A 142957-nucleotide genomic window follows, 5' to 3' on the forward strand; every position below is an offset into this window, starting at 1 on the left:
AAAACAAGCATTTGTGGGGCCTCCCCTGTCTCCCAGACATCATGGTGAATCAGGTCTAGTCCTGGCTTCCAAGCTACCGTGATCTAACAGGGGGACTGGGACTTGGGCACAATTAACCGGGATGTGACCGTCTGCTCCACATTCCAGCTGGCACTCGGCAGGGAGCAGGCGCCCTCTAATTGCTCATGTTCGTTGAGGGCTTGCTGTGTGTCAGGCACCCTCCTGAGCATCTTATATTAGCTCATTTCAACCTCATCTGTCATGAAGTAGGTATAGCTTGTCTCAGATAAAACCGAGGATCAGAGGGGTTAACAACATAACGTGGCCAGAATTACAGCTGGTAAATGGTGGAGTTGGCCCCCAAGTCCACACTCTGTACCACTGCCCCAGGCTGCTTCTCCACAAATATGTGCTAAATGGACAAATAAAGAAGGCCTAAATATGTGCCATAAAAGAGATGTAGGCCAAGCCAAGAGGAGTAAGATTACACCATGGTGACCAGGATATTATGCCAGATATTATGCTTGAGGTGGGACTTAATGAACAAAAAACCATGGTGACAAGCAGCTGGGAGGCGCTGTTCTAGGCAGGAGTAAAGGGATCAAGGTGGGCGAACACAGATGGCCTGAATTGTCGGTTACGGTGCCTATTCACTGCCTTCAGGACCCCCTCCCGCTCCATCAGAGCTGATTAGACCAGGGGTGTTTTGGACTGAATTGTGTCCCCTCCCAAATTCATATGTTGAAGCCCTAACCTCCAGTACCTTAGAATGTGACTTTATTGGAAGACGGGGCCTTTAAGAGGTAATTAAGTTACAACAAGGCCACTGGGGCAGCCTGATGCAATCTGACTGGTGTCCTTATAAGAAGAGATTAGGACATAGAGATGCTAGGGTGCAGGTGCCCAGAGGAAAGGCCATGTGAGGACACAGCAAGAGGGCAGCCCTCTGTAAGTCAAGGAGAGGCCTCAGGAGAAACCACACCTGCAGACACCTTGATCTTGGACTTCCATCTTCTGGAACTGTGAGAAAATAAAGTTCTGATTTAAACCACCCAATACGTGGTATTTTGTTATGGGGGTCCTAGCAAACTTATACAAGGGGTGTAGGACTGAGTCAAAGACAGGAAGGCATAGACTGGCTGTGACCACCTGGGAAAAAGATGAACTGGGGCAGATCTTTTCTCTTAGCAGTTAGAACTGGGGAACCCTGGGAAGGAGCCAGTGGACTTTGGAGGCAGAGGTTGAAAGGATACTATGAACTAAAGTCAGGATGGTGGTGAGTTAAAGCCCCAAGAGAGCAGAAACCCTAAGGAAGCAAAGGGGTTGAGTCAGAGAGAGGGAAGATTGAAGAAAAAGGCCAAAAAAGGAGAGAGACAAGAGAAAGACCACTTGGCCACAGAGGGGAGGAACCTTTCCCAAGAGTGGCTTCAGTCTCCAACACCTTCCCCGGTTGGGCCCCAGCCCTTGCAGGGGAGGAATTGGAAACCCCTTTAACTCCAGGCAACTTGAGTGGATCTCTGTTCCTTGTTCCCTAAAGAGCCAGAGTAACATGAAAGGCCATGTTTAGGGATGGATAAACAACTTTGTAAAAAATATAGATGGAAACCAGTGGAGATGAGGCTGGAAAAGAGGGTTGAAGCAACTTCTTGGAGGGTTTGGAAAGCCAGGGTTGGGAGAGCAGACCATGGAGGATGTTTGGCAAGTCTGAGCTGTGCTTTAGGGAGATGCTTGTCTGTACTAGGCATGGAGACTGGAGGCTGCAGGGCTGTTAGCACTCGTGCTGGTCCAGGCAGGAGGTGGTGAGGGCTGCAACTGCGGCAGTAGCAGTGTGAATGGAAAGGAAGTTGTATTGATTAGGATAAGGACTAGCTGCTCTGACAAACAAACTCCAAAGCATATAATGGCTCTTACATAATAGAAGTTTATTCCTTATTTGTGTAAACTCTCAAATGGCTATTCCTAGTCTCCCCAGGTGTTGATTCAGGGACCCAGGCTCTTTCCATGTTGCGGCGCCACCATTCTGAACACCAACTCCAGGCTGGCAGAAGGGGAAAGAGGAATGAGCCCTCTGACATCCAAGGGGTGGATAAGAGCCACCACGAGGCAGAACGAATGAGGTGAGAGAAGGGGAGGAGCCACAGACAACTCAGGGGTGATAAGAGTGTGATGTTGCCATTAACTGGCCTGGCAGCTGATGGATGCAGTGAATCAACAGATAAGAGCACCTGGGGTCTAGTTCCCATTTGGCTCTGGATGATCATTTGGGAACAGGGTGGCCATTTAGAATCCATGGGCCATTCTGGTAACTGGGAAATCTTAACACACTTCTCAGCAGCAAGAGTCACGCTCTGCCCTGATCAGGACTTGACCATTCCTTAGCTTCCTGCATCTCCCTGGGTGTTATTTGGTTCTCGGTCCCACTGATGAGTGTTTAGTTCTTGTTCTGTGTCTCAAGGTCAGACTCCGGAAAGAGATGGCCTGTTGGGCAGAATGTCCATCACAGATGGCAGATTGATATGGTTCGTGACTGGCTGCCCTTGGGTCAGGCCCTCAGCTTTGGTCCAGTGAGCAGTGCTCTGGGGCACACAATCGCATGGCACCAGCGTGGATGCTCACAGCCTTGGCACAGCTCTGTGGACATGGCAGGCTTTCTAAGGCTGGTCCTCTTCGTGTACTTCCCTTCCTTAAGCCTCTGTCTTCTTACCCTTAAAATCAAGAACTTGGACCATATGATGCTCACAAGTCCTCCACACTCTGTGCTATGTTAGCTAGGGCAACACTAGCTTCTGTAACAAATAAGCTGGCACTTCACTGGCTTATTACAATAGACCTTTATTTCTTGCTTATGGACAGTTGGTGTAGAGGACAGCTTCCTCTACATGGTGATTCAGGGACTCAGGCTCCTTCCCATCCCATTCCTTTTGGGCCTTTGAATCCTAAACCAGCAGGTGCGGAAGGAGAGGGTAGAAAAAACACACTTGCTTCTTAACTGTCTTAGCCCAGAAGTAACACACATCACTTCTGCTCACATCCCATTGGTAGCCTTGATCCCGTGTTTATTCCTAGACTCCTTGGTGGGCTGGGGAGTATGCCCCCTGGCTGGGCAGGTCCTTGCCAGCAACAGCTTCACTTTACGGCAAGGGAGCAGGAATTCCTTGTGGACAGCTAGCCCCGGTTTTGCCACGTGGGTGGGGTTCAGTTTTGAACTTTTCTCCAGCCACTTCTCCCAGCAAATTGTCTTGTTTCCAAGGAGAATCTTGGAGCCAGTGGTGCTAGTTTCCTAGTTTATTGCCTTGAGGCAGAGTCCTGCTTTATTGCCTGTAATAATTCTTACAGCTAGCCGAAGAGGCCTCAGCTTCTGGGCAGAGCTCCGGTAGCTCAAGGAGCCAGTGCCCACAGCCAGTGAGGGCTAAAAGAGACAGCAAGAGTCTTGGAGAGAGGAACTAGGAGGGCAGTTCCTGCTTTTGCATGAAAAAGCACGGGAAGGGCAGTAGAGCAGAAGAATAGCCAGTAGTGTTCCCAAACAAGGAAGGAGGCCACCCACTTGCTGTCATTTCTCTGGTAAATATTTGACTGGATGTTTGCCTTTAGCCGAGGTTTTATTTTTGGGCTCTGTGAAGGGAACTGGGCAGAACGTCAGAACATCAGAAGCAGTCATCACCAAGAGGCAAGAGAAGCCCAAAGAACAATCCAGAGAAGCAGATTGCTCACCAGCGCTGCAGGCAGTGCTTTTCTACCAAGATGCTTTCCTCAAACGCAAGGTGAGTTATCAGGGTCAGGCTTGAGACAAGTCATGCTGGACAACTGTATGTTCCTGGCAACTGTATTCTTCTTCTTCTTTTTTTTTTTTGGCCATGCCCTGACCAGGGATTGAACCTGGACCCCTGCCAGTGAGAGCACCGAGTCCTAACCACTGTACCGCCAGGGAGTTCCCCCTTTTTTTTAATTAAAATTTTAATTGATGTATAGTTGAGGTACAGTATTAGTTACAGGTGTACAATGATTCACAATTTTTAAGTGAATACCCTCCAAATCCATCCATGTTGTGGCAAATGGCAAAATTTTGTTCTTTTTATGGCTGAATAGTATTCCATTGTACATATGTTCCACATCTTCTTTTTTTTTTTTTTTTTTTGTATAAAAATGTTTTCTTTAATTAAAAGAAATCAGGTCATTTAGATTGGCAGCAGAGAATGATGAATCTACAGAAAAATAGAAAGAAGTATAGTAAGTATCCTAGATCCAAACAGGTTATTTCAAAAGTTCATTAGTATGTATTTCTTTTTTATTTATAGGACCATATTTTAAAATTCCATATATTGATGGTGATTAGGGTTGTAGCCTTGCCCTCCACAATCTTTTTAATTCTCGATTTAGTTGACATATCTGTTTGTAATGAAAAATAGTAAAACAAAATGTTAAAATTTAATTAGCGGGAAAATAAAGCATGTTCAGTTTTTAATGCTATCACATGGAGGCTCTGCTGGTATAAGTAATCAATTTATTCATTATAAGTTGGTGGTAAATAGCTAGACTGTATTCTATCCTTAGTTCTACCACTCACTCACTGTGAGACCTGGGGTAAGTTATTTATTAGCCTCTTTGTGGGAAAAATGATGAATCTACCTCAGAGGGTGTGCAAAATGCTTAGGAAAGTGCCTGGCAGATAATGGCAGCTAGTACTTAATATAGCGAGCAGTGGTTATGCTCTAGATACTGTTTCAGTTGCTGAAGATACAAAAAAGATGAAGTCCCTGTCCTCACAGCACTTACATCCCAATGAAGGAAGACCAGACAAATTTAAAAGAACATGATGATTCACAAAACTTCCAAAGATAACTTCAGGGCATGCCAGTGATTTTTAGTTTAATATGGGATGTTTACTCTCTAAGTCATTATTTTCTTCTTCCTTGATGAAAATGTGTTTCTCACACTATTTGATGATTTATTAGCCATTGTTAACAATTTTTGACTCACAGGTGGAATAGAGAGGGAGGAAGAGACTTTTTTCTGGGAAAGGAAAACAAAAATGGAACAAAAAAGAAATTAAACATAGTGATTTGTCAGTTTAAGCACCCAGTAGTAGAAGGGAAATGTTAAATCATGGTCCATCCGTAAAAGGAAATATTATGCAACCACTAAAAGTCATCATGATATAAAAATATAATGTAAAGCTCAGAAAAAAAAACTGTAGATGCCAAACTGTTTATGCAGTATGATTCCAATTATGTGCACACCCACATTTACTCACAGAGGCTAAGGGAAAAGATTAGAAAGAAATATACCAAATGTTAATAGTGCTAATCTCTGGATGATGGGATTATGGAAGACTTCATTTCCTTAATATTGTTCTGTCTTTGCGTGAATTATTTAATCCTTGCAGGTCTAAATGCCTCTGGGGTGCCAGTGAGGAAGCCCAAGACTTAGAGGAGTTAAGCAACTTGACCAAGGCCCACGGGTGGTGAGTGGGGAGGCCAGGATTCCAAGCCAGAGCCTGACCTCTGTTCTTTCCTTGACCCCCCTCTCATCCTATTAGAGGTGACCTTTGTGAAAGGGCTTCCCCTGGCCTTCCTCCACACACCCGTGGCCCAGCCAGCTTTGAGACTTGTTTATGACACCAAAGGGCCCTCACTGAATCTCACATAGGAGGAGCCAGTGCTGAGGTAATGCTGAGCATCAAGTTATTGGGAAAGAACAGCCAGTATTATGACAAGAGGAGGAAATGGAAGAATGATTTGAGAGAAAGCGGTCTGAAAGGTAAAGCAATATAAAGAGAATACAGGGTAGAGGGTGCTTCAAAGTAAGGGGGTGACAGTAGAATCACATGTTCTAGGTTTTGGACTAGAGAATGAGAACTGAGAAAACACTATGAAAAAGTGCCATTGACTTAATCAGGAGTCAGTGGAACCCCTGAGAATTTGTTGAGCAGAGCAGCCCAGGAGGTGGAGGATGGCCAGTGATGGTGGAAGCTAGTTTGCAGTTGGTAAGGAAATGTTGAGAAGTTTGGTAGCGAGAGAAGGAATGATGGAAGCTGGAAGAGGCTGCAGGTTAATGGCATTAGCTGGTTGATGCATTAAGAGGTTAATGGCAGTTGTGTTCTGTACGTAGGATTTTATGATGATTCATATGACAGTTGTACTCAGGTTTTTGTGATAAAATGAGGTAGTAATGGATGTGAATCACTTTAGAAAGAAGAAAACATTTTAATTTTAGAGGATTAATCAGAAATTACTTGTGAAGTTTTAAGAATATGGTAGGTAAGTATGGGGGATCCTTTTATAAAGCTAAAATATTTTTGCCAGTAAAGAGTAGAAATAATCACTTGGTTCTAAAGATGAACAATTAGATCCTGTTTCTCATGTCTTGTTTCTACAAAGTGAATGAGCTTTTGTAGTTGCAGTTTAAAAAAAGGGTCAGTTTGTATGTGACTGTTCAGCTTCAAAGGAACAATATAGAGTTGAATATACTATGCATTTGAAAAATTGCTTAAGTCAAATGCCTCCAGATGGTGCATGCTGCTGAGTTCACAGCTGTATTTACCTCAAGCTCACAAGATTATCTTCTAATAATTTAAAAATAGCTGGTTAGAAACAGTGGTATAGTCAAATTTCTACTGGTTTTTTTTTTTTTCCACACACACACACTGTATTTTATTTTTACAAGAGATAAATAGACTGACACCAAGCATTGTACATGGATGACCACAACAAAAGCAACAATGATTGCAATTACCAAACATGAAACACACTCATACTATGTCATAATATTGACATTCAGTCCAGTAATCCTCCACTGTAACAGCTCCTTTACTTTGCAGTGAAAATTGATTTGTATATTCTTTGCCTCTGAGTCCTTGTGGGATATTTTTTTTTAATTCAGACAGAAAGTCACAAAAATTATACTCATCCTCATCAGTTCACTCAGTCCCATGTAATTAATTTTTTTTTTTCATCTTGATCTTTTGTTAGCACTTTTATGAGTTCATCAGTTTTTCATTAGAGTTTTGAAAATGCTTATTCATTCAGTTCAGCAGTACAGTCAGTTACCAGAAACCTGTACTTGTCAGAGTCTTTTCCATGAATTTCTTGAAGATGAAACCCTTTTATAGGAACATACTTGCAAAATCATCAGAGTACACCCAGAACTGTCTGTAAATGACAGAAGACTTAAAAATGACCATGGTTAAAGATTTGATGAAAGTTCATAATAATGCAGTTGACAAGAAAATTAGTTATTTCTGAGATATACATTTTAAAGTAATAACTAGGATTATTACTTATAACCTTATACCAGAACATATAAGATTTTTAGAAGTTTCCTGTAATGTCTGAAACATTTATATTAACATAGTTCCATACATATTTCCATACAAATACAAATATAAGATTTTTAGAAATTTCATGTAATGTCTGAAACATTTATATTAACATATTTCCATACATATTTCCATACAAATACAAATATAACATTTTTAGAAATTTCATGTAATGTCTGAAACATTTATATTAACATATTTCCATACAAATAACCCAATGAGAGTTTAGTATTAGTTGTTTTGTTTGTTTTTTTATACTGCAGGTTCTTATTAGGCATCAGTTTTATACACATCAGTGTATACATGTCAATCCCAATCACCCAATTCAGCACACCACCATCCCCACCTCACCGCAGTTTTCCCCCCTTGGTGTCCATATGTCCATTCTCTACATCTGTGTCTCAACTTCTGCCCTGCAAACTGGCTCATCTGTACCATTTTTCTAGGTTCCACATACATGCATTAATATACGATATTTGTTTTTCTCTTTCTGACTTACTTCACTCTGTATGACAGTCTCTAGATCCATCCACGTCTCAACAAATGACTCAATTTCGTTCCTTTTTATGGCTGAGTAATATTCCATTGTATATATGTACCACAACTTCTTTATCCATTCGTCTGTTGATGGGCATTTAGGTTGCTTCCATGACCTGGCTATTGTAAATAGTGCTGCAATGAACATTCGGGTGCATGTGTCCTTTTGAATTACGGTTTTCTCTGGGTATATGCCCAGTAGTGGGATTGCTGGGTCATATGGTAATTCTATTTTTAGTTTTTTAAGGAACCTCCATATTGTTCTCCATAGTGGCTGTATCAATTTACATTCCCACCAACAGTGCAAGAGGGTTCCCTTTTCTCCACACCCTCTCCAGCATTTGTTGTTTGTAGATTTTCTGATGATGCCCATTCTAACAGGAGTGAGGTGATACCTCATTGTAGTTTTGATTTGCATTTCTCTAATAATTAGTGATGTTGAGCATCTTTTCATGTGCTTCGTGGCTGTCTGTATGTCTTCTTTGGAGAAATGTCTATTTAGGTCTTCTGCCCATTTTTGGATTGGGGTGTTTGTTTCTTTGATATTGAGCTGAATGAGCTGTTTATATATTTTGGAGATTAATCCTTTGTCAGTTGATTCATTTGCAAATATTTTCTCCCATTCTGAGGGTTGTCTTTTTGTCTTGTTTATGGTTTCCTTTGCTGTGCAAAAGCTTTGTAGTTTCATTAGGTCCCACTTGTTTATTTTTGTTTTTATTTCCATTACTCTAGGAGGTGGATCAAAAAAGATCTTGCTGTGATTTATGTCAAAGAGTGTTCTTCCTATGTTTTCCTCTAAGAGTTTTATAGTGTCCAGTCTTATATTTAGGTCTCTAATCCATTTTGAGTTTATTTTTGTGTATGGTGTTAGGGAGTATTCTAATTTCATTCTTTTACATGTAGCTGTCCAGTTTTCCCAGCACCACTTATTGAAGAGACTGTCTTTTCTCCATTGTATATCTTTGCCTCCTTTGTCATAGATTAGTTGACCATAGGTGCGTGGGTTAATCTCTGGGCTTTCTATCTTGTTCCATTGATCTATGTTTCTGTTTTTGTGCCAGTACCATATTGTCTTGATTACTGTAGCTTTGTAGTATAGTCTGAAGTCAGGGAGTCTGATTCCTCCAGCTCCATTTTTTTGCCTCAAGACTGCTTTGGCTATTCGGGGTCTTTTGTGTCTCCATACAAATTTTAAGATGATTTGTTCTAGCTCCGTAAAAAATGCCATTGGTAATTTGATAGGGATTGCATTGAATCTGTAGATTGCTTTGGGTAGTATACTCATTTTCACAATGTTGATTCTTCCAATCCAAGAACATGGTATATCTCTCCATCTATTTGTATCATCTTTAATTTCTTTCATCAGTGTCTTATAGTTTTCTGCATACAGGTCTTTTGTCTCCCTAGGTAGGTTTATTCCTAGGTATTTTATTTTTTTTTGTTGCAATGGTAAATGGGAGTGTTTCCATAATTTCTCTTTCAGATTTTTCATCATTAGTGTATAGGAATGCAAGAGATTTCTGTGCATTAATTTTGTAACCTGCAACTTTACCATATTCATTAATTAGCTCTAGCAGTTTTCTGGTGGCAGTTTTAGGATTCTCTATGTATAGTATCATGTCATCCGCAAACAGTGACAGTTTTACTTCTTCTTTTCCAATTTGTATTCCTTTTATTTCTTTTTCTTCTCTGATTGCCGTGGCTAGGACTTCCAGAACTATGTTGAATAATAGTGGTGAGAGTGGACATCCTTGTCTCGTTCCTGATCTTAGAGGAAATGCTTTCAGTTTTTCACCATTGAGAATGATGTTTGCTGTGGGTTTGTCATATATGGCCTTTATTATGTTGAGGTAGGTTCCCTCTATGCCCACTTTCTGGAGAGTTTTTATCAGAAATGGGTGTTGAATTTTGTCAAAAGCTTTTTCTGCATCTATTGAGATGATCATATGGTTTTTATTCTTCAATTTGTTAATATGGTGTATCACATTGATTGATTTGCGTATATTGAAGAATCCTTGCATCCCTGGGATAAATCCCACTTGATCGTGGTGTATGATCCTTTTAATGTGTTGTTGGATTCTGTTTGCTAGTATTTTGTTGAGGATTTTTGCATCTATATTCATCAGTGATATTGGTCTGTAATTTTCTTTTTTTGTAGTGTCTTTGTCTGGTTTTGGTATCAGGGCGATGGTGGCCTCATAGAATGAGTTTGGGAGTGTTCCTTCTTCTGCAATTTTTTGGAAGAGTTTGAGAAGGATGGGTGTTAGCTCTTCTCTAAATGTTTGATAGAATTCACCTGTGAAGCCATCTGGTCCTGGACTTTTGTTTGTTGGAAGATTTTTAATCACAGTTTCAATTTCATTACTTGTGATTGGTCTGTTGATATTTTCTGTTTCTTCCTTATTCAGTCTTGGAAGGTTATACCTTTCTAAGAATTTGTCCATTTCTTCCAGGTTGTCCATTTTATTGGCATAAAGTTGCTTGTAGTAGTCTCTTAGGATGTTTTGTATTTCTGCGGTGTCTGTTGTAACTTCTCCTTTTTCGTTTCTGATTTTACTGATTTGAGTCCTCTCCCTCTTTTTCTTGATGAGTCTGGCTAATGGCTTATCAATTTTGTTTATCTTCTCAAAGAACCAACTTTTAGTTTTATTGATCTTTGCTATTGTTTTCTTTGTTTCTATTTCATTTATTTCTGCTCTGATCTTTATGATTTCTTTCCTTCTGCTAACTTTGGGTTTTGTTTGTTCTTCTTTCTCTAGTTTCTTTAGGTGTAAGGTTAGATTGTTTACTTGAGATTTTTCTTGTTTCTTTAGGTAGGCTTGTATAGCTATAAACTTCCCTCTTAGAACCGCTTTTGCTGCATCCCATAGGTTTTGGGTCGTCGTGTTTTCATTGTCATTTGTCTCTAGGTATTTTTTTATTTCCTGTTTGATTTCTTCAGTGATCTCTTGGTTATTTAGTAACGTATTGTTTAGCCTCCATGTGTTTGTCTTTTTTACGTTTTTTTCCCTGTAATTCATTTCTAATCTCATAGCGTTGTGGTCAGAAAAGATGCTTGATATGATTTCAATTTTCTTAAATTTACTGAGGCTTGATTTGTGACCCAAGATGTGATCTATCCTGGAGAATGTTCCGTGCGCACTTGAGAAGAACGTGTAATCTGCCGTTTTTGGATGGAATGTCCTATATATATCAATTAAATCTATCTGGTCTATTGTGTCATTTAAAGCTTGTGTTTCCTTATTTATTTTCATTTTGGATGATCTGTCCATTGGTGTAAGTGAGGTGTTAAAGTCCCCCACTATTATTGTGTTACTGTCGATTTCCTCTTTTATAGCTGTTAGCAGTTGCCTTATGTATTGAGGTGCTCCTATGTTGGGTGCATATATATTTATAATTGTTATATCTTCTTCTTGGATTGATCCCTGGATCATTATGTAGTGTCCTTCCTTGTCTCTTGTAACATTCTTTATTTTAAAGTCTATTTTATCTGATATGAGTATAGCTACTCCAGCTTTCTTTTGATTTCCATTTGCATGGAATATCTTTTTCCATCCCCTCACTTTCAGTCTGTATGTGTCCCTAGGTCTGAAGTGGGTCTCTTGTAGACAGCATATATATGGGTCTTGTTTTTGTATCCATTCAGCCAGTCTATGTCTTTTGGTTGGGGCATTTAATCCATTCACGTTTAAGGTAATTATCGATATGTATGTTCCTATGACCATTTTCTTAATTGTTTTGGGTTTGTTTTTGTAGGTCCTTTTCTTCTCTTGTGTTTCCCACTTAGAGAAGTTCCTTTAGCATTTGTTGTAGAGCTGGTTTGGTGGTGCTGAATTCTCTTAGCTTTTGCTTGTCTGTAAAGCTTTTGATTTCTCCATCGAATCTGAATGAGATCCTTGCCGGGTAGAGTAATCTTGGTTGTAGGTTCTTCCCTTTCATCACTTTAAGTATATCATGCCACTCCCTTCTGGCTTGCAGAGTTTCTGCTGAGAAATCAGCTGTTAACCTTATGGGAGTTCCCTTGTATGTTATTTGTCGTTTTTCCCTTGCTGCTTTCAGTAATTTTTCTTTGTCTTTAATTTTTGCCACTTTGATTACTATGTGTCTCGGCGTGTTTCTCCTTGGGTTTATTCTGTATGGGACTCTCTGCGCTTCCTGGACTTGGGTGGCTATTTCCTTTCCCATGTTAGGGAAGTTTTCGACTATAATCTCTTCAAATATTTTCTCTAGTCCTTTCTCTCTCTCTTCTCCTTCTGGGACCCCTATAATGCGAATGTTGTTGCGTTTAATGTTGTCCCAGAGGTCTCTTAGGCTGTCTTCATTTCTTTTCATTCTTTTTTCTTTAGTCTGTTCTGCAGCAGTGAATTCCACCATTCTGTCTTCCAGGTCACTTATCCGTTCTTCTGCCTCAGTTATTCTGCTATTGATTCCTTCTAGTGTAGTTTTCATTTCAGTTATTGTATTGGTCATCTCTGTTTGTTTGTTCTTTAATTCTTCTAGGTCTTTGTTAATCATTTCTTGCATCTTCTCAATCTTTGCCTCCATTCTTATTCCGAGGTCCTGGATCATCTTCACTATCATTATTCTGAATTCTTTTTCTGGAAGGTTGCCTATCTCCACTTCATTTAGTTGTTTTTCTGGGGTTTTTTCTTGTTCCTTCATCTGGTACATAGCCCTCTGCCTTTTCATCTTCTCTGTCTTTCTGTAACTGTGGTTTTTGGACCACAGGCTGCAGGATTGTAGTTTTTCTTGCTTCTGTTGTCTGCCCTCTGGTGGTTGAGGCTATCTAAGAGGCTTGATGGGAGGCTCTGGTGGTGGGTAGAGCTGACTGTTGCTGTGGCGGTCAGAGCTCAGTAAAACCTTAATCCTCTTGACTGTTGATGGGTGGGGCTGGGTTCCCTCCCTGTTGCTGTGGCGGTCAGAGCTCAGTAAAACCTTAATCCACTTGACTGTTGATGGGTGGGGCTGGGTTCCCTCCCTGTTGGTTGTTTTGCCTGAGGCAACCCAACACTGGAGCCTACCCGTGCTCTTTGGTGGGGTTAATGGCAGACTCTGGGAGGGCTCACGCCAAGGAGAACTTCCCAGGACCTCTGCTGCCAGTGTCCTTATCCCCACGGTGAAACAGAGCCACCACTTGCCTCGGCAGGAGACCCCCCAACACCAGCAGGTACGTCTGGTTCAGTCTCCCCCAGGGTCACTGCTCCTTCCCCTGGGTCCCGATGCACACATTACTTTGTGTGTGCCCTCCAAGAGTGGGGTCTCTGTTTCCCCCAGTCCTGTCACAGTCCTGCAATCACTTCCCACTAGACTTCAAAGTCTGATTCTCTAGGAATTCCTCCTCCCGTTGCCGGACCCCCAGGTTGGGAAGCCTGACGTGGGGCTCAGAACCTTCACTCCAGTGGGTGGACTTCTGTGGTATAAGTGTTCGCCAGTCTGTGAGTCATCCACCCAGCAGTTATGGGATTTGATTTTACTCTGATTGCGCCCCTCCTACCGTCTCACTGTGGCTTCTCCTCTGTCCTTGGACATGGGGTATCCTCCTTGGTGAAGTCCAGGGTCTTCCTGTCAATGATTGTCCAGCAGCCAGTTGTGATTCTGGAGCTCTCGCAAGAGGGAGTGAGTGCACGTCCTTCTACTCCGCCATCTTGGTTAATCCTCCTCCACATCTTCTTAATCCATTCATCTGTTGATGGACACTTAGGTTGCTTCCGTATCTTAGCTATTGTGCATAGTGCTGCTATGAACATTGGGGTGCATGTATCTTTTCAAATTAGTGTTTTTGTTATTTTTCTGATATATACCCAGGAGTGGAATTGCTGGGTCATATGGTAGTTCTATTTTTAGTTTTTTGCAAAACCTGGCAACTGTCTTCTTTGCTATGGTGATTCATGGAACCGGGAGGAGGGCATGGTTTACCTAAATTGTAGGCAGCTGGCACAGAGGAAGGAACGATGGGTCAGTGAATAGATTTCTGTTCGTCTTCAGTTTAGAGCCACAGAGTGGAGTGGGAAGAGCACAGATATGGTGTTAGAGGACCTGGGCTTGAGTCCTGGCTCTGTAGTTTCTAGCAGATCTTAAAACCTTGGTTGCCTCATCTATTAATCAGGTGTAATAACCCCTGTCCTACCTAACCCACAGCTTTGTGAAGATCATCTGAGAAAAGAATGTGAAAGGACTTTGAGAGCTGTACAGTCCCATCTAGAAGCGTTCTCACTCAAACATATAAACTTAAACACTTCATTTTAAATGATCCCAGAACTAAAAAGGCTGCTCACAAATAGAACAAAAATTAGAGCCATCACTTCCTGGTGTCATAGTGTTCTCTGTTTGGATTGTCAAGGGATGTTATTGTGGGGAAGGAAAAATAATTTTCCCTCTACCCTTCTAGGTTCTTGACTGAGACACCCCTGTAATAAAAAGATTAACAGGAGAAAAACAAATTTAATAACATGTATGCCTCCTGTATACATGGGAGATACCCAGGAAGATAGAGTAACTCCCCCAAATGGCTAAAGCTGTCACCCTAAATACCATCTTCAGCTAAAGACAAAAGAAAATGTTGGGGTTGAGGAGTTAGGTATAGGAGGTTATCAGGAAAAGCACAGTAAACAAGGGTAAGGTCATTATGCAGATTTAAATAATTGTTTTCTACATTGATACGAGTTTCTAGAGATAAGGTCATCTTACCTTGTCTACCTTATCTACCATTCCTGGTACAGTGAGGAAGACACCCTTACAAACAAGAGATTTCCCCCATACATGTAAATGTCTCCTACAAAATCTCCATTTTCAGAGCTTCCCCTATGTCTGCAGTTTCTTGAAAATAACCATCTTAAAATAATCCTTATGCTGAAGAGGCGTATCTTGGGGTGACAAATTCTGCCCCCCTTCATCCCACCTTTGAAACTTCAAACAAGTTTCACAGTCCAGAAGCTGAGTTGACAAATTGCTCCATATCTCACTGAACCTGTCTCAGTAGTGAGAATAGGTCAGTTTAGTTAAACAGTTGTGTCTCATTTCAGGAGGTGGTCTTGCAGGTGTGCTCCCAGAGTTAGGCCTAGATAGTGCCAGTGGTCAGGTATTTATTGAGAGGCATTTCTGTGGAAACAGAAGAAAACCAAAGCTTAATGGTTGGAGAAGACTCTAAACCACTTTCTGAGCCCAGGAGGCAGCCAGTCAAGAAGATTTTCTGTATGTTAGGGTTGAAACATCTTTTGCAGTTTGAGTGTCTCTGATGATGTCATCAGGTGTTCAGTTATACTTTCTGAGTGGCCCACAAAGCAACAGGCACAAACGATGTCTAAACATGAGCTGTTATGGTGATTTCTCTGAAGTTTATATCAAGCCATTCACATTCAGTTTGCAGGGTTTCAGGGAAAAGGGCAGCTTTTGTTTTTAGTGATTCCAAGTCAAAAAGGTGGGAGAAAATTGGAAACATTAGTTTGGAGATTTGTAGCCAGATATTTGAGGAAACTAGAATTCAGGATCCAGTCCAGTTTACGGGTAGAAAACAAAACCTCAGAGACAATTAACAGAACTAGAATCTTATCTACAAGTGTGTATTATAGTTTCTACTGAAACATAATTTTTCTAAAATCACCCTTATTTCTATCAAAGATAGCCAAATGAAGAATAATTTGTTCACAAAATAGGTCTAGTTTCAATAAACTTGACCCGATTATTTGTGCAAGCGCAGCAAGAATAGCAATTGACCATGTAGGGTCTTTTAAATATTCTTTGCTGGCTTTTCGTAAGGAATTTCAGATTGAACTTTTAAAAGCATCTAGAGGTCAGGAAGCCAAGCCAAAGACTTTCCATAAGACTTTGCCTTAATGCTTATAGATTTGGGTTGATTCCTCTCTTCTTGAGGTCCCCCAAGTATCCTGTACCTGCCAGGAAGAGACTTTCCTTACTAACCTGGTAAGACTCTCAGGAACCCTGAAAGCAAGGTACCAGTCTGTTTTTCCAAGGGGATTTATTGACTCTATAAACTCAGCCTTAATTATTTAAAACTGTCTTGTCATATCTGATTCTATGAATCTTCTCAAATCTGACATTCCAACCAAAGCTTTGATAATATAACAAATGTTTCCAATTGTGTCCTGTTACAAGAAGAATAGATTCTTATTAACTTAGGCAAATAAATATTTTGTCATAAAGAACATTCACTAAGTTTCCAAATTCTGGAGGGATCAGGTAGGGAGAAAAAGTAATTGTTTCATCCTTATTCACGAAGGTACACTTTATCAAATTGCTCTAAGTCATAGGTAGCTTAAGAGAAAAAGTTTCCTTAATATTAAAGAACTTAATCTGGAGAAACAAAACATTAAAGAACCAACAGTGTTTCAGAAAAAAAGTCATAAAAATTATAATCATCCTCATCAGTTCGTTCAGTCTGTTATTAATTTTTGTTCTGCTTGAATCCAGTTTTTTCATCAGTTCTGGAGATTCTTACTCAGTTCAGTTTTATGATCTTAAAGTTATCAGAAATCTGTGCTTGCCAGAGTCCTTTCCATGAATCTCCTTGAAGATGAAAGACACTTGCAAACACTTCTGCAAAAGCATCAGAGTAAAACAGTAACTTCTGTAAATGACAAAGACTTAAAAATGGCCATGGTTAAAGATCTGATTAGAGTTCATTACAATGCGATTGACAAAGAAATTTGGTTATCTCTGTAACAGACAACATTCTAGTTATTATTAAGGTAATTACTAGAATTATGACTGATTAACATTATACCAGACGTTTCAGAATTTTAGGAATTTCATACAATTTCTGGAATGCTTATATACCTATACAAATACAACATAAAGAAGGCTTAGTATTACGTCTTATTTGACAATGCTTCCCATGTAATTTAACATATCAGTAAACCTCTATCTCTCTGTTTTTAAGGAGAAAAAATCTTTTGAGATGTTTCAGGGGCCCTCTGGAAAATCCCAATATTACCTCCATGTCAAAAAGACTTTAGTTAGAGTTTGATTTGGCGAAGTTTGTCAAAAATATCAAAAAGTTTGGACACTTGACTAAATAAGAATCACACTATGAAACAATACATAGTTGTCTATTTAACCAAAGCGACAATAAAAGATTTTAAAGGTAAATAGAGATTGTTACACAGTTGTGAGCAAAACTTATCTCTTTTAATATTGAGATGATTCAGTTCTGTTAAATAATCAAAGACCTTATTAAGACAACATGAAGCACAGGAAATTATTTTGATAAAACACTGAATCTTTGCTTTCTAGGCAGATAACTTAAGAGGTAAAGAAAAACCTTTCACAACCTCTTATCAGGAGAAGACCAAATAGTCCAATAGAACTTTGTCCTTTTAACAGATGAAAGAAAATCAAGTTCCAGTTTTATATAAGTACACTATTGATATTAAGGCTTATTTTAAATACCCTTATAATAACAATTCAATTTTAGCCAGCTTGATTACACAATGTAAAATTCTCTTTCTCTCCCCCTTCAACTTTCTATATACATTTAGTTTATCCTTTATTTTCCACCTTCCCATTCTGAAATAACCAGCTTTACTTTAGGACAAAATCACTTTCATTTCCTTCAACAGAAATGCATCTCCATACATCATATCTTTTCTTAGGTAAAAATATATCTTACTTTTCTTGCATACAGAGTTGTTTCCCATATTATTTCTGGTAGCTTTAATTACATATATTAATTAGAATTCTTAACCCTTAACAACCTTAACTTCTAGTGAAAACTAAGAAGTGAGCAATTGTGAACTGTTACACCAGAATTCCGTAGACTGGCAAATTTATGAATACATTTCATAATTTTGAAGCATACACTTTTTCATAGTACAGTCTTTCAGTGTGGCACAAAATACATTTACTAATAGACCCAAATATCTTTAGTTTCTCTGTAATAAGAAGATAAGAGTCAGTAAACCTATGTTCAGTAGTTAATGTTTCACTGTTTCATCTTATTTGGAAATGATCTAGATATTTAGTGAGATTCCATTATTTAACTTAGCTTAGCAAAACTTTAAGATTTCAAGTTACCAAAAAGATTTTAGCAGCTATTTGAGTCAGTTAACCAGGTGGAGGTGGAGCCAAGGCACCCAGCCAGGGTGTCCAGCTCTTTGATACTGTGGCTCCTGTGTCTCTCCGTAACGCCAGTGTCCGCCCCCCCTCCCCCGGGAGGGGCCCCAGGGTCTGCTGGGGGCCGGGCTGCTGCTTGGAATCCTCCACTCCCACCTCGTGGAATAGCGTCTGTGGGAGGGAGTTGTAGGGAAGGTGGAAGCAGGCCTGAGAACCAGCAAGCATGGTGCTTCCCAGTTAACAAAGCACCATTCATATCCATTCTCTAATGATCTAGGGAAGTAGATCACACCCATTCTACAGATGAAGCAACCAAAACTTCAGGAGGAGAAATGATTCACCCCGGGTCGCAAGGTCTCTGACTCCAAATCCCAGGCTTTTCCTCTGGGCAGATCTGAGGACCCACATAGGCATGAAAACCCACCTATACACACTGTCTGGTGGAGGTTACCAACCAGAGCCGAGAATTCCTACCTGTAAAGCAAGGTCCAAATGGATGGGAGTAGTCAAGGCAAAGAAGCAGAAAACAGATTTGGACACACAGAGAAGACAGAGGCCCTGGGGAAAAAATGGAATCAAAAAAGGGTATCAGTGTGTGTTTCATTATAGAACTTCCCCTGATTCTCAGAGAGTCACTGAAAGTGACAGACAGGGACAAACCAATAGGCAATAAGAGAGAGAAGCACAGAAAGACACATGGAACTTTCTGGGAAGGCTGTCAGAGGCAAGCCTGAGGGGGATGGAGGAGGTGGGAAGAAAACAGAAGGGACTGTCAGGAAGGTGGCAGCCTATGTGGGTTTTGTGATAGTCGTGGACTTTATTTTATTTTAAACTTTTTATTATGGATGTGTACATATTTATACAAGAGAGGAGAGAATAATATAAAGAACCCCCTATTCCCATCACCCAGCTCCAACAATTGTCAACACATGGGCAGTCCCCTGGACACCCCTGCCCACTCCCCTCCTCAGACAGCCTGTCATTTCCTCATGGATTTCATCTTGAGAGGGAGTTTGCTTTCCCCCACACCGTTCTTAAAGCTGTGCGTGCACCAATGACCTGCACACACATCCACTCTCAAATCTTCACAAGCCCCCACAATTCTCACGTCTTTGTGCCGAAAGAACTCACACTGCCCTGGCCGTAGGAACAGAAAAATTCATTGAAGAGTCATGGAGGGTGACAGCTGGCAATTACTTACGTGATCATCCACGTTGCCAGGGTTCAAGTTCTGACTCCACTGCTCACTGGCTGGGTGAGCTTGGACGAGTTTCCTCATCTTCTGGTGCCTCAGTTTTCTCATCTGTAAAATGGGGTGATGATAGTACCTCTCACAGGCCTGTTGTGAAGCTGAAATTAGTTAATAAAAGCATAACCCTTAAGGTATAGCTTGGTGCACAGTAGGCCCTTGAGAAACATTAGCTTTCCATCCATCCGTTTAGGAAACGTTAGTGGGCACCTGCTGTTGCCACATGTTGGGCCAGGAGCTGTGCACATGAGAAGAATGAGGAAGTTCCCTGCCCCCTAGGATCTCCCCATCCAGTGGGGGACACAGACGCATGAAAAGACTTTTCCACACCGTGGGATGGCTGCTATAACTGTGGGCTGAGTCCCAAGCAGTCCAACCTTCTCAGTTTACAAGTGACTGAACTGAGACCACGGGGCCCCCTGAGCCTAAGGAGCCACAGCACTTAGCAGCAGAGCTGGGTGGCCTCAAAATGGGTTTTCCTGGCCAGGCAGCTTTATGTGAGCGCCTCAGAGGAAGCTGGTGGCTCTGGAGGACAGCGGGGCCACTCTGGGCAAGGGTGCTCTGGGCCCCCCTGCCTGCAGTGTGGAGCAGGACACTGGTCACAGGGCCAGGTATGTGCAGCGCTCTGGCTACTGGTTAACCAGCTGAAGGACTTCAGTCCACTGTGTGGTCAGGGGCCCAGGGCAGGGGAGTCCCGGACACCCCCTCACCTAGCAGGAGGCCAGGGATGCCAGGCCAGCTGCCCATGACGTGCACTGGATTGGGGTTGGGGAGGCGCTCAGTCTGGAGAGGGCTGACCCCAGATGCTCCAGGGGCAGAGGAGCAGATGGGGTCTGGCATCTGAGGAGGCAGAAACAGCCAGTGAGAGTCCCCTTTCAACCCAATGAAAGAAAATCCTTTTCTTTGGTCCAAAAGCAGGGAATGGATGGGAAAGATCAATACTGACTGAGCACTGGACTCTCATTGTATCTAATCCTCACGGCAGCCTGTAAGGGAGTATTAGATCCATTTTCAGGATGAGAAGAGTAAGGCCCAGAGAGGGGCAGGGCCCCTCTACGGGCACACAGCTAATGATTGGTGGAGTGGGGCTCACTCCCAGGTCCAGCACTTTTCCCTCTGGGCCCCCTTACTCGGTGAGATGGAAGGGGCGACTTGGAGGATTCCCACCACTGGAGGTGCCCAGATGAGGCTTCGTGGCTGCCCATGTGTGGGGGGCTGGAGGCAGGTCCTGGGGGCATTCAAACCGCCCATGGCCTTGGGTTCCAGAGCCTTTGAGTGACCAGGCAGGAGTCTGTGAGTCCGTGGCCAGGGGTGGACCGGAGTGTCTCACATCACGGGTGTGGACAGGGTGCAGCTCAGCCGTGTGCTTGACCAGCACGCAGAGTACACAGATGTTTCCCTCTTTCCCGCCCACCTTCCTCCCCTTCCTTCTCCCTTCTTCACTCATTCATTCAGCACTTGCTTGGATTTGTTATGTACCTTGTCCCTAGTCAGAAGCTGGGGGTGGGCTGGGGTGGGGGATGGTAGGAGTTCAAAGTGGAATGAAGCATGTTTCTTGCTGATGAAAAGCCCAGTCTGAAAGTGAGAGATTAAGCATGAAAAATGCACCTGTAGCAGGAAGCAGAAGTGATAAGCACCAGAGAGCACCGCAGGCTAAGTCTGGGGGAGGGTGGAGTGTCCTTTCCAGGTGACTCCGGCCTCAGGGGGATGAGCAAAGAGGCTGGTGCAACAGTTCCAGACAAGTGATAGGGCCTGAGCTAAAGAGTTTCCAAATGACCTTACCTGCTGTCTATCCATCAGAACAAGGCCTGGTATTCAGGAACCCTGCAGTGCGAAGACCAATACTTGCTGAAGGTGTCAGGCGTCAGAGGCCTTCAGGGGTGCACAGCCCCTACCCTAGCAGTCACCTCATAGTCAAGTCTTTTTTTTTCCAAGCAGCTGGTTGACACCCATTAGTGGGTTGTAAAATTAATTTCGTGTTGACGGCCAGCATTTTACAAAATGGGATGGAAAAGAACAAAATGAATAGAATTGAATTGAATTAAAGTTACCAGAGATCATATTAATGGTATTGTTTTATGAAAATTTGTTTTGCCTACATGTATCTGAACTGGGTCATGGCTATAATGTATATTTGACTTGTAGTCAAAAAAACTTAAAAACACTGATCTGGTCCAACCTCCTCATTTTGCAGAGCTTTGGGAGAAGAGGGTAGGGTGGGCACTGGCCCCCTCCTGTGTTCTCTCTGCTAAACTTGTCTTTCCCCTAAAGCATAGTTTATATTGACCTAGGTCTCCAAACTCAGCCATCCTCATTATTCCTGACCACTCCCAGAACTAGTGTCCCATCTGCCCAGTGGTGTGCCAGGGAATGTGTAGTAACGGCTCCCTGAAAAAGTACGCATATACGTACATAAGCTTAATACGGATTGTACTGTTAGAATAGATTATCACACAAAATTTACAGATAATAAAATATACAATGATCTTTCTTGCAGATTGCACAGAGCCAATTAAATCTCAAAGAATGCTTTCATTGATTTTTGCCAAATTCTTGTGTCTGTAGCCAACCTGCCATTGACCCGTGAGGATATTGTCGACATGAATGTTGGTTGATATTTTTATTGACATTAATGAGTAACACAAATGTGAAACAAGGGAGACAAGGTATAAGTCAGAACTTCACTCATTTGTCAATGTCAGTTGCCAGAAACTATTTTTTGGATGAATGGGATAAGAGTTTTAAATTCTAGAAGAATATTTCCTCTTTTTTTTTTTGCTATTCACAGTGTAATGGCTACAAACATATGTTTAAATTTAATCTGCCTTGTTAACATTTTCTCTGTCACTTTCTAGACAGTCTGCAGAACAGTAAATCAAAGCCTGATTTGTAGTGTTCACCCATTTCCCTGGTATAAATATTCCCAGCATGGCTAATTTCAAGCTAACAACATGATGTTGCTGACATGGAGATGTGAAGAGAGGCATGGTAGTGGCACAGACCATAACACAGAGTTTTCATGGTGCAGATATAACAGATGTAAATAACCTCTAGAGAATAAATCATAGCAAAACGTAGCAAAATAATTAGGAAGTGATGGGTTTTGAGGCTTTACTACCTTCCTTTTAAATAACTTATTTAATTATACATTTATATAATTTAATTTTTACCAATGGTGGTGTTTAACAACTGGCTTGCAAAATTCCTGATAATGTGACAGTCCCAAGCTGGTACAAGCCAGCCTGAGCACACTATTACATCTACCTCCGACCCCAAGGCAGGACTGTGGGGAGGCTGTGTGTTACAGGATTGATGGAATTCACAAAGGCGGGCCAGGGCTGGCCCAGAATCAGACACCCCAGCACACAGGCTACTGCATTGCTGGAGGCATCACATGGACGGGCACGTGCGCACACACACACACACATACACACTGCACACACCTCTTCCTCCTTCCCAACCCTTCTCTGCACTCAGAAGTGGGAACCAGGGGGCTTCCTTGGTGGCGCAGTGGTTGAGAATCTGCCTGCCAATGCAGGGGACACGGGTTCGAGCCCTGGTCTGGGAAGATCCCACATGCCGCGGAGCAACTGGGCCCGTGAGCCACAGTTACTGAGCCTGCGCGTCTGAAGCCTGTGCTCCGCAGCAAGAGAGGCCGCGATGGTGAGGGGCCCGCGCACCGCGATGAAGAGTGGTCCCCACTTGCCGCAACTAGAGAAAGCCCTCGCACAGAAACGAAGACTCAACACAGTCATAAATAAATAAATAAAAAAAAGAAAAAAAAAAAAAAAAAAAAAGAAGTGGGAACCAGGTCAGGGTCCCGCTCACTGAGCCCCTTGAGCTGGACCTGAAATAGTCCTGGGCTTCGTGATGTTTTCTGCTCACTGGCCCTCTCTGGGCCTCAGCTTCCTGAGGGAAGTTCCCATGGAATTTAACAGACATGCCCTTATCCTGTCTGTGCCAGGTGCTGGGCTGGACTTGGGATCAGAGATGAGTCAGCCATCAGGTCAGCGAATGCTAGGAGCTCCGAGGGGCCACGTGAGCCAGCAGCGGGGGCTGGGAGGATGGTGACATGCAGGGGTGCCTGGCTCCCAGCCTCACCTCCTCCTGGGCAGGTTAGGTAACCTCTCCTGGCTTCAGTTCCTCATTATGAAAAGGAGGTAATGCAACCTACCTCACAAGATTCTTGAAAAGATTAAATAAGGTAATATAAAATAGCAGGATTCCTAGGACATAGTGACACACAAAGTGACATTAATCAATGAAAGCTATTATCATATGTTTAACTTATGACTATAATTTATTTATTTTTGGCTGAGTTGGGTCTTCGTTGCTGTGCGTGGGCTTTCTCTAGTTGCGGTGAGTGGGGGCTACTCTTCATTGCGGTGCGCAGGCTTCTCATTGTGGTGGCTTCTCTTGTTGCGGAGCACGGGCTTTGGCACGCGGGCTTCAGGAGTTGTGGCTCACGGGCTCTGGAGCACAGGCTCAGTAGTTGTGGCGCACGGGCTTAGTTGCTCCGCGGCATGTGGGATCTTCCCAGACCAGAGCTCAAACCTGTGTCCCCTGCATTGGCAGGCGGATTCTTAACCACTGCGCCACCAGGGAAGCCCGAACTTGTGACTATAGAGTGATAATGTTAGGACCAAAGGAATCAGGACTGCGGGAGCACAGAGACACCCCACCAAGGCCATCAGGCAATCAGCGTGGGGATGTTGGAGAAAGGAGTTGGGAACGCAGACGACCCTTGCTCTAGATGCACCAGCTGTGTGTCCTGGCTTGTTTCACCCTCATAGCTTTTTATTTTCAATATTTTTTTAAATAATGAAATATTTGTAATTTATACCCTATCACAGAACAAATCTTGCATGTTTTCACTTTATGCTGATTCCTGGGCAACTTCCCTTCAGAATGGTGTTTTATTGCTTGGGCATAAAATCCAGTCTTTTCCCTGATTACAAAAGCAAGCCATTCATTCATTCGACATGTGTTTATTGCTGTCTGCTTTGTGTCAAGCACTGCTCTGAGCAGCTATCAAGCAGTACATCTGTGTACTACCCTTGGGAAATTCAAGAAAATCATTAAAAAAAAGTAGAATGAATGCAAATGTTACAACCCAGAAATGACCACTCTTCACAACTTGGGATCATATTGTTTTATAATTTTTTTTTCACTTAACAGTGTATCATAAACACAGTTCCAAGCTATCATCAGTGGAAATCGGATTTTCTACATTTGTGGGTGCTGTTTTGCTGCTGCCCTGCAAAAGCTGTTCACCCCTCGACAGATCTGCCCCTCCAGCCCTGGACCCGCTAGGAAGCAGTATGAGTGTCAGAGACCAAGAAGGGGGTCTCAGTGGCCTTCTAACTTGGATTGACTCCAGTGCCTGCTTCATCTATTCACTGCTGGAGTGAAAGCATAGCTATGGACCCCTTATTTAGAGAGCTACACTCTCTACTCTCCCTGAGCTCACCTGTTTCTAGCTGCTGCCAGACTAACTCTCAGCTCTGCCCTCCAAGCAAAAGACCGGCTCAGCAGTGAATCTGTGTAGGCAGAGTCACCCTGATGAAAGAGTTCTGTGGGTCTGTATATCCTAACATTAGAAATTGCCTTTCTTTATTAAATGAATTCCATTTCCTTTATTGATTAAATGAAGAAATCAAGTTTAGTCCGATCCCATTTTTGCTTGAAACTACAGGTTATAAACACACATAATTAAGGAACGAGAAAGGGCTTTTAGTTACTACTTTATACATTTGTAAGTATTCTGAATGTTTTATGATGAACATATATTACATTTAAAATGTTATACACACATATGAGGGAGGGAGGGAGGCAGGAAGAGTGAGAATCTTAGCATTCTAGTACCTGAATTCAGGCACCTCTCTGATTATTTCCGTAGTGTATATTTTTTAGAAGTAGAATGCCTAGAAATGGAATTGCTGTATTTAAAGGTTCTTGGTGTATATTGCAAAGTTAATCCTCAGAATGGTTATACCTCCTTACACTTCTGATTACCAGCAAATGAATACCAACTTGTCTTAACCTTCTCTAATGCTGGGTAGCAGCGGTCCCCAACCTTTTTTGGCACCAGGGACCGGTTTCATGGAAGACAGTTTTTCCATGGAAGCGGGGAGGTGGGCGGTGGGGGGGGGAAGGGGGGAGGCGGGGGATGGTTCAGGCAGTAATGAGAGCGATGGGGAGCGGCAGATGAAGCTTTGCCCGCTCACCCGCTGCTCACCTCCTGCTGTGCGGCCCGGGTTTGTAACAGGCTGTGGACCAGCACCGGTCCATGCCCGGGGCTTGGGGACCCCTGCTGGGTGGTATTGTTAATAATTCCCACTTTAATAGATAAGACAGCATTTCATCTTAATTTCTCCTTTTATTACTAGTTGAAATTTTAAAAATTTATTGAATATTTGTATTCTTTGTTGCCTTAATATTCTTTTTTTTTTTTTTTTTTTTTTAATGTCTGAAACATTTATATTAACATATTTCCATACATATTTCCATACAAATACAAATATAAGATTTTTAGAAATTTCATGTAATGTCTGAAACATTTATATTAACATATTTCCATACATATTTCCATACAAATACAAATATAAGATTTTTAGAAATTTCATGTAATGTCTGAAACATTTATATTAACATATTTCCATACAAATAACCCAATGAAAGTTTAGTATTAGTTGTTTTGTTTGTTTTTTTATACTGCAGGTTCTTATTAGGCATCAGTTTTATACACATCAGTGTATACATGTCAATCCCAATCGCCCAATTCAGCACATCACCATCCCCACCTCATTGCAGTTTTCCCCCCTTGGTGTCCATATGTCCATTCTCTACATCTGTGTCTCAACTTCTGCCCTGCAAACTGGCTCATCTGTACCATTTTTCTACGTTCCACATACATGCATTAACATACGATATTTGTTTTTCTCTTTCTGACTTACTTCACTCTGTATGACAGTCTCTAGATCCATCCACTTCTCAACAAATGACTCAATTTCGTTCCTTTTTATGACTGAATAATATTCCATCGTATATATGTACCACAACTTCTTTATCCATTCGTCTGTTGATGGGCATTTAGGTTGCTTCCATGACCTGGCTATTGTAAATAGTGCTGCAATGAACATTCGGGTGCACGTGTCTTTTTGAATTACGGTTTTCTCTGGGTATATGCCCAGTAGTGGGATTGCTGGGTCATATGGTAATTCTATTTTTAGTTTTTTAAGGAACCTCCATATTGTTCTCCATAGTGGCTGTATCAATTTACATTCCCACCAACAGTGCAAGAGGGTTCCCTTTTCTCCACACCCTCTCCAGCATTTGTTGTTTGTAGATTTTCTGATGATGCCCATTCTAACAGGAGTGAGGTGATACCTCATTGTAGTTTTGATTTGCATTTCTCTAATAATTAGTGATGTTGAGCATCTTTTCATGTGCTTCGTGGCCGTCTGTATGTCTTCTTTGGAGAAATGTCTATTTAGGTCTTCTGCCCATTTTTGGATTGGGGTGTTTGTTTCTTTGATATTGAGCTGAATGAGCTGTTTATATATTTTGGAGATTAATCCTTTGTCCGTTGATTCATTTGCAAATATTTTCTCCCATTCTGAGGGTTGTCTTTTCGTCTTGTTTATGGTTTCCTTTGCTGTGCAAAAGCTTTGAAGTTTCATTAGGTCCCACTTGTTTATTTTTGTTTTTATTTCCATTACTCTAGGAGGTGGATCGAAAAAGATCTTGCTGTGATTTATGTCAAAGAGTGTTCTTCCTATGTTTTCCTCTAAGAGTTTTATAGTGTCCAGTCTTATATTTAGGTCTCTAATCCATTTTGAGTTTATTTTTGTGTATGGTGTTAGGGAGTATTCTAATTTCATTCTTTTACATGTGGCTGTCCAGTTTTCCCAGCACCACTTATTGAAGAGACTGTCTTTTCTCCATTGTATATCTTTGCCGCCTTTGTCATAGATTAGTTGACCATAGGTGCGTGGGTTAATCTCTGGGCTTTCTATCTTGTTCCATTGATCTATGTTTCTGTTTTTGTGCCAGTACCATATTGTCTTGATTACTGTAGCTTTGTAGTATAGTCTGAAGTCAGGGAGTCTGATTCCTCCAGCTCCATTTTTTTGCCTCAAGACTGCTTTGGCTATTCGGGGTCTTTTGTGTCTCCATACAAATTTTAAGATGATTTGTTCTAGCTCCGTAAAAAATGCCATTGGTAATTTGATAGGGATTGCATTGAATCTGTAGATTGCTTTGGGTAGTATACTCATTTTCACAATGTTGATTCTTCCAATCCAAGAACATGGTATATCTCTCCATCTGTTGGTATCATCTTTAATTTCTTTCATCAGTGTCTTATAGTTTTCTGCATACAGGTCTTTTGTCTCCCTAGGTAGGTTTATTCCTAGGTATTTTATTCTTTTTGTTGCAATGGTAAATGGGAGTGTTTCCATAATTTCTCTTTCAGATTTTTCATCATTAGTGTATAGGAATGCAAGAGATTTCTGTGCATTAATTTTGTAACCTGCAACTTTACCATATTCATTAATTAGCTCTAGCAGTTTTCTGGTGGCAGTTTTGGGATTCTCTATGTATAGTATCATGTCATCCGCAAACAGTGACAGTTTTACTTCTTCTTTTCCAATTTGTATTCCTTTTATTTCTTTTTCTTCTCTGATTGCCGTGGCTAGGACTTCCAGAACTATGTTGAATAATAGTGGTGAGAGTGGACATCCTTGTCTCGTTCCTGATCTTAGAGGAAATGCTTTCAGTTTTTCACCATTGAGAATGATGTTTGCTGTGGGTTTGTCATATATGGCCTTTATTATGTTGAGGTAGGTTCCCTCTATGCCCACTTTCTGGAGAGTTTTTATCAGAAATGGGTGTTGAATTTTGTCAAAAGCTTTTTCTGCATCTATTGAGATGATCATATGGTTTTTATTCTTCAATTTGTTAATATGGTGTATCACACTGATTGATTTGCGTATATTGAAGAATCCTTGCATCCCTGGGATAAATCCCACTTGATCGTGGTGTATGATCCTTTTAATGTGTTGTTGGATTCTGTTTGCTAGTATTTTGTTGAGGATTTTTGCATCTATATTCATCAGTGATATTGGTCTGTAATTTTCTTTTTTTGTAGTGTCTTTGTCTGGTTTTGGTATCAGGGTGATGGTGGCCTCATAGAATGAGTTTGGGAGAGTTCCTTCCTCTGCAATTTTTTGGAAGAGTTTGAGAAGGATGGGTGTTAGCTCTTCTCTAAATGTTTGATAGAATTCACCTGTGAAGCCATCTGGTCCTGGACTTTTGTTTGTTGGAAGATTTTTAATCACAGTTTCAATTTCATTACTTGTGATTGGTCTGTTGATATTTTCTGTTTCTTCCTGGTTCAGTCTTGGAAGGTTATACCTTTCTAGGAATTTGTCCATTTCTTCCAGGTTGTCCATTTTATTGGCATAAAGTTGCTTGTAGTAGTCTCTTAGGATGTTTTGTATTTCTGCGGTGTCTGTTGTAACTTCTCCTTTTTCATTTCTGATTTTATTGATTTGAGTCCTCTCCCTCTTTTTCTTGATGAGTCTGGCTAATGGCTTATCAATTTTGTTTATCTTCTCAAAGAACCAACTTTTAGTTTTATTGATCTTTGCTATTGTTTTCTTTGTTTCTATTTCATTTATTTCTGCTCTGATCTTTATGATTTCTTTCCTTCTGCTAACTTTGGGTTTTGTTTGTTCTTCTTTCTCTAGTTTCTTTAGGTGTAAAGTTAGATTGTTTACTTGAGATTTTTCTTGTTTCTTTAGGTAGGCTTGTATAGCTATAAACTTCCCTCTTAGAACCGCTTTTGCTGCATCCCATAGGTTTTGGGTCGTCGTGTTTTCATTGTCATTTGTCTCTAGGTATTTTTTTATTTCCTGTTTGATTTCTTCAGTGATCTCTTGGTTATTTAGTAACGTATTGTTTAGCCTCCATGTGTTTGTCTTTTTTACGTTTTTTTCCCTGTAATTCATTTCTAATCTCATAGCGTTGTGGTCAGAAAAGATGCTTGATATGATTTCAATTTTCTTAAATTTACTGAGGCTTGATTTGTGACCCAAGATGTGATCTATCCTGGAGAATGTTCCGTGTGCACTTGAGAAGAACGTGTAATCTGCCGTTTTTGGATGGAATGTCCTATATATATCAATTAAATCTATCTGGTCTATTGTGTCATTTAAAGCTTCTGTTTCCTTATTTATTTTCATTTTGGATGATCTGTCCATTGGTGTAAGTGAGGTGTTAAAGTCCCCCACTATTATTGTGTTACTGTCGATTTCCTCTTTTATAGCTGTTAGCAGTTGCCTTATGTATTGAGGTGCTCCTATGTTGGGTGCATATATATTTATAATTGTTATATCTTCTTCTTGGATTGATCCCTGGATCATTATGTAGTGTCCTTCCTTGTCTCTTGTAACATTCTTTATTTTAAAGTCTATTTTATCTGATATGAGTATAGCTACTCCAGCTTTCTTTTGATTTCCATTTGCATGGAATATCTTTTTCCATCCCCTCACTTTCAGTCTGTATGTGTCCCTAGGTCTGAAGTGGGTCTCTTGTAGACAGCATATATATGGGTCTTGTTTTTGTATCCATTCAGCCAGTCTATGTCTTTTGGTTGGGGCATTTAATCCATTCACGTTTAAGGTAATTATCGATATGTATGTTCCTATGACCATTTTCTTAATTGTTTTGGGTTTGTTTTTGTAGGTCCTTTTCTTCTCTTGTGTTTCCCACTTAGAGAAGTTCCTTTAGCATTTGTTGTAGAGCTGGTTTGGTGGTGCTGAATTCTCTTAGCTTTTGCTTGTCTGTAAAGCTTTTGATTTCTCCATCAAATCTAAATGAGATCCTTGCTGGGTAGAGTAATCTTGGTTGTAGGTTCTTCCCTTTCATCACTTTAAGTATTTCATGCCACTCCCTTCTGGCTTGCAGAGTTTCTGCTGAGAAATCAGCTGTTAACCTTATGGGGGTTCCCTTGTATGTTATTTGTCGTTTTTCCCTTGCTGCTTTCAATAATTTTTCTTTGTCTTTAATTTTTGCCACTTTGATTACTATGTGTCTCGGCGTGTTTCTCCTTGGGTTTATTCTGTATGGGACTCTCTGCGCTTCCTGGACTTGGGTGGCTATTTCCTTTCCCATGTTAGGGAAGTTTTCGATTATAATCTCTTCAAATATTTTCTCTGGTCCTTTCTCTCTCTCTTCTCCTTCTGGGACCCCTATAATGCGAATGTTGTTGCGTTTAATGTTGTCCCAGAGGTCTCTTAGGCTGTCTTCATTTCTTTTCATTCTTTTTTCTTTAGTCTGTTCCGCAGCAGTGAATTCCACCATTCTGTCTTCCAGGTCACTTATCCGTTCTTCTGCCTCAGTTATTCTGCTATTGATTCCTTCTAGTGTAGTTTTCATTTCAGTTATTGTATTGGTCATCTCTGTTTGTTTGTTCTTTAATTCTTCTAGGTCTTTGTTAATCATTTCTTGCATCTTCTCAATCTTTGCCTCCATTCTTATTCCGAGGTCCTGGATCATCTTCACTATCATTATTCTGAATTCTTTTTCTGGAAGGTTGCCTATCTCCACTTCATTTAGTTGTTTTTCTGGGGTTTTTTCTTGTTCCTTCATCTGGTACATAGCCCTCTGCCTTTTCATCTTCTCTGTCTTTCTGTAACTGTGGTTTTTGGTCCACAGGCTGCAGGATTGTAGTTTTTCTTGCTTCTGTTGTCTGCCCTCTGGTGGTTGAGGCTATCTAAGAGGCTTGATGGGAGGCTCTGGTGGTGGGTAGAGCTGACTCTGCCTTAATATTCTTTGGACAGTTTTGTTCTTGTGGTGTTTCAATTGTAGTCTTTATTTCATTTTTTTCTCTTCCTGTATTTGCTGGAGTGATTGAATTTTCATTCCTTCATATACACTTCTTAATACATTGATTTACTTTCTATTTATGTCCTTCTAGTAGCTAACTGTGTATTTTTAACATACTTACTTAGAATTATATTTTACTTATAAAGCCCAGAAAAGGAAAGTAGGTTTCTACATCATCTTTCTAAACATGAGAAGAACTTGGTCATCATTTCACTTCCCTTTGTATCTACACCTGTTCCTACCCACCTTTCCCTTCTTCCATGTGGGGTATCATCTGGTATTTCAACTCCAAATTGGCATTTCAAACATTTTATTTCACAATAATTACCTAGATATTTAACAATACATTTTCCTAATTTCTCTATTTGTTATTCCTCTTAAATTCTTCCCCTTCCTCCTAGATTTACTTGAGAATTTCCTCCAATATTTCTTTCAATGAAGGTCTTTCTGAGTCTTTGTGTTTCTAAAAATGTATGTATATATGTGTATATATTTAAAGTCCTGTGCTCAGGAATAATGGGAAGTTTTGCTAATTACTTTCTGTGGCTTTTTGCACCCTTCTACTTCCTCCTAGGTTCATTCTTCTTGTAGAGAATTTCCTCTACTCCTTATCTAAGAGAGGTTCTGTATTAACTTCATTTCCTTAGGAGTAAGCTCCTCTATCTGTTGAGTTTTTGGCTCCCTTTGGTGGTGTAATCTTTCCTCATGTTTGATGTTTCTGGGTTGGGTGCTTGTCTTTGTGCTGGAGCTTCCACTGGGATATTTGTTTGGGGGTGGGCGGCAGCTGCTGCCACAGCTAGTACTAAGGCGTGCTTTCAGTGCAGCAGGATGGAGGTAGGATGTACCGCTCGATGGGGTACCTCAGCAGCTGATCTACATCCAAAGCACCCGGTCCTTCCCAGGTGCCACCTGTGATCTGGAGCACTGCCTTTCTCTCTGTGACCCATGTATACTACTCCCAGAGAGGTTAACCCCATTGTCCCTGGTCGGTCAGCAGGGTGGGAGGACTCTTGGGTCTCTGTGAGACCCCAACTCATCATTCTGTGGTCTGTCGGCAGCCCCCGCCTGCATCAGCCTCTTGCATATGAGTGTAGAGCACTTTTCTGTGGTCACAGCCTGTAGCTGTGCTGGCTGATGCTTTTTCTCTTTGATCTAGTCCTAACTGCTCTCCATCATTCAGCATCTTCTAGTAGTTTCTGTGTCCCTGATAGATTCCCTTCTTGTTTTCAAATATGGCTATTTTTTTTCTTTCTTAAAAAAAAAATCTTTTCTGCTATTTTGAGGGTTTCTGTAGAACGAGGAGACTGATGTATGTGCTCAGTTTACTTTCCTAAAAACAGAATTCTAAATGTTATAGTTCTATCACATTTCTGACAGCATGAGTCACCCTCATCTCCCCCCACCACTTCTAGGTTGTCTCATTCCTATGTTTAGACATCACCGTGGAGTACTGGAATTTTAAAAAATTTCAGGGAAGTATGCCATGCTCATGGATTCCCAGAGGAATGCTCTTCCCTGAGACTTCTGGGAAAAGTGGGAGCTGACCGGGAAGGAAGCCCGAGGGATGGCCAGATGGATGCTGCAGGAGTGAGGCACAGAGTGAGCAAGGATCTGGAGGGTGAGCGTGTGCTGAGGTGGTGCAGTGCAAGTCAGAGCAGCAATAGCGAAGTGTGGCGGGAGCCCAGAAGGGAGCAGGTCCCTTTCAAAGAGAGGCCAGGAAACTGCTGTCATGTGTTTCAGACACGAGACCCCAGCAGCCTTGTCCTGCAGACTCTGAGGTCTGGAGAGGACAGAGTCCACGGTCTGTCGTCCAGATGACCGCTGTCCTGCCCCAATAGCCCAGCAGTGAATCAGAGTGAGCAGATGCTTCTTGACCTCTGGCTACGAAAAACTATGTCCAAAGGCTGGTTTCCTGTGAAGTTACTGAAGCTTAAGTCTCAGGGGCCCTCACTTGCACAGGACCCTACCAAGGCTCTAGGAGGGTGGGAGGCACCTTGGTTAAGTGTTTACATGGTGATATATTTTCCTTAAAATATGAAAAGATAAGATATTTTTGTAGTTTTATTTGAAAAGGACATCCAAATAATATAAGCTTTGGGCGCCAAGGAACCTGAATCTGTCCATGACTATGTCATCAAGAAAAGAAGGAGTTAGATCCAGTTAGTAGGGCAGTTGTATAGATAATTAAGCTGGAGAAAGAGATATGAAAGAAGATAATCCACTTAGGGAAGACACATCACAGGTGAGTGGCACTGACTCAGAAACGGAAGTTAAAAAAGATCAGATGATCTCAGTGGGCTACAAGCCAGATTCCTGACAGTGACGCTCAAGGCTGAAGGGTCAATGACTGCAGCAGTGACTGATGATGTGAATGTGTGTTTCGGTTGTTTTTCAGGACCAGGCAGCTAAATGGCACTTGTGCCAGCTCGGTGGACATGGAGCTCTTCCTCCATTACTCCCTCATCCCATCAGTAAGTGAAGGCAGGGGAGGGTGGAGGAGGGAAGAGAAGGGGAGCTGGGCTGCTCCCATACACAGTCTCCCAAAGGGATCTGAATAGGTCGGCAGAGACTTGCTCTCTTACATTATGCACTAAAAACACAGGCAGCAGAAGGCTTTGAAGGTCCCAAGAGTCAGGGGCACTGACTTTTAGGGGAGTCAAAAAAGGTTTTTCTGAGGAAGCAGTACTGGAGCTGAGGTCTGTTGGAAGATGTAATGAAGAACGTTTCAGACAGAAGGGAGAGCACGTGCAAAGGCTCCGTGGCGGGCAGGAGCATGGAGAGTGTGAGAAGCTGAGAAGGCTGGCGTGGCTGGAGTGGGGAATTGAGGTGGAGGTGTCTGGGGAGGTGGGCAGGGCCAGGCCGTGTATGAAGGAGTTTTGTCTTTGTTCTAAATACAGTGGGAAGTAGTGGAGTGTTTCTGGCCCAAGGATGGTGTGATCAGATGTATGTGTTGAAATGATCACTCTGTTTGCAAGTGGGGATCAGGTTGGAGGCAGGTAAGAGAGGAGGCAGGAAGACCAGTTAGGAGATGGTTGCAGGGGTCCAGGTGAGGTGATTTTACATCATCCTAGATGATGGTGGTCACCTCCAGATGTTCAAGGGGTAAAAGCAGTAGAACCTGGTAATGGGTTGGATAGAGAGATGAGGGAGAGGGAGAGGTTGAGGATGACTCTTGGGTTTGTAATTTGCACAGCTGGAAGGATGGTGGTATCTGCCATTCACTTGTTAAGGAAAATTAGAGGGGATCGAAGTTTGGTGTGGATGAAGGAACAGGGCAGGGAGGAAAATCATGAGTTCCATTTAAGACATACTGAATTTGAGAAGCGTTCAACACATCAAAAAGAAATGCCCACTATGTAGCTGAACATATGATTCTGGACCAAGGCTGGGCTGGAGATTCAAGTTTGTGAGTCTTGTGTGTATTTGGTGGCCATTGAAAGTGTGGACATGGATGGGATCACCGAGGAAGAGAGGATGGGGCAGTAAGAGGAGTGGTCCTTGGACTGAACCATGAGGAGCTCCACATCTGGTGGTTGGGTAAAGAATGATGCAGCAAAGGAGACTGAGAATTACTGGAAGAAAACCAGAAAAGTGTGGCTGATAGAAGCATAGGGAAGAGAGTATTTCTAAGAGGAGGAAGAGGTCAACACTGAATGCTGTTGTGAGGTCAAGCAGATTTGGGCTTAATGTTTACATTTGGATTGAGCAACAAGGTGGTAATTAGTGACTTTGGCCAGAACTGCTTCCGTGGAGTATGGGAGTAGAAGCCATGTTACGGGGTCAAAGAGCAAGTGAGAGGTGAGGAAATGGAGACAGCAAGTGTAGATAATTCTCAGGAATTTTCTGGTAAAAGGAGAAAAGGGTCATCAAGTATAGGAGAATATGACTGAATCCACAGGAATAAAAAGCAAAGAAGGATTTGCAACCTGAAAGTTATTACCCATTTTTTACAGATGAGGACCCCGAGGTTCAGAGAAGTTAAGTCTCCCTCCCAGCCAGTGTGTGGGAGAGACTGTATTTGAACCCATGTCTGTTCAGAGCAACACAAAGGAAAGCTCAGTACAAAACATTCTGGAAGCTCAACGGTGCATGCAGCCAGCTCTCCAAGTCTGGAGTTTGAGTCCTAGACATTCTGAGTGCTTTGCTCACCCACACTCTCTCCTTCAGCGAGGGCACCGAGGGACTGAGGATGAACGTTCCCTCTGACAAACTCATCTTCTCTTTCTATAGCTTTTCATCATTTTGGTCTTGTCCCTTCTCCAAAGACGAGAGCACCATAGACAGAGAGATGACGCTTCTTACCTCCTGGGGAACCGCTTCAGAATGATCATGTGAGTTGAGCCAAGATCCATCACTACAGCTTGGGGTACTCTGTGTTTGGGACCGACACCATTTGTAAGACTAGGCTAACCACCAGTTACCTCCCCACCCACCTCTACCCCACCATGGACAGCCCTGCCCCTCCCTGCCCCAATCCACCCAAGGCCCAGAGAGTTCAGAATTGGCTTCCAAGCTATTGCACCCTCAGCACCCAGGGCTGCCCAGAAGTGCTTAAAACAACTCAAGGAGGCTCGGCTAACTATGGGAAAGGCCTTCCCACACTCAGCACCATGGCTACCCCAAGAAGCAGGGGGGAGAGAGTTCCCTGTCACTGGTGGCAGCAAGCCTCCTTGTTGGAATGGAGGCATGAGACATGCCCCAGGAGAGCCCGTTGGACCAGGGAGCTTTCAGGGCCTTTCCGACTCTGCCATTCTGAATCTCTGCTCCCTTTATCACATTTTTCCTTGAGTTCTAATTGTTCATCTCTCTGCCTCATCACCCTCTAATTAATAATAATGATGATGATGATGTAATTAGCATTTATTGCATACTGTCTCTGGCCCAGGCACTGAGCCATCTGCTTTGCCTACACTACTAGGATGGACCCCAGCATGGTGGAGGTTGTTATCCTCATGTAGTGGATGAGCTAGCTCAGGCTCAGAGAAGTTGAGTCACTTGCCCAAGGCCACAGAACTACCAAGTGACAAGAGCTTTAACCCAGGTCTGGTTGCTTTTGGCTGTGATACTCCCAGTGTCATAACCTGAGAAGACTCAAGGATGTGAACACACTCAGGTCTCAACCTTGGGCTCTGGAGAACGGAGAGGAAGCCAGGATGTCAGGATGGAGTCTAAGGGTGATCTGACCTTTGCGGTGAGAGAAATCCAACAACAATGTCCATATACCATATACCAGCCCAGAGTAGCAAACATTCTGGATACCACCCATTCGAGGAGTCAGCCCCTCCCAAACTGCCGGGTCTAAGCCACATTGGCTGAGGCACAGAGAGAGACTGAGGCTGGTGGATAAAGAAGATCTTCAGACTTTGCCCTGGGCATTTGGCATGTAGGGCCTGGTGCAGGACTTTTTAAGTAAGACCGCTATGTGGATCATGTTAAACTGCTTTGAATTCAATTAATAATGGCACAGTTTTCTTGCTCTCTGGCCACTTTCTTATGAAAAGCCCTGCTTTCCTGAGTAGTTTTAGCTTACCGTCTTCACCCATTAGTAACCCTTCGCATGTGCATGACACTCCACAGTTTATAAAGCAGGTCTTCATTTGCCATCCACAGTGTCTCTGTGATATGAGCAGAGCAGGGGTGTCATCTCTGTTTTAAAGATAGGGAGACTGAGTCCCACATAGCGCTTAAGTACTACAGGTGGGATTGATTAGAATTCAAAGCAGTTCAACAAAGTGCGTGTCCACGAATGTGCAGTGAGCAGCTACTCTTCTCAAGGTCCTGTGCTAGGTCCCACTCCAGAGGAGTTTATAGTTCACTAAACAAGTGATAAGAAAAGCATGGACATGAACTTAGCACTGAGGGGACCCAAGCAAGGGAGCAAGTAGGTGTGCCTGATTGGGAGTGGGTTGTCAGGGACGTTTCTGAGAGGGGTGCTCCCTGAGTTGTGCCTTGAAGATGAAGACGAGCGAGCCAAATGGAACAGGAAGGTGGGGTCCAGATCCTGACTCCCAAGTCCCCACCTGCAGTACCCTTCCCTTCCTGCCACCTTGAGTTTTCATTAAGCCCGCTTCAAATGGCACTCCAGTGGGGAAAGCCTTTTCTCTTTGTCTCAAATGCAATTGCTTTCTCTCATATAGACAAAGCTCTTTTGGTCAGAGGAAACAGATATCCACTCAAGCTTGTTTGCATAAAAGGGAAAGAAAGGACTTTTTATAAAGTTACAGAGATCTCACAGAAACTGGCAAGGTTGGCCTCATGGGAACTAGAGCTCTTGAGATGGGCGTCTCTGGGAGACGGATTCTATTTTTGCCTCCTTGTGTCACTGGGGTCCCTTCAACACCATTTTACCATTTTCCTCTCTGCCATCTGACTTTATCATCGGACTTAAGGATCTCTGCTTCCCCCAAACGTCGGCAAGACTCAATTTGGCATGACTTTCCGGAACAGAATTTTAACAGCTGACTGGCTCCTGTCCTCAGAATCACAAATCCAAAATACAAGGCCTGGCACGGTGATTGGCCCATCCAAAGTCAGGTGACCATCTGACCACCCATAGTCCAATCAGCTGTGGCCAGGAGGTGTGATCACATGCCATCAGCATAGCCAGTGATACCCAAACCTTCCCAGGGATATTGGAAAGGAGGACTCTTGTAGACCATGTATGTGCAGGGCAGGTTCCCCCAACCTGTCTGGCACATACTCTTTGTTTTGGTTTCTCAAGTCATACTGCTTGTGTCTCTCATAGATGAAATTCATCCCATTTTGCTTGTTGTCATGACTGCTGGTGTCCTTGCTTATGTTCCCCAGACTTGGAGCTTCTCCAGGGCAAGGATTTTGTCTTCCTCACTTTGGTACCCTGAATCTATGCCTAGCCCCCAAATTGGCACAGAGGGCCTCAGGCTATGTCAGTTGAAATAAATAGTTTACTACTCAATAATCCCTCCCCAGAGTGGGATTGATACTTTGGAAATGAACTGTGGGAAGGAGCCAGTTCTGGCCTCATGAGTTGTTTCTCTTATTCACAGACCTCTGGACTTCGTGGGCACTTTTCGTAACCGATGGTCCTATGGAGTAGCCTTTGGGGCTACAGCCAATAAGGTCATGTTCTTATTCTCAGAAGGCTACCAGCCCCTGCAAGTCCCACAATGGGCCCAAGGTACGTGCGCTGCCTCATACCTGCTGGGACTTTTGCCGTGGAAATTCTTGCTCTTGGAGACTGCATGGCAGGGGTTCTCTGGGATCAGGGTATAAACTTTGTTGAACTGTCAATGTTCTTCTTAGCTTATTACTTGCCCAAGGTCAATGCCAAGCCCACAAAGTCTCAAGCTTTTTTGTGGGGGTTTTCTCCCAGTTAGATTCAAAGGTTTTTTAGACATAGTAGAACAAAGTCTCAGAAAATAGGTTCACTGTCACCAACCCTAGATATCTCTCCTGAGTCATAGCCATGACTGCCTTCTTGATATCAGTAAGCCCTCAGATGCTTCCTCAGGGAACAATGTTTACTTCTCTGGCCATTGATCTGAGGCCTCTTTGTTCCCCGTGCCCTGTGCTCTCCCTGCAGTTTCAACCATCCCTAATCCAGTGACTCCCAAACATCTCCTGTCCAGCTTGGTTCTCTCTCCTGGGTTCCAAGCCTATATGAGCAAATGCCTACAACATCTCCTTAGTTTTTAGGAGTTTTTAATGCAAATTAAAACCAAAATGATGCATCTCTTAGAAGTGTACAAGTTAAGCTTTGGCAAATGTTTACATCTATGGAATCATCACCACAATCATGATAATGAACCCCAGAAGTTAACTTTTTCCCGTTTGTACTCTCTCCTTCCCACCCCATCCAGTCACCACCCCCATCCCCAGGCAATTATGCAAATGGAATCATACAGAATGCAATCGGGGTTTTTATTGGGGGGAGAGGGTCTGTTTTCTTTCACACAACATAGTTGTTTTGAGATTCATACATGTTTAGCATGTATCAGAAATCATTCTTTTTCATTTCTGAATAGTGTTCCACCGTATGGAGAGACCACAGTTTGTTTATCCATTCACCTGTTGATAGACATTTGATTTATTTTCAATTTTTGGCTGTTACAAATAAAGCTGCTGTAAGCATTATAAGTCTTTGTATGTTTCCATTTTTCTTGGGTAAATACCTTTGAATGGAATGTCTGGATTATTAAGATCATGTAGTAGATTATACTTTTAAAGAAACTCAGACTGTTTTCCAAAATGATGGTTCCGTTTGATTGTAGATTACCACCTTCAGTGTATGAGAGTTCAAGTTTCTCTATGTCCTTGACAACACATGGTCAGTCTTTTTAATTTTAGCCATTCTAAGAGGCATATTGTGGTATCTCACTGTGGTTTCAGTTTGCAGTTTTGTAATAAGTGTTGTTGTTGAGCATATTTTCATGTGCTTATCTGCTATCACTGTACTTTCTTTGGTAAAGCGTTTGTTCAAATTATTTGCCTATTTTAAAACATTGGGGATTTTTTGTTTTCTTCTTATTGAGTTTTGAGAGTTCTTTATATACTCTGTATATAAGTCCTTTATCAGATGTATAAATTGCAAATACTTTTCCCCAGTCTGTTGCTTGTATTTTTATTCTACCAACAGTTTCTTTTGAAGCTCTGACATTTTTAAATTTTGATGAAATCTAATTTTTTCATATTTTCTTTTATGGATCATGCGTATGATGTCATATAAGAAATCTTTGCCTAAGCTAAGTCACTTAGATTTTCTTCTGTGTGTTTTCTAGAAGTTTTATAGTCTCACAGTGTTTGCATTTAGGTCTATGGTACATTTTGAGTTAATTTTTTTGAATATAGTGTGAGGTGTGGATTGAATTCTTCTTTTTTTTTTTTTTTTTTTTTTGCCTTTGGCTATGCATTTGTTCCAGCACTGTTGTTGTTACAAAAACCTGTCCTTTGCCCACTGCATCGCCTTTGCACCTTTGTTGAAAATCAGTCGGCTACACATGTGTATGGGTCTATTTCTGGACTGTCCATTGTGTTCCATTGATCTGCAGTATGTGAAGGTTCCAATTTCTCCACATCCTAGCCAACGCTTGTTATTTTCATTTTTTTAAAAAAAAATTATAGCCATTTTAGTAGGTGTGAAGTAGTATCTGATTGTTGTCTTGATTTGCGTTTCCGTGAAGACTAATTGATGTTGAGCATCTGGCTGGACCAGAATATTGTTTCTTGCTTCATGGCTCAAGGGTTCCTCTTCTGTTTTTACAGAATGATTATGTATATGTACCCTCATTACAACCTCATATTTTCTGAGTTGGCTTCTTCCTTCCACTTTTGTCTGGACCCACTACTACCCAGTTCCTAATGTTCTTACCTTCTCATTTAGGATTCTCACTGCCAGCAGTTTCTCTTTCACGTGGGGCTTGTGCTGGGAAGGGACTTGGATATTTAGTATAATGAGCTCATGGACCCTGATGGCTCCAGCATCCTCAGACCTACTAACACCTTACTAACGTCTGCTGATTCTCACCTATGAATCAAGGCCATCAGCACTGTGCCCAGTTTCAGCTGTTATTTCAGCTTCAATTTCCTGTGAATATCTGCTGGCAATTTTGGGTTCTTCTGTTCTTGGGATTTCAAAGATCCTATTGTCTTCCCTCTGCTTCCTCTTAATCAGATGTTGATATCAAATGGGTCCTGTCCCTTAGATTTGTTGTAGATGTTTGTTTTTGGTTTTGCTGTCTTCACTGCTGTCTGCTTTCATGGTTGGGGGAATTCATATAAATTTAAAAATTATGCTGTTGCAGCTTCTAACCTCACAGCAATTACTCCTTTTATATGGTCCTTACCTGCCAGTCCTCCACTATTCACATTTACACAAGTACTGACCACCTCAACCAACCATCTCCCATCCTTTGAGTGAGAAATGTCCTTCCTTCCCTCCTTCTCTCCATCCTACAAACTCCCACTTATATTTCATGGCCTTGCTAAATGTCACCACCTCCAGGATGCCTTCTCTGATACCCAGACCCCAGGTGAGGTCCATGACTTCCTCTTTTTGTCCTCACAGCAGGTTGAATATGCCTCTATTAGAGTACATATCACATCGTTTACTTTCCTCCCGGTCTTCCCTATTGGACTGTAAGCATCTCAAAGCAAGAACTTTGCTCATTCCCCCTATGTCCTTGGTGCCTGACCCACGACCCAGCTCAAAGTAGACACTCAGGAAAGGTCACCTTGCCCAATTACATTTTACTGGATCCTGTTAGACCATCTCAGAGCTAGTCAGTGGCAGCATTAATATTATTATTGCCTTATGGATGAAGTGCACAATAATTTACAAGAGGTTTTAGAACACAGTACATCACTGCTGTCTGTGTTGCTACGGTACACTTTATGGTGCTTTACTCTCAGTGATTTTTGTTTGTTCATTTATGTGGTATGTTTCTGCCCATCATACTGTGAGCTAATCAAGGGCAGGGATCAAGTCTTCTTCATCTCAATAGTTAGCCCAGTGCCTGGCATGGAAGAGGTACCAGGAAGGGCCTGTTGCTTGAATGCATGAAAGACATCCCTGCATTCCTCCTTGTACTAATCTGGGGCTTGTCCACTCATCTCCTTAAGTCCTGAGGTCTGTGACTGCAAGTCACACGAAACCCCATAGCTGCCCTGGGTCTCCCCTGAGCCCGTGAGAAGAGGACCTCACGTCATCTCTGGCCCTGTCTCTCCCAGCCTTTGTGCTTCTGATCGGAGGCATCGAAGTCGGCCTGTCCCACTTCCCCTTCTTTGCTTGCCTCTCGTCGGAGTTCCGGCTGGTCAGCTCCATCCTGGGCTTCAGCTACTCTCTGATCTGGTAAGATGGACTCTGCCTGCCTGGCCTCCTGCAGTTCCTTTGGCCATGGCTGGACTCTGGACAAGGGGCTGGAGGTGACCTGAGAGCTCTCTTTGGAGGGCACCTTGCCCAGAACCGAGGCCCAGGGCGGATGGGCGGAGTGACTGGTCCAAGGCCCACCGCAGCCCCTCCTTGGAAACTGCACTTGAGGCTTCAGAAGGTCGGGCCTGCATTCTGTCTGCTCCACGGGAGGCCGCTCATGATTAGATTATTCCCGGAAGTCAGGGTTGTAGAAAAATTCGTTTCTGTCAACTGCCATCAGTCCCATGGTTAGAAGCAGGAGTCCCATTTGGGTGCTGCTTCTCCTTGCTGTCGCTGCTTCCCTGGGAGCCCAGGAGAAAGTGCAGGTGCCCCAGCTGGACGTTCAGTGCTGTCACAGTCTGGCCTCTCCTCATCTCTCCATGCCTGACAGTCTCTAGCACACACCTCCAGTCATGCAAGACTCCTATATTCCTTTCTCCGTCCACTTATTCATTCAGCAGACATCCCACTGTGAGCCAGGCGAAACACTGGAGGACAGGACAGACCCTCATGGAACATGTGTTCTGGCCTCTTTGTCTACATATTGCTCTTCCCTGTGTGAATCATCTTCCCCCACTTGGCCCAGTGACAGATACATGCTTATCCTTCGTGGATCATAGCCCTCAGATGTGGGACCTTTCTGACCCTCCTCTTGAGCTCTGTGCCCTCAGCGCTGACACCGGACTGGCCCAGAGCTGGCCCTGGGGAATATTTTCTGGCTGAATAATCCCATGAACACTTCTACTCACCAGCCCTGAAACTCATTTCATTGCCTGCATCCCCCTTACTGGGCCGGCTTTCCCACTACAGCATTTTCTGTGGGGCAGGGGTCCCAGGCCCATTGTGTGAACCAGCACAGAGGGCTCACAAGCAAATGATACCCCAATGGCTACAATTCCAGAGTTTGTAAGTGGCTTGCTTTTTAAAAATTAGAAGAGAGGGTATTCAGGGTTAGACGTGGAATAATATCATCTTAACAGCCGCTGCCAGACTTTTTGAGCACGAGAGGAAAGGGTGGTCAGAACCACTTAGCAGCTTGGGCACCTTGGGAGTATGACCAGGAATGTGTGTCCAGCCGGGAGAAAATGTTGAGGCTTATTCCTCAGGGCAGTGTTTACAGACAGGGCATGTCCTGTCAGAAAGAGCCTTGGTCCCAGAGTCAGGACACCTGGGTCTTTGTCCTGGCTCTGGGTGTGACTCTGGAGAAATCCCTTCCCCTCTCTGGGCTTCAGTCTCCCCACCTGAGTGATGAGGGGAGAAAGTAGGAGACCTCTCAGAGTCTTCCTGCTCTGCCGTTTTGGATCCCAGGATTATGTCCTCAGTGAGGATGTGTTAAATGAATTCAGTGTGCATGTACCTAGGCACAAGCTGTATGCCTGATCTGGGTGGGATGTACTGGGAACCAGTCCTCCCAAGAAGGATTCAGAGGGGAGGTAACTCCAGGCAGGTGGTATCTGAGCTGTTTTCACAGGGGCTGTGCTGGGAAGGACCCCAGGACCCCAACCCTGGTTTCTGTCCTGCAGGTTTGCTGTCACCATCCTTCACATCACACAGTGTCCCCATGGGCAGGTGAGTCCCCGCTGAGCTGTGTTTAGAGTATTCAGTCCTATCACCATGGCCAACTCGCTGTGTGACCTGGGACAAGCCTTTGCCACTCTGGACCTCAGCTTCCTCGTGTGGGCGAAAGGGGAGTTGGAGCCATTCATGATGCTTCCATTTGTAGAGCATCTTGTGTTCATCAGGTGTCATTCACAGGAGATGTTCTCTCAGTTGATGCTCATAGCGGCCCCTCAAGGGAGGGGAGCTCTTAGCAAACCTGTTTACGGGTGAGGAAACTGAGGCACAAGTATATTATGTAACTCTTGAGAAGCAGCAGATTTGGGAGTTGAGACGAGGTCTGGCTGACTCTCAAGCTCATTTCTTTCCATTCCTTCATGTAGCCTCAGTTTCTCTGTCTATAAAATGGGAGACTCAAACTAGATGAATCCCTTATCACTTTGCCATGCATCGTCTTTCTCAGAATTAGAGGAAGCTGGTTCATCTGTTTAGCCCTGTACCCCAGGAAAAGGAGCAAGATGAAAGAGGGGTGTCACACTGCACCTAGAAGGGTTACCAGGTGTGTGAGGGGAGTACAAAGAAGCCACCTGGGCCAGGAGCCCACGGGAGCCTTGCCAAAGCCTTTCCTGGGCTTCAGTAACTATGAAGGATTAAAGGGTGTGATAAAGAGAGTCCGGGGGGAGCTGGACTAGAAAATGAGGCTGGTAGTCTGGGCCTTCCCTCTGCATCGCTGCGCTGGGATTGAGGGCATTCTGGCAAAACTCTGCCCCAAAAGAAGCCCTCCTTCCCACTGCTCACAGTACCTGAGGTTCAGGATCACAGGTATTTTCTTTGGAGTGTTGGAGAGCTTTCAGTCTTCCAGAGGTTCTTTGGAAATTTGAAATATTCATGGTTAATTGGCAGGGTCTCACTTCTATGCTCAGAATCACTAACACCAAGAACTGCTACGTGCCAGGCGTTGTTCTGGGCTCAGTTCCAATCACTAACCGGAGAATCCTCAGGACACTTTGCAGACAGTGTGTTAGTGCCATTCCCAGTTCACTGGTAAGAAAGCAAGGTTCAGGGGCTAACATGACTTACTAATTAAAGATCATGGGACTGAAATCCAGACTAAGGAATTAATGAAGATTTGTTCTCATGTTTTCAAATGTATTTATGAAAACTTTATTTATAAAAATGAGACATTAGAAAGGGTCTCAAATGTCAAATATTAGGGGAAAGTTTAGATAAAGTTTGGTTCATCTAAATAATGCACTATTATGCAGCATTAAAAATAATGTTCACAAATAATTTGTAACCATGTGGAGAAGTGATTACGCTATATACAGACCTATATATTTGGTACTATCTCTACTTATAATAGATATAGCTATATGGGTATAGATAAAGGTGAAAGACACTGAAATACTGACGGTGGTTATGTCTCACATATAAGCATGTGTTGGAGAGGAGGATGAAGAAACGGGCCCGCACGTCTCAGAATGTGTCTGTCCCCCACCCTAACATCACTACATCAAAACTGATTTCTTCTTAGGGAGAAATACTCTGGAAACATAAAAAAATGAAACTAACCAGTAAATTGTGAAAGATACATAACAATATGATTTGTCTTAAAACAGTGAAAAAAATTTTTTATCAAAATGAAGCTAAAAATAGAAAAACTATGAGCACCATCTTGAGAGACCTGTTACTCTTGGGAGCCTGTGTTGCTCCCAAAATGATGACACTTATGGGCTCTCCCTCCCTCCTTCCTCCTTCCCCCCCTCCCTCCCTCCCTCCCTCCTTCCTCCTTCCTCCTCCCCCCCTCCTTCCTTCCTTCCTTCTTTCCTTTTCTTCTTCTCCTTCTCCCTCTCCCCCACCCCCTCCCCTTCCTCTTCTCTCTCTCCCCCCTTCTCTCTCTCTTTCACCCTCCTCTCTCTTGTGAGTATTTTCCAAAAGTAATATTTAATACCTAATGAGAAAAAAGCCATGAGAGCCCTTTGTATAAAATTAAATGGGGGTGCTAAGACTCAAGTCCAGGGCTGCTGGACTCCAAGTCCACTGCTTGTTCTGATGATGTGGGGCTGGGGGAGCAGGGATTGGCTGCTGACCTCCAAGCTCTGAGAGAGTGGGCCCTGGTGGGAGCAGGCTGGGGCAGGCAGGTTCCTGTGCACAGCCTCACCAGTGGCCTAGCCCTTCCCCACCTAGAGCCCACGCCCCATGGTCTGCTTCTGTTGCAGTTTGTGGGGAAGTATGAGACTGTCATGTTCTACTGGCCCTCACTGCTCTGCCTGGCCTTCCTTCTGGGCCGCTTCCTGTACATGTTTGTCAAGTCTCTGAGGGTCCACCTGGGCTGGGAGCTCCAGATGGTGAGTACTAAGTAAAAATACCGTGTGTGTCCTGACAGGTCAAGTTTTTCCAACAGCCTTGTGAGGTAGGTACTATTATTACTTCTCCCATTCTGTATTAGGAAACTTGGACCCAGAGATGTCAGTTGCATTGCTCAAGGTCACATAGCTAGTCTATAGCAGAGCCAGAACTGGAACCCAGAGAATTTGGTTGTTGAGGCTCTCTCTTACCCATTGTGCTTCTTTTTCTAGTTCCTCAAAGTAAAGAGTTAGGTTGTTTGCATGAGATCTTTCTTTTTTTCTTAATATAGGCATTTACTGCTATACAGTGCCCTCTTAGAACTGCTTTTGCTGCATCCCATAAGTTTCTGTATGTTGTATTTCTATTTTCATTTGCTTCAAGATATTTTTGATTTCCCTTTTGATTTTTTCTTTGACCCATTGGTTGTTCAGGAGTGTATTGTTTGTGAATTTTCCAATTTTCCCCCTGTTAATCAACGTCTAGCTTTTTGTAGTCAAATTATGTCTGATATGATTTCAATCTCTTATGTTTAAGACTTGTTTTGTGGCCAAACATATGCTCCATCCTGGAAAATGTTCTTGAGAAGAATATGTATTCTGCTGCTGTTATATGGAATGTTCTATAAATGTCTGTTTGGTCCATTTGGTCTATAGTGTTGTTCTAGTCAGCTGTTTCCTTATTGATTTTCGGACTGGAATTATCTATCCATTGTTGAAAGTGTGGTGTTCAAGTCCTCTACTATTATGTTGCTGTTTATTTCTTCCTTCAGTTCTGTTAATATTTATTTTATATATTTAGGTGCTCTGATATTAGGTATGTGTATATGTTTACAATTTTTATATCATTTTGATGAACTGACCTCTTTGTCATTATATAATGACCTTCTTTGTCTCTTGTGATAGTTTTTGACTTAAAGTCCACTTTGTCTCATAAGTATCACCCCCTGCCCCTGCTCTATTTTGGTTACCATTTTTATGAAATATCTTTTTCCATCCTTTTGCTTTCAGCCCATGTGTGTCCTTAAGGCTAAAATGAGTCTCTTGCAGATAATCTATATGTGGAATTTTTTTTTAAATTCACTTAGCCACTCAGTGTCTTTTGATTGGAGAGTTTAATCTATTTACACTTAAAGTGATTATTGATAGATAACGACTTAAAATTGCCATTTTGTTAATTGTTTTCTGTTTGGTAATTCCTTCTTCCTTTCTTCCTTTCTTCCTTTGTGATGTGATGATTTTTTGTAGAGGTACGCTTTGATTCCTTTATCTTTTGTGTGTAGAATACAGGTGCTTTTCTTTGTGTTTACCATGAGGCTTAAATAAAACATTTTATGGTTATAATAGTCTATTTTAAGTTGATAACAGTTAAACTTCAATTGCATAGAAGAACTCTATACTTTTACTTCTCCTCCCCAATATTTTATGTGATTTATGTCACAGTTTACTACTTTTTATATTGTTCAACCATTAACAAATTATTGTAGCTATAGTTATTTTTAATACTTTTGTCTTTTAACTTTTTTTTTTTTTTTAAAGAGTATTAGTCATTTTATTTTTATTTATTTATTTATTTATGGCTGTGCTGGGTCTTCGTTTCTGTGCGAGGGCTTTCTCTAGTTGTGGCAAGCGGAGGGCCACTCTTCATCGCGGTGCGCGGGCCTCTCACTATCGCGGCCTCTCTTGTTGCGGAGCACAGGCTCCAGACGCGCAGGCTCAGTAATTGTGGCTCACGGGCCCAGTTGCTCCGCGGCATGTGGGATCTTCCCAGACCAGGGCTCGAACCCGTGTCCCCTGCATTGGCAGGCAGATTCTCAACCACTGCGCCACCAGGGAAGCCCGTCTTTTAACTTTTATACTAGAATTAAAAGTGATTTATGCAGCACCATTACAGTATTAGAGTATTCTGAATTTGACTACATATTTACCATTATTAGTGATTTTTATACTTCCATATGTTTTTGTGTTGCTAATTAGCATCATTTTATTTCAACTTGAAGAACTCACTTTAAGATTTTTTGTAGGCAGGTCTAGTGGTAATAAATTCCCTCAGTTTTTGTTTGCCTGGAAAAGGACAGTTTTGGCAAGAGTCGTATTCTTGATTGGCAGGTTTTTTCTTTCTGCATTTTGAGTATATCATCGCACTTTCTCCTGGCCTGCAAGGATTCTGCCGAGAAATCCCGTGATATATTTAAACGGGTTCCCTTGTACGTGTACTTTAAAAATTCTCTCTTTGTCATTGACTTTTGACATTTTAATTATAATGTGTCTTGGTGAAGACCTCTAGATAGTCAATCTATTTGGGGCTTTGTGGATCTGCCTGTTCATTTTCCTCCCCAGATTAGGGAAACTTTCTGCCATTATTTCTTTTTTTCCCCCCCAAAATTATTTATTTATTTATTTTTTGGCTGCACCAGATCTTAGTTGCAGCATGTGAGATCTTTGTTGCAGCCTGTGGAGTCTTTAGTTGTGGCGTGCAGGATCTTTTAGTTGTAGCATGCAGAATCTTTAGTTGTGGCATGTGAACTCTTAGTTGCGGCATGTGGGATCTAGTTCCCTGACCAGGGATGGAACCCAGGCCCCTTGCATTGGGAGCGCGGAGTCTTAGCCACTGGACCACCAGGGAAGTCCTCATTATTTCTTTTTTTAAAAAAATATTTGTTTATTTTATTACTTATTTTCCTTATTTATTTTTTTTTTGGCTGCGTCAGGTCTTAGTTACAGCACACAGGATCTTTGTTGAGGCATGCAGGATCTTTTCATTATGGCGTGTGGTCTGCTCGGGTTTCTCTCTAGTTGCGGCGTGCAGGCGTCTCTCTAGTTGTGACGTGCAGGTTTTCTCTCTCTAGTTGTGGTGTGCAGGCTCCAGGACACGTGGACTCAGTAGTTGTGGTGCGTGGGCTCCAGAGCATGTGGGCTCTGTAGTTTGCGGCACGTAGGCTCTCTCATTGAGGCGTGCAAGCTCAATAGTTGTGGCATGCGGGCTTAGTTGCGCCGTGGCATGTGGGATCTTAGTTCCCTGACCAGGGGTCGAACCTGCATTCCCTGCATTGGAATGTGGATTATTTACCACTGGACTATGAGGGAAGTCCCCCCATTATTTCTTTATATAGCTTTCTGCCCTTTTCTCTTTCTCTGTTCCTTCTAGGACTCCAGAAGGACTCCCCCACCCCATTGACCCCCTGCCCCATTTCCCTGCTCTTAGCTTTCCCCAGACTATTCCGCCATGCTGATCCCCTCAGTGTTCTGGGTAGTGTGAGACAGGAATGGATCTGTTGGGCAGTGTCCCCCAAGACTGGGGAAGCTGGGCTCTCACTTCACTTTTATTTTCCCTCATGGGAGAAATTACAAGCTAAGAGGGCCTTCTTTCTATGCCCTGAGCTATACTACTTTGGAGGAGGTGTGATGTTGGTAAAGTGAAACTGTTCTTCTTGTTCTCTTTAATGCATCTATTCTTGGAGTTTTTGCTTAACTAGAATGCTGTAACCTCCAAGGTAGATACTTGGGCCACCCACCTGTGGGTGGTTGTCAAAATTGGTGTATCTGAGGGTATATGGGAACTGGAACCTCCTGTTCCTCCAGCTTGCTGATGTCACTTACGAGTCAGAATTATAACCAGGTCTTTTTTACTCTATGCAACATCTGCAATATATAAGATTTCATCTCACAGTGTGTAAAACTTATGTATTCAATATATTGGCAAAACAGATGACTATTGTGGAAAGCTCATTACACTTGGAGAAAACATTTCAAAACATACTATTAAAGTTCATTTCAAAATAAGAAATGAGCAAGAGAAATTCCTATTCATAAAAAATAAAAACACTGGGATTTTGGGTGTTTCATTTCTGAAACAGTGTTTTGAACTATGATGAGAAATCACCAAATCTCAAAGGGAAAAATCGACTTCACAAAACAAAGGCTGGTGTAAAGCAGTAAGCAGAAGAGTCAAGGAAGGTCAGGCCTCTGGCATTTCATGAAAGAAGTGCTTGGTAAACAGGAGACGGGATCCTACAGTCTCTTCAATAAATGATGGGTGTCTGGGAATGGCAAGTTTTACCGAAAATCCTGGCCTCTATGGAGATAGCCCCTCAAAGAGACCAAAGCCCTAACAAGACTCTGTGAGCCAAAACATCAACCTCTCTCTTTTCTCACAGGAAGAAAAGCCTTTCCTGGAAGTTCACCAGGCAGAGCACGTCAAACAGCTCCTGAGGAAGTGCCCCCTGCAGTAAGCCCAGTTATATTTGTTCACGCCCCTCGGTGTTTGCACCAATGTTGATGAGCCCTGACAATGTCAGAGACCTGGAGATGACTGGAAGAGCACTGTTTTAGGACGCTTGTTTGCTAATAACAGAAACTCAACTCAAATGGGATTAAAGAGAAACAGGAAAGTTATGGCCTTACATAATTAAAAAGCCTAGAGGTCACCAGTTTCAGACACAGATGGATCCAGGGGTTTGATTGATATAATCAGAACTAGGTCTCTTTCCCTCATCTCTCAGCTCTGCTTTTACCTATGTTAAACCCTTAGTTAGGTAGGCTTCCTCCCCATGGTGGCCCCCAGAATCTCTAAGCTTATACCCTCCTGTCTTAAGCTCATAGAGAAGAGAATGTTTTCTTTCAAATAATTCAAACAAAATTCCCATGAATGTGTTTCATTGGATCAAGTTGGACCACATGGCATCCCAGAACCAATTACTGTGAGTAAGTGATTGGAGTAAACTGATTGTTAAACCAGGGTCACATGTTCACCATGGGAACTAGGAAGTGGTTCAGCCTCACTTAACCACCAGGACTGATGATGGGGAAGAGTAGATTCCCAGAGAAAAACTGAGATGTTGTTACCAATAAAAGAGGACATAGCTCTTGGCCAGGCAAGAACACCTGGTCTTCAGTGATCATTCAAGTCACCCTACCCCTGCCACTGCCACTGTGCACAAGGGGATATTCCCAGAGAAGGGATATGTCTAATCCAAGGTCATACAGTGGCAAAACTAGTTCTTTGGTTAGAGTTACATTTGGCTACATATAGCAGAAAATGCAAAATAATCATGGCACAAATAAGAGAGAGATTTATTTCTTTCTCATGTAAAAGAATTCTGGAGGCAGGTAGTCCATACTAACCCTGGACTGCCCACCATACAGTTTACCCATTGTCTGTCTTTCTGTTCCAGTAATGTAGTGGTTTCCATCATGAAGGCTGTCTGTGGCCCAAGATAGATGCTGGGACTCCAGCCTGTGCCAGCCACCGTGTCTGCCCTTCAGATGGCAGGCAGGAGAAAAGAATGAAGGCAAAGGGGATCCTCCCAGCTGTGTCAGTTCCACCTGACCAGCCTCCCCAAAGTCCCACACCACATCTCTGGTCATGTCTAATTGGCTTGTTTAGTCTTGGTCACTCTTAGCTGTAAGAGAGGTCGGGAACGATAGCCTTTTATTTGGTAGATTGCTGTACTGAATAAAACTGAGTCTTTGTTCTTAAGAATAAGGGGAGAATGAAAACTGTGGAATCTACCAGTGCTCTTTCTCTTCACTATACTCTAAGGTGAAGAAGAGGAGATGATATTATTTTCAGAAGAATCAGACATTTGTTTACCAGCCACAACCTGTCTTCTCTTGATGTTTATTCATTCACAGAGAGAGAGAAAAGTCTTGGTTCCAAAACAGGATATATGAGTGGGACCCCTACTTTCAGTTCCCAAGCAGGATGATTGGAACCACTGTGTTGGCTTTCATCTGCCTGTACCTTGTAAGTAGATCAAGCAAATCCTTTATTATTTTATAAATGGGGTGGGTCTAGGATAGGGGTTGTTCTTTAAAAGCTGGGTCAAAATTGAGTATCTGTAAATCAAAGAAGTACAATTCTTTGACCCCACCATTTTGACTCCAAGGACACTTTTACTCATGTGGTGAATATTACTAATAAATATAATCCAGTTATTTACGGAGACTTCCAGTTGCCAATTCCACACGTAAAGAACTTGCAAGATGCCACTCCATCTTAACAACAAATACAAATCTGAACAAATTGAAGAATCAACAACTCTTCTTAGATCCCTAAGAACAGTGAGGTCATGGAGCAAACCTTTACCCCTAAAATTGAAGAGACACGATCATCACAGAATGGAGCAGAAACCCCATGGCAACCAGTGCCAAGGTAGGAAAATCTGAACTGTAATTGATGCCATCAATCAATTGGATATTTTGGAAATCCAAAGACTACTTCATCAACAACAGTAGAATACACATTCTTCTCAAGAGTAAATGGAAAATTCAACAAGATAGACTATATCCTGGACCATAAAACACGTCTTAATAAATTTAAAAGAATAGAAATTATACAATGTCTGCTCTCAGATCAAAGTGGAATTAAACTAAAAATCAATAACAGAAAGATAACGGAAAATCTGCAAGTAGTAGGTATTAAAACAACGTACTTCTAAGTAACATATGAGCCAAAGAAAAAAATCAAGGGAAATTAAAAACATTTTGAACAGATGAAAATCAAAACACAACTTATCAAAATTTGTGGGAGGCAGCAAAAGCAGTGCTTAGAGGGAAATTTATAGCATTGAATGTATATATTAAATGTGAAGAAAGATCTTAAATCAATCGTCTAAGCTTTCACCTTAGGAAATGAACAAACAAAAAAGAGCAAATTAAAATGCAAAGTAAGCAGAAGAATAGATGTAATAAAAACTAGAGCAGAAACCTATGAAATTGAAAACAGGAAGTCAATAAAGTGCAGAATCAAAGCATTTCACGTGGTCATTGTTATCTGAGGTAAAATGTCTGAGTCAAAAGCAGGGTCATATGGCGGGATAAAAATGGCCAAATTGTCTTCTGCTCATTTTAAATGTACTAGGATGATACCTATATAAACTAATCCTGTGATTAAGTTTTAAGTGAATATATTAGGTTATGATGAAGTAACCTAAGTAACCACATAAACCCACAAATTTCACTGACAACACTGAATATATTTTTGCCCACCTAACAGTGTTGAGTGAGTGTTCAGGTTTGGGAGGTAGCAGTCTTCCACGTGTTTGTTCCATAACTAGTTTCTCCATCGTGTGCCTTCATCACCCCTGAGCACCCTCACCACCTGCATCCAGTCAGCAGAAGGAGAAAGCAGGTGGCGAAATGCATGTGAGAGGTTTTCAAAGGCCATATGGACCCAGCACACATTCCTTCCACTCTTTTTCCAGTGACAAGAACCTTGTTATGTGCCCACATCTAACTCAAGGGAGGCTGGCAAATGTAGTCCAGCCTGCGCCCAAAAAAGGGGAGAAGAGATTTTAATGGACAACTAGCTAGAATTCTCTGCAGCAGTGGGTAGATCACTCTGTGTTATTGTGTTTATTAAATCATTATTGGTTGTCTACTCTATGCCAAACACTATACTAAGACCTGGAAGAGAGAAGAGAGCTGATTCAACAGAGTCTTGGCCTGAGAGTAGCCCATGGTCTAAGACAAGAAGATAAGATATGGTATGAAGTACTGCCGTCTAACTAGAGAAAAAGAAAAGGTAAAAGTGCTTTGGAAATTTAGTGAATTACTCTGGACTGAGAACCTGCCTGAAAATAGCAGCATTTGAGCTACACATTCAGTTTGGTTGATGAAGTAAAATGGCGTCAGGGACTCTAGAAGCAATGGCATGATGATGGGGGCATGAGGGCAGGATGACAGGATGATAGGAGCGGAGCAAGCATGACATGCATACAGGAAACAGCACCTCCTCCAATTTGGTCATTGCCAAGATACAAGAAGGGGAACAGTGAGAAGTGTCTGGAATTGTCCCCAGGGTCACCCCTTATTCAAAGTTCACTCTGTTTTAATTATTTCACTCTGATTTAATTAATGTTTGAAGAGTTCTTTGAGCCCTTGTGGGGCCTACTCTTATATGCTGTTGTGTGAAGAACAGAGTTTGGGGTGACTTCTGTCTCCAAAGAAGTCACAATCCCATTCATCTCAGTAGAGCAAGTGTCCAGAGTCTATTGCAGATGAGTTTTGAGCTTCAAAGAGTTTTGACCTCAAAACCAAAGAGAGACCCATATGTTATTCATATACTGAGCTGGACTCAGGTGAGACCTTGAAACATTTGCTCTGTGTCCCCAGTTCATTGTCATTGAGTTCTGCATGTTCGTGTATGTGAGAGATGAGCTGGATGTGTTTGAAGGCGAATTGGAGAACTACGTTGCCTCCATGAACCAGACAGGGACGCTGACCCCAGTCCTCCTGAAGGTGAAAGAGCTGATTAACGTCACCAAAGGTAAAACCATCCTCCACCTTTGTTCCTGCTGCCTGTGTAGGAAACAGAGAGGGACTTGTGACTTGTGGCAGGTGCACACCTATAGTGATTATTGCTGCTGATCTTGATATTACCTGTGTTACAATTGCTGTATGCCTCCCTGGGTTGACTCGAAGGAAAAAGGGGTCAGGACACAGGCCATTTTGTTAGAACCTATTTGGGGCTGAATTGAACATGCCCTGATAATTTTCTAATCTCACATAGCCTATTTTGTTTGATGCCAGTGGAAACAACTAAAATCATCATATTTTTTTCACTTTGGAAAAGATAAAACAGTGGGCCTTGACTTTATTATTATATGAAAAGTTTACTTATATCATTCAAATTTAATTTCTGCTTAGTTCAGGTTGCTATAACAAATTACCATAGACTGTGTGGTATAAAAACAAACATTTATTTCTCACAGTTCTGGAGACTGGGAAGTTGAGGGTGCTAGCAGGCCTGGTGTCTGGGGAGGGTCTGTTTCCTGACTTGCAGATGGCCACCCTCTCTTTGTGTCCTCACATACTGGAGGGAGAATAGGGAGAGGAAGCAAACTCTCATGTATCTTCTTATAGGGCACTAATTCCATCATGAGGGCTCCACCCTCATGATCTAATCACCTCCCAAAGGCTCCATTTCCAAATACCATCACACTGGGGATTAGGGTTTCAACACATGAATTTTGCGGGGGGTGGGAGACACACACATTCTGTCCATAACAGTCACTTTACCTTAAAATAGTAGCTTTCTTTGAAAATGACATACTCTAATTATATGTCCATTGCCCATGAAGGAAGGAAAGTTCTTCACTATTCCTTGTTGAGAAAGGACCTGGACAAGATGTCAAGATAAACTCTGTCATTGGACAAGTCAGGTCCCTTCTCGTGGCCTCAGTTTCCTCATCTTTAAAATGGGACTGGGATGAGGATACCACATGGTTTCCAAAAGCCTTTGTAGCTCTGACATTTAATGGCTGTAAATTACCATATGTTCCTTAAGCCATGAAACAGGTGATGCAAATAATATTTTCACTTAAGACTCACAAGCTAGTAGAATATCAAAACCAGAGGGGAATAGATCTACTGTGAATTATTTGAGGAAAATTCTCTTACACATACATGACATAGAAGGTTACACTAAGGTGGGTACTGCTTCTTCCATATTACCATACTTTTTTTGTTGCCCTTGAACACTTTATTCATCTTTAATGTTCTGGCTGATGAGTCCCTTCCTATACACTCAGCGAGCATATTCTAATGTTTGATTTAATAATACTTGTTTTAAGTCATACTTCTGAAAATTCACATTTCTACCCCTGTTTTGGGCAACTTTTTAATGCTAACCTCAGTTACTTGGTCTGGGTGAATTGTAGTGAGTATATCACCATATTCACTCATGTTTTATCTCCTCTTTGATATATTTCTCACGTTTAGACACTTTAAGAATCAGTATATAACATTTTCACTCTGTCTCAATCTCTTCCAGCTTTAAACAGCTACCCTCTTTCCAAGAGAGACTCTTAGGCTGAACATGCTTCACCTTTGGGATGATAAAGGCATTAAATTAAAGGTGTGCAGTCATGTTCTTGCTGCTGGCTGGAAAAAGTCTGCACTCACTCTTCTTGTGGCCAGACTCCTTCCATCCTGTCCTTCCAAGGATGTGTCCCCTGCATCCCCTGGGGTGAGATTTATGGTGATTTACCCGCATCCTTTGTGTTGGTGGAGGTTTGGGATAGAGCAGTTGCCTAGTCCTGGTGATGCTGATAAAGACACACCTGAAACTTGAAAGGAATGGAAATCGCTTTCTTTTTCCTTCTTTTTAAAAACAGCTTTATGAAGATATAACTCATATACCATACAATTCACTCATTTAAAGTGTACAATTCAATGGTTTTTAGTATTTTGAAATTTATGCACCCATCACCACAGTCAAATTTAGAATATTTTCATCACCCTAAAAGAAATCACGACCACTTTCAGTCACTCCCCATTTCTCAACTCTCCCAGGCCACTATTTTCTGGCTCTATAGATTTGCCTATTCTGGACATCTTATATAAATAGAATCGTACAATACGTGGTCTTTTTTGATTGGCTTCTTTCACATAGCAAGATATTTATAAGGTTCATCTATATCATAGCATGTGTCTCAGCTTCATTCTTTTTTATTGCTGAATTTTATTCTGTTGTATGAATATACAATATTGTATTTATATATTTGTTGATGCAAATTTGGGTTGTTTCAACTTTTGGTTATTATGAATAATACTGCTGTGAACATTCATCTACAAGTTTTTCATATATTTTTATATATCTTGGGTATATACTTAGGAGTGGAATTCTGGATCATGTGGTAATTATGTTTAAGCTTTTGGGGGAATTGCCAGACCATTTTCAAAAGCAGCTTCATCACCATGTATTCCCATCACCAATGTATGAGGGGTCCAGCTTCTGTATCTTCAGCAACATTTGTTCATATCTGTATTTTTTATTATAGCCATTTAGTAAGTATGAAGTGGTATCGCATTGTATTTTTTTTAAATTGAAGTATAATTGATTTATAATGTTTCAGGTATACAGCAAAGTGATTCGGATATATATATATATATATATATATATATATACACACATATATATTATTTTTGATTCTTTTCTATTATAGGTTATTACAAGATATTGACTATGGTTCCCTGTGCTATACTGTAGGCCCTTGTTTTTTTTTAATCTATTTTAAATATAGTAGTGTGTATCTGTTAATCCCAAATTCATAATTTATCCCTCTTCCTCCCGCCCCCCCCCCGCCTTTGGTAACCATAAGTTTGTTTTCTATGTCTATGATTCTGTTCCTGTTTTGTAAATAAGTTCATTTGTATCATTTTTTAAGATTCCACATATAAGTGATATCATATTATATTTGTTTTTCTCTGACTTACTTCACTTAGTGTGATAATCTCTAGGTCCATCCATGTTGCTGCAAATGGCATTATTTCATTATTTTTTATGGCTAAGTAATACTCCGTTGTATGTATATACCACATCTTCTTTATCCATTCATCTGTCATTGGACACTTAGGTTGCTTCTGTGTCTTGGCTATTGTAAATAGTGCTGCTATGAACATCGGGGGTGTGTTGCGGTTTTGATTTTCATTTCCCTGATGGCTAATGATGTTAAGCATCTTTTCATGTACTTATTGACCATTTGTACATCTTCTTTGAGTAATGGCTACTGAGATTCTTTGCCCATTTTAAAATTGGGTTATTTGTCTATTATTGAGCTGTAAGAGTTCTTTGTGTATTCTATATACACATCCCTTACAAGAGATATAATTTACAAATAATTTCTTCCATTCTGTGGGTTGCTTTTTCACTTTTTTGATGGTGTCCTTTGAAACACAAATGCTTTTAATTCTAATGCGGTCTAATATATCTTTTTTATCACTTGTGCATGTCTAAGAAACCATTGTCTAACCCAAGGTCACAAAGATTTACTCTCATATTTTCTTCTGAGACTTTTATCATTTTAGCTGTTACATTGAGTGTATGATCCATTTTGATTTCATTTTTGTGTACGGTATGAGGTAAGGTTCTAACTTCATTGTTTTACATGTGAATATCAGTTTCCCCTGCACTATTTGTTAATAGGCATATTCCTTCCCCATTGAATTGTCTTGTCATCCTTGTTGAAAATACATTGACAAATAGGGGTTTAATTCTGGATTCTCAATTTATTCCATTGGTCTATTTGTCTATCTTTATGGCAGTATCACACTGTCTTTTTACTGTAGCTCAAGAAATGTGAGTCCTGCAATTTTGTTCTTCTTTTTCAAGGTTGTATAGCCTATTCTGGGTCGCTTCATTTTTATATGAATTTTAGGATTAGCTTGTCAATTTATACAAAAATGACATTGGAATTTTGACAGGGATTGGTTTGAATTTGTAGATCAATTTAGGGAATATTGCCATGTTCACAAAGAACACCAATACATAAAAGTGATATGTTTTTCCATTAATTTAGGTCTTCTTTAATTTCGTTCAACAAGCTTTTGTAGTTTTAAGTGTACAAGTTGTATACTTCTTTTACTAAATTTATTCTTAAGTATTTTATTCTTTGTGATACTATTGCAAATGCAGTTGTTTTTTACTTCATTTTCATATTATTTGTTGGTCGTGTATAGCAATACAATAGACTTTTGTATATTGGTCTTGTGTCTTACAACCTTGCTGAACTCATTTATTAATCCATTTTACTTTGTTTGTTTATTTATTCCTTAGGATTTTCTATATATAGGAACATGTTGTTGGTGAATAGAGATAGTTTATTTCTTCCCTTGCAGTCTGGATGCATTTTCTTGCCTAACTGCCCTGGCTAGACCCTCCAGTACAATGTTGGATAGAATTGGCAAGAGCAGACATTGATTTTCTTATTCTTGAACTGATGGGGAAAGCAGTCTGGTTTTCACCAATTAAGTATGATGTTAGCTGTGGGTTTTTTGCAGATGCTTTTTATCCAATTGAGGAAATTCCCTTCTATTTCTAGTTTATGAAGTGATTTGAATTATAAAGAGGTGTTGGATTCTTTTGAATGCCTTTTCTGTACCTATTGAGAATCGGCTTATACAGAAGCTTTTACTTCCTTCCCTCTGTCTCCATCCCTCTCTCACAAGCACACAGAATCATTCTGAAAGCAAATTAGGTACGAAATATTGAAAACATACTGAAAGATGGATGAATGAATAGTCAAGACCCTGATTCCAGTTACCGTTGCACAAGGTGACTGTTTATTGGGGGTGGATAACCATCCCCCAAAAAGCGGAGATTGGAAGTACAAGAATTAATGATGTTTTACTAGGCTGGAGGCTACCTACAATGTGTATGCGCCATAATTTTCTTTTTCTATTACTCACTGTAGATTGAAAATATTAATACCAAAGGAAATTATAAATACGCAGGAAATAAAGGATATCGAGGGTGTATGGCTAAAATGAAACAGAAAATAAGCAAAACGTTATTTGCACAAGAGGTGTGTTAAAGGAAGTACAGTATATTTTGCCCAAACCTTTCTGTTGTGAGTTTCTGCATTTTAGTTCCCCGACCAGGGATTGAACCCAGACCCTCAGCAGTGAAAGTGCGGAGTCCTAACCACTGGACCACCAGGGAATTAATTCCCTCTGCATTTTTTTTTTTAATTTTTATTTATTTATTTATTTATTTTTGGCTGTGTTGGGTCTTCGTTTCTGTGCGAGGGCTTTCTCTAGTTGCGGCGAGCTGGGACCACTCTTCATCGCGGTGCGCGGGCCTCTCACTGTCGCGGCCTCTCTTGTTGCGGAGCACAGGCTCCAGACACGCAGGCTCAGTAGTTGTGGCTCACTGGCCTAGTTGCTCCGCGGCATGTGGGATCTTCCCAGACCAGGGCTCGAACCCGTGTCCCCTGCATTGGCAGGCAGATTCTCAACCAGTGCGCCACCAGGGAAGCCCCCCTCTGCATTTTAAAAATAGTTTCTGGTTCATCTTCTGAGGCCTCTCGTATCACCTTTTCTGTTTCAGGAGTCTGGGTGGTGACCATCTTGCCTGCCTCCCTCACGTGTGTGAGCTACCTGTTTCACATCTTGGCGTGTTACAGGTAAGAGGGTTCTAGGAGTCATTTGTGTGTCTTCAGCCAGGAAAGCATCTGACAGACTTTTCTCAGAATCCCCAAGCAGTGCCAGCAGTGTCCAAATTGGGAACAGCAGTATATATAGGGTCTAGGGACAACCATACCTATTGGTAGTAAAAGACAAAAACAAACAAAAAACTATTGATTTGAGCTCCCACTATAAGCTTGACATTGTGATTAGAGTCTTCTTTTGGTTTTCAGCAAAACCCTAAGCGGTACTTTCATCTCCATGTTCACTGCTGAGCAGGCGAGACTCAACAAAATAACTTTAGCCAGGCTATTAGCAGCTGATCTTGTCTTCTGGCCCCTTCTGACCTTGTCATTTCTTGTACACTTCTGCAGTGCTACTAGGTGTTAGACCCGCCCTGCTCTCCAGGACTAATCACACTGGGCTCCCAGCAGGTGAATCTGGCTCAAGGGGACCTCACAGGAGGTTGGGACAAGGGAACCAGGGGCATCAGTCTCAAGAACAGCAACACAGGAGGAGGGGATGGCCTTCAGTATGTAGCTGGCATTTGCATGCAGACGGAAGTTGAATTTAGGTATCTATTGCTCCCTTTTCTCTCCATTTCTCTGCCTTTGTCTCTGCCTCTCGCTATGCCTCTCTCTCGCACGCGCGCTCTCTCTCTCTCTCTCTCTTTCTCTGTCTCAGTCTCTAGTTCACAGTAACCCACTCACTCACAGGAAGCCCAGGGCCAATTCCCGCCCCTGCAGAGCATCCTGCTTTTACATCCTCCCCATCTGGCTACCCAAAGGTTGGGTCTCCTGCAGATGACATCTAAGTGAAGACTCTCCTGGCACAAAGAGCCCCAGCACTCCATCCCAGCCCTGCCTTGCTCCCTCTCTCTGCTTTCTTCTCCCTGGGCTCTGTGGGTGGACTGGACACTGCTGCTTACCCTTTCCCTGCCTGATGTAGGGATATGTCTGCTCCTTCCTTCATTAGCCTACAAGTGGCTGGGAGATATTCACTGAGGCATTTGACCACAACCAGGAACAACCACAATGCAGAGCTGGCTGCATGGATGTGGGTGGAGGGTAGCTGAGGGCACAAGGACAAGAAGGCACCTGTGGTGGGGAGGCCTCCTTCCCGTCCAGGCTGGCCCTTCCCTCCCACACCTGTCACCCAGGAGTGATAATCCCCGCCCTGCCTCCTTTACAGGACCATGGGGCAGAGGAAATAATGGATGAGAAAGCACCCTTTGGACAGCACTAGCACTGTGCCAGTATTGTTATTTTTCTTATAATTATGACAATCTACCTACAGGCTTGTGTTTTTAAAAAAAGTTACAAAAATATTTAGTGGAAAGTAAGTCTTCTTCCCATCAGGCCCCAAATTGTTGCCCAAGAGCTAAGCACTGTTATTCATTTTCTGTGCATCCTCCCAGAAATTTTCTCTGCAAATATATCTGTGCATGTTTGTATTCCTGGTTGCACACCCTACTCTGGTACTGCCAAACAGAAACACAATGAAAGCCACAGATACAATTTTGCATTTTCTAATAGACACTATTTAAAAAAGTTAAAGGAGAGGTGAAAATAATTTAATAATATATGTTATTTAACCCAGCATAACTCAAATATCATCATTTCATTATGTAATAAATATGCAAACTATTAATGAGATACTTACATTCTTTATTTCATACTAAGTCTTCTCAATTCAGTGGTGATGAAATTGCAAAATAACCTGGAAATTGCTGGAATGGGATGTTAAGAAAAAAGGAAGATACAGGTGTGAATGTGGACTGTGAACAAAAGTATGCCAACCTAATCTTTAGGCAAAGGGCCAGCCTGAGGCGGGCACATGGGAAAAGCACACAGTGATTTCTTTGGGTGCTGGGATTGTGAGGAATTGTGGCTTCTTTTTCATTTCATTTTATGTTGTTTTAAGTGGGGGGCTATCGTTAAAATTTTTTTACCTGTTTTGAAATAATATTATACAGGTAATGTACATTCATTGTAGAGAAAATAAGAAAACAGAGCAAGCTAAAGAAACTAAAAGCCACACATACAGTCTCAACTATCACATTCAGTCACCATTGAGATTAGGTAGCTATATGCTATTTTTACAAAATATATTAAGTTTAAGATTTTTAAATCATCAGGGAAATGCAAATCAAAACCACAATGAGATGTCACCTCACATCTCTCAGAATGGCTATTACCAAAAAGACAAGAGATAAGTGTTGACAAGGATGTGGAGAAAAGGGAACCCTCCTACACTGTTGGTGGGAAGGTAAATTGGTACAGCCACTATGAAAATAGTATGGAGGCTCCTCAAAAAATTAAAAATAGAGCTACCATATGATCCAGCAATCCCACTCCTGGGCATATATCCAAAAAAGTGGAAACAATAATTTAAAAAGATACATGCACCCCAGTGTTCTCTGCAGCATTATTTACAGTAGCCAAGATATGGAAGCAACCTAAGTGTCCATGGATGGGTGAATGGGTAAAGAAGATGTGGACTACACACACACACACACACACACACACACACAAACACACACCAGAATACTACTCAGCCATAAAAAAGAATGAAATCTTGTCATTTGTGACAGCATTTATGACCTTGAGGACATTATGCTAAGTGAAATAAGTCAGATGGAGAAAGACAAATACCATATGATTTCACTCATATATGGACTCTAAACAAAACAAAACTAAAACTAAACTCATAGAACAGATTGGTGGCTACCAGAGGTGAGGTGGGGGGGGGTGAAATGGGTGAATGGCATCAAAAAGCGCAAACTTTCAGTTATAAAATAAATAACTCATAGGGATGTAATGTACAGCATGGCGACTATAGTTAAAAAATAGTGAATATTTGAAAGTTTCTAAGAGAGTAGATTAAAAGTTCTCATCACAAGAAAAAAATTTTTGTAACTGTGCGCAGTGACAGATATTAACAAGACTTACTGTGATCATTTCACAATATATACAAATATCGAATTATTATATTGTACACCTGAAATAATATCATGTTATATGTCAATTATATCTCAATTTTCAAAAAAAGTATTAAAAAATGATTTTTAAGCCCTGGTCATGAGCATTACTAACTCCCACTTTTTCTTTAGAAAGCAAATGAAGAGGTTGTGGGCAGGAGATAAACACTTTCTCCCTCTGAAGTTCCATAATCCTTCCTCGTCAGAGAGTGTGGTAAGTCTACAGAGGCCTCTCTCTGCTCCGAGGCCAAAACCTGCTCTCCTGCACCTCAGACGGGGGTAGGGGGAGAGGAAGAGCTCTGGGCTGGGGGTCCAGAGTCCTCAATTCTAGTATGTTCTGCTGCTGGGTGACTCGGGACAGCCACTGTCCCCATCCAGCCCTCAGTTTCCTCATCTGTAAAATGAGGACAATCATGACATCTGCCTTGGTGGGTTGGTGGGTGACCCTCAAATGAGACAAGGATGCTGGACACGTGTTAGAGGTAATCAACATGTCTCCCCTCTCAGACCCTTTTTTCTTTCTAAATCTCAGGTGGCCATTGCAAGGTACTCTGGCTGGCAGATAGCTTATATTCTGTGGGGTAAGTGCCCTCACATGACCCATTCAATTCAATACACATTCCCTGGGCACCTGCAGAGTCCTGGCTGTGGGTAGGGAGGAGAGACGTAGGGCAGAAGTGGCCCCAGCTCTTCCTTGAGAGACCTTCCGGAAGGAGTGAGAAGCACACATTCGTGTAGGTCATCGTCACCACCTGTCCTGTGCCCATGGGGTGTATATGCTAAGGGCGGGGGTGACCAGAGGAGGAAGTGACTGTCCACACCCAGGACAGGGCAGGAAGCCTTTCTAGTGGAGTTGATGTTAGAACTTCACCTGGCAGGGTGAGCAGGTCAGCGGTCATGCCAGGCAGAAGAAACAGCGCAAGTAAGAGTGCCAGGACCTTCGGTTGGGAGGAGGCTAGAGGGGAGACTGCAGGGAGGGACCTGTGTGACTGGATCCTGAAGGGCCTTGAGTGACCACCGGCTCCCTTGGCCCACAGGCTACCTCATCATCCACGTGATGCAGAGCCTGTGTGGCCTAGTGATCATGTACAGCCTGGTGCTACCTGTCATCCACAGTCAGGCCCTGGAGATGCTCCGAGGACTGGGCATCGGGATGTAAGTGCTCGGTGGGCTTCCTGTCACTGCCCAGGGCCTGGGAGCTGGTGGGCCCTCACAGCTGCTGTTTGAAATACCCCTTCCCTGCTGGGCTCTCACCAATCCCTGGACCCATGCTCTCAGCTCTGACCCAAGGATGGGCTAAAATAGCAACTCATTGTGATGAGAACCTCACAGTTTACAAAATGTTTCCACTCTCACTGTTCAATGGGGTCCTCACAATTGTGTCTGTGGGAGATACATATGTGTCCATTTTATAGGTGGGAAGATTGAGGTTCAGGGAGGTGAAGTGAGAGAAAGGACAGTATAGTGGAAGGAGAGAGGAAATCTGAGCTTGGGTTTTAGATCAGATGTGTGGCTTTTAAGTGCCTCTCTGAGCCTCAGTTTACCTATATAGAAAGTAAAAGTGAATGCTGACATTATTGAGAATTCAGTACGCATCTTTTCTCTTAAGAACTCTTTGAGGTTGGGACTTACATTAGCTCCCTTTTTTCAGATGAGGAAACAGAGGCACAGAGAGGCTGGGCAGTTTGTCCCAGGGGAGGAGGCAGGACTGGGAGCTGGGCAATCTGAAACCAAAGCCTCTTTAAACCACCACCCCACACTGCCACTCAGAGAATGCAAACACAGGGCGTGGTGCCCTCTGGGAACCTCCCTGCTCTGAGCTCCTTTGTTCCAAACTCACCTAGAGCCTCCTGTGAGTCTGGGGCAGAACCTGCCCTGTCCACTCTCCTGTGGCCTTCATGAGCTCTTCTAAAAACCCCATCCTTTCTTTGATTCCTATGCTGTTAAACCACTCAGCCCAGCTGCCACCCCTCAACAAAAAGACATAATTAAATCCTGGAGTTCTGGTCTGGAGCCAGCAGACCTGATGATGCAGCTTTGAGAAAGTCATCTGCCCTTTGTGAGCCTCAGTTTTCTCATCTGCACAGTGGGCAGGAGAATGCTCTATAGGCATAAAGGGCAGAGCTCAAGCTACTGTTGGTCTGGCAGGCAGTCAGCATCTCTCTTCTCTCTATCAAGGGGCATTCGAGATGGGCTTGGGAAGAGTGGACAAGGCCACCTCAGGATGGTCTCACCCTGTGTTTCAGCCTCACCATATCCATCGTCCTGGGCCTCATGGTCCTGCAGGTATGGATTGCCGCCAGCTTCTTCCTGCAACCAAAGATGGGAACAGCTGACAAGCAGAAGCCCTTGGCTCTCAACAACAGGTGAGGGCAGAGAAGGGAGCGGGGCATTGTAGGGCTTTGGCCTCAGCAGTCTCGTTCCTTCCTTTTCACCCTTGGCAGGTTCCTGGGTGGACTCTACACTCTCTGAGAGGGTGAGGGGCAGTGGTTCAGAACTGGGGCCTAACTGCCTGTGGCCAAATCTTGGCTCTGCCCCTTATGAGCTTTGTGACCTTGTGTGACCTTACTAAATATCTATGAACCTCCACTTCCTCATTTTACAAATAATTGTGCATACATCAGAGAGGTGTTCTGAGGCTGAAATGTATTAAAATATGAACTTAGAACAATAGTGCCTGACCCATGGGTAATCCTTTCTAGTTCATTCATTCAAAGCTGTTCACTCATGGAGGAAACAACACGGACACTGAGGATAAAGAGATACCCCACACAATCTGCCTGTGATGTGCTCACGGTGATCTGGAGCCGACAGACACAGACATATAGGGACGGTAGAGTCCAGAGGGTGTGAAAGCATTACAAGAGAAACATGAGTAACGAAGAAGGAGAGGCGGGGGGTGGAGGAGAGGCGGGGGTTCTCTTTCAGCTGCAGGCGGGACGTTTGAGCTGAGGTCGGTGGGACGGTAAGATTCCTACAGGCAGAGATGAGGAGATGGCATGGCTGCAGCCCCCGCTGCACCGATGCAGGCAGGAAGCCATGAAAGGGCAGGATGCGTTGGGAGAAGAGTGAGAATCCAATATTGTGGCCATGCAGTGGCCTTAGATGGTGAGGGACAGGAAGGAGGTACAAAGTGGTAATGCCAGAAAAGCCCCTCTCAGAGAGGACCCCAGAATTCATATGCAGTGTTTGGGCTTCATCCCATAGGCAATGGGAGACCGACCACGTGATCAGGTGGTCATTTGAGAAATTTCATCTGGAGGACTTGGAGCAGTTCTAGCTGGGGGCAGGTCACTGTTGCAGTGGACAGTGGGAAAGCCACACCCTCTGCCGTAACCACAAACCCAGCTGTAGCCACGTGAGGTTTACAGTCCCCACTCACACTCAGCCTGCCCTGGGCTCAGCACCCTCTACACTGTTTCTGAGCCAGTCCTCACATCATCTGCGAAGTGGGGACAGTCAGCTCCTGCTAACAGCACAAGGTCACACAGCTAGGAGATGGGAGACGTAGGCTTTGACCACAGGTCTGGGGGGCCCCTGAGCCCACCTGCGTAGCCATCTTCTCATACTGAAAGGTGCTGCCCCTCCGCCTGCTTTTGTTTGCAGGAGAGCATTCCACAACTTCAACTACTTTCTGTTCTTCTACAACGTGCTGCTGGGCCTGGGCGCCTGCCTCTCCAGGCTTCTCATCAGCTGCATCCTGGGCACGTGGCTGATCGCCCGCATCGACAGGACCATTCTGCAGAGTGGCTGTGAGAGAGCAGACATGGGTACGTGGCCATGCATCTGGGGAGCGTTGGTCTTGTACTTTTGCAGAAGCTGCCTGGAAGTCGGGTACCAGAGGCCTGAGTTCATACTCTTCACTTATGCTTAGAGTTTATCTTCCCATGGAGGCTATAAAGCTGAATAGAAAAACAAAACAAAACAAAACAAAACTATTCAGCCCAATGGTCAGAAGGGAATTCAGGCTATCAAATAACTTGCATGTTTGACAGACCTTTGAGGTAGAATGAAGGGCAGTAAGAGGTAGCGGAATTCTATCTGAACAGTTAGAAGGTAATTTGTGAATGCATGGCTCTGAAAATTTTGAGAAAACACATCTCTGAATTACTGGTGTTGTTAGTGGCAAGCTTAGTTAAGAAAATGATTTGTTCAGTTTAAATGCTCCAAAATCAAAGCTTTTTCTGTGGAGAAAAAACAGTTTTTGTCCTATTTCTGGCCCATGTCTGTTCATTCACTCATTCATTCATTTAATGGCTGCTGGCTTCTTCATATAAGACACACAGGCTCCTAGCTGCTATGAGCTTCATATTCCCATAAAATGAACAGATTAGGGTGTGATCTCTAAGAATCCTTCCAGCTCTTTATACCTCATTTTCTAGATTCTCAGCAAAGACACAGGCACCATTTGGGAACAAAGTGATGCTGCAGTTACGTCATGAAAAGCACAAGCTGGGCCATCCTGGGACGTACTGCATGGCCTGACTTGCCTTCTGGATTTCAGGGTTCAGTGCGTGGATTGGCATGCTCTATGTGGATCATTATCACACCAACCCTGTGCTCGTCAGCTTTTGTCACATCCTGATCACAGGCCACAGAGAGAGGAGGCTGCAGCAGGCCATCAAATACTGGTACCTAAATCAGTCAGCAGGTAAGTCTCCTGTTTGAACCTACACTGGGGTCGGACACCAGGAAACACGTACCTTCAGGCTTCCCTGGGATCCCTGAGATGTCCCAGGTTCCTCCTTCCCTGCCCCTCTTCCTCCACGCTCCCTGCCCTGGGAGCCCTTCTACCCAGGGGATCAGGAGGCTTTGCCCCCAGTCAGCCTGGCTACAGGACCCCTGAGGCCTTGTGTCCTTGTCCTGCTAACTGGGCTCCTCCCTTGTTTCCAGAAACGAGCTCTAGTTCTGCTAGCTGAGTCCTTCATTCAACCATTTGTTTGAGATGCTACCCATAGCCCAGGCTGCAAGCCAGATGCCCTCCAAGATGGTGTGCAGTTTTGCTTAATTTGTCCCATTCCTTACCACCAGCTCTCCCAGCCACCAACTCCTATCCCCTCAAGGCTCTATACTGTCTACTCCCACCCCTGCCACCCCTATTATTCTGCTCTGCCTTCCACTGGGAAGCCCTCCAGTTAGCCATGTTCTGTCGTGGACACTCAGCACTGACCTGGACCGTTTACATTGCTGTGCCCAATGCTGCAGATACCCAGATCTGAGGGACAAACTCACATCCCTCCAGCCGCCCTCATGTCCCCAGGAGTCCTGGTCCAGCTCCTTCTTCCATACCTCACACCTTCTGGGCAGCTTTTGCTACAGCCTCTGAGAAGGACAGAGACAAGCTGCCCCCTCCTCCCAGTCTACTGGTTCTGGTTCTGTCCTAGGTCCCCGCACCTCAGTGAGGTCCAGGACAAGGTGGCTCCTGCTGCAGACCCTGATCAACAACCCCGGACTGGTCACGCTCAGAAAATCAAGGCCAGGTCATGGCTCCCAGGACTTTACCCAGATTCTGTTGACGTGCTCGGAGAGCTGACATTGACCTCCCACATTGCGACAAGGGCGTTCCAGGACATCTGCCCCTGAGAAGGCCCAGGCTACCCAGCAGCTGTCCCCTGCAGTTTGATGGGATGCACAGGCGCTGTCCACACAGATGGCATACAGACCAGCCATTCATGGGATGGCACTTGGGCTGAACAATGAAGTCTCAGGTCTAATTCATTCCCTTGGTAAAAAGATCAAGAACTAAAGAGAATTTCTGTTGAACAAACTTTGCCCAATAATGATTTCCACTATCCATGGTTAGGAGGCAGCCTTGGGGAGATCCATGTTGAGACACACTTAATTTAGCCACAGGGCAGAACTTTGTGTCACTGAAAAAGGTGATAAAATTTTTTATATCTCAGGAGAGTTTAACCTTTTGACACAGTTTTTCTCTGGGAGAAAGTATGGCCTTAATCCAACAGGGTCCTCATTGTTTCCTCCTTTCTAGGTCTTACGGTGGTGGGAGAGAAGGAATCTACAATCCCAGCCTCCAGTCTGGTGGGTGAGCAGACACACACTGAGCTCTCTCTCACAGCCACTGGGATGGGGAACGGATCAGAACTGACCTGGGCCTTGGTCACAATCAGATGTACAGATTCTCTCTGACAAAGAGGGCGTTCCCTGAGAAAGCCACTTGTCTGAGGAGGCAGAGACGGGATGGGCAGCCATTTAAGGTGGGGGACAACAAAAGCAAAAGTGTGGGAGCAGGTTTGAGGAGGGTGAGCCCTCTGGTGTATGCAGGGCACGGTGTTGGGGGCTGGTTAGACCATCCAAGGGGGTCCAGATGCCAGGCTGAGAAGCCTGGACTTTTCTCTTTGTGCAGGGGGCCCAGTACTTACCCAGATTCTTCATTCCCCAGCATAAGGTCTCTGATAAACAGGGACCTGTCACTCACAAAACCTGTGCAAGTACCAGGAGGACTCACCCATAGGGTGAGGGAAGTCCCCATCCACCTCACAAATCCCAAAACTGTTGAAACTCAGTAATCATTATTGAGTACCTACTGTAAGCCCAGTCCTTTGCTAGATGTGTCTGCCAGACTTATCTCTTTTAACTTTATCTCTGCAACCAAGCTTTGTCATTCTGCTTTTTGAAACTGAGAAAACTGGGACTCAGAGTATTGGAGTCCCCACACCACCACTTTCTAGTTGTGTGACATTGGCTAAATTACCTCACCTTTCTGTGCTTTCTTTTCCCTACTTATTAATATAAAAAGGGAATGATACCCGCAATGCCAAAAATTATTTTGAGGATAAACTGAGTTAATATACACAAACACTCCTAAGCTAGTGCCTGACATATCCTAAACTCTCAATAAATATCAGTCATTGTTTGTAATGTTACCCTTTGTGGTGATCTGATTAATATCTGCCTACCTCTCATTATGCTCTCAGCTCCACAAAGAAAGAGCCCTTCTCAGATTTTACTCACCATTACCAAGTATCTGCTGTAACATAGTAGGATCTTGGAATGAATAAAATAATAAGGCCATGGTGACTGAATATCTCAGCCATGAATTCAATACTGAAATCAACCCTGGCATCATGGTCGAGTGGCCGCTAAACAGAAGGTCAGGAGCACTGGGTTTTGGTCCCAGCTCTGCCACTAGAATGAGTCTCAGTTTCTCTAAATGAAAGCTAGTGCAGACCTCACAGCCAGTGCCCCTCACTTGCACCCAGCCAGTGCTGACCAAGTACTTGCTACATGCAGTCACCACTCCAGGGACACAGGACACCTAAGGAGATGAGGTTCTGCCAGCAGCATGTGGCAAGGCCTCTCTTTGCAGCTCTTGCTGCAATTGTCTCCCAGCCTCTTCCCTGGACTGGTTTGTGATCTCCTCAAGGGCAGGGATCAGGTATTTCTCATCCTTGAGGACATTATATATTGATAAAAAGTATAATCTATCAAGAAGGTATAATAATTATATACATATCTAACAGCAGAGGCCCCAAAACATATGAAGCAAAAACTGACAGAATTGAAGGGAGAAATGGACAATTCCACATTAATAGTGGAGATATTAGTACTCCCCTTTCAATAATGGATATTACAACTGGACGGAAATCAGTAAGGAAATAAAGAATTTGAACAACACCATAAACCAATTAGACCTAACCCTCCACCCAACAACGGCAGAATACATATTCATCTCAAGTACATAAAGAACATTCTCCAGGATAGACCATATGTTAGGCCAACAAACAAGTCTTAGTAAATTTTTAAAAATTGAAATCATGAAAAGTGATTTCTGACCACAAAGGAATCAAATTTTTAAAAATTGAAATCATGAAAATCATTTCTGACCACAATGGAATCAAACTAGATATCAATAACAGGAGGAAAACTGGGGGAAAATCACAAATATGTGAAAATTAAGAAATACAACATTAAACACCCAATGGGTGAAAGTTGAAAATGAGGGATACTAGAAAATATCTTGAATCAAATGAAAATAAATATACAACATACCAAAACTTACGACATGCAGAAAAAGCAGTGCTCACAGGAAAATTTATAGTTGTAAATGTCTGCATTAAAAAGAAGCAAAATCCCAAAACAATAACCTAACGTGACACCTTGAAGACTAGAAAAGGAAGAGTAAACTAAACCTGAAGCTAGCAAAAAGAGGGTAATAATAAATATGAGAGCATAGATAAAATAAAGAACAGGAAAACAGTACTGATGAACCTATTTGCAGGGCAGGAAAAGAGATGCAGATGTAGAGAATGGACCTGTGGACACAGGGGGGAAGGGGAGGGTGGGACAAACTGAGAGAGTAGCCTTGACATATATACACTACCATGTGTGAAATAGATAGCTAGTGGGAAGCTGCTGTATAGCACAGGGAGCTTAGCTTGGTGCTCTGTGATGACCTAAATGGGTTGGATGGCGGGGAGGGGTGAGAGGGAGGCTCAAGAGGGAAGGGATGTATGTATACATATAGCTGATTCACTTTGTTCTACAACAGAAACTAACACAACATTGTAAAGCAATTATATTCCAAAACAATAAATAAATAAAATAATAAAGGAAAACAATAGAGACAGTGAATCAAACCAAAAGTGGGTTCTGTGAGAAGATCAACAAAACTGATGAAATTTTAAGCTAGAATCACTAAGAAAAAGAGAATAGACCAAGTTATTAAAAACAGAAATGAAAATTGGATAATACTACTGACTCTACAGGAATAAAAGTGATTATGAAAGTATATTGTGAATATTTGTACTCCTACAAGTTGGATAACCCAGATGAAATGGACAAATTCCTATAAGGACACAAACTAACAAAGTTGACTCAAGAAGAAATAGAAACTCCTAATAGAGCTATAACAAGTAAAGAGATTGAATTCTTTTTTTTTTAATTAATTAATTTATTTATTTGGCTGAGTTGGGTCTTTGTTGCTGCGTGTGGGCTTTCTCTAGCTGTGGCGAGTGGGGGCTACTCTTTGTTGGGGTGTGCTGGCTTTCTCATTGCGGTGGCTTCTCTTGCTGTGGAGCACGGGCTCTAAGCGTGCAGGCCTCAGTAGTTGAGGCTCACGGACTCTAGGGCGCAGGCTCAGTAGTTGTAGCACACGGGCTTAGTTGCTCCGCGGCATGTGGGATCTTCCTGGACCAGGGCTCAAACCCGTGTCCCCTGCATTGGCAGGTGGATTCTTAACCTCTGTGCCACCAGGGAAGCCCGAGACTGAATATTTAAAAAACAAAAACAAACAAAACTGCAACAAAGACAAGCCCAAGACCGGATGGCTTCACGAGTGAATTCTACAAAACATTTTAAAAGATTAAAATACAGTCTTCTCAAACTCTTCCTAAAAAATGGAAGAAGGGGAAACATTTCCTATCGTATTCTATGAGGCCAGCATAACGCTGATAAGAGAGCAGACTAAAATTTCCCAAGCAAAGAGAACTACAGACAAATATCCCTTATGAAAATAGATGCAAGAACTTCAAGATTATAGTAACCAAAGTAAAAATATTTCTACTTGCTGATATCATGATTTTATAAATTATTAAGGAATAAAAATAGAAGCAAAAAGAAACTGTTAGAGTTAATAAATGAGTTCAGCAATGTTATAGGATACAGATTAACACTCATCCATCAATTGCCATTCAATACAACTGTAGAAATGAAAAATTATTATAATTCTATAGAAGTGAGCAACCTGAGGAAAATTATTCTATTTGCAAGAGCATTAAAAATAATAAAATACTTAAAAAATATTTATTTAACCAGGAGGTACTAGACTTGTACTCTGAAAACCACTAAACATTTCTGAAAAAAAAAAAAAGCTAAAGAAGTCATAAATAAATGAAAATCTACCCCATGTTAATGGATTGGAAAACTTATGATAAGATGGCAGTACTCTCTAAAGTAGTCTATATGTCCAATGCAATCCCTATAAAATTGCAACAAATCTTTCTTGCAGAAATGGGAAAGCTGACCCTAAAATTCATATGGAATTGCAAGGAATAGCCAAAACAACGTTGGAAAAGGTGAACAAAGTTAGAAGACACACTGCCTGATTTTTAGTCTTACTATAAAGCAATAGTAATCAAACAGTGCATCATTGGCATAAAGATAGACATAGACCAGTGGAATAGACTGAGAGTCCAGAAATAAACTATATCTATGGTCATATGATTTTCAACAAATGGTTGAAATTCAGCAAATGGTAAAGACCATGGAATGTGGAAAACAGTGTTTTCAACAAATGATGCTAGGAAAACTGAATATCCACATGCAGAAGAATGAATTTGGATCCTTACCTCATACCATATACAAAACTCAAAATGGAGCAAACCTAACTTTAAGAGCTAGAACTATAAAGTTCTTAAAGGGGTAAATATCATGATATTGGATTTGGTAAAGGATTCTTAGATATAATATCCAAAGCACAAGCAAGAAAAGAAATAATAGCTAAGTTCGTAAGACAATCTATTAAGACTTCATAAATATGATAAACTTTTGTGCATCAAAGGACACTATCAGGAGAGTGAAAAACAACCCATGGAATGGAAGAAAATATTAGACCTGATAAGCATCTAATATTCAGTATACATAAAGGATTATTAGAACTGTGATGGTCCTCCATGTGAATTTGGCAAGGTTATAGTTCCCGGTTATTTAATCAAACACATCTACAATCAGTTGACTATAGAGGATATTACCTTTGAAAATGTGAGTGGGTCTCAGTCATTCAGTTGAAACCTTTAAGAGGCACCCACAGGAACCCTCCGTTCCCTCCAGTTCCATCCAGGTCCTACCTGTTCTCAGAGATGGGTATAAATAGCCCTTCCTCTGGGAAGTTGTCCTTGATGCCAGCCCCCTTCCCGCATCTACCAATTCAATGGGTCTCCCACTTCTGTATTATCAAATTCTCCCAGTAAATGTAAGACTTGGGACAGAGCAGGGAGTGTCCTGCACAGAGGGTCTCTGATTTCCACTCCTCTACCACTCCCCCACAGCGAGTACCACAGCTGTTCACCTTATTCCTTTTCTAGAGGAATATTCCTCTTATGGAGGTTGATCTGATTCCCCTAGGAGGCAGACGGCTAAAGTCCATCAGAAAGAGCCCCCTAGCAAGACTGGAATAAAGACACAGACCTACTAGAGAATGGACTTGAGGACATGGGGAGGGGGAAGGGTAAGCTGTGACAAAAGGAGAGAGTGGCATGGACATATATACACTACCAAACGTAAAAGAGATAGCTAGTGGGAAGCAGCCGCATAGCACAGGCAGATCAGCTCAGTGCTTTGTGACCACCTAGAGGGGTGGGATAGGGAGGGTGGGAGGGAGGGAGACGCAAGAGGGAAGAGATATGGGAACATATGTGTATGTATAACTGATTCACTTTGTTATAAAGCAGAAACTAACACACCATTGGAAAGCAATTATACTCCAATAAAGATGTTAAAGAAAAAAAAAAAAGAGCTCCCTAGCTCATCACTAGCCCCCCATCCTCGCCCCTTTCATGTTGCACTACCACCAAGGCCCTTGAGGGGGCAGTGCACACCCAGAAAACAGGACTTGGACCTGGGCCACGCTGTGGACTCCAAAGCTGGGGGGACACGGGAGCTGAGGCTCAGGGACCTTCTAGCCCAGTCTTCTCTGATCACAGACAGGGAGACCAAGGCCTCAGTCAGGAAGAGACTTGGAGGAACCCATATCTCTTTCTCCTCCATGGTACCATCTGAGGGGAAGGCTGACTCCAGCTCCAGACCAAAATCTCCTGCAGCTCTGCTGCTTCGCCAGCTAGGAAACCGGGATGGGTGTCTTATGTCCCTGATCCAGCCATTTGGACCCAAGGCTAGGCAGCCCGTTCGTCCACTTGGCCCGTGGGAGCCCCCTGCGTTGCCCATCCTTGGTGAAGGCAGGGTGCCCTCTCCTGGGAAATGGAGCAAAGACAGGAGGAGCAGCAGGGGCCTGGCTTCCTGAGGACAGGCTAGGCTGGTTTAGTGAAGAAAGGAACCCCCACCCACCCCACCAGCCTGGAAGAAGCTAAATGCCAGCAGGATGGACCAGCATGGAAGCCAGAGACCTACTGATTCTGCCAGCTCAGCATCCCCTCCTGGAACAGCCAGCTGTTGCCACTTTATCCCATTACCAGGGCCTCCTGACCCCAAACTGTCCCCCACCTGCCCACAGACCAAACAGACCCCTCTTCCTGTTAATCTAGACAAGACAAAACTGGAATTTTTCAAAGATACCTTAAGTGAGAAATGAAACGGCACCGCGTCTCGTGCCCCTTTCCCTCTCTCTTTCCAGACTTCCAGCCTCCACTCTGCCTTGATGAGCAGCTCCCAGCTCTGTGAGTCGTCTTTGCCACCAGCTTTTGAAAATTTGGGGAACTCTTCCTCAGGGGAGGGAAAAGGAAAGAAGGAAGGAGAAATTTGTGAATAATGGGAAGGGTGTGAGTACAAATCCCTTTTATTTGAGAACCCAAATGATCCAAACCGTCTAGATGAGGGTTTCCACCGGGTTCCTCTGAGCTCAAAGGGCTCCGTGGGCCTGGGGGGAGCCCTTGTGTTGGCCGCCTGGGGCCTCCACTCCCATTTCTTCTGAGCAGTTCTATTTTGACTAAATTTCGTTTCAAACGGACATAGTTTGTTGCTATAAAGGAAACAATTGAAAATCTCCGATTTATCTCAACCCAGTCTCTGATATTTAAGGAAACTGATTTTTGAAGCAGTCCTAGGGAGGCTTAGAGACCGCATCCACCAGCCCAGTCCCTGTCCCCAGGGTTCGCTGCCTCCCAGGAGGTCTGGACAGTTGAAAGAGGCGGCAATGCCAGCCTTATGGGAGATTCCTCATCCACCTGGTGCTCCTATGGAGAGAGGCCTACACACCTGGAAGCTTCTCCCCATGTCTTCTTCAGATGGTGAGTGGAGGTGATCTGCAGAGCAGAGAGGATGGCATGCAGCGAGGAGAAGTTCCTGAGGTTCGGCATTCCTGGAGAAGGTAAGAGAACGAGCTATGAGGTGGGGAGCTGGAGCCCGGCTTGCTCCAGCTGAGCCTTGCAGAGCATACTGCTCACTGGACCAGTGGCTCTGCCCAGGATGTGAGTTCTTTGCCATCCCCCCCCCCCGCCAACATGCCGCCTCTGAGTACCCCAAGTTCTCTGGAGCTATGCAGGCACCCCCAGTGCAATCAGGCAGGTCTACAGACTGCTGGACCTGAATGGGCCTGGAGAGTCTGGAGAGGAAGCATCACTTTTCTATTTCTCCCCCAGCTTTAGGATGTATTGTCAAATTTTAAACTTTCATAATTTTGTCATATTATGACTGAGCCTGAGGCATTTACCCAGGAATGGAATTTTGGGGTCATTGAGTATGTGTAAGTCCATTTTTAGGAGATACTATCAAAGAGTTTTTGAAAGTGGTTGTAGGAGTTTACACACATAGCAGTGTATGAGAGTTCCAGTTGCTTCACATCCTCACCAACACTTGGTATTGTCAGCATTTTTCAGCCATTCTGGTAAATGTGTAGTGGTGTTTCATTGTGGTTTTAATCTGCATTTTCACGATGAGTAATGATGTTGTGCAGCTTTTTATGTACTTGTTGGCCATTTGGTTATCTTTCTGTGAAATGCCTAGTCAAATCTTTTGCCCATTTCTTTTTTCAGGTAGATTGTCTCTTTCCTCTTATTAATTCACAGAAATTAGTTATGTATCATTTGTGAGGCTTTTTCCAGATAAATATATGACACGTATTTATTCTCCTTCTGCTCTTTCTTACTCTCTTGAAGGTGTCTTTTGATGAAGTGAAGTTCTTAGTTTTAATAAGGTCCAGTTTATTAATTTTTGTCTTTATGCCCCAAGGTCAAGAAGATATTCTCCTATGTTATCTAATACAAATGCTATTATTTTAAACTTCCACATTTAGATTTCAAATCCACCTGGAACTGATCTTTTGTTCATGGTGTAAGGTAGGAGTCAAGATTAATTTCTTTCCCATATGGATAACTAGTGACCCTGGGCTGTTTACTAAGACTATCTTCTCCCCATTGCTCTGCCGGGCCTCTTTAGTATATACAACATAAATGTTCGTATGTGTGGGTCTGAGTTGGACTCTCTGTTTCTCTTTGTGTTTATCCTTGTGCTACTACAGCACATTGCCCTGATGATTGTAACTTTATTCTAAGGCTTAATATCTGGTCGTGTAAGCCCTTCAAGTTTATTCTTCTCTGAGATTGTCTTGACTATTCTTGGCCATTTGTACCAAGAATACAAATTTTGAAATCAAAATTTTGGAAATCAAATAGTCAGTGTCCACCAGACATCTGCTGAGATACTTTATTGTGATTGTATAAATCTATGGATCAATTTGGGGAGACGTAACATCTTAACAATACATAGCAAAACAAACAAAAACATCAAAAAAAACCCAACCCAAACCATCATAATAAAAAGGAAGAAATGATAAACTGTGAATATTTGTAATTCATATTACAAAGGGGCTCACATGCCCAATATACAAAGAGTTCCTAAAAATTGATAAGAAAAAGAACAGACACACAGTAGAAAAATTGGCAAAAGACATGAACCCACAGTTCACGGAAAAAGAAATGTGAATAGCCTTAAGTATATGAAAATATGAATAGAAATAAAATAGAAATAGAAATGCCTACATATGTTCACCATGCAAAAGAATGTTCAGAGCAGCATTATTTGGTAATTCTCTAAACTGGAAACCACCCAAATGTGCATCAATAATAGAAAGGATAAATATGATGGGTTATATTTTTTGATAATGGGATGATATACAGAAATAAAAATGAACTACAGCCACATTCAAAAATATGTTTGAAACTTACAAACATAATGAAAGAAGTCCAACATAAAAGGGTACATTCTGTATTATTCCATTTAAGTTCAAAAACAAGCAAAACTAATTCATAAGTTAGAATATTTGTTACCCTTGGGGAGGAGAGGGCAGTGACTTGGGATGGGTACATAAAGGGGGCTCCTGGAGAGCTGGTAATGTTCTATTTCTTGCAGGTACTGGTTACCAGGTGTATTCCCACTGGATAATATATTAAGCTATACACTTATGATTTCCATACTTTTCGGTATGTGTGCTATAGTTCAACACACAAATCCTATCAGTTGGATCCAGAACTTTTTTTCTGGTTAGTCCCAAGGTCAGATGACATAGTGTTTGGTTCAAAACTCTGGAATTACATGGTGGAGATTCATATCCTGGATTTAATCACTTCCTATCTTGGAGATCTTGGCCAAGTTACCAACTCTCTGAGCCTCAGTTTCTTCATCTAATTACAGTACCCCTCTCATAGTTATTGAGAGTATTAAACCCTCTCAATAAATATTAGCTCTTGAGGTGGTCCTTGTTGGTTTTTTTTCTATGGACTATGGAGAAGATGGACGATGGACTGTGGAAGAGGAAGGAAAAGGATGAGGTTCAAGTCAAGGGACATTTTCAAAGTGAAGACTGAGGGGGAAGATGTGACATTGAGGTACAGGAAAAAGAGTCCAAAGGCTTGGCTTCACTCCTTCCATTCCCCGTCTCTCACCTCCTTGCCCATCTCTAACACGGGAGGTGGACTCACCAGATGATCTCTAGCTGGTTAGTCTTTCCAGTTATAACATTGTAGAGTTAGGAGGGTAATACAAATGCCATCTAAAAGCCAAACACAAATTTCCATGTCTGAACCAAACTCAAATACAAAGGCCCAGAAACTTGGGAATTAAGGGAGGTAAATTCTCATTGGTGATATTATGGGTTATTTTTATTTTCTCCATTCAGTTTTTTTTTCTATTTTAAACAATGTGTGTTGCTTACTCGGAACAAAACACTGTACCTGATAATCCATGCCTACAAATGTATATCCATATATTAAAAAAAGAACCACATTATAGATGTGCTAGAAATTGGAACCCAGAAAGCATCTATCTGAGCAGGGAAAACACAGTTTCTGATGTAGAAGGGCCAAGCCAACAGGGCCTCTTAGACAAGACAGAGATCTCGCTAACTGCAAATAATTCCTGGACATTTCCTATTTTTTATTGTGTTTTTCACCCCTAACCTCACTTAAATATACTTTCTCTTTTTCCAGCTAAAATTAGTCCAATCACTTGTTACAATATTTCACATTGTTAATAAAACCTGGGACCACAGAAGGGGAATAAAAGGGTTTCTACTCACTGTTTCTTAATTTCTGAAACTTGTCTGGACAGAATGATCACTTATTCAAGGGAGTTGTCATAGGGAGCATTTATGAGCAATTGGGACAGGGATCCCTGCTGAGGGGAGGGATTCTCTGAGGAGTCAGGAACCCCACACCTATAGGAAACCCTCACCAAGTTCAGTGTCAGCCACAAGTATCTTCAGCCCTGGCCGTGCAGGACTCTGGGTGCGTGTGTGGGAAAGAGCAACTCTGGGAGAGTCAGACCAGGACACTCCGGGCATTCGTGCATTTACCAGGGAGCACTCAGTGTTTCTGAATTATGTGCAGGACACTGCTGAGGGCAGTCGAAGCTGGACGAAAGTTAGGAGGGCACACCTGCCCCTCAGAAAACCCCTTCCAGTAGGATGCCCTGAACTCCTGCATTTGACAGTGACCAACATACAAGCACGTTCAGGGGAAGGAGAGGTGACGGGGTGAGGAAAGGGAGATGAGGGTCAGAGTGAGTGGGTGGGATCTTGTCACTGGTAGTGGCTGGAAGTATGGGTGGCTTTGGGGTGTGTGGAAACAGAAGGATCCCAGCAGAGGAGCAGGGTGAGGAAGGGCAGGGGGCAATGGCAGTTGCAGGAAGAGTGAGGAGTTTGCTGAAGCAGGGAGAGTCAGGGCGGGAACCAGATACGGGGGGCTTCTGAGGTCATCTAGGGACTGTGGGCTGGGTTTGGTAGGGGCTGCAGAGCTGGTGAGGGCCTTTTGAGCAGGAGAGTGGGTACATCAGAGCTGTATTTTAGGAGGGTTATGCAGCAGTGGTGAGTTGGGTGAATGGAACTCAAAGAGTCACATAAATTAGCCTTTTAATTATAATTCCATTCAAGCCTGAGGCCTGGATTCTGAGCCCTTCAACCTCTTTTAGTCTGAGAAAGAGATGGTCTCTTTTAGAGATGCTTTCCACTTATTTATAGCCACGCACTACTTTATGCTACTTCCCAGCAGAGATTGGTTTTAACCAAGACAAAGAAGATAGGATGTTTTTTCTTGACCGCAATGGCTCAGAGATGCATCTCCTGTCTCTTGCTAGTTTTCGGAATATTCAATGTGCTGCTCTGGATGCTCCTGCCAGCCCTGAGGTATCCCCTGCACAGAGAAACTGGCAGGAGTTTCACTACTCCACGAGGGAGGCTCCCTGTCGCTAAGGGCAACCCGCCTCCTCCTGGGAAAGTGCGTGGGGGCGGGGCCAACGGAGCTCCCGCCCCTCTGCGTTGCCTTGGAGACCAAGTGTGTCTAGTTGCAGCTGAGGTTGGACTTGAGTGGTGCTTTCTGCTGGTGCAGGTGCGGGCGCGGCCGGGTCCCTGGGCGCAGGGCCTCCCTCCACTTGGCGGGGCTTAGAGGGCCTGCCCTGAGACTGCCCCTGCTCCTTGATGGGCTTGTGGGGCAGGCGTGAGAGGAGCCTGCTGGGCTTCTGAGCATTCAGTAGGTGCCTAATGAGCGTGGCCAGAATCAGGCCACTCCCTCCCTTCACGTCCTCCTACCCAGGTGTCCTTTGTTAGGGGGGGAGGGGTGCGGGGGAAGTCCTCGAACCGCGTTCTGCGCCAGTTGGGGGTTCAAGGCCGGGTTGAAATCCCAGCTGATACCTCGGGCACGTTGACTTTTCCCGGAAGAGCTTGAGAGAGTGAAGCACAAGCAATAGCTATTATTCTTTGTCCCCAAAGTCAGTCTCGGATTTGCGCCCGGCGTGGCTGGGAGAGCCGACCTTCTCAGTGAGTTCGAGTTAGGTTCTTGCCTGAGGTTTCTTTCCCTTTTGCTTCTTCGCACCCCTCTCCCTCTTCTTCTTTTAAAGTAAAAACCCTGAGGCCTGAGAGGGGGCCCTGATGCTTTCTCCCAGGGTAGAGGAGTCTCAGCCCCGGTGGACCCGGCCAGCCTGTCTGCTCAGGAAGCCTTGTCCTCGGGGGAGGACTTGTCCTCGGAGGGGTAGGGGGAGGATTGTCCGTATCCGTCCGGGTCTAATAGAGACCAAACCCCAGACAACAGCTTCCCTGCAGGGGTGTCCAGCCAGAGGCCAAGATGTCCTCAGTGGGGAAGGTGACCCAAATTCCCAGCGGGAAGGTCTACCAGCAGATCTTCGAGGCTGAGGTAAGCCTGTCCTTCTGTCCCCCCTTTTCCTGCTCCCCCCTTCCCTCCGGCCCCTTGGAAACTTCCCTCCCTCTGAAGACTTCCTTGCCTGGAATCTAATGAAATAAGGGCTTTGAAATTGCTTAGATTAAAAATAATTCTTATTGGCTCCTGAAATGTAAGGATACAAAATTAGAATGTCTGTTTCTGAAAATTAGAAAATTAAAATTAAATTAAATTAAATTAAATTTAAATTACTCAGAAATAGCCAGAATTAGCCATTGGGTGTCCTGGAGCTTTTACCTAGCATGAAAGCATTTCTAATTTTTCTGTTTAAAAACTGGGTTTGATTCTATAGCAGTGTATTAAAACCTACTTTTTCCCTGGTTAAAGTATCCCAGAGACCTTTCCGTGTCACTTCACATTCACGAACTTCACGATGTTTAGTGGCTGCCTAGTTTTTGACCTAGGACTTCCCATAATTTATTAAGGTAATAATGCCTTCTTGACAGCCATATAGGTTGTTGGCATTGCCTTGTCATCTATAAAAAACTGCACAGATGAAACAATATCTTAAAAGAAACACACAGACTCAAACCCTTCCTTTGAAGTTCTGTACTGCTTATTTAAAAGGGATTTTTATTCCTACTTTGAGCCCAAAATATGCTCTCTGTGGAAGGCTTGGAAATTATAATAGCATAAAGAAACAAAAGAAACAAATTACTCACATGATCCTGCTCCCTAGAAGCAACCATTCTTAACGTTTGGGTTATTTTCTCCTCGTCATTTCTCCATGCATTTAAAGTTTTGAGATTATAATGTATAATTTTGGTTATAATTTTAATTATACTTTTTTTTTTTTTTTTTTTTGCCCCTCCACGCTCCTTGCGGGATCTCAGTTTCCTGACCAGGGATTGAACCTGGGCCACGGCAGTGAAAGCCTGGAATCCTAACCAGTGGGCCACCAGGGAACTCCCCTAATTTATGCTCTTAATTGATATATTTTATGGTATATCATATCCTGAGCATTTCCTTATGTCATAAAAAATCCTTTGTAAGTCTCATTTTTGATAAATCCCTAACATTCAACTGAAGGGACATACTGGGTTTACTCAACCAATCTCCTATCGTTGGACAGTTCCATTTTTCCAATTCCTTGTGATTATAAAAATGCGGGGATGAGCATCTTGGTCCTCATTAAAATTTTTTAAAAGATGCCCTCCTAGAAATGGCTGAATGACTGATATGGGGAGGGGAGAGCCCACCTGCATGGGGTGTGCCCTGGGGTTGCAGGCCTCCCTCAAAGTGCCTTCCTGCTGGCCGGCTCCCACTTGACCTTCTAAGACAGCACAGTCAGCCTGGGTGCTGGGGAGTCTGCAGTTCTGATCCCTTTAACCTGGATCTTCCTGGATTTAGGTACAGCTGGTCCACTCCCTGGCATCCACCAGGAAGCGAGCTATGGAGCGTTCCATGGCCCCAAAGGATGGCAGGAAGCTCTTGATGAAGAAGATGGATATTCGTGAAGGAGAGATGATGTCTCCTCGGCAGCGGAAGTGGGTGCACAGCCTACCCAATGACTGGGTCACAGAAAACCCTGTTCTCTACAGGTAGGTCCTGCTGTCCAGGCCACATCCCACACACTAGGGGTGGTCAGAATTTTCAGAAACTCAAAAAGAGCTCACACAAGATGAGTACCAGATAGGAATGAAGTCCCAGGTACCTCCCCTGAGAGAGAGAGGAAATAACACCTACTTTGCAGGATTGTTTGCTTCTCCCTCTCTTCCGCCCTCTCCCTTGCTGGGCACTGGGTATGCGGATCCCAACCTTCTGGAACTTGAGGCTTCAACAGTGCATAAATAAGCAGGTCTCCCCAAAGGGGGGAAGGCTCTGACACCGAGGACAGGGTGGTGGGACAGGAGTCAGGAAAGCTGTCTGAGGAGGGGCCTCAGCTGAGATGAGAGGATGAGGAAAGGAAACATGGAGCAGGGCTCTGAGACAGTACCGGCTTATCTGTTCCAGAAGGCTGAAGAAGTCAGCGGGCCTGCGGAGAGGGGTGGGAGATGAGGCCAGGAGAGACTTGCAGGCCACAGTCCATATTTTGGACTGTACTGAAGTGAACAGCTGATTTGCATTTTTAAGGCCTTCAGGTTGTGCGGTGTGTAGAAAGTGGGGGGCTGCAAGGAAAGGCGGGAGGCCAGGGCGGAGGCCACCACAGTCCACGCAAACTCGGTGGGGCTGTGAGAGGGACACAGGGCACTTCAGGTTTATTTTGGAGGCAGAACCCACGGGACTAGGTGACAGATTGGGTGGGAGGAGAGGGCTCCTGAGAGTCCTAGGTCTCTGGCCTGAGCGCTTGGGTGGACAGCAGAGGTGCCATTCCCTGAGATGGGAGCAAGTGGGGTTGGGACAGGGAGATCAGGAGTTCCTTCTGAACTTCTGAGTTCAGAAGTTGAACTTGAGATTCCTGAGCGTGCCATTTCAGGTCCCTGAGCTTAGACTCCTCAAGCAGGGAGAAAGGAACAGAAAGGAAAAGGAAAAGTGCTTCCTCACGGGGCACTTTGGAGAATGTAGCAGGAGCTGGGCTTCCCTTAGGCTCGTCAAGCTCTGCACCAGCCATAAACCTTCTCAAGTCTGGGACTCTGGGACAGGAAGTCAGTCCTGCTGTATCTGCCTTTGTGTTCCTTTTAACCCCCATTGGAGCAGGGATTGACTGGGTAAAAGTCTCTGCCCTGCCCTTTGAGTTTTCCCAGGAAAAGGTCCCCTGAGGCTTCTGACACTCAGCACCCTGAACAGCTGGGCAAACCCACTGGCCACCCAGGCACAGACTGGAGGTCAGCATTCTCCAGCCCTGTCCCTGATGCCCCATGCAGGGATCCAGAGGCACACACAGCTGGAACCTGACCATACTCCCTCCCACCTCCTGGGAGGATGGTCTTGTGCAGCCTGGCTGTGACTCTGGCTCCTACAAGGGTCCCAGGCCCCTCTCAGCTGACCTGTTTTCTACCAGACTCAGGGTCTCCTGACATCTCCCTGTGCTTCCCGAGGGTCCCCTCCTCCCCAGAGTTTAGCCTAGAACCACCTATCCTCCCCATAACTGGATATAACATCAGTCAGGCGCTCTTGGCACCCACAGGACACTGTTTGGGGAAAGGCACTTCTCATGGAGGGTGCTGGCGTTGTGCTGGCTTCCTGGCACAGACAGACAAGGCCAGCTCTGCTCTGGACACAAGAAGAGAGATGTGCTTATAACCTACCAGGCCCTGCCACGCTCAAAGCGACTGGGATCACTGACCTAGCATCGGCACCTCTCTGGGGTGCCTTGTCCCCTTCTTGAAAATTTGGCCAGCCAAACCGGTCAACTTGTGCATTCATTCACACAGGACAGGACCTCTGGTGGGTGGAAGAGAAACTCGGGGTACGGGTAGATCACCACTAGTGTAAACCAAGCCCCCAAGTTCCTGGGGCAAGTGGCCAAGAAGCCAGAGCCATTAGCAGCTCCCATAGTCGGGGCACCCGGGCTCCAGTGGGGCCGCCTTAGTCCAGGGGCATTTGGTTGACGAGGCTGAGAAACCCACCTCTGGAGGGCCAGCCTGGGTCCCATCAGCTGCCACCCAGGCCCTGCAGTCTTCCTTGGTGGTAGGTGTGCCATGAGGACTACGTAAGAAAAAGTCTGGAAAGTGCTGCACACGTCAGGGCCCCGAGGAATGGCAGGCGTCACTGAGAACTGCTGCATTTCTGTGGCGCTTGCCCTGTGGACAACACATTAAGGGATTTTTATTCCAAAGCTGAGGTCATGCTCACCCACCTGGTCCTCCCTGCTGAGACAGTTTGTCCTGGGATCCCAGCTCTCTCCTCCCACACCCAGACCCCATGAACCATGGACCTTGGCGTCACATGCAGGGATCTGGGAATCCCAGCGCCACTTTGTCCAGTGACTTCCCTCCCTCATCCCCCATCCTGGACAACAGGGTCTCCCTGGCCGCCTCATAGGATGGGTTGTTGAAGAAGCAAATGAGGAGCGTGCTGAATGCTCAGCCCCAGTCTGGCTTTCCCAGGTTGGCCAGGCCCCTTGGGGCCCTCAGTTTCCACATGTGGAAAATGGCTCCTGCCCACCACTCACACTTGTTGTGCAGCCAGAATGGAGCAAGATCCCTGAGGGCAGACCCCAGCTTCTCATCTGAGGACTGTGGTGTCTGCTGGCAGCAGATGCCCAGGCAGTGTTTGTTGGGGGCACGTCCTCAGGGCATTCTGGAATCAGTGGGCCCGGACTATTACCAATTCCCAGGGTCTCTCTGGAGACCCAGAGCTACCCTGGAGGGGAGCAGTGCGGGGCAGGGAGCGGGGTCGCGGGGGGGGGTGGCGTTGGTTATTGTTTTCCTTTGCTTGTGTCTCAGGGAAAAGGAAATAGCCAAGAAGGAAAAAGCTCAAGAGAGTGAGAACAGCATTGCTGCCAGAGAAGTGCGGGGCCTCACAGACACCGCCGGTGAGCCTCTGTTCAGGCGTGAGGGCAGGCATGGCCTGGGCCAGAGAGCGCTCTGTGGGGAGCTCCTGGAAGCGCTAATGTAGAAGCACCTGAAGGTCCCACTGTTCCTCTGCTCAGCATCATAGAGGGCCTTCCCGGAACCCACCTCTCCGCCCCGCCCATCTCCCCTGGGCCTTTGCCTCTGAAGCGTTTCCCCTGAACCTCCCCTGAACCTTCTCCCCAGCGCAGGGAGCTGGTGGGGGAGGAGGGGCTGCCTGCACAGTCAGCATTTCCTGATGAAACCATTTGGTAAAGGTTGTAGCTCGCTCTTCTGTGATTTCACAGGAGGATTTTCCAATCTACATTGTCTTCCTTCGTATCACATTACCCTGGTTTGACTTTATCCGGATATGGAGGCTCTTTTTCTTTGTGATTAAAAAAGTAATACATGCTCACTATAGAAAAAGGAAGGAGATAAAGCAGAAGGTGAAAACTCCGCCTCCACAATAGCACCCTTTCTCCGCCCAAGAGTGCCCACCGCCCATGAAATCACATAGCGCCCCGGGTCCCACCTGTATTCAGAGGACAGCAGAGTGCAGGGTGAGCTCACAGACCCTAGAGCAGAGGGCCCACATGCCAAGCCCTGCCGAGCCTCTGACTGCCTTTGTTCTTGGACCCCCATGCCTGAGTGTCCTCACTTGTAGGATGGGGCTGGTAATAGAACCTGCCTCTCGGCTTCATCCTGAGGAGTAACTGATTTAGAACAATACCTGGTGAATGGTAAGTGCTGATAAGTGTTGGTAATTCTAATCTGTGTATGTATTTTCTTCTATAAAACTTTTTTTAAAAACCCTAAATGTTCCTATTCTATACATACCATTTGGAACTTTTTTTGACCATTTAACTGTATATGCAAGACTTAATTCCCTACAGCACTTAGGGAGCACCTTCTTTTGCCTTAAGTCTCTGCCACTGCCGGCCTGCTTTGGGGGGCCATCTCCTGAACCCAGGCACTTGCTGCCTTGCTGTCTTTTCCTGGGTACTCTGACCTCACCTTGGAGCTCTGAGGGCAACCTCATCACCTCCGTTGTTCTCCCCCAGTTTCTGAGAGGATCAGCACCATCACCCTTCAAGGGCGAGAGGATTACAAGAGGAGAGGCTGTGAGAGTGCTCTGGCGAGCTTTAAGGAGGAGATCGCTCAGATTGGGATGGTGAGAATTCTCCCTGTCGCTCGCCTTCTGTTCCTGGGCCACTCCGAGGGGAGGGTGGACTCCGCACGGCGCCCACCGCCCCTCTTCCCGGGTCCTCAGTGGCTCACCAGGTGTAGACAGAATCGTAGTAGCCATGTTTGGATGGCTTGCTACAAGTTCTGATCATGAGCAGAACTCTATATGTCAGGTACTGTTATAACCTCCAATTTACAAGTGAGGCTCAGAAAGTCCTGCCTGATTTGGCACGTAAGGGCCAAGTGGGAACTGGACTCTGGATCTGATGCTAAAGCCCAGTCTTTGATCTCCCTGCTCAGTCCTACTAACAAGGGGCCAAACGGCCTGACCCTTAGGCACCACCCTCAATTGGCTCCCTGTTCCTCTCCAGAGACCTCTAACCAGACTAATCCCTGGAATATTGCCTAAGTGAGACAGTAAGGTCCTCTCTGGGCCCCGGATCACACTCACCACTTTCTCCCTGAGTTCCCTGGATTCCGGGAGCTGGCTGTAGACCCGAAGCACCAAGAAGGTGCTCTCCCTGCCAGCTTATCACTTTCCTAATGTATCCCAACTGGACTTGAGCTCTGCTGTCTCCATGAGCTCAGTGGCTTTGGTCACACAACCGAACTGAGCCTCAGTTTCCTCATCTGAAGTACTCTTGGAATTATTTCACTGGCCACTTCTGTAATGATTATTTGTTGAGCTCCAACCATGGGCCAGGCATAAGGTCAGCACGTACTTTTCAGGCTATGATGAGAACCAAGTGAGTCTGAGGACAAGGGCTCACACATGACGTGTGTCCCGAATAGTGCTGCCCTAGTGCTCTGGCTGCGAACAATTAGTAAATCGGAACTCTTTAGGTCTAGGTAAGAGTTACTATTTTTGAGAGAGGACCACAGCTGGCACTTCCCTACTATAGGGCTGGGGGGAGTCCTTCCTGTCCCAGGGGTGTTGATACCATAGCCCTCGCCCTCCTGGCCTGTTTTAGGAAATGGAACCTCTCATCTTGGAGCCAGGAGCCCGTCTTTTAAAAAAGCTGGCTGAGTCTGACGAAGACATCAACAATCTCTTCGAAAAGGTGGAAAACGACAGCAACCTTGAAGATTACACCATCCAAGTAGGGGTCCCCTCGAGGCGGGACCTGCCCCACCTGCGTCCTGCTCCTGCTCCTTTCTTCCCTGCCACCTGTTCTCCCAGCCTGACCCAAACTTCTTGGCACAGACCCTGTTGGAGCTGCGGGATCAGGTGGCCGAGAAATTCCTGCTCCAGAAGCAGGAGATCAAGGAGCTGGACAAGACGCTGCACTCGCTTGAGTTCTCCCGGGCAGATAAAGTGAGTTGGCCTCCAGATGTGCTCTTGGTGATTTTCACTCGTGGATTTTATGAGTCATCACCTGTTTTTAGTTCTCCAGGAGAAGGGAGTCACTCACTGTGGTGCCTTGTCATTTCTAGCTAAAAAGTGTGTTGAAGAAATATGTGGAAATCATAGAGAAAACTTCCTACCTCATGCAGCACGACGTGTACAGGCTGATCAATAAAGAAGCCATGGTGAGTGGTTTTCACGTGCAGGGGATCAGCCCACGGGAGCAGGACCCCAGGATGCCCTAGAGCCTGGGTCTCAGGAATGATGGGCTTCTCATATATAACATTTCCAAGTAACTCAGGTTGGCTACTTGAGTTCAGAACTAGAGTCTTTGTTAAGTATTTTCAATAGAAATCTCTCTAGTACATTTTATACTTCCCTGCCATGTTCATCCCAGTTAACCTAATACTGTGTCATCAGTGTGACCAGTGCTAATTTTATGAGCACCTACGGGGCCGTGTCTCAGCCACCATGTGCAATGCTGTGTGTGCTACAAGACAGAGGCGTGATCTCACAACTGTTGTGGTCTCAGGGTGGTGTGTGCACTCATAAGTGACCTCAGCATGCTCTGTATGCCTAGTTTTTCTAGTGGTTCTTGTCTTTCCTCCTGCTGTCTGTCTATTGCTGAACCATGCCTGCTCCTCTGGCTCTGTCCCCACTGCTTCTCTGTCCACACCCTCAGCCTCCTCCAAATGCTTCCTTTGGGATAAAAAAAAATACAAGAAAATCAAGGTTGTTCGTGAAAGGACACTTCTTTTGGCTACTCAGAGGTACATTCTCTTGCATAGGTTTCTAGGTCCTGTACAGAAAGCTGGGCTTGCCAGTTAACGGGCCTCCTGGCAGCACTCAGGGTACAGTGTTCAGAATCACAGATGGGCTCCAGCCCAGGTCTGTGCCTTGGGGTCCTGGACAAAGCACAGGCAGAGAGTGAGCACAGACCCCCCCTCTCCACTGCCCAGACATGAAAGTTCCCGAAATTACTCAGCCCCAGCACCTGGAACTCCGTGTCCATAAATTGAGGATAGTGATACTTAAACACCAGTACTTGGTGGGAGGATGACATAAGAGGACGCAGCAGTGGCCGCTCTCATTTTGAGACAAGCAGGAGTTCCTAACTTTGAACCATTTGATTGATTAGGGGAGTCAGAATTAGCAGTGTCCCACTTATGTTTCGGCGTTTGACTTTCCTGTGTTTATTGTATGCATAACAACTGGCACTTTCTACTTGCTCTGTGTGCATCTATCTCATTTAACTTCACCAATTCCTTGTGTTGTAAATGGCATTATCTTTACATTATGGCTACGGAATTGGAGGTTCAGGAGATACTTGCCAATGCCCCCCCTCTGGGAACAGCCGGCATCAAACCTCGGCTTTCAATGAAAATTGTTACTGAAATTTCTGCCTGCTGAGCTTGGCGGTTCTCACCCTTGCCCCAGGGTAGTGCATAGAGGGCTTTGGGGCATGTGTGGGGCATTTTTGGCTGTCCCAGTCCCTGGGGGACTTGGGAGAGGCTGCTCTCATTTAACGGGGTGGAGAGGCTAAATGGCAGAACAGTGTCACACAGTGAAGAATCGTCCCGACTGCCATGCCAAAGGTGCCCTGGTGGGGTCCGCTGGGAGGACTGCCAAAGAATGTTCTAGCTCTGATGTCATTTGGTAATTGGGTACTGGTTCTCATCACAACCATATGTGGCTGCTCCCTGGTAGCATGAGCACTCTGCTTTTGGAACCAATTTATAAAAAAACAGTTAAACACTGAAAGCTTGCTGCAGTGCTTAACTCCAGTAAACTTAGAATCACCTTTTGAAACAAACAGTCTGAGGTGGCCTTGGAGCTGGGTTGAAACTCACGTGGTCAGGGTTCATGGGTAAGCCTTCAGGAAAGACCCTTGTCATATCCGTAGCTGCTGAGCCCCAGGCAGCTGCCTTGAGTGCCCAGCGACCCCACAGTACTCCTCAGACTCTGCCACGGCCCTGCTCGGCCCTCGGCCCGCAGCTCACCAGCCCCCTCTCCAGCTGAGCCTTGTTCTGACCTTGGAGAGCCCCCGCTCTACCTAGAGCCTGCCCACCTGTGACTGCAGATCATAAACCACGCCCTGCTGGGCAACCGGAGGGCCCTCGCCCAGCTGTTTGTCAACCTGATGGAGGCCACGCTGCAGCAGGAGCTCGATGGCCACCGCCGCTGGCAGGGCCTGCTGGATGCCTGGAAAGCTCTCAGGAAGGAGGACCTGGTGCAGGGTTTCAGGTCGGTGGCTGCCCACACCACCCGAGGCTCCCCCCTGCCCCCCTGGGCGGCAGCATAGGTGGGCGAGGGGGGCACATTCTCCCTCCCTTTGTTGTTACTTTAAAATGCTCTTGCTTTTTCTGGTGGTAAAAGTAATAGGTGCTCTTTTTTAAAAGTCAAAATAGATAAAAGTATAAGGAAGAAATTAAAAATCACCATTAATTCCTCACCACAGTGAGAAGCACGGCTGATATTTTGGTATATTTTCTCCCAGGCATTTTTAGACCCATACTGCGCATGTAGATTTGTATCTTATTTTCTTTGTACACATTTCCTCATAAGCATTTTCTGAGCACTGTACAAATTGTTTGAAAATGTTAGTCTGATTATCTGCCCGCTGTCCACTCTTTACTATTACTGGGCCAAGGAGAATGGCCATCCCTCAGGCTTGGGACACTTCCCACCCTGTGGTAGCAGGTTTTACCCATGGGAGGCAGGGTGAAGAGAGGGCCCATCTCCAAGCTTCCTCCACCAGATGGCACTTTTGTTAATACTGACACAAGGGTCCTGGAGCTTTTGGCCAATAAGGAAGGCTTTCTTTTGCTAAGACTCTTGGGACCAAGATGCCTGAGGACACCAAATAGTGTCTGTCTGTGCTGTAGCCGTGGGGGTGGGAGGCCCATCTGTACACCCACATTTCTAGATGGAGAGCACCAGAGTCGGACGCTGGGGAGGAAGGAAAAGTATGTTGAGGTCTGGCTGCACCTGTACTTTCCCTTGGTCAAGGGCTTGAACATACAGAGCCTTTTTCTGCAGGCGCCATGATGAACTGGTGATAGGGTTTCAGTGATGGTCAACAAGATGCTGCATGGAAAGTGCCTGGTCTTGGCCTGGGCTTGGGCTTGGGAGGTTGTTAAGATGTCAGTAATCATCATCGGCAGTGATGGCAGGAGCTGACATTTCCTGGGCATTTCCCAGGAGCCAGGCACGGTGCTAAGGGCTTTGCTCACATTATCTTGCTGGGTCCTCACAAGTACTCCTTGAGGAAGGTACTGTCATTAGCTCCATTACAGAAGAGGAAACTGAGATTCAGCGGGGGCAACTTGCCCAAGGTCACAGAGCTGGAGGCGGCAGTCAGGACCCACACCCGATCTGTGCCTGCTGGTCCCTCCATTCTTCTCTCCCCCGCTCTCCTTCCCTCTCTTTCCTCCCTCCTTTCCTGAGAGGCCCGGATGGAGGGGAAGGATCTGGGAGTGGTGTCCGGGTGCTAGGGTTCTGAACGTTCTTACCATGGGTCTCATCCCTTCTCTCCCATCCACCTTGCCCCTCCTCTCCTCTGCATGGTGCCGATGTGTCTGGACGCCCAGTGAGTTCATGGCCAGTGAAAGGATCCAGACTCCTCCTGCTGTGAAGATGGAGTTGGAGACCATGTTTAAGAACCAGAGCGCCCTACAGCAAAAGCGGCTGGACCATCTCTGCACCATCTGGTACAGAAGGAGGGGCTGCTGGGGAGGGGCACCTTTCGAGGGTCCATGGGGGAGGCAGGCACAGTCCTCAGCGTTGACCTTTCTTCTGAGGTGTCCTCCAGACCCGGCCATCTCCCAGTTCTCTGGTCCTGGGCTGGTTGCCTGGGTCCATGTTCTGGGGTGTCCCAGCCCTAGTGGCAGCAGGGCACATGACACATTTGCTGCAGAAAGAAGTTTAGTGTGGCTCTGCCAAAGAGCTTGGAAGGGGGTAATGGCAGGGGCGAGGTCGGAGGGGAGCGGGGGAAGGAGGGGCAGGGTCAGGGGCTAGACTTTTCCCTGAGGGCAGTGGGGAGCAGAGCAGGTCCATCAGCTCTGCAGTTTGGAGGGGGGGTAGAGGGGTATGAATGAAGCTGAAGGCTCAGAGGTTGATGAGGAGGCTGCTGCCATCAGACAGGGACCTGTTAGAAGCTGTGGACGCTTCCCTCAGACCTGGGTCCGCCTCTGATCCCATGATAAGCTCTTTGGTGGGGGCATACTGAATGTTCTAGACCCTGGAAGCCCACCGTCTGGGGAGCCTGTAGCATCCACCCTCAGCAGGATGGAGCCTGTGTGGTCCTGCAAGGCAAAGACATTTCATGTGTTGGGACCCGTGCACCTCGTTGGTCCCTTTCACCCTGGTGACGCTGGGATGCAGGTTCTTCCCGTCTCCCCACCACAGAGCTCAAGTTCTCCTGGGACGTAAATGACTATTAGGACCCCCACAGCGTGAGCCAGAAGGACTCCCTCAGGATTGGCATCTCCTGCCCCACGTGCAGCCACATTTTCATGCAGTGTGACATTAACAACGTGGATAAAAATCTCAACACAAGGAAAAGTGCTTTTGTTGTTTTCTCTGACTCCACTTATTTCTGACTCTGAGTCCCTGTTCATAAAGCTGGGCAAAACTTAGCCTTTCTTGGGGATCCTGTCCACTGAGGGAAAGTTACGGAACCCCACCCAAAGCCAGGCCTGGTGGTGGGAATCTGGTCATCAGTTTGGTCCACACACATGCAGCTGGGCAACTGCTGCTGCTTCCAGACTGTTGGACGCAGGAATCTTGAGGAGGCTGCTCTGAGCCCCTGAGTCCTCACACCCAGGCAACCGTTGCTGTCCAGAGATGTGGGTCCTGCAGCTGCTCCCACGGTGCCACCAGGAAGTAGGCTGGTGGTACTGCCAGGCTGGCACTGCCAGGCACCCGCCATCCTGCTGTGTCTGCACCTCTCCCCAGCCCCTTTCTATTGGGTGAGGAGAGAGTCCTGGTCCCCAGCGTCCTCCTCCTCCCCAGGGCTCTCAGCCCACTCCCACAAATGCCTTTTCCTCAACAATGTTCTCGACTCTCCTAAGAACTTAGACTTTTGCAAACAAAATGCAGAAAGATTTTTAGGCTGATGTCTTTTATGCCCCACCACATCCCTCATACAGGCTGTGAATGTGGGGCTGACTGCTGCCTGAGTGGAGGGGAGAGACAGGGCCAAAGACCTGGAGAAAAATGCATTCATTGATGCTTCTGGCCAAAGCTGGGACACACTGTAAAATGGCAGTGTCTGCAGGCAGAGCATGGAGCTGGGTGTGTGATATGACCTGGCCTGGAGGAAGGTGGGGGCAATTCTAAGAAATCAGAGGCAAGAGCACATTTATAGGACATAGGACCCAGCAGTGGGGATATATAGAAAGGTGAAGTCAGGACATAATCCCACTGTCTGGAAGCATTGCAAACACTATGCTTAAACACACAACTTAAAGGTAAAGTTGCAAAGCCTTGATCACAGAATTCCAGTGAGTGTCGAGCGAAGGTTTGGGTTTGTGCTGTTTGTGCAAAGAGGTCTGGACAGCTCCCACAAAGCACACTGGGTAGACACCACCTATGTTTCCTTGACCTGTCAGCAGCTGCTAGGGAGCCTTCTAATCAAGCCCGAGGAACTGTTGCATGGAACTGCCTCATATGGGATCACACGTAGCGCCCACCTCCCATCCCGGCCCAGAGCTCCAGGCCTTCCTCTGTAAACCCAGAGCCCCAGACGCCCGGCGAGGATCCTTGTTTCGGCTCATGCCAGGCCCTCTGCAGGCTTGTGGGCAGTGGTGGCAGAGGGGTGGGGAGTCTTATTAAGAGTCCCAGGGCCCCAAGAGGGAGTTATCCAAAGTCCCAGGAGAATCCCCATGGATTTCCCTGGACCCAGTAAGTATATGTGCATATAGTTTTAAAATAGTTTTTAAAAATAAAATTTGCATTTTGGAATAATGTTAGATTTACAGAAAAGTTACAAAGATAACACACAGAATTCCTGTATACTCCTAATCCAGTTTCCCTAATGTCATCTTATACTGCCAGTGGACACTTGTCAACACTAAGAAATTAACTTGGATGCATTCCCATTAAGTAAACACCAGACTTTTTTGGATTTCACCAGTTTTTCCATTAATGTCCTTTTTCTGTTCCAGGACCCAATCTAGGATGCCACAGTGCATTTAGTACAATGTTTAGACTTGAGATTATGCCCTGCACACTCTTGTACCTACCTTTTGCTCTTTACTGTCCCACTATGAGTGGGCTGCCCTAGACCATCCTGGGTTACACGTCTTGTCCTGACATAATTGTTAATTGCATCCCCCTTTCACTGGCAAAATGTCCTGGTTTGGACAGTAAATAGCATGTCATACGCATTTTTCCACATCACTAAACACCACCTATAACTTCCTTAGTGGCTTAAAGCAACAATCATTTTTTGCTTCTCATGATTCTGTGAGCTGGCTGAGCGGTTCCCTGTGGCTGGGCTGGATGGCCTCACTCCCGTGTCTGGAGCATCAGCTGGGACAGCTGGGGCCTCTCTCCACTTGCTCTCTCAGCCTCCAGGAGGCTAATCCAGGCTTGTAGGCATGGTGGTGGTGCTGGCAGAAGAGCTCCCTACAGCAAGAGAGGGCAAGAGGAATGCATAAGCCCTTTCCCCAAGCCTTTTCTGTGTCATGTTTGCTAGTGTCCCATTGGCCAAAGCAAATCCCATGGCCAAGCCCAGATCCAGGGGTGGAAAAATAGACTCCACCTGCTGGTGGGAGGACCTAACGATACTGACCATTTTTCAATCTGCAACACTCTTTAGTGACTACAGGAGAGAATTCATATATTTTACTTAGACAATTCCCTATTGTTGGAATGAAAGTTGTTTTTGATTTTTTGAGTGTTTATAAACAGTACTGTTAAGCAACTGTCTTAATGCATAAACTTTGTATGCATTCTATATTATCTCTCATTAGGTTCCTCGAAGTGGCTTCCTGGGTCATGTGATAACCATTTGTTTTTTTTTCCATTAGGAAAATTTAGTTTTATTTTCTAAGTAACAGGTTCAATAATATTATTAGACCTTTTCACGAGGTATGCTTTTGGCACCAGGAAATCCCCAACAGGTCACTCATTTCATCGGTATTTACGTAGATACTTCCCTAGACCCGTGTTCCTTGAAGATGCTACCAATTCTGGTGAGTGAATGTTTTATTCAAGTATGGCTCACATGTCACATCTTCCTTCCCCAGTGACCTCCTGCCCCCCAATTACAGCAAAGCTCAGCTGACTGAATGGCGTTCTACTCTCAACTCCTTGAATAAACACCTCGGTGAGTGAGCTTTGTGGGATCCCACTTGAGTGTCGCCAGAACTCTGCTCAAGTAGTAGCTTTGTAGCAGCTTCAGTCTGTCAGCCAGTCATTTATGTGAGAGTCTGTTATAAACTCAGGAGTAGGTGGCAAGTCCCTCTTGGGGAAGAAGGGTTGGGGTGTGGAGAGAAGAGTAAGCTCTGAGGGTTTATCTCGGACCCCCAGACCTTGCCTGGCAGGGCCCCTCCTCCTCCCACCACCTCCCAAGTCACTGCCCAGCTGGTCCCACACTCTGACCCCTGACCACAGCATGGAGCCAGAGGGATGGCTCCAAGGACCACCTGTGAGGATGGCTCAGGGGCCAGATCCTGGATGTATGAGGTGCACTGTCCCCACTCTGGGACCTAGGGGAAGTCATGGCCTCTCTTGGCCTCAAATTCCTCCTCCATAAAATAGGACTCTGAAGAGGAGTAATAAAGGTACCTACCTTGTGGGGTTGATGTAAGAATCACGTGCAATCCTGCAGTCCAGTCATAGTTCAGTGCCTGGCTTACTCAGTGCTCAAGAATAAATGGTAATGTTTAGAAATTCTCTATAACCAGGGTCTTCAAACTCCAGCCCATGGGCCACTGCCCGTTAGTAAATAAGGTTCATTGGGACACAGCTCCACTCATTTGTTTACATACTGTCTCTGGCTGCTTCTGCTCTATAACAGCAGAAATGAGTGGTTGCAACAGAGACTGTATGGCTCTCAAAGCTGGAAATATTACTATCTAGCAGAGTTTGCCAAGTCTTGCTCTAGAAGATATATGCAATACAATATTTCAGTCTCCTTTGAGGCAACCCAGTGAGGTCAGTGGTGTCATTGCCCCTCTGTGATAGAGAAGGATTCAGAGGCACAGAGAGGTGAAGTGTCCTGCCCAAGGTCACACAGCTAAGGAAGTGTCACAGCCAGACTTGACCTGGGTGCTTTGGTTAGTAGTACCCACCACTGCTCCCAGGGCTCTCGGGTTTATAATTCCAAAGGCATTATAATTATGTTATAATACCAAGCATAAGAGCCCTGAGACCCTAAATAATAGCAATGGCTGCCATTCACTGGGCGCCTCCTAGGAACAAGCATGGTGCTGGGCCCTGGTAACCAGCAGGTGGATCTCTCTGGAGTGCTTCCTGTCCAGAGCAGAAGTCAGACCACGCAGGATGTTACAGCAGGGAGTGAACAGGTGGCCAGCTGCGTGAATGTGTATTTGGGGGCACAGCCTGGTTGAAGGTTATAAGACACCTTGCCAAGGAAGTGATCATCCAGTTGAGACCTGCAAGGCAAGTACAAGTTAGCCAGGCCCAGAGGTCAGGAGAGCTTTCTAAGCTGGAAGACTAGTATGTGGGGAGGCTGAGAGGCCAGACAGAGCTGGGGCCTTCAGGGAAAGGAGAAGGTGGCAGGTGAGGCTGGAAGATGCCAGAGGGCCAGACTGTGTTGGCCATGTGGCCATGTGCGGAAGGCTGAACTTTATCCTGAAGGCAGTGGGAACCCAGTGGAAGGTTCTGAGCTGGGAGTGATAAGGTTAGAGGGGGGAACGGATCAGAGGGGTACAGGAACAGAAGCACAGAGACCCGGGGGGGCTTCATCATAGTGACTTCACAGGAAGGGTGGAGGTGTGCTGGCCCTAGGCAGCGGCCCTGGGGATGGGAGAAACCAGCTTTATGGCCTCTCCTCACCAGTTCCACTACACATCTACCCTCCCCAGTGTTCTAACTGCCATCCAGCCTGCCCTCCTCCCAGCCCTTGTCAAGGAACAACCACCACACAATCTTTGTGTTATCTTTCAGTTTCTAGAACTGCCAGGAATATTAAACTTCAGTTCCTTATCTTAGACACCAAGAGATACACCGAGGTGACTATAAACTAGAAACAGTAGAGCAGAGGAAGAGGAGAAGATCAATCAATCAGTTAACCAGTCCATCAGCTTCTGAATGTTCTGCTGGTCCATTCACTTCTTAAGGGGTTCACCACACACATGATCTGTAAACGCTCCTTAATTTGCACCCGGTTACTGTTTCGTGACTTGGTGCAACTCCCCCCAAAGAATTTCACCAGCCTCGAAACTGAGTCAAGAATTAGGGTCAGAACAGAAAAAAGTGGCTCCTTATTTGAGGTCCTTATCTTGGGGTGTCGGGAACTTTGAGGCAAGGGAGATAGCAGCCCCTGATCTAAATTATCCCCGCTATTGAGGCACTTGGCTGGGGAGAAGCCTCTTCCCTGAGCGACGGGGCAACTCCTCTTCCCAACCTCCCCTCTTCTTCTGGAAGAGCTACTGACGTCTTTTTTCTGCCTATGGAGACGCCTACCACATGGACTGCATGATGCGGGTCCGCTTGCAGTATGAGAAGACCTGGCAGGAGTGCCTGGCCCAAGTGCAGAAGTGCAAGGTGGGTGCTCCTCCTGGCCCGTCTGAGGAGAGGAGCACGGGGCATGGCCCTGCCCCTCTCCAGCCCGCACCCCCTGCTTTCCCTCCATGCTGGCCTCTGGGCATTCTGAAGCTGTTCCCTCAGCCTGGACCCTCTTCTCCCCAGCTGTTCCCACCCACCCCTCAGTGACCCCCAACATGACTTCCTCCAGGAAGCCTTCCCTGACCCCATGGACAAAGTTTCACCCTCTGATCACCTCAGCCTTCACCTTTGACCCTCTGTATCACTTCACTTTATTTATTCAGTGGAGGTCACGTCATGGGAGTTATTTCCAATGCTTCCCTTTTGTAAATAGTGTTGCCACTGGCATCACACCCAACTTCAGTCCACCCGCCTACCTCTGTTAGAGGGTGAGACAGCGAGTCCTCTCACAACCCCCTTCAATTACAATGCCTGGTTTTCTGAGGTGCAAGGACATATTGTGTCAAAATGCCCCCTCCCTGCCTCCTTGGGAAGACTGTTTAGATGAAAACCCCCCAAAAGCCTAATCATTTTGAAGATGGTCTAACCTGCCGGCTCTGGCGGTAGGAGTCCCCAAGCCATGAGGGTCTCACCTGTGGGCCCCAAAAAGCTCCTGTTCCTCCATCCACCCCTCATATGTGTGTCTGTCGAGCTCTGGCTCTGCCACCAAGACTCTGAGGTGAGCAGAGTTCAGGGGAGCAGAGCGCTGTCCAGTGCAATGCACGGTGCGGGCGCTGTGGCCTCTGGGGGCTGTGCCACACTCTTGCACCCACTCTCATCAAATCCTACAAGGCCCTGCAGCGTGGGAGTCGCTGGCCCCATCTGGAGATGAGAAGACCAGTTTGCAAAAGGCCCAGGGGCTGTCCGAGCCCACAGGGCTCTGCCCACGTGCCCTGTGGCCTTAGAGGCAGTCACGTGCCTCTCAGCCAGCCCTTTAGGGGCGTCAAACTTTAGGAGTAAAGCCTGGAGGGAAACCTTGTGCCCTTGGAGAGCCTCCCCAAGACCACACCCCCAGCGCTCACCACCTCGTCACTCACCCCCTCCCCAGAGCCCCATGGCCCTGTGGCCCGGAGTGCCGACGCCTTGTACCCATGCTCATGGCCCCTGGTTGGGTGCATGCAATGGGTGAATGCTGACGTCCTCATGTACCCCAAGAGCACTCTGAGCCTGACAGAGGGCGCCTGGTGTTCCTGGGCAGCGGCATTGGAAGTATACCACTGGAGACACGTTTTTAATTTGAGGGAGGTTGATTTATTCTAGATTTTGTACATAAATCAAGTCTTTATTAACATAGAGAGCTGGCTTTCCAGTTGGCATAATTCCAGACAGGAAATGGGAGCCGTGTCTGGCTTACAGCAACACTGAGGCCGTGTAGGATGGTGGTTTATGCCTGTAGGGTTTGCAGTAGGACAGTTCTGAGTTCAGATCCCAGTTCCACCACTTGCCAGGTGTGTGACCTCCAGCAAGTTCCTTCACTTCTGTGAGCTTTAGTTTCCTATCTGCCAAACGGGGCTAATGAGAACACCTCTGGGGGATTCAGTGAACAGGGGCAGCACACAGCACCTGGACACAGTGGGCAGATAAAGCTGGACCGTCTCCGCCGCTGTGGGAGTTTCTGCCGAGTTCTCGGGGACGGCTGGGAGGCGATCTCAGGGGGCAGGACCAGCCCTGAGGTGAAGCCCCCATCAGCCCTAAGCCGGGCTCTGCCTTGTTCCTCTCCAGAAGCAGCTGCTGGACTGGAAGGCCTTCACTGAGGAGGAAGCAGAGAGCCTGGTGAGCCCGTCCTTCTTCCAGATGGTGGGAAATCTCCAGAGCAAGGTGGAGGAGGAGCTGGAGGTGTTGGATGTGCGTAACGGGGGACCTGTGCAGCTGGGGAGCAGGATGGGGGGCACCCAGGGTGCTGGGCTGTGAGAGGAGTGGGAGCCCAGGGGCTTACAACTTCGCTGTCACTGGTGTGTGCAGCCCCTCGGAGCAGTGCCCCTGTGCTGGGTGCTCCAGGCTCACCCCTTGATGCCTCAGTCACCCGCGGACTCTGATTGAACAGTCTCGGGCAGTGAGTGCTCCCTGAGCCCTTGCCGAGTCTGGGTGCTGAAGGTCACGAGGAACAATAAGCCTGCATCCCATGATGCTTAGAGTCTAGAGCAGGGGTCAGCAAACGTTTTCTGTAAAGGGCCAGATAGTAAATATTTTAGGCTCTGTGGGCTGTCAGGTTTCTGGCACAAATTCTCGCTCTGCTGTTGTCACACAGAAGCAGCCCTATGCAATGCAGAAATGAATGGGTATGGCTGTGTTTCAATAAAACTTTATTTATGGACACTGAAATTTGAATTTCATATAATTTTTACATCATTAAATATCTTCTTTAGATTTTCTTCAGCCATTAAAAAATGTAAAATCTGTGCTTAGCTCCCAGTGTTAAACAAAAATAGGCAGGGGGCTATATTTAGCTCACAGGCCACAGTTTGCCAACCCCAGACCCTAGGAGAGTATAAAAGACACACATGAAAGAGGGAGAGGTGAGGATTTAAGAGTAGACTGTGGTGTTTGGCTCAGGTGCTGAGTCAGGGAATCCAAAGAAGGAGGGATGCCCCAGGCCAAGGTGGGTATGGCCCACCTGATGCCAGGCTGGTGTCTAGGGTGGCACCTTCTTCTCTGTAGGCCCCAAACTCCATCTTCTTCCTGTCAAGGACTTCAGTGGACATGGGGCAGGTCTAGAGATGGGACTTCAGGTCAACCAGTCCTAGGGCATGGTCTTGGACAGACCAGAAATGCTGTCCCAGCAGAGAGGGGACCATGAGCCATGATGTGGCACAGAAGATAACCTTGAGGGATGGTGCCCAGGCAGTGACGGCCAGTGACATGGGCCTCCACTGGCCAGCGAGGGAGCCCCGTGAGTGGGGCTCTTCTCCTCAGCCTGGGCCGGTTGGCACTTAAGTCCCGTTCTCTGGGTTCTGCCACCGCAGAAATCCTTCGAGGCCGTGGCGAAGCAGACAGAGCGGCAGAGCTCAGGTCTCTTCAGCTATTTCCAGGAGGCTGTGCAGCTGTGGGAGGTGCATCGGAGCATGCTGCCGATGCAGGAGCTGGAGCTCGAGAAGAGGATGGAGCGGCGGCGGCAGAAGCACAGCTGCGAGAGCCAGGTGTGGGCCCGGCATCCAGGTAGCCCCCACGAGGCGCGAGCGAAGGGCCACACCCAGACTGTCAGCTGCCCAGTGGCTCTGCTTGGTGGCCCGTGAACTCAGCCAGCGTTCAGGTGCAAAGCAAAGAAAAAGAACTTCAATCCATACTTCACACCGTATCTTATGTATTTTATTTTTATAGAAAAATTAACCCCGAATGTATCTTAGACTCAAATGTAAAACCTCAAGCTATAAAACTTGAGCAGATAGGAAACTGAGGCTCACCTTGGTCACGGGGCTGCATGGGAGCAGAAGAATCCTGCCAGAGTCAGGTCCGGGTTGTGCGATGGGTGCCGGATCCAGACATGTCTGTGAGGGGGTCTGCGTGAGAGACAGACAGACTGGGGCGCGTGGAGCATCTACCTCTGGCAGTCATCCTGTCCCCACAAGACATGAGCTGGCCCCCAGCCACCTGCCCTCACACAGTCTAGGGGTGGAGGGGTGCACTCAGCATCTGACGTCAAGCACAACGGGTGAGAAGGAGGGCAAGGAGTAGGTGCCTCCGGGAGGTGTAGCGGGGCCCTGCCCGGGCGGGCTGGGGGTGAGGGACATGTCCCTGAGGAGTCCCATCTAAACGGGGTCTCCAGGGATATAAAGTAGACAGAGAAGAACATTCCAGGCAGGGAAAAGAGCCCAAAGGCCCAGAGCAGTGAGAGTAAGGGTGGTGGTACATTTGGTGCCCCATTTGTAGAAAAGAGCCTGCCCGGGGCACCTGGACCTCAGCTCCAGGGGCAGGATCTCTGCGTGTCACGTACACTCGTCAAGCTCTGGTAACTCACATCTGCTTCCTTCTGTTTGGGGTGTGGCTTCCAGGCCCAGGAGGCTCACCTCGATAAGCTCTTGGACCAACTGAGGCAGCAAAGCTGTGAGAATACCCTGAAGTTACACCTGGAAAAGGCCAAAGATTTTCTGAAGAATATGAAAAGCAGGTAGGCAGACCAGACTCCAGAAGGGGATGGCCTGGAATTCATATTCAAGATCAGAGGGTGCCTGCCTAGGAGCCCAACCCAATGATGCCTCCAACTTCAGAGAACATTGTGGTTCTTTGCAGCTCTACCCTCAGCCAACACAAAAGGTTTCAGGGAGAACTTTGATCAGAAAATGTTATGGAGGGAGGTTTCTAGGCCATGTAGTTTAAAGGTCAAGAGCATGGTCCCTCCCCCCACCTTCTTCAATTTTAAAACATACATGCTTTGTTAAAGAAAAAAAAAGTTAACAAACACAAACATGTAGGAAATTCTCCTAATTTCTGCCCAGCTCGTCCTTTTTGTGAACATAGACATTTATAAATGTGGATATATATATATACACATACAGTGTTTTTAAAATAAGAATTGTTCTATAGCTGCAGTTATATTTTCATTTTTAAATGACTATCCATTCATTAATATGGATGCTTCATAATGATTTAACCATCCTCCAACTGATTAGCTTTTTAAGACTGGTGCCAATCTCTCAATGTTAAAAACAGTTCCCTGTGAACTATCTTGTACCTTTGTGCCTTTGTACAGCTAATTCTGTAAGGACTATTCACAGAAATGGAACTGCACTGCCAATTGACTGCAGTACTTAGGTTCAGAAGTACGTTTTAAAGCGAATAAGTAACCCTCTGAACCTTGGTCTTCTTACCTAGGGAACAGATAAAAGTCTGGGCCTTGGGGTTTTGGAGTGCTTGATGGGATGATATAGGTAAAGTTCAAGGACAGGGTTAGTACAGTAGACAGGAAGTGGGAACCCATGTTACAACATGCAGAGAACTCTCTCGCATGTGTTTCCTAAATGTTCTACAAAGAGTATGTATTCTTTGTATGATCAGAAAAATAGCAAAACAAACCAAAGACTGTTGTTGTAAAAGGAAACCTACGCAGTAGCTCTGCGCAGAACTAAATGCCAGGTGCAAGCCCACCTCCATGTGGTCCGAGGCATGGCTCTTGGCTGGGATCTCTCACACCCAGCTGACCCCCCTTAGACAGTGGTTTCACCTCCCTCCCTCCCAGGTATGAGAGTTTTCATGGCCTCCTGACAAAGGAAGTGATGGAGTACCCAGCGATCATACTGAAGGAACTCAACTCCTACAGCTCCACCCTCAGCCGACACTTCTGTGTTCGTGAAATCTTTGAACAGGTATGGAAAGAGATACAAAAAATCCTAGCTGCTCACCAAGAAGCAGTGGGGAGAGAATGACTTCTAGGTCTTATTTGCCTCAATTTTGAATGCCTCTCTAGGCTGTGGGGAGTTAGAATCTATGTCAGGACATCAAGGAGTGAGAAGCTAAAAGCGTCTCCTAAAGAGACCATCTCTTCTCAGATTAAAAGAGGTTGAAAGGCTCAGAATCCAGGCCTCAGGCTTGAATGGAATTATAATTAAAAGGCTAATTTATGTGACTCTTTGAGTTCCATTCACCCAACTCACCACTGCTGCATAACCCTCCTAAAATACAGCTCTGATGTACCCACTCTCCTGCTCAAAAGGCCCTCACCAGCTCTGCAGCCCCTACCAAACCCAGCCCACAGTCCCTAGATGACCTCAGAGGCCCCCCGCATCTGGTTCCCGCCCTGACTCTCCCTGCTTCAGCAAACTCCTCACTCTTCCTGCAACTGCCACTGCCCCCTGCCCTTCCTCACCCTGCTCCTCTGCTGGGATCCTTCTGTTTCCACACACCCCAAAGCCACCCATACTTCCAGCCACTACCAGTGACAAGATCCCACCCACTCACTCTGACCCTCATCTCCCTTTCCTCACCCCGTCACCTCTCCTTTCCCTGAACGTGCTTGTACGTTGGTCACTGTCAAATGCAGGAGTTCAGGGCATCCTACTGGAAGGGGTTTTCTGAGGGGCAGGTGTGCCCTCCTAACTTTTGTCCAGCTTCGACTGCCCTCAGCAGTGTCCTGCACATTATTCAGAAACAGTGAGTGCTCCCTGGTAAATGCACGAATACCCGGAGTGTCCTGGTCTGACTCTCCCAGAGTTGGCTCTTTCCCACACACGCACCCAGAGTCCTGCACGGCCAGGGCTGAAGATACTTGTGGCTGACACTGAACTTGGTGAGGGTTTCCTATAGGCGTGGGGTTCCTGACTCCTCAGAGAATCCTTCCCCTCAGCAGGGATCCCTGTCCCAATTGCTCGTAAATGCTTCGTGTGGCACCTGGGTTGAGGTGGAACTCAAGCTGTCAGTGAGGAAGCTCACTACCTTTGAGGTCAGTCTGGTTGCCTGGGTTAAAGTGTAGGTGCTACTGTGGTCTCCGTGTCACAGGGAGGACACTGAGCCCGTAGGGTTTAAGGGGCTTGCCCAAGGTCACCCAGCTTGTGAGGAGCTGGAATTCAGATCCACTGTTACCCATGACACACTATATCCACAACTTCACCCGCAGCCTGTGAGAGAGGGAACTTGTAGTGTTGATGAGGGGGCTCCCAGATCTTGTAAATCATGTTCATTCTGCATGTTTGCATCCAGCACTGGTGCAGCAGATTCCTGCCCCTTTGTTTGCATCCCTCCATTTATACATTCTTACTTTTTGCTCCAGAGCACTACTAAAAATGTGTCAGAATGAGATTTTATTCTGTGATTGCCACTGTGTGATGAAAGCTTTGCTAGCCTGCTTGGGATTAAGGGAAACTGATTGGGAACACCCTGATTACCCCTGTGAAATAAGTGGTCAAGGCCTGCCTCAGATGTAGAAGGGGAGGGGCGGGGCCTTTTCCTTAAAAGAAAAGATACGCCCTCAGAAGTGGCACTCTGCTCATTCAGTGTCCGTGTTTTTGCCTTGTAGAACTTGGAGGGTGAAGTCATTTTCCGATTGAGGGCACCAGGTAACACTTTTACAATTCAAGTCTGAGTCTCCCCGACTCCATGCTTGTATATCTGGGGGCTGGGGAGGCCCAATCAGGCTGCATTGGTAACCTGTCTCTTCCTGTGCTTTGGGCTTGGTCATCAACAGAACCACATGAAAAGCAATTCCAGGAGAGAATGAGAAAACTGAGGGGAAAACAGAGGCCTAAAGCAGACACAAGCAAAGGTGAGGAAAGCCTAAGTAGGGAAACGAGTTCCCTCAGGCCGGCGGAAGAGATAGAAGAAGAAGATGGAGAAATCGAGTCCCCCACCACTCAAGAGGTGGTAGTAAGCCCACAGGAAAAGTCTGTACTGAGTGAAGAGATGGATGAGTCCAGAGAGGACTCTATTCCGGGATTAGAAGAAATGCAGGTTGAAAGAGACAGCTCCTTAAAATCACCCCCGAACCAGGCAAACATGATGGTTCATGAAGAAGAAGAGGAGGAGAAGAAGGAAAAGGTGGAGGAGGAGAGGGAGGAGGAGGAGGAAGAGGAGGAAGAGGAGGAGGAGAAGGAAGAGCGTGAGAGTTCATCTATGGATGAGGTAGGCCAGCAGCGGATTCACTCTTGGGTATGGAAGGTGTGCTGTGTTCACTCCGTGTGTCCCTAGTACAAGCTGGGGTCCCCAGTGGCGCAGTCTCCACTGGGGTACATATAGAGAATAACAAATGTATGCACACCTTTTATTTTTGTCAGCAGGGATCCAATTCTTATCTCACAGCAATGCTTTTTAAAATTCACCTTCCTCTCCTCACATCCCATCTTGCCACCTACTCTGAAGTCACCCCTCGACTTTCCTCATCCCTCCCTGGTCCTCCCTCTTTCCCACCTCCTCTTTATTGTGTAGACCAACTTAGCCTCTCCATTCCTTCTCTCTTCCCATTCTCTGCTTATGTAAGGAAAAAGATCCATATCCAAGTTGGCAGATAGCTCTCCTTAGAGTGCAGGGAAGTAACTCTCATATTAATAAATCTTGTCCTCAAAACACATTCAAACTCACAGAACAGTAATTTGAATTCCATAATCATGAAATTGCAAAAGACTCTTTTCCTCTATTGCCGTGGAAGAATTGGCATATGAGACCTCTTTTTGAACAGGGACCCCAAACTCAAATGCCCACAGGCATGTAATAGAAAAGAGGGCTGGACACCAAGTGTAAAATAGTGCCACATGAGAGAGACTACTGTCTTAGTCCTTTCAGGCTGCGCTAACAGAACACTGCAGACTGGGTGGCTTATAAACAACAGACATTTATTTCTCACAGTTCTGGAGGCTGGGAATTCAAGATCCAGGCGCTGGCAGCTTCAGTGTCTGGTGAGGGCCTACTTCTTGGTTCACAAACGGCTGCCTTTTTTCTGTGTCCTTACATGGTGGAAGGGGCAAGAGCTCTCTGAGATCTCTTTTATAAGGGCACTAACCCCATTCATGAGGGACGGCTCTGCCTACATGACCTAATAACCTCCCAATGCCCACCTACAATTACCAACACACTGGGGATATGAATTTTGGAGGGACATCAACATTCAGTCAATGGCAGCCATGCAGCCATTATTCAGTTCCAGCCAACAATGCCCTGTGGGAATGTAGGCTCAGAATTGCCAGATTTTCTGATTTTTAAAAGAAATCAGAAATCCAGATTTTTAGGTGGAATTTCCCAATTTTAAAAGGCACTGTATGGGCAAAAAGCAATTATAGGCAAGATTTGTCCCACAGGTTTACAACCTCTGATGTCAAGGAACCTGTGGTAGGATCATCAAGTCTGTTTGATGATGGCAAGTCTAAAGTCTTGTTTTCTGCTTAGGTCAGAGCCCAGGAAGAGAGTCTGGGAGCGGTCTCCCACGAGGAAATGGAGTCCTTCACAACCTCCAGTGGGAACACTTACTTTGTCTTCCTGCCCCTGGAACAAGAAGAGAGTAGCAAGAGGCCCCATTCCAATGTTTCTGCCATTCTCTTCAATGACAGTTCCAGTGCCAAGGTCCTAGAACAAGTGATCATTCCGTCCAGACTAGTTTTAGAAATTAAGAAACAGTGAGTAGAAAACCCTTTTATTCTCATTCTCCTTGAGTTTTATTAACAAGGTGAAATAGTATAATGGAAGATTGGACTAGTTTCGATGGAAAAGAAAACACGTAGGTAACTGAGGGTAGAGATGAGAAACACAACACAAAGTAGCAGATGTCCAGGGATTTTTTGCAGTCACAGATATCCTCTGTGAGAGAGAGTCCTCTGCCTGTCCCAGGATGACTTGCTGGCCTGGGCCTTGTATCAATACATAAGAAACAGGGTTTTCCCTACAAGGTGTTCCTGGGTTCTAGATCCTGGCATGTCTGTTAATATTAGAGTTCCTTTTCTTTTCTTTTTTAGGAAAATTATATAGATATAGACCATAGTTATGAGTATATCAGTATGGTATTTTGCTCTGGTTATGTGACACATTTAATGTAGAAAATTGAAAAAAGTACAATGAACAATATAGAATAATTTTGCCACTGAACATTTACCGCCCCTAACTCCCAAATTTCTTTCTGGTCCTTTATGTTTGAATTTGGAACAAATGTGAAAATTTGCATTTGGCTCTTGGATAGCATTTGCATTGCCCTCCTGATACTACAGTGTCATAGCTAGGACTAACCAGCTAGAGATCACCTGGTTAGTCTACCTCCCATGTTTACACATGGACAGGAGACCAGAGGCAGGGAGTAGAAGGAGTAAAGTCAGGCCTTTGGACTCTATTCTCCTTCACCTCAGCATCATCTCACCTTGAAAATGTCTTCTGACTTGAACCCCATCCTCCTCCTTCCTCTGTCACAGGCCATTGTCTGCCCTCTCCATAGACCAGGGAATGAAGAAAAGCAAGGACCACCATCGGAGCTAATATTTATTGAGAAAGTTTAATACTCTCAATAACTAAGAGAGGGGTACTGTAATTAGCTCATTTTACAGGTGATTCTAGAAACTGAAGCTCAGAATTAATAACTTGGACGAGATCTCTGAGATAGGAAGTAGTTAAATCCAGGATATGAACCTAGACCCTGTAATTCCAGAGTCTTGAACCAAACACTATGCCATCTGGCCTTGGGACCAACCAAAAAAATAGTTCTGTGTTCAACGGATTGGATTTGAATGTTGAAGCATAGCATACATACCGAAAAGTATGGAAATTATGAGCATATAGCTCAATTAATTACCCAAAGGGAACACACCCAGTAATCAGTACCCACAGGAAAGACAGCACTACCAACCCCCTTCATGTACCCATCTCACGTCACTGCCCTCCCTTACCCAAGGATAACAAATATTCTAACTTCTGAATTAGTTTTGCTTGTTTTTGAACTTATTTAAATGGAATCACATAGAATGTATTCTTTTATGTCCGGCTTCTTTTGGTGAACATGTGTATACATTTCTGTTAGATATATAACTAAGAGTGGAATTGTTGGGAAATTGACTTATATGTATCTCCATCTATCTTTTGGTCCATCTGTCTCAGAGGAGATATAACCAAAAGATACTGCCAAAGAGGTTTCAAAAGTGGTTTTGTTTTAACAGTTTACAGCAATGTATGAGAGTTCCAGTTGCTCCACATCCTCACTTGGTTTTGTCAGTAGTTTTTATTTTAGCCATTCTGGTGTATGTGTATCATTGTGGTTTTAATTAGCATTTTCCTGATGAGTAACAGTGCTGTGTACCTTGTCATATACTTATTGGCCATTTAGTAATCTTTCTGTGAAATGCCTAGCCAGATTTTTTGCCCATTTTTTTCCTGGTGGATTGCCTATCTTATGTCTTATTAATTTATGTGAGTTATCTATCTCAGATATGAGTTTTTTGTTAGTTAAATACATGGCAAATGTTCATCCCCTCTCTGTGCTTGCCTTTTTTACTCTCTTAAAGGTATCTTTTGATGAACAGAAATCCTTTTAATAAGGTCCTAGTCATCAGTTTTTTTCACTAGGGTTAGGGTAATTTCTGTCTTATCTAAGATATCTTTGCTTGCCCCAAGGTCATGAAAATATTCTCCTGTGTTATCTACCATAAATGTTATAGTTTTAAACTTTCATAGTTAGATGTACAATTCAACTGGAATTGATTTTTGTTTATGTATGAGGTAGGAGTCAGACTCATTTCTTTCCCATATGGATAACCAGTTGACCCCAGGCCATTTGAGAAGACTCTCCTCTCTCCACTGCTCTGCCAGGCCTCGCATCACCACCTCCCCCTGATTTATTACTGTAGCTTTATATTAAGTCTTATTATCTGGTGGTGTAAGTCCTCCAACCTTGACGTCCTCCAAGATTGTTTTGACTATCCTTGGCCCTTTGTATTTCTATATAAGTTTGAAATCAGCCCATCAGTTTCCGAAAGAAGACATTTGCCGAGCTTTTAATTGTTATTGTATTGGATATGTAGATACATTTGGAGAGAACCAACATCTTAACAATATATAGCCAAGAAAATCACTCTACATTTTAACAGGATGAAATAATAAACTGGGAAGAATATTTGCAACTCACATCTCAGTCAAAGGACCTTATGTTCCCAATACATAAAGAGATCCTAGAAATTAATAAGAAAAAAGGCAACTACACACTAGAATGATGGACAAAAGATATTAATGTATAGTACACAGAAAAAGAAATTTAATAGTCTTAAACACATGAAAATATGCTCAATCTCAGTCATAATATGACAAACTTGTCAAATTCAAGAGTTTGACAATACATTCTGAAGCTATGGATAAATAGGAACTTTTATTCATTGTTGATGGGAGTTCAAGTTGCCTTGCAACAGAAGCAGTTTGGCCGTATCTACCAGATCCACAAATGTATTTCAGGCTTTGATTCAATAGTTCCCTTTCAGGGAATTTATCCTATAGAAATTGTTCTACACTTGACATATGTACGAGGTTATTCATTGCAGTCTTGTTTGTAAGAACAAATGGTTGGAAACCACCCAATGTCCTTTAGCAGGGGGTCTGGCTAAATGAATGATGGTCCACCCAAACAAAGAGATACAATGTAGTTGGAAATAAAATAAAGAAGAAGGAGTAGAAGGGGGAAGCACTTTAAGTATCAGTGTGGAAAGATATCTCCCTGGTCACAATTGCTGACCCTCGCTGGTCTCTCCCTTAGGCTTCGAGCTGGCTTTTTTGAGCACTTAGAGAAGTGGTTTGACCAATGTGCCCTCAATGCCCGGGTCATCGTGGCCACCAAGATTGATGAGCTGGATTCAGAACTGGAGCTGCGTCTGCACCTGCACCAGCCAAGAGCCCAGCTCATTGAAAAGGACATCCACAACATCAGGGCAGGTACTACAGACCCCCGGTGTCTGTGCCATTGCAGCCCCACGTTCATTAGCAGCTTGTACCACACAATGCTTAGCATGTTGTCATCACACGTTGGAAGATGTGCGTGAGGGTTCGTACCTCCCAGGTTGGCAGAGAAGGTTGTACTCAGAATCCTCATTTAAGGTTTTTTTAAAGAAGGTGTTAGATGCTGAAACGAAGAGTATTGTCCTATTTTAGCTTTGTAGATCCCAGATATGCTCTCACACCTGTCAGACACACACCTGCATGGCAGATGCCCTAGAGGCAAGCCTGTAGTTCAGGAATCAGAGCTAACAGGCTCAACCTGTCTAGCTGTGGGATTCTGGGCAGGTTACCTGACCTCTCTGATCCCTTCCTAACCTGCAGAGGGCATGCTGTTGGTGGTAATTAACTCTCCTTGAAATGGTACAGTGAGGAATCATGAGCATCTGGCATAAGCCAGAACCTCCAAAAGTGGTAGCCATTATTTTCAGCTTATAATTTTTAACACTTAAAAAGACATGCCATTTCTCTCTAAGGCAGAGGGCTCCATTAATTGGAGGGAGGGCACTTTTATTTGGATCCTTCAATGGCTCCTGTCAGGTTTTTACTCAAGTCACACTTTAAGCTCCGTTATTGACCCTGAAAGCTTCCAGAGAGCCCCCACGTGACCCCACCCAGCCTCCTATTGCCTGGAGCAGCAAAAGAGTGTGGACTCCAGAGGCCCAATGCTTGTGGCCTTGGGAGACCAGCTTGACTTTTGGAACCTCGTTGTCCTCATATGGGAAATGTGTGCATTAATTATAAATATAAACAAAGATGCTCCCTGAAGGCTGGTTTCCTCCCCCTTCCCTGGCTCCTGGCCCCTGGCCCAGTGCATAATGTGAAAAACGAGGCTGGAGAAGCAAAGCCCCAGAATCCCACCATTGGTTTTTGGCAGAGCTGAGACCACAGCACTTCCTCCACTCCAGGCAGTAGGAGGTGAGATGAGGTGAGCTGGGGCTCTCTGCTAACTCTAAAGGCCTCTGATGGAGCTCTTGAAGTCCATTGTAACTGAGGCTCATTGGAAATGAGAAGCCACTGATATAAATAGCCAGCACAAAGCTGGGCAGTTGGCATGTGTCCCTTTATATCAGTGACAAACTGGCTGGCTATTTTCTCCCAGGCCCTCGCATCAAGATCCCTGCCCTCCCCAACACCCATCCCACCTGCTCCTGGGGTGGGAGGTGCTCTCCGTCTCCCAGGCTTTGTTCCTGCTGCAGGCAGGGTATCTCCACCAGCAGGCACCTCCCTGATCACAGCTGGCCAGATCCTCCTCTCCAGTTACAGACCCAGGGCTGTCTCACATTGGCCTCCCTGAGATCTGTGTCCATTCCCAGGCCAGGCCCCGGGGAGGGCAGTGGGGACAGGATAAGGGACCTTGGCCTGAAAGGTCCCTGCTCTGCAGCTGGCCCGGGAGAGGCACATCACTGTCCAGGAAAGCGCTGTCCTGAGCTGACTTGAGATCCTGGAGGGCCTCATCTCCCCTTGTCCTTTTCCAGGCGAACTCTTGCTTCACCAAGAGCGGCTGGACAGCCACTGTGCGGGGGTGATGGAGACGCTGAGGAAGGAGAGGATGATGTTCTGCCAGTTCCAAGAGGAGCAGAACATGAGGAGCAGAAACTTCCGGCGCAAGATTTACGACATGGAGCACATCTTCTTGAACGCCACCAAGAGCCAGAAGTAAGGGCACCGGGGGTCTCAGCTGTAGCCTCGTGGCCCTAGAATCCCAGCCAGGTGGCTGTTCTCAAAGGAGTGGTTCCCCCACCCCCTGTGGATAATAGAAGGGTCAGGGTTTCCAGAAGGGTTTTCACCTCTTCACAAGGGTGCAACTGTATGAAGCATCTGGCCGGGGGCTGGGCGCTGGGGGTGGGGGAGCAGCCGAAGAGAGAAAAGGGTGCCTGTGGTCAGAGTGCAGGGGTGCAGATGACGTGCCCTGAAACGTCCATGGTGGGAAAGACCGCTCCTATCAGGGGACGTCAGGAAGAGCTTCCTGCAGGAGGCCCTCGGGCCTGGGATGGAGAAAGGTGGGGAGGGGGCAGGGTTCTCCCGTCGGAGAGGCGCACTGGCCCAGCTCGAGGTGGGGATGCCCTGCTCTCAGGGCAGAGTGAGGGGTCCCGGGAGGGCCCTCAGGGATTTGAGGTGAGGCTCCTGTGTGCCCAGGGAGACCTCCATCAGGTCACCGGTGAGGAGCCCTTACAGGTGTCTGTACCGTGGTCAGGTGCACAAGAGGGAGCTGGTTAGGGTGGACTTGGGTGTAAAGAGGAAACCTGCAGCCTGCTCTCTCAGGAAGTCCGGGAGCCAAGTCTGTGGGAGTGAGTTAGAGAGAGCCGGTGGAGGGAGGAGGGGGCGGAGCCAGTAGGACCTGGGGATTCTCTTAGCAATCTGGTGGCAGGGGCCGGACAGAGGAGAGGGCTGCCCTCTGGTCCAGCTCACTGAGAGCCCCACACGCACTGGCATCGTGAACTTCCTTCTAAGGCCTCTTTTTCTACCCAGAGAAGACAGGCAGTGGTTCTGGTGACCCCACAGCTGGGCATGGCCTGTGGAGCTCAAGCCACCTCCCAGGCTGCCCGCCCATGCCCAGGTCACCACCCTGCCCTCCCGTGTCCCCCAGGCTGGTCACTCTCAGCAGCACTCTGCACCGGGAACTGCTCAGCTACGTCGACGTCTTCCAGGTGTCCCTGCGCAGCTTCCGCCAGTACCTGGAGGAGAGCCTGGGCAAGCTTCGCTACACCAACGTTGAGTTTGTCAGGCACTGCAGGTGACAGCCAGCATCTGGGGCCTCTGTGGGCCACTGGGCTTTCTCTATTGAGAGGTGGTCTTGTTTGCCCCTCCATTTTTTAATAGGGACAAAATATCCATAACATAAAATGATCCATTTTAACCATTTTAGGTATACAGTTCACTGGCATTAAGTACATTCACACTGTTGTGCAACCATCACCACCATCCATCTCCAGAACATTTTCATCCTCACAAACTGAATCTCTAAACACTAACTTAAACACTAACTGCCCATTTTGCCCTCCCCCAGCCCCTGGGAACCACCATTCTATTTTCGGTCTCTATGAATTTGACTACTCTAGGTACCTCATAGAAGTGAAATCACACCGTATTTGTTCTTTTGTGTGTCTGTTTTTTTCACTTAGCATAATGTCTTCAATGCTCATCCATGTTACAGCATCTGTCAGAATTTCATTCCTTCTTAAGTCTCAGTAATATTCCATTGTGTGGGTGTACCACATTTTGTTTATCCATTCATCCCTTGATGGACATTTGGGTTGTTTCCCTGCTTCTGTCCTTGAGTTACCTGCATTTGTTTTTCCATGATCTTGTACTTTTAATCTAAAGCCTTGTCAACCACAGTATTTGGACTGGGTGGAAAGGTTCAGGTCTGATCAGTGGCTTTTATTTCTCCCCAATTATTTTCAGATTGTTCTCAGAGGGAGGCAACTTTTCTTCTGAAGAAATTGACTCACTGTGTCATCGACTGGAGAAGGAAGCTGCCCGGATAGAGTTTGTTGAAAATTTAATCATGATCAACATGGAGAAGATGGAGAGCGAGTACCTGGACCAGGTGAGCGGGCCCCACCATGACCTCTAGCCAGGCTCTCGTGATACCCGCTTACAAGGTGGTTGCCTTGCTCACTGCCTGATAGGCTGGTCAAGCCCCCTTTCCAACCATTAACTGAGCCTGTCCCCCTCTGCTTCTAAAGTCCAAAAGTTCCAAATTAAGCCCCACTCCTTTACTTTTTCTCTTTCTTTAAGGCTAATGATGTCATCAACAAGTTTGAAAGTAAATTCCATAACCTGTCTGTGGACCTTATTTTCATAGAGAAAATCCAGCGGTTGCTGACAAATCTACAAGTGAACATCAAGTGCGAGGTAGGACAGATTCATTCTTCATCTGCCCCACGGGACTTGACGTTTATCACACACACCTGCATGCCAGGCACTGTCCCAGGTGCTGGGGATACTGGTGTGGTCTCTGCCCCATGGGACTTGCACTCCAGCCAGGAAGTTAGAGATTAAATCGTAATAGTTTCTAACATCCACTGAGTTATTATGCACCATGCAGCCTGCCAGTGGGCTTATTTTGATTAACTGTGTGAGTCCTCACAAGAGCTGTGAGGCAAGTACCGTTCTTATCCCCATTTTAGAGATAAAGAAACTGAGGCAGAGAATCATTAAGTGACTTAGGGCAAGAACACAGAGTTCTTAAATGGTGGAGCCAAAATGTGAACCCAGGTCTGACTGACACCAGAAATTCAGGCCTTAACCATGCCAGGCCATCTGTGCTACAGAGGCCATGAGGGCTGTGTGAGGTGCATGGGGACGTAGAGGAGAGGATTTCACCTGGACTAGGAAAGTGGTGTTTCCCAAGGCTTGATGGCGAAGGAGGAGCCAGCCAGGCAGGAGGGTGGGGAGCAGTGTCCTGGAGAGATCGTGAAAAAAATCCTGGGGAGCTGGAGCCAAGGGGAGAGAGAGCTCGAGCAAGAAAAAGTGGGGAGCAATGAGGCTGGAGCGGGGGCCGGGTCAGCAGGGCCGTGTGAGCTGGGCTCCTGGTGCTGGAGTGAGGGTGAGGGCAGTGGGGACAAGGGAAGGGTGCTATTTATTACAATTTTTTAAGCTGTATAATCTTGAAAAGTTTCTTCAAAAACATCACTTTGATGGTTTCTCTCTCCCGAATGGGTTGCCATTTTTACTTAACCATTCCTTTTTGGAGGAACATTTGGTGGGTTTCACTTATTATATACACAATGGTGTGTTAGACATGCTTGCACTGGAAACTCTGATGATGTCCATAGGGTGCCTCCCAGAGCTGGAATTACTGGGTTAGAGCATGAATGTTTTAAGGCTCTTTGTACTTTTCAGGTGGCTTGTACAGACATCCCCTCACCAATAGGGCATGAGTGTGTCCTCCTAACGCCCTCAACCAGTACTGCAGTTTTATTTTTAAAACTTACTATTTGACAGTAAAAAAAAAAGTCCTTTAAATTTGCATTGATCGAGTTTCTGATACGACTGTGCATTTTTCCCCTGATTTCATTTTTTCGGTACTTAATCCACCTCTCAGATGATGATTTGCGGAACATTTTCTTGATCAAAATAAGTATTCTAGAAACAAATCTCAGAACCTCTGGTTTTTCTAGGTGGCAAAATCCAATTTGCAAACAGATGGATTAAATTCTTCTCTGGAACAGCTTCAAAGCAAGGTACAAATGTGCCGAAGCTCAAGGGGAGATGAAAAAGTAAGTGCTCAGTGGATACTAAGCTATGAATAGTAAAGATGCATCAGGCCAGAATCGTAAACCGGAAATAAACTTACATCTGTGGTCAAGGTTTCTCCACTACCAGCGGGGCCTCTGAGTCTTCCTACTTAACCCCTGTTTTATTCAATGGAATTAAGGACGAGAAGAGAAAACAGCCATTGCCCCCGGCCTCTAGCACCTCCCAGGCAGGCATCTCGAGGCCAGTGAGCACAGGGGCTTGAGTCTGGCCTCCCTCCCCCTCCAATGTCACCAGGCCTCCCTCCCTGTAATTGGAACACAGCCCTGGATGAATAACAGAGGCAGGACTCTGCCCTCTGAACAACCACCTTTTGTTTGATTTTCCTTTTGTTTTGACCATTGCACATAAATTGGTTACTTCCATTTTCTGTGTATAAGCTGTGGAAAGTCCAAATTGTAGCGAAGTCTGGGAGAAGCGAGGTTCCAGGTGCCTGCCAGGCCCTAACCAGCGTAGCGGGTCTCTGCGTGTTTACGTTGCTGACTTGCTTGTTTTTCTGCTTCTAGTGCATGTCTCTGTCCCTTGTGCCACCTGCACCCTGGCCACTCCAAGTAATCTTTTCTCCACAGTTCAACCAGGCACTCGAGAACCAGATGTCCTGGCCAGGGGTTCTGTCTTCCATTTCAGTGACTAAGTTGAGGTTTTATTGTTATTAGCACTGAGAGGACATTTATTTTTCTATCTTTACTGCTTTTTCTTGCATAGTTACATGTGCTTGGTGAAAAAAGTTTGAACATCCACGAAGCACAGAGTGGAGGTCCCGTGTAACCTCTTGTGTTTTCGTGCAGATGTTTCTACACATACACGGGGGGAGCAGGGGAAAACCAGCTTAATCTGCTGTGACCCCTTCTGCAGGCCCTTTAGGGACAACTCTCTCTTCAGAGCAGAAGCATTTGCTCTCCCACATTTCCTCACTTCCTATCTGATGTGTCAGGGCACTGGGCAGGGTACCTGGGGGCTTGCACAGACCCTGGCATGGGGTGGGGAGCATGAGCTTGAGCGGGCGGGTGGTCCTGTGTTGGCCACTTCTGCCGGGTCATGATCAGGAGATGGAAGCAATGCATCAGGTGTTTGGTGAAGGCGGTGGGGACCAGGGAAGGGTGTGGCCAGGGCCGTGTGCTCAGTGCCACGTTAAAGAAGACCTTCTGGCTGCTGGGTGCAGAAAGGCAGGGAGGCAGGTAAGAATGAGGCAGAGTGCCAAGACCAAATAGTGTCACCACTCAAGACTCCAGCAGGGACATGTTCCAATCCCGGGGTTGAGCGGCAGGGGAATGGGCGGGAATCAGGGTGCATTGGAAATGAAGGGAGTGGGAAGAGGCCAAGGCGCCACCTGGCCTGGGTCATCCAGTAGGTCAGTGAGCCATTCAGGGAGCAATGTGTGGGGACCACTGAGCGCTGTGCGGGCTGCTTGGGGAAGGTGAACATCCTCACGGGTGCTTCCCTGCCCCCTGCAAGGTATGGTCTGTGGGACTGTTGCTCCAAGGGGTCATGTATTTGACGTATTTGATCTGATAGCCAGATCACCCTCCAGAAAGGCTGTGGCCATTTCACTCCTCACACCCTCGCCGTCTTGGGCCAAATATTTCCTTCTACACGAAGAGCATTAGAACTAGAAGAGATCCTAAGGAACATTCTGTGTCCCCATCACACTGATGGGGAGACTAAGTAGAGCAAGTTTAAATCCTTTGCCCAGAACAAACCCATAGAACCAGGAATAGAACTCCCGATGCCCCATCAGGGAAGGATCTACTGCTGCAGTGGAGCCGCCTGAGAGAGCCAGCCCCGGGCTCCCCACTCCCACAGGGCCCTCCCTGCAAGTGAGGGGCCTCCATGGAGCCAAGAGGTGTCCTTGCCAGCCAGCCGGTTCCTGCGGTTCACATGGAGTCAGCCTGCCTGCCCGCAGCCTGCTTCCTGTGGCTTTTTTCCTCCATGTTTGCACTAGATAGTGACCACGGAAGACCTCCTTGGCCTTGTTCGAACTTGGAAAGAAAAACTGAGCCAGAGGATTCAGTATCTCAACTGCAAGCTGGACATGGTATCCGTGACTCAAGTGGTCTTTACCGTAAGGAACGGGATGGGGCGGCCGTGGGGAAGAGCGGCTGAGCTGTTGGGTCCGGGCTCCCAGGAAACCCGCAGGGCTCAGCAGAGCCCAAGGCAAGAAGATCTCCCAGGCCACTGCTGGACGTCAGGCCTGCTGGGATGCCTCGGAAAGGCCACAGGCTGTGGAGTCAGATCTGGGTTCAAATCCCAGATGGATCACTTCCCTGCACTGGTCTCTTAGGCGACCCCTCACCTCCCGGCAGCACCTCCTCCCGCCATCAGGGCCCACCAGCTCTCAGGGCAGCCTCACCTCTCAGCCTCTTCCTTCCCACCCGCTGCCAAGAGAAGCCACCGGCTTCTCCCCACCCCACCCCCGTGGCCTTGTCCAAGACCCCCGTCTCTTGCCCGCGTGGCTGCCCTTATCCTCTCACTTCCCCCATGATCCATTCCCGGAGCTGCAGCCAGACCTCATGCTGGACAAGGCCAGTCTGCCCGTGTCACTCTCCTGCCCTTGGGATAAAATCCAGACCCTTTACCTAGACCTGTGCAGCAACCTCCTCCAAGGTCTGCCCTCCGTGGGCTCTTCATTTCTCTGGCCCCCCCTAAGAGGTCTCTTCCCCCAGGCCTTCTCTCACCCCCTGGTTTCGGTGGCATGTCCCACTTCCCCATGAGCCCCCAGACCATGCAGTGGGGTCTCCCTTTTAGGAGCCGTCTCCCCTAGACGGTGTGCCCCAAGAGGGCAGAACCTGTCGCCCTCACCCCACCCTCTCTCACCAAGCTTTAAACACCAGAGGTGCTCACAGCTGCCAGAAGGGCTGTGACAGAGCCAATGGTAGCATAAGCGGACACCCCTCAAGTTCTGCTCTGGCCACCCTCAGGCCCTGCCTCTCACTGCCATGCTCTGAACCAGCCCTTCCTTCTTTGGGGAGGCTCTTCCCGCCGTGCCACTAGCACTAAGCTTCCATCACACCATCAGTACTGCGCCCCACGAGATGAAACTTAGGAGTCCAGCTGGAGTCCTTCCCTTACGGTGCTGACAGTCTAGCACTGAGCCAAGATGCAGGATAAAATAGGGGACAGTTCAACTAAGCACTCGTGGTGGGCCGCCACTCCCACCCTTTCTCTAAGGTCCAACTCGAGGTGGAGGTGGCCACTCACTCATCCATGCACGCATTCACTCACTTGTCCGTTGGTCAGAAACACCGCCTGGGCACATCTACAGGTGGCCTTACAGGTCCGTGACCCTCAGCCTCAGGGAAGACACTGGAACTTCCCCTTCATAACACTGGCCCCATTTTTGACCATTTATCTGTGGTCAAATAAATGTCTTGTCTCTCTGACCAGACTGTAAGCTCCATGAGAGTAAGGGTCACATGTGGCCTCCTCATCCTGTGTCCCATACCCAGGCAGAGGCTTGCAGAAAGCAGGCACTCAAGAAACATTTTTGAAGCATGCACGTGTGAATGAATGAATGAATAGTCCTCTGAGGTAGATATGATCACTGCTATTTCACGGAAGGGAAAAGGGAGGCTCAAAGAGGTCAGGCAGCTGGCCTCCAGCCACAGCACCTGGGCAAGGTGGTGCTGGGACGGGAAACCCAGCCTGCCTGCCTGCCTGCCACCCACACAATCAGGCCCTGATCTTTGGCCTGCAGGACAACATCTTGACCAACCTGGAGGTAGAGAGTGACATCCTGGTGTCTTCAGAAGCCCATGAAGAAGAGGCCAAGGTAGACGTGGTCACCCCCGAGTCCTTCACCCAGCCAAGCCGCATGGGGAAGTCCATGATTGAAGACCCAGCTGTGGTGGTGGTCAGGAGGATCCTGCAGTGAGTGGCCTGGGTGTGCTCAGTGGGGCCCTGAGCCTTCGGGAGCCAGCCTCCATGTGAGCCCACCCTTGACAGCTGTGACCTTGTGCGGGGGCTTCTCCTCTCAAAGCCTCAGCTTCCTCCTCTGAAGTGGGGCTCACGATTGGGCAGACTCACGTGGCATCGTGGGCTAACTGGGATGGTGCCCGGTGCCTGGCCTGAGCCGTGCTCGTGGTCACTGGGGAAAAGCTCACATCCTTTCCTTTGGTTTCAGATTTCCTGACTCAAAATGTCCAACCCAGCAGTGTGACAAAGAGCGGTCCCAAACAGGTAGAGGCAAACAGGTCTCAGGGCACCGGTGGTGGGGCAGCTGGTGGTGCCACCCAGCCCCACCTCACCTTGGATCCTCTGTTCTTGTCCTGGGTGCTCGTCACCCAAAGGCTTGAAGCGACTCCGGAACCGGGCAGAGCACTCCGTGAAGAAGGGCTTGTCCACTGCCAGTGCCACTTTGGCAGCGAGGTAGAAAGGCTAGGCTGCCTGCGATCTCCCCTCCCCAGGCCCCACCCTGCCACCCTTTACCAGACCAAGTCCTCAGAGTGCACCTCCTGTGCTCACAGCCCTGACTCCAAGGGACCCCACGAGGGGCCGGCTCTGACACGGGCTTTAGACTGGTCTGTGCTCATCCCTGCCCAGTGGCTTGGCTCGCATGGCCTCCCACCCTGGGAACCTGTCCGGGAGTTGGGTGGTTTTCCACGGTATTGTTTGGCTTCCTGGATTGCCACTAGAAATAGCGATCTGTCCTCCTGCAAGTCTGATTTCCTCAGGCCGGCTTCCTGAGTTTTTTATTGTAGCTAAGGGGTTGGTGTCCTAGGCAGGTTGTTGCAGCTTATGGGCCAGAGTTCTCTATTTATATATGGTCCAGCTGTTGTCCATTTGTATATTCAGTCTCTCAGTGGTTACCAATGAAGTACATGTTGCTAGGGCTGCCAGATAAAAATTCAGGATGCCCAGTTAAATTTGAATTTCAGATGAACAGCACATAATATTTTTAATATTATATATGTGTGTCCCAAATATCGCATGGGATGTTCACTAAAAATTTCTCATTGCTTATATGAAATTTGAGTTCTTTTTTAAAATTTATTGTTGTATAGTTGATTTACAGTGTTGTATTAAGAAATTCAAATTTAACTTGTATTTTTATTTGAAAATTTGGCAACCCTACATGTGGCTCAACCTATTTTTCTTTGGGTCCTCACCATAGAAAAGGATACAGATTTCTGTGCCCAAGCACCTCTGTCCCTTACCCACTCTCGGCAGCCTTGTGTGGGTTTTAGTGGTCAGGGCTTCAGCCCCGCGATAAGGCTGTCTCCAGAGCTGCCAAGGGGGAGGGAGCACCTCGAAGCGCGGGGCCGCACAGGCAGGCCCGGGTGGGGCTCACACAGGCTCAGATCTGCCTGTGTTTATCTCCGGCCTCCAGAGCACTGACCCACCTTTGCCCCACAGCATCACACGGTATGCCAAGCCCAACAGACTAGACAGAAAGTACCAGGTGCTCGGAGACAAGCCACCTCCTCCGGCGGAGTAAGTGCCAATGCCATGTCCTTTAACTCCATTTTAACCTGTCATCTTTGTCAGGGGGCAGCTAAATCTAACTCAGCTAAGGGAAATAGGAAGTAGGGGGCAGAGCAGGAGAGGTCGGCAAGGGGATGGGTAAGGGTCAAGATTGGTTTGTCTCAGCCTGACTCACCTAAATTTATTGAGAGATATTTCCACCAAATTTAGACGTTCACCAAGAAGACATTCTTCTTTCCTTTGAACAATAAGTTCATTTCTATTCAGTCACCTTTTGTTCCTTGAGGGCCAGCTGAACCGTCTACTGAGACTTGGTGGTAGGGCAGCCAGTCAAGGGGCTTTCTAGACGTTGTGCCTGAAGCACCCAGAGTGGCCCACTCGGCAGTAGCTCCTGGCATTCCAGTTGCCCATCACCTGACTCCAGCTGGCAGGGCTTCTTTGGATCCTGGAGGAAAAGCCAGCTACAGAACAACTTCTAGTCCCAACAGGGACCTAGATAGTCAGGTTTCAGCTCTCAGTGGAGAGTTGGAGCCAGATATTGAAGGAGACTAGAAGAATTGAGATTTGGTAAGAACTGACAAAACGTACATGACAGCAAGATCCATGCCAGTTTCCAGGGAGGTCACGAAACCTCAAAGCCAATGAATGGGGATAGAATCTACTAATCACGAGAGAGTGCTATAGTTTCCCACTGAAACATAAAATGTATGTCGCCCTTCTTTTTGATTCTTGTTTACAAAACAAGTCTGGTCTCATTAGCTTTGGCCTGATTATTTACATAAGTGCAGCAAGCATGGTGATTGACCACCTAAACTTTTTACGTTTGCGTTGCTGGAACTTTTCAAAAAGAATCTCAGATTAGACTCTTAAAAGCCTCTTGAAGCCAAAAAGGCGAGTCAGATTTCACCTGCAGTACCTATAGATTTGGGTGAAAGCCTCTCTTCTTGAGGTCCCCACAGTACCTTAAGGTTTTCCTTACTCACCTGTGAGGCTGGGAACCTCATAAGCCAGGTGCCAGGTGGGTTTTCCCAAGAGGGCTCTGAAGCATTGTCTCCATGAAGTCAACCTTAGTTTCCTGAAACTGTTTGGTCATATCTGATCCTATACATCGTTGTCCATGTGACATTTCAGTCAAAGCCTTGGTTATACATCAGTGTTTCCAATTACGTCCTGTTACAAGGAGGACAGCTTTTTGTTGAATTCACACAAATAATTATATTGCCATAATAAGTATACTTAACAAGAGTTTCTGAATTCTAGAGTGCATATGAGCGGGTGAAACATCCAGCCTGTTTCAAATTAGCCCTTTTTCCTTTTTAGCCTCAGGCAGTTGCTTTCAGGAGTTCCTCCGTCCCTTGAGATCCCTGATGGGGACAGGACACCTGAATTTAGTTCAAGCGACTGTAGCAAGTTGAGGGCTGAAGTGGGAAGGGAAAGGTCTGGCAGGGTGGACAGACGGACAGAGGAGATAGGGCTATGGAGGGGTCATATCAAAGGAAACCAGGGAACAGAAGGGAAGGTGGAAGGTGGCAAAAGGAGGAAGAAGGAGCATAGGCGTTGGCGGGGAGAGAGGTCTTAGAGGGGGTCTCCCCTCCAGTTTGGGGAGATCTTGTTTCCCCAGGAAGCCAGTGAGGTTCCAAATTATCCTTAGTAAAATCACACCAGGGGGAAAAAAAAAAATCACGCCAAGGTCATGAATCACTCAGTGGAAAAGTATTTGGGAAAGTATAGTGAAAGCATGCAGAGGAGCCTAACGTTTGCTCGAGGGGAGAGTTTTTGTCAAGGTCAACAGACAGCAAATTACTTTTCCAGAAAGCAGTTGGGAAAGGTATAGTGAAGGCCATAAGTTTATGCCTTTTGTGCAGGTCCGTGGGTCCCTCTACCAAGGAAACCATCTATCAAGAAGAAAACGTTTGCATGATATACCATGCAATACTTTTTATCCCAGTTAAAAATGGGAAAAAAACCCTAAAGGTCCAAAAATGGGGGATTGTAAACCATGGTGCATACATACTCGATGGTGTTACACAGCCATTTAAAATGATATCATAATGCAGGGGGAACACTTTTAAGTGTGCAGAATGTAAAATGCACATGAACCTAGTTCCAAACCAATTTAAAAATCAGCAGAAGGAAATACAATAAAATGTTAGCATTTATTTTTTCTTCTTGCTTTTCAGTTTATTTCTAATTTTCTTTAATTATGATGAATGGATTTTTAAATGAAAGATCACGTGACTTATATACATATATTTTAGAAAATGCCAAAACTGATGTGTGTGTAAAGCAGTCACTGCATCACTTTATAGAAATTGTGAAAAAATAGTTGTCCTACAGGTACATGCAGTACTAACACATCTGTCCCTTATTTCAGTCTTACTGTTGAGACAGTTGACCTAACCAACAGGAATATTCACTGGATCTGTGCAGGTTTGTTCAGTAAAGACCCCGTGTGCGCACAGTCAACCCAAAGGCCAGAGGTACCAGAAAGAGGATGTTTGGTCCTACAGGCAGTCTTGCTCATTCGATTAATATTTACAAGAAATCATTCTTTCTTCCCTCAACCAAGACTGAGGCACTGATAGGTGCAGGCACTGCGATGGGACAGGGGATTCCACAGTGGACAAAATCAGACACACAGTGTGTGTCCTGGTGGACTTTACCAGGTGCTGGAAGAGATGGGGCTAATGGCCAGTCACACAGATCAGTCCCCAGTCCCTCTGTGGGGAGTGCTGTAAAGCTGAGGGCCACGAAGAGCATTGGAACAAGGCAGTCAGGAATCATCACTGAGCCAGGATCTAAGGAAGAGCAGGAACAAACGTGACCAAGAGGAAAGTTAGTGTTCCCTGGAGAGGAATCAGTGTGAGCAATGGCCCTGGGGCAGGAATGAGTAATTACAAGAAGTGATGAGGACAAAAGAGAACAGAGACACTTGGAAGCTGCCAGACTCAGCTTGTCACATGCAAGAGGCATTAAACTAGATGAACAGAAATATTAGGTGGGGACATGCTTGGGCATCCCGAGCTGTCCAACTCCTGTTCTGGACGGGTTGCTGAGTACTCAGAATGTTCAGTCCCTTTGGTTTTGTCCACACCATTTAGTGTGATTAGACAAGGCCTCTCAGGGATCTGTCTCCTGTGTGTTGCAGGGATTTTAAAGGCATCATCCTGAGCCTCCTCTGGGAGAGCAACGAGCACCTGCTGACCGTGGTGGAGGTGAGGGCTCTACCTGCCCCTCTGCCATCCGCTGGCCACACGTCCCCAGTGGGCTCTGCCTCCTGCCTTCTGCTGATAATGGCCTTTGGGTGAAACTGAGCAAAGGGGACTGCAGCCCCCATGACCACGCTATCCAGCTTCTGTCACCTCATGTGCTGTCTTTCATCCTAGAAATTAAAGCTCATCCATTCATTTACCCATTTATTCAGCCATCAACCATTTCTTGGCTACTGTGTGTCAGATACCGGGTGTGCCAAGAGGAACAAGCCCCGTCTCTGTCCCTGAGCGGCCAGCACCCAGCAGAGGATGACGGACACGGTGGCACCACAGAGGGATGGGTGGGGCCGTGGGAGCAGGGGGCCTCTAGTAGGAGCGACCCAGGGCCCCGGTCCAGTGCACCCCACGCAGTGGTGTCTGTGTGCTTCCTGTCTGCCTCCCCCTGGGCTGTGAGTCTTTAGAGAAGATCTGGGTCATCTGTATTAGTGGCCCAGCTTGGCGCTTCAGAGAAAGCTCTCAGCCTGGTGGGTGGAAGACCCATTTTAGTCTTGAAGGATACATAGAATTATACCGTTGGCTTGCTCATGCCTCGCAAAGCCCTGGGATACTGACAGTGGTGACAAGCACAGACAGGGAGGAAGAGCAACGCTGGCATAGAGGACAGCAGTAGAGAAGGCCAGGGCGTGAGGAGAGCACGGTGGAGGATGCCAAGATGCTGGGCTAGAGCCCCCTGGGGAGGGGCCTGGCACCCACACTTTCAACCTTCTCCTGCAGGAGTTTTACCGCAAAGAGAAGCGCTCAATCACCAGGCCCGACTGCATGTACGAAACGTTTGACCAGTGCGCAGAGAACATCTGCAAGAAGATCCTGGAGTACCACAGCCAGGCTGATGAGTACCACAACTCCTGCCTCATAGGTGGGTGTGGCCAGCAGATGGGCTGCAGGCCGGTGGGGTGGGGGGCACAGAGCCTCTCACGGCCTGAATGATGCCTTCCTGACCTGGAGGTCACTGGGGAGGCAAAGGAGCCTCCCTGTGAAAAGCTGACATCTTAGAATTAGGTAAAAACTTTGATCAGATTTAACTGGGGAGAAACAACAATGACAAAAAAAATTCCCTTTTCTTGAGAAATATGGTGATTTGTATCACTAAAAATGTTTCACTCATTGAATAGATATTTTTTACAGCTTTATTGAAACATTCACTTAATGAATTTAATTTTAATATATTTAATTTTATTTAATTTTAATATATTAAAATACATTGAATTGTACACTTTACACCCATTCAGTGGCTTTTAATATAGTCATAGAGTTGTGCAACCATCACCACTGTGAATTTTAGAACCCACTGTCCCTCCATCACGTCCCCAGCCATAAACAACCGCTAATCTACTTTCTGTCTCTATAGATTTTCCTATCTGGGCTTTCACATGAATGGAGTCATGCAGTATTGTTTATTCATTCAGTGATGGACACTTGGTTGTTTCCCCCTTTTGGCAATTATGGATGCTGCTGCTGCAAACGTTCACGTGCATGTTGTGTGTGGATGTGTGATTTCATTTCTCTTGGGTTCTAACTAGGAGGAGATTTGCTGGGTCATATGGTGCCTCTGTGTTTAATCATTTGAAAAATCCTTCCACAGTGCCTACTGTATGCCTGGCCTGTGATGGGTTTGGGCTATGATGAACTTGATAGACATAGCCTCCTAGAGAACAGGGACATGAAAAGAGGCAGGCAGGATACATCTTGCCATTTATGTTTGTTATAACGACCTAAAAGGAGCTGTGAAAACACACCCATAGGTCCCGCCCCCATTCCTATTTCTCCATGTCCACAGCTATGTGTGTTTTATGCAGTCATAAGTCCTAATTATTTCTGCCTGTACGGCAGGGAACCTGAGGGCACGTCACAGGCCTGCTGTGTTGGTTGAGGGGCAGCACGGGTAGAAGAGGGAGAGGGTTAGGGGACAGCCAGACCTGGGGTCAAGACCCAGCACTGCCATCTGCCAGCCATATGACCTTGACCAAGTCACCTTCTCTTGCCTGTAAATGGAGACAAGGATAATACCCACCATGCAAGGCTTTTTTGAGGATTAAGCCCCTCATAGCCCTGCCATATGCAGGGGAAATCATCAGCAGTGGCTCTCATTACTGTAGCTGTAGAATGACTAGAATTGAAACTACAGGGAGCATTTTGTTTCTCTAGCTCAGAGTTTCCCCATGTGAACTCTGTGGGATCCCATCCTATGTGATCTTCCTCAAAAGAAAGGTTCCCTGTCAAATGGGTTTGGGAAATGCTGCAGATTATGTCCCTCTCGGGCAGATTGACAGTTCACATTAAATGAAGACTTCCATTTCCTTCAGGGAGTCCAGTATCCTGACCAACTCTTCCACTGAAAACATGTAAAAATCCTGGATATAACACTTCTGCGGTAAACTTTTAAATGCATGGATGAGCTAGCTATAAAGTAAGAAACACACAAGGCTCCAAGATTAAGTGAGAATAGGAACTCAGAGATAAATTGAGCAGTGACTCTGGCTATTGCCCTGAGGGCTTTGCTGACTCCCAGGTCCACTTGAGCCTCTGTTTTCATGGCCTCCAGGACACTGGGAACAGAGACCAAGCACCAGACGACCGAAGGTGGGCAGTCTGAAAGGGCACAAGCCACAGAAAACTGGGTCTCCACAGGGCTCCATCTGCATAGTAAGGAGAATGAGACAGAAACCACGTCCCCTCCTCCCCCAGTGACTAGAAGGAAACTGTCTTGTTATAAGCCGTGGCACTGGATAAAGAAGAAGAAAAACTCCAATGAGAATCCATAACTATAAGCCAGCTCTTATGTGGTGTTTAAACCTGAAGTCACACTTAGATAAACCTGAATTCAACTTTGTGTTTGTGGATCATCCATAAGACCTCTAGCTGATACCTTAGCTTAAAATGATTTTGAGTTAATCATGCCCAGATCCTTGTTTAGTAGAGATACTACAAATCCTCTCCAGAAAAGCCCACCTTCAGTTCAGGCCTCCAGGGATTCCCACAAATAAAATGCCCAGAATAAGAGTTCACTGTAAAACACAAACACACACACACACACACACACACACACACACACAGAGAAAAAGGCACCTTGAGCATGAGGCAGCAGAATGAGACCAGTAAAGACTTCAGATATTGAATGTATCAGACACAGAATATAAAATAATGTATTTGTTTAGAGTTAAATAAAAGAGGAAATTAGAAACATGAGTAAGGAGCAAAAGACTATTAAAATGACCAAGTAAATATGAAAGAGAACCAAATGAAACTTCCATATTAGAAAAATAAATCATTGAAATTTTAAAATTATGAATGGCTTTAATACCAAAGAAAATAACCAAAATGCAGCACAGAAAAACAAAGAAATGGAAATACAGGAGAGAGGTGAAGAGAGATGGAAGAAAGAGTAGGTCTGGCATGCAGCTACTTAGAGGTCTAGAGGGAGAGGAGGAGACTAGGGTCAAGGCAATATTTGAAGAGATAATGGATGAGACAGAACTGCTGAAAGATGCAGTGCATTTTAAAAACACTGGAAAGTCCTACAGAGTGTAGAAAAGAAGTCCTTTGAACTTGTTTAGTCCAGTACTTTTAATGCTGGTTTGACCACAGGACCCCTTTTGATGGAATAACTATTACCACATTGTAGACCAAGCCTTTCTCTTTGGGAAGCTGCTTTGAGCCTTTGTTGGAGAGATTGCCACAGCAGCTTGGCTCTGCTCTGTGCTCTCCCCTGGTCCCCCACCCCCAATTCCTACAGAATTACGGGCCCAGATGAGGAGATTTGAGGAGCTATTGCCCCAGGTGTGTTGGCTGGTGATGGAAAATTTCAAGGAGCACCACTGGAAGAAATATTGCACCTCCACCGAAGAGATCCGGGGACAGTTCTCGAATTATCAAGAACAGCTGGAGAGAAGGAAGGTGGGGCCCCCCGGACCAGCCCCTCCTCTCCAGGACCAGAGGCCCTGGGAGTTCAGAAATGGAGGTGGGGCGTCGGCAGAACTGAGTGCCAGGGAAGGATGTGGGCCAGGCTTGGGATTGTTGGATGGGGGTGAGGGACACTAGGCACTGAAGAGACGAGAGCTGAGCCAACAGCTCCTTCACAGAAGGCCTTCAGCATGCTCCTTGTTGGATTTAACCGGTAGGTCAGCTGGTTCTATGGGGCTGTGGCCATTGAGATCAACAATAATTGTCCACATGGTCCTTCGAGCCATGGGACGTGGATGCTGTTGATTTTATTGGACTGAAACCCTGACTGTTCTGGGGCAGATGCTCAGCTCTCCCATTTCTTAACCCTCGGAGTCAGCTCCAGCCATGCCCCTGTCTTCCCTCCTCTGCCGCTCCTCAGCCCTTCATACACCCAGGTCAGTGCACACATCAGTCTGGCCGTGGCCATAATTGGCAGAGGACGTAGGCCAGTGACTTTTTGGTCCTGACCTCAAGACCAGGTCAAAAAACCTACTGATTTCTGGATTGTCTGAAGGATGAAAATGCCCAGAAGCTCCACCCAAATCTCGGACACCCCACACATCTCCAAGAAATGGAGTCTCTGTGTCAAGTGGAAGAGAAAAGGCAGGAAGATTTGGACACCTTGATTGCGGTGACCAGGGAGCAGCTGGAGGTCAGTAGTGCCATCCACTCCATGTCTAGATGCTGGGGGCTGCACTGCCCTCCGGAGGTCACCCCCACTGACAGCCCAGCAACAGCACTGAGCACGGCCCTTCGCTGACACCCTGGCCAAAGCAGGGTGTGAAAGCAGGCGGGTGTCATAGGTGGAGATGGTCTTTATTGGCCGTTGTAACTTGCATTTTTTAATTTCTAAATTAATTAATTACTAATGTGAACTTCTTTTCCAAGATCCATGTCAAGTTTTATTTCCTCTTTAGTAAATTGTCTATGTCTGGCCCTTGGCCATTTCAGAATCATTTCCTATCTTCAAACCAAGTCCCCTCTAGGGAGAGGCCTCCTGGGGAAGACCAGATGCCTGTTAACTTGGACACGGTTGACACGTGGCCCTGGTCTTGTCTCACATGCTGCTCCCCAAATCCTCCCTCAGCCTGTCTTTGGAGACAAGTTCCTCTCCCTGCAGCACTGTGCTCCCCGTGTTTCCTCCAGGAATTCACCCGGAAGTACAGCCGGTTTTTCATAGCCAGCTTGGCCACCTTCACTGAGAAGTTCCTGCTGCAGTTGGATGAGGTGGTCACCATTGACGATGTCCAGGTTGCAAGTATGTGCACCACCAGCCTTGTGCCCTGGCCCCAGGGGGTGTGACACAGGGTGATGGGCCTGGGGTGGGGCGGTCTGCTTTCCCCCAACTCCCCCAGAATGAAAATACATTCTCTATGGAGGGGACTGATGAATTTTTGTTTGTTTTAATTAAAACTCTCTTTTTTTAAACTAAAAAAGCAAATCCCAAATGAATCAAAGATTATATATGAAAAATGAAATCCTAATGCTAAATATTTTCATAATCTTGGGGTAGGGACAGCTTTCCTAAGTATAAGAACCAGAAGCCATAAAGGAATGGCTGGCACTTCTCTGTGGCCAAAACAAAATCAAGGAAAAATGTCAAAATATGGAAAGACGAACCACAAACTGCAAAAATATTCCTAATAACTAATAGGTCAGAGAATGGCCTAATATCCCTGTGGTATAAAGAACTCTAACAGGCCAAATTTGTAAAAAGAGATAGAGAACAAACATGCAATTCAAAAGGCCAATAAATTTAAAAGATGCTTGACTTCACCAATGATGAAAAATGTGAATATAAACATTATTAAGATATCATTTCTCGCCAACAGCCTGGCAAGGCTTTTAAGTTCAGTGACAGCCAGCACTGGTGAGGCTGTCAGCAAGCCCGAGCACCACAGAGCCTCTCAGAGAAGCGTACGTCCACCCCGCTGTCTTGGAGAACATTCTGTCGGTGCCGTCAAAGTCCTGAGTGTGTGTGCCTTTGACCTAGCCGTTCAAACCCTGGGAATTTATCCAACAGAAATACGTGCATACTTTTTCAAAGATATATTTTCAAGCATATTCTTCACAACACTGCTTGAAATTGCAAAGAATTGGAAACAATGTTAGTATCTACATATAGAGGACTGGGTAAATAAATTATGGTCCAGGTGTAGGAGGGAGTACTGTGCAGCTGTTCAAGTGGGTGTGGTAGGTCTCTATGTGCCAACCAGAAAGTCCTGAAGGAATACTGTCACAGGAAAAAGCAAGGTGACCATTATACTTACCTGTGATACTATTAAAAAAACATATGTGTGATATAAACATGCACACCGCATATATGTAAATGAATCTGTGTGAGAGACAGACAGAGACAGAGAATGAGAGCGACAGAGCCTGAGAGACAGGTACCAGACTGTTGATGACCATCTCTGGTGAGTGGGGCTGTGAGAGATTTCTAAAATCTTTTCTTTTTCCCTGTTAGGTGATGTTTAAATTTTTTATAATGTGCACCAATTACTTTTATAAGTACACAAAGATTCAAATCATATATTAAATATTATCCATTTATCACTAATCTATTAAGTAAATAAATATATTATTTTTATTTTTTTAAGTTTTCATTACACAGAAAATGAATATTTTTTACAGTAAAATGAGAAATTCAATATGAGTTACAAAGAAAGAGAAGAACATGGTCCTTCTACCCAGAAATAAGTGCCCTTAACATTGGCTGTCCTCCTTGTTATTTCCCTTTGGGCACAGGCCTGTGTGTATATCAGAGGGGGATGGGAGGATGGATCACAAGTGTGTGCTCTTTTATAAGCTAATTTCCCCTTGGCAGACGCTGGGCAAGCCAGTCACCGCCTCCTTGAGCACTTTCAGTTGCTGTGCATTGTATGTTACTGATTAGTTCCCTGCTGGTGCACATCGGGCCACGTCCAGCTTTTCACTTCTGTAATCGTGCTGAAGGGAACATCTGCATCCATATTTCTCTGTTTCGGGGCAACAGATTCCTAGAAGTGGACTTTCTAGGTCAAAATGTATATGAATTTCGAGGCGTTGGTCACTTTCCAGTGTTGGGGGTCTCTTTGGCAAATGTGAGCCTGCTTTGGGAGAGCAGAGCCTGCAGAGACCCTGGGGTTCAGACTTGAGGGAACACAGGCGAGGTGAGCCAGCAGGGAGGCAGCCTCGGTAACTTGGAGGGAACCGCCAGGCCAGGGAGACCCCCTGCACCAGGTCTGCAGGAGCCTCTCCTGCTCTGTAAGTCGGGCTTCTGAGCCAAGCAGCCTGGCCCTGCCATCCACGCAGACCAGGGTGCAGAGGGCTGCTCACCGCGCGGACGGAGCCGCTTTCTCTTCACGTCAAAGGGCAGGTCAGTGAGCCGGACATGAGAGGGACAACCTTGAATGTATGCATTCCAGGAGAAATTCTTAGTTCAGGACCCATTTGAGCTAGTATAAGCCAAAGAAGGCTCTACAAAGCATATTCGGGGGCTCACAGAAGTTGCAAGAAAGTCAGAGCATCATTCTGAGGGCTTTGGAGTTGGGAACCATGCCCAAACCATACCTCGCATCCTCCAGCTTTGACCCCCCTGCCATCTCCTCGGCCCCCACCTATGAATCTGGTGCATTTGGCTTCTGTTTGGGAGGGGCCTCTGCCTCCTGCCTGAGACTCCAAGTGGGGAAGAGGGGAGCGAGCCCTCATTTCTCTAAATGTGAGGTCGGGGGTCGGTCCCCTTGATCTCAGGCTGTGGGTGAGGCTGCCGTCAGTAACCTGTCTCTTGCCTGCCAGAGATGGAGCCCCCGAAACAGAAAACATCAATCCTAATACGGAGGAAACTCACCGGGCTGTCCCTGGAGGAAGAGAGTGAGAAGCCCCTGATTGAACGGGGGAGCAGGTGAGAGCTGGGAGCAGGTGAGAGCTGGGAGCAGGGAGGAATACCACAAATGGCTGGATTTGCTAGGGGTGGTGCAGTGGAATGGTTAGGGCCACGAGCTCTGACGTCAAACAAACCTGGTAATCTTGGGAAGGCGTTGTGTCCCAAGCCTGTTTCCTCATCTGTGAAATGGGCATGGCAGCCTACCTTACATGATATTATGAAGAGAAAGTTCAATGAGATTGTACTTGGAGTGCTCTGGCACATACTAAGAGCTCAGCAGCTATTAGTTCATGTGATAAGGACCCACAAAGGGGCCCCCAAAGAAAGGGAGGCCTGTCCCAGTGTGGGGCACATTCTCAGATTGCTGGTGGCACTGTGATCCACTACAGCTGTCCATCATGTATGACAAGAGCTACCAAAGTGCTTGTCCCCTGTGACCCAAGAATGTTACTCTGGAAGAAGGAGTAAGGCAGCGATTTGCCCAGCTAAGTTGTCAGCAGTGGTTTTATAGCAGAATAGAAAAAGCAGGCCAGGAACTGATGACTGCCACCTGGCTGGCCAACTGATGAGGAAACTGAGACCCAGAAAAGGGAAACACCTAGAGGTGAGGGATTCCCCTTCCCCATTCAGAACCCAACTGACTATACACACGGATTTTAACTGTATGAAAATGCAAAAAAGAACTTGATGAAGCTTAATGTTAAATGCTCAGTAGGGTTTTTCTTTTTTTTTTTAACATCTTTATTGGAGTATAATTGCTTTACAATGGTGAGTTAGTTTCTGCTGTATAACAAAGTGAATCAGCTATACGTATACATATATCCCCATATCCCCTCCCTCTTACGTCTCCCTCCCACCCTCCCTATCCCACCCCTCTAGGTGGTCACAAATCACCGAGCTGATCTCCCTGTGCTATGCGGCTGCTTCCCACTAGCTATCTATTTTACATTTGGTAGTGTACATATGTCCATGCCACTCTCTCACTTCCATTCTCTACATCTGTGTCTTTATTCCTGTCTTGCCCCTAGGTTCTTTAGAACCGTTTTTTTTTTATTTTTTACATTCCATATGTATGTGTTAACATACAGTATTTGTTTTTCTCTTTCTGACTTACTTCACTCTGTATGACAGACTCTAGGTCCATCCATCTCACTACAAATAACTCAATTTCGTTTCTTTTTATAGCTGATGTAATATTCCATTGTATATATGTGCCACATCTTCTTTATCCTTTCGTCTGTCGATGGACACTTAGGTTGCTTCCATGTCCTGGCTATTGTAAATAGAGCTGCAGTGAACATGTGGTACATGACTCTTTTTTGAATTATGGTTTTCTCAGGGTATATGCCCAGTAGTGAGATTGCTGGGTCGTATGGTAGTTCTACTTTTGGTTTTTTAAGGAACCTCCATACTGTTCTCCATGGTGGCTGTATCAATTTGCATTCCCACCAACAGGGCAAGAGGGTTCCCTTTTCTCCACACCCTCTCCAGCATTTATTGTTTGTAGACTTTTTGATGATGGCCATTCTGACCCGTGTGAGGTGATACCTCATTGTAGTTTTGATTTGTGTTTCTCTAATGAATAGTGATGTTGAGCATCCTTTCATGTGTTTGTTGGCAATCTGTATGTCTTCTTTGGAGAAATGTCTGTTTAGGTCTTCTGCCCATTTTTGGATTGGGTTGTTTGTTTTTTTGATATTGAGCTGCATGAGTTGCTGGTAAATTTTGGAGATTAATCCTTTGTCAGTTGCTTCATTTGCAAATATTTTCTCCCATTCTGAGGGTTGTCTTTTCGTCTTGTTTATGGTTTCCTTTGCTGTGCAAAAGCTTTTAAGTTTCATTAGGTCCCATTTGTTTATTAGCAGGGTTTTTCTTTCAATTAAGACGTTTAAAGCATGATAATTTTTTTTTAAAGTAATGCTAACCGTTTTCACCAGGGATGAAGGGTGCACTGTGAATGATGAAGGTAAGCCTGTAAGACTTTTCATGCATGTTTGTTTGTAGGAAGTGGCCGGGAATCAAACCCACCGAAGTCACCATCCAACACAAGATTCTCCTCCAGAAAACACCATCAATCACCACCACCAAAACGACCCTGGGCCACCTGGCATCCGTGGAAGCCCGAGATGCTGTCTATTTGGTGAGTGGAGAGACAGGGTGGGGTGGGTGCACCCCAGGGAACGCAGGGCAGCTCGGCGTGGCTGCCTTGGGAAGGAGGGAGCTTGCTATCACCAGGTGCCCTGTCATTTGGTCCATGGAGCAGATGACACACGTCAGGGTGCCCCAGGGCACAGTGTCAGCACTGGGAACAGCCAGTGTTCTTAAGCACCAGCACGTGAGCCACAGGTCGTGTCCAGTTCCAATGATAGCTCGGGTCTGATGGTGTGAGCCCCAGTGCTGCAGGAGCCCAGCCGAGAGACACCACACCCAGACTGGGGGCGGTGAAGGAAGACTTTCTGAGGAACAGTTGAGACAGAGTGAGGGGACAGAGTAGTCAGAGGCATGGAGGCCATGGGAGCAGCGGGTGACAATGGGTGGAATAAGGGACAGTTCCTGAGCACCTGCTGCAGTTTCTGTTCTCAATGTGAGCCTTCTCATTGGATCCTTGTAACAAGCCCATGAGGAAGGTAGAATTGTCCCCATGTTGCTGCTGAGGACACTGAGGCTTAAAGAAGTGTGTCCCCTCTATGCCACTGCAGAGTGGCAGAGCCAGGATTTGAACCCAGTGCCTGTTAGACCCCATGGGGCCTGCCCGAAGAGGAGGTTGCACCCAGAGGCCTCCTGCGGGACCTCTCGGCTGTGAAGACGTGTGGACCTTTGTTCCTGGTGCCCCAGAGAGAAACCTCGTCCTGAGATATGCTGACCTCAGTATTTGGAGAGCCCTCAGTTCCCAGGCCACCATGCTAAGACCCAGGCAGAGGGGGCGACTCTGCCGCCAGGTTCAGTGAGGGCTCAGGCCTCGTGGGCTCAGCCTCTCGAGGAAGCCAGGACCCCTGAGCTTCAAGGAGGCTACAGTGTGGGATGGCGGTTAGGAAGGAGGGCAGAGTCCAGAATCAGGTAGAGCAGGTCCTAGTCCCTGCTCAGCCTCCTTCTAGCTACATAACCCCAGGCAAGGTTGTGAGCCTCAGTTTCCCAATCTGTAAAATGTGGGAAACAACCGGGCCTGCCTGATGGGTTATTGGGCAAAGTAAATGAGAAATGACTTGTGGAACTCTTGCCGGTGCCTGGAGTGGGTTCAAAGCTACCTGCCAGCAGGTTACAGTGTTCCTCTAGGGCACAGAGCCCAGAAGCCCTTCCTCACGTGGCCTCCTCCTGCTGCTTGCTCCCAGAAATATTTAGCGTCATTTGAAGAGGAGGTGAAGAAGATCCAGGACGACAACACACTGCAGGTGAAAGAGGCTCAGCGCTGGAAGGACAGCTGGAAGCGCTCTGTGCACACCATCCAGGGCCTGTACTTGTGACACCCTCAACCCACTCCCAATAAAGGCTTATTTTGTGTGGACTCCTCATCCATCCACCCACCCTTCCTTCCGTCCATCCATCCTTCCATCCATCCATCCATCCATCCATCCATCCGTCCATCCATCCATCTCTGCTCTATGCCCAGCGCTGTACCTTCACAGTGACCAGGACACGTTGTGGTCCCTGCCCACTTGGAAATCACTTCCAGTGAGGAGCACAGAGGTGAAAGGGGGAATTCCACATGGTCAGCTGGGACGGCGGGTAACAGGAAAGGGTAACTTAAAATAGAGATCAATACTTCAGAGGAAATAACTTCCAAAAGGCATGCTGGGCACTTCATCTTGGAAAATTAAAACTTATGGGAAAGAGTATATTGCACATTTAACAAAACATGAGTTTTAATGGCAACTATGCACTGATTCCTAGACCCAATAAAGACTTCATCCAGTGTTGACTGGGTATCTGGCAATTTGGCCAATTATAAGATTTTGGCAGAAATCTTCTAGGCCTCTTTAGCTCTGCTAAGGGTCTCTTTAGTCCTGTGAGACTCAGATCACTGTCTTTGGAAACCTGCATCCTGCCGTCTTCCTTGTCCTCTTTCTCCTCTTCTTTGACTGCAACGCGGCCTCACTGTGCCAGGTCTCAGTTGTCAACAGCTCTCTGTGCCCTGTGGACACAGGCGGCTCAGGCTCCTTCCTCCACTTCCTGAGCTTCTGCTGCTCCTACACAGTTTGAATGTTAACGTGGCCTCAGTCTGAGTTTCCGTGTGCTTCATCTCTTAACGACTCGATGAGGTAGGTATTGCCCGCATTTTACGGTTGTAGAAGCTCAAGTCCAGGAGGTCAAGGCAACCCGCTCAAAGTGACACAGGCAATGCAGAACCTCAGCAGAGTTTGGGTTCCCCAGAAGGGGACAAGGACTTGGAGGCAAGTCGTTTGTTTTGGAGATGATTCCAAGAAGCATGAGTGAGGACCTAGGGAAAGGGAGCCTGGAAGGAGAGAAGCCACTGAAGGGGTTTTGAGGAGTGGCCCCTGCTCTGGGTGACCAGGCTCCACCTCGCTGGAAAACAGCCTCCCACCTGACCTGACTCTGTCAGCGCAGGTAGAGAATTGCCCGGCATTAGTGCTGCCACACTGCCCGTTGTGCCAGTTTTTGGGACAGGAACCTCCCGTGGTGCCAGACACCCCCTCAGGCAGGGGGTCTCAAGGGATGCTGGCTGGAGCCCAGCTCCCCAGCTGCAGGTGAATCAGGTGGGCCAAGGGGATATGAGGGCAGCAACAGCAGCGTCACCGCCTCAGGTTTCCCAAACCTAAAGCCAGGCCCCTTTGCACCACTCTGCCACAGCACCCTCTTTCCCCAAAGCAGCGAGTCGCGTCTGCATAGCCCCTTCCAGCCTGCGGCATGCTCTGCAGGTACATGATCTAATTCAGCCCTGCCAGGGACAGGTGGCAGGCACCATGTAACCCCTATTTTGTAAATAAAGAAACTGAAACTCAGAGAAATGAAGATACCTCCGAAGTCACTCCGCGGAAGAGTGCTGCAGCCGGGGTTCCAGCCCAGCTCTGACTGCCCCTGAAACTCAGCCTGCAGTGAAGGCACCCGGATGCTTTGTAAGTAGGAAAGCTACCTCTCTCCTCTGCCAGCCTCAGAGTCTCTGCGCCTGCCACCCGCTCCTCCCGGACACTGGGCAGCATGCACGGAGAACAGGACACAGACCTGGGCACAGGACAGCCTGTGGTCACTCACTCTCCACCTCCTTCATCTGGGTGACGTCCCAGTGGGCAGGGAAGGCTGGAGGAAGCACGCCTGCTGTGGCAGGAGAGCTGGGAGGGGGATGTAAGGACTGGGGCAGGTATTGGGGGTCCATTGCAGCCCAGACAGAGCCTACAAACAGTGGCAGTGCCAGGAGCACAGAACTGGGAGGCCTGGGCCGATCCTTCAGTGCCGTGTGGCCCTCTGAGTCCAGTTCTTTCACCTGTCCAGTGGGGACACAAACTCCACTCTCCTGGCCCGCTGCACCCAGTGAGGCCCAGCTTGCTGAGCTGGGCCAGCCTTTGTGCACTGAGGCCACAAGGTTGAAGGGGCAAGGCAAAAGCAAGTTCCCATTCTTTTATTTCGCCCTCAGTATGCTGCCTTTCATTGTTTTCCTTATTATTCCAAAAGGAATAGATATTCATTGTAGACCAAAAAAAAAAAAAAAAAAAAGGACCAAATGAGCAAAACAAAGACTATAAAAATCCTGGCATCCAGAGACAGCCGTTCCCCACACCATTTTCCATGTGTGTGCATTATATTTGCCAAGTGGAATCATAATATGCATTCTGTTTTTAAATTTCAGCTGGGTATACCCTCTCCATATCCTTAAATATCCACTTAACACCATCAGTTTTCATACTTTGCTGCCACTGCCCACCGTGTGGAATGGACTTCACGTGCTGGCAGTGCCCTCACACACCCACAACTGAGACCAAGTCACGAAATGACACTCACCCTTACGGGGAAGGCTGCTCTCTAATATTTTCCTTTTTTGGTTTGTTTGTGTTTTTTTGTGTGTTTTTTTTTGACCCTAACATAATCCACTAACTCAGTTCATGACCCACTAAGGGGTCTTGTCTGCAGTGTCCCACTGCCAGAGGAGCCGGATGCCCTCTGTCGGACAAGGGGTGTGTCCCGGGCAGGGCTCTTAGAAACAGGGCATCCCCCAACATGGACTCTGTGCACATCTCTAGTCATCGCCTGTGGTTTCTAGAAGTAGACTCCCTGAGTCAAAGGAGAGGGCATCTGGGGACACGGCACAAGTCACCCTCCAGGAGAAGAGTCAGTGAGGATTCAGTGCCCATTTCCCTCATCCACACCAAGTGTTCTAGTTTCAGGAGCTTTGGGGGAAACTTTTTTGCTGGTTCAGCAGATGAGGAATGACATCTAATTCACTGTCTTATTTTTACTTTTCTAATGATGAGGGAGGCTACACTTTTCATCATTGAGCCATTTCTAAAATGTGTCCACTTTTCCCAGTCCTGGGGTGAGCCTGCTGAACACGCCTCCCTGGGCATCCTCAGGGGCACAGCCCGTGTTCCATGTCCAGCCAGGAAGCGCCACTCTTTGTGCAGCTACTAAGTGGTTAGTGACTGGCTTGTGACCCACAGGATACAGCAAGAGTGACGGGAGTCACTTCCAAGATGTAGCGACAAACATTCTGTCCCCTCCCTCTTCCCTGCTCTCCCCTGTGTTCCCTCCCCCTCCCTTCCCTCCCTCCTGCTCACTGCCTCCTCCCAACCCCGCACCTCTCTACCTCCCTCTCTCTCTCTTTCTCTTTCTCTCTCTGTTACATCTCTGGATCTGGGGAAGTAGGCACCCATGTTATGAGTTGCGCTGAGTAGTTGTCCGCCCAAGAGCGAACTGAGGGAGCTGAGGGACGGAAAGGAACTCAGACTCTCGGTCCGAACAGAATCCTGCAGCCTGTGAATGAACTTGGGAGCAAGTCCTGCCCAAGTTGAGTCCAGATGAAGCCACAGCACCCGCCTGTGAGACACCTTGAAGCAGAGCAACCCAGCTAAGCCGTGAACAGATTCCCAGTCCACACAAATTGTGAGATATTAAATATTTGTAGTTTTAAGGTGCTAAATTTTGGAGCAATGTTGTCAGAGAGGAATACCCAGCTAACATAGGCTGCGGGCCCCATGACCCAGTCCCTCCCTCCTCCCCTTGCCCTGCTCCCCCTCCAGCCCCGCCCGGCCGCCTCCCTACACCCTCTGGCCAAACTCTCTTCTGCCTGCCAGTCTCTGCCCCAGTGGTGCCTTCTCCCCCTTGTCATCTGGTCCCAGAAAATGTCACCCCAGGGAGGCCTTTCAGGTTCTCCTACCCAGTGACTCCCTCGTCCTCCCTCACGGCACCCTGCTTCATTTCAGGCAGGGCACTTGCTCTCTCCTTTCACATGTCCCTGGTGTCATGCTTTTGTCCATCTCCCCTGCAGACTATGAGTTCCTTGCAGGCAGAGGCCACTCAGTCATCTTCAGCACCGCACCTGGCCTCCCGGGGCACCTGGAACAGGGTGAGTGCTCGGCGGCTCAGTGATTAAAGGGGAGAATTTGGGAGCCCCCCCTTCTTGATTTTTACCAACTCAGTCTGTGGAGGTGAACGCTAGTAACAGGAGGTCGAGTTGCCTCTGAGGCCGGGGGACAGCCAGAATGACCTCTGTGTAACTCTTTCTGCTCCAGTTGCTCCCCCGAAGCTCGGTGGACACCATAGACACCGGAGGCTGCCTGCCCCCTGGTGCCCAGCACTAGAACTGCAGCCCCAGGCTGGGATATGGCAAAACCAAACAGGCACCTTTATTTGTGTGACCTTTCAAGGCAGTTGCTCTCCAGAGTCCCAGATGAGCAAGGAAGCAGGAACTGCAGGCTTCAAGGGCAGTGCCAGGGACCTCGGAAGCCTCCCTTGCCCCCTCTCTCTATCCACCCCAGGTGTCCTCTTCATGCGTGAGGCATCGTCATCTCGGCCAAGACAGTGATTCTACCCCCTGCTTCCAAATGAGAACCCTGAGGGCCCAACAAGAACTAGTCCTGTCCCTGGACATTGGACTTGGTTTGTGGGGCCTCTGCCACTATGACAAGGAGATATATGCCAGAGGAGAGACCTGTCTTGTCCAAGGTCACATAGTGATTCAACGGCAAAGCTCATACTTTGGTTAGGATTAGATTTGGCTGCATACATTAAGAAACCCCAAATAATGGTGGTATAAACAGGGGAGAGAGATTTATATCTTTCTCATATTAAAGAACCCTAGAGGCAGGCAGTCCATACTAATCCTGGGCTGTCCATCATGGAAGATGATAGATCATCTGTCCTGCTCCTGCATCTTAGTATATGATTTCCATCATCAAAATGGTCCAAAATGCCTGCTGGGGCTCCAGCCTGGACCAGCCATCGTGGCTGCCTTTCAGATGGCAGGAGGGAGAAAAGAATGAGGGTGCAGGGGACCCCCTCAGCTCTGTCAGTTCCATCTGACCATCTGACCTCCTCAAAATCTCACACCATACTTCTGGTCACATGGTATTGACCTGAACTTCGTCTGGTCACTCTTAGCTGCAGGAGAGATTAGGAACTCTATTCTTTTAGTTTGGTGAATTGCTGCCTGTATTCAAACTGCCTCTGTTTCTAAGCAAAGGGAGAATGAAAACTGTGAAAACTACCAGTGCTCTCTCCCTACACAGAACTCCAAGATGAGGAGAAGGAGATGGGGTTATTTTCAGAGGCATAGGGCATTTGTTCACCTACCACAGCCTCTCTTTTCTTGGTGTTTATTCATTCACAGACAGAACAAAAAGTCTTGGTTCCAAACCAGGATATATGAGTGGGACCCTTGCTTTTTGTTCTCAGCAAAATTATCAAAATCACTCTGTTGGCTTTTGTCTGCTTGTCCCTTGTAAGTAGATCTGGGAAAATCCTTTCCTATTTCATAAATGGAGTGGGGTGGGGTGGAGTGGGGATTGCAGAGACTTTTAAGCAAGCAGTGTGTTCCTTAAAAAAATGTGTCAAAATTATTTCTCTATAAGTCAAAGAATAGAATGCATTGACCCCACCATTTTTGACCCTCATGGTGAATATAGTAGGAAAAATAATCCACAAAAAATAAAACTGTTAGTGGTTAAAACTGCTCGTGGTAAAATGTATCATTAACTAAAAACTAGTGGAAGAAAAATATATTTGAAAACATTTTGATATGTATAATTTGACCCCGGAAAACTGACTTGGTAGAAAGAATGATCCCTAAAATTTACAATAACAGAATCTATAGTCAGTAAATTATGATGTGGACCCCAAATAAAGTAATTTACATTTAAAAATTGATCCTGATAAAAATAATATCAGTGAATTAAGAATAAAAGTGGATAACCTAGAATTGATTTTCTGTTATATGTTTTGTCTAATATTATCTCATTTACTTTTTTAAATTTATTTTTTATTGAAGCATAGTTGAATTACAGTGTTGTGTTAATTGCTGCCACACAGCAAAGTGACTCAGTTATACATATATATACATTCTTTTTCAGATTCTTTTCCATTATGGTTTATCACAGGATATTGAGTATGGTTCCATGTGCTATACCATAGGACCTTGCTGTTTATCCATTGTCTATATACCAGTTTGCATCTGCTAACCCCAAACTCACACTCCATTCCTCTCCCACCTCCTCCCCCTTGGCAACCACCAGTCTATTCTCTATGTCCCTGATTCTACTTCTGTTTCATAGATAGGTTCATTTGTGCCATATTTTAGATTCCACATTCATTTACTTTTTTAATACTTAATAAACTTCATATTTTAGAGCAGTTTTAAGTATATAGAAAAAGTGAGAAAATAGCACAGAGTTCCCATATATTCCTTCTCATTGTCCCTCCCCCACAATTTACTCCATTTTTTAACCTTGCAATAATGTGGTTCATTTGTTAACATTTATGGACCAATATTGGTACATTAACAACTAAAGTCCATAGTTTACATTAGGGTTCACCGTTTTTGTTATACAGTTCTGTGAGTTTTGGCAACTTCAAAATGTCATGTATCCACCATTACAGTATGGCCCAGAATAGTTTTACCGCCTTAAAATCCCCTGTGCTCCACCTATTCTTTCCTCTCTCCCTCCCCTCAAACCACTGACTACTGATCTTTTCACTCCCTCTATAGTTTTGCTCTTTCCAGAATGTCAGATAGGTGGAATCATACATTATGTGGTCTTTTTAGATTGGCTCCTTTCACTAAGCAATATGTATTTAAAGTTCCTCTGTGTTTTTTGGTGGCTGGATAACTCATTTCTTTTTACTTCTGAATAATATTCCATTGTATGGCTGTACATAGCACTGTTTGTTTATTCAGCCACCTACTGAAGGACACCTTGATAGCCTCCAGTTTAGGGCAATTATGAATAAAGCTGTTAAATATTTGTGTGCAGGTTTTTATGTGTAGACATAAGTTTTCAACTCTTGTTGGGTAAATACCTAGGAACATGGTTGCAGTATCATATTGCTGGTGAGACTATGTTAAGCTTTGTAAGAAACTGCCAAGCTGTCTCTCAAAGTGACTGTACCGTTTTTGCCTTCCCACCAGCGATGTTGTTCCACACCATCACCAGCATGTGATGCTGTCAGTTTTTGCATTCAGCCCTTCTGATAGGTGTTTGGTGGTATTTCGTTGTTGTTTTAATTTGCAGTTCCCTAATGATATATGATGTTGAGCATCTTTTCATATGCTTTCTGCCATGTGCTTATCTCCTTTGATGAGATACCTGTTCGGATCTATTGCCCATTTTTAAATTGTTTGAGTTTTGTTTCTTGAGTTTGTGAGAGTTTGTTTTCTTTGTGAGACCTTGTTTGTCAAGCTGCTGTTGAATTTTAGGAGTTCTTTGTGCATTTTGGATATGCTTGCTTGCCATCTTTATATCTTCTTTGCTGAGGTGTCTATTCAGATCTTATAACCAATTTTAAATTGGATAGCTGTTTTCTTACTGTTGAGTTTGAAGAGTTCTTTGTATATTTCGGACAATAGTCCATTATTAGATAGG

The 142957-nt window shown here is 45.6% G+C and overlaps 2 protein-coding genes across 6 annotated transcripts; both read left to right on the forward strand.

The window, feature by feature from the left end:
* Positions 1-3653: 3653 nt before the first annotated feature.
* On the forward strand, positions 3654-75813 carry LOC130708465 (stimulated by retinoic acid gene 6 protein-like). Of its 2 annotated transcripts, XM_057548947.1 has the most exons (20): positions 3654-3761; positions 33457-33532; positions 35292-35392; positions 38087-38217; positions 41766-41886; positions 43470-43515; positions 45723-45851; positions 50006-50076; positions 51483-51594; positions 53964-54117; positions 59680-59755; positions 62869-62950; positions 63269-63317; positions 63774-63891; positions 64983-65102; positions 66343-66506; positions 67241-67387; positions 68726-68775; positions 75044-75086; positions 75518-75813. In XM_057548947.1, exons 1-20 carry the CDS (start codon positions 3742-3744, stop codon positions 75658-75660), a joined length of 1953 nt encoding a protein of 650 aa, XP_057404930.1. In that variant the 5' UTR covers positions 3654-3741; the 3' UTR covers positions 75661-75813. The 2 variants fall into 2 exon arrangements, with proteins under 2 accessions (XP_057404930.1, XP_057404931.1); XM_057548948.1 differs by lacking the exons at positions 75044-75086; positions 75518-75813 and having other exon boundaries at positions 68121-68818.
* Positions 75814-80519: 4706 nt separating this feature from the next.
* Positions 80520-135435, forward strand: CCDC180 (coiled-coil domain containing 180). 4 transcript variants are annotated; one of them, XM_057548943.1, is made up of 37 exons: positions 80520-81047; positions 82443-82633; positions 85421-85509; positions 86590-86699; positions 87685-87813; positions 87918-88028; positions 88148-88243; positions 90139-90302; positions 91649-91768; positions 95312-95391; positions 97708-97796; positions 99519-99641; positions 100760-100933; positions 101786-101901; positions 102970-103096; positions 104743-104782; positions 104911-105344; positions 106602-106828; positions 109933-110108; positions 111647-111827; positions 112759-112905; positions 113577-113721; positions 113913-114029; positions 115298-115396; positions 117376-117495; positions 119128-119300; positions 119554-119609; positions 119720-119798; positions 120786-120863; positions 124003-124069; positions 124841-124982; positions 127860-128020; positions 128583-128720; positions 129215-129326; positions 131846-131951; positions 133938-134073; positions 135263-135435. In XM_057548943.1, the coding sequence occupies exons 1-37, from the start codon at positions 80979-80981 to the stop codon at positions 135392-135394; spliced, it is 4854 nt and encodes a 1617-aa protein (XP_057404926.1). In that variant the 5' UTR covers positions 80520-80978; the 3' UTR covers positions 135395-135435. The 4 variants fall into 4 exon arrangements, 3 of the variants coding, with proteins under 3 accessions (XP_057404926.1, XP_057404927.1, XP_057404929.1); XM_057548944.1 differs by having other exon boundaries at positions 117376-117468; XM_057548946.1 differs by having other exon boundaries at positions 99519-99569.
* The last annotated feature ends 7522 nt before the right edge of the window (positions 135436-142957 follow it).

The sequence above is a fragment of the Balaenoptera acutorostrata genome, chromosome 6, assembly GCF_949987535.1.
Source record: "Balaenoptera acutorostrata chromosome 6, mBalAcu1.1, whole genome shotgun sequence".
Classification (NCBI taxonomy): Eukaryota; Metazoa; Chordata; class Mammalia; order Artiodactyla; family Balaenopteridae; genus Balaenoptera; species Balaenoptera acutorostrata.

Bases quoted from the DNA above. Each gene is read 5' to 3' on its own strand.
- CCDC180 (XM_057548943.1), top strand. From the start codon at position 80,979: ATGTCCTCAGTGGGGAAGGTGACCCAAATTCCCAGCGGGAAGGTCTAC. The intron at 114,030-115,297 runs GTAGGACAGATT...TGGTTTTTCTAG, and splicing joins AAGTGAACATCAAGTGCGAG to GTGGCAAAATCCAATTTGCA. The intron at 131,952-133,937 runs GTGAGAGCTGGG...GTTTGTTTGTAG, and splicing joins CTGATTGAACGGGGGAGCAG to GAAGTGGCCGGGAATCAAAC.
- LOC130708465 (XM_057548947.1), top strand. From the start codon at position 3,742: ATGCTTTCCTCAAACGCAAG. The intron at 3,762-33,456 runs GTGAGTTATCAG...GTTGTTTTTCAG, and splicing joins ATGCTTTCCTCAAACGCAAG to GACCAGGCAGCTAAATGGCA. The intron at 45,852-50,005 runs GTGAGTACTAAG...CTTTTCTCACAG, and splicing joins TGGGCTGGGAGCTCCAGATG to GAAGAAAAGCCTTTCCTGGA.